General features: G+C 45.9%; 1 protein-coding gene across 4 annotated transcripts; it reads left to right on the forward strand.

Annotated features, from left to right (window-relative positions):
- Positions 1-10,735: 10,735 nt before the first annotated feature.
- Positions 10,736-113,230, forward strand: P4HA2 (prolyl 4-hydroxylase subunit alpha 2). Of its 4 annotated transcripts, XM_088470385.1 has the most exons (16): positions 10,736-10,994; positions 31,171-31,267; positions 42,125-42,221; positions 48,318-48,469; positions 59,782-59,919; positions 61,437-61,676; positions 64,466-64,665; positions 68,464-68,640; positions 92,917-92,987; positions 93,973-94,072; positions 94,754-94,807; positions 101,470-101,529; positions 101,594-101,659; positions 106,757-106,825; positions 107,601-107,697; positions 112,137-113,230. In XM_088470385.1, exons 2-16 carry the CDS (start codon positions 31,186-31,188, stop codon positions 112,205-112,207), a joined length of 1,674 nt encoding a protein of 557 aa, XP_088326511.1. In that variant the 5' UTR covers positions 10,736-10,994; positions 31,171-31,185; the 3' UTR covers positions 112,208-113,230. The 4 variants fall into 4 exon arrangements, with proteins under 4 accessions (XP_088326511.1, XP_088326510.1, XP_088326508.1 ...); XM_088470384.1 differs by lacking the exon at positions 101,594-101,659; XM_088470382.1 differs by lacking the exon at positions 101,470-101,529.
- Positions 113,231-144,179: the final 30,949 nt, after the last annotated feature.

A 144,179-nucleotide genomic window follows, 5' to 3' on the forward strand; every position in this document is an offset into this window, starting at 1 on the left:
CTTCAGGATGACTGCTGTCGTACTTCATCCTCCTCGCTAAGGACTGTTGGAGGGTCAATTGTTTAGTAAAAGTAGTGGTGTTCCTACTTCCTCTCTGGGATGATGAACGACTCCCAGCAGCAGCAACAGCAGCAGCGGCAGCAGTAGGCGTAGCAATGCAGGATCCTCCAGAGGAATCCCGGATAGGAGAGTCAGTCATGCCAGTGACATGGCCTGCAGGACTACTTCCGATCCTGACTAAGGAGGAAATTGACGAGGAGGGAGTTGACGGTGTGGTTTGCAGGCGCTTGGATACAACAGGACAACGGGATTTAGGTGTCCCTGGACTGCTTACGGTCTTAGCCAAAGTTTCTGAACTTGACAGTAACTTTTTATGAACGCGCTGCAGGTGCCGTATAAGGGAGGATGTTCCTAGGTGGTTGACGTCCCTACCCCTACTTATTTCACCTTTACATATGGTACATATGGCAAGACAGTTGTTGTCCGGATTTGGATAGAAATATTGCCAGACCAAAGAGGTGGAATGTTTGGTCTTCTGCCCAGGCATGACCGTGATGGGCTTTTTCATCCCACGGACAACAACTGTCTCCCCCGGAGCCTGATTTAAACAAACCACATCACCATCAGAATCCTCCTCGCCAACTTCCTCCTCAGCGCCAGCTACACCAGTATCCTCATCCTGTTGTACTTCAACAGTGACATCTTCAATTTGCATATCAGCAAGTGGACTGTGGGTGCTCCTTTCAGCACTTGCAGGGGGCGTGCAAATGGTGGAAAGAGCCACCTCTTCCCGTCCAGTGCTGGGAAGGTCAGGCATCGCAACCACCACCACACTTGGACTCTCCTTGGGGATTTGTGATATCTTCTTAGAAAGCACAGTTCTTCGCTGTGCTTTTGCCAGCTTAACTCTTTTGATTTTTTTAGTGGGAGGAGGGCTTCCATCGTCATGTGAAGCTGAACCACTAGTCATGAACATACTAGGGATCGACCTTAGCCGTTCCTTGCCACTCCGTGTCGTAAATGGCATATTGGCAAGTTTACGTTTCTCTTCAGCTGATTTAAATGTCTTTTTCAAGGTCATTTTCCTGAACTTTGCCATTTGGGATTGTATGTGCCCTCTACTATGACATTGGGCATCGGCCTTGGCAGACGACGTTGATGGCATGTTATAGTCTATGTCATGACTAGTGGCAGCAGCTTCAGCACTAGGAGGAAGTGGTTCTTGATCTTTCCCTATTTTATTTTTATCGGAGAAAGTTTGGTCCTCCATTTATGTTATATTGATATATACGTGCGGCTAAAGCGCACACAAACACAGAAAATATTTTTTTATTTTTGCTGGAGAGTAGTGCACTTTGTGGGTTACACCACCCTTTAAGAAATGAGCCAGCCGGCTCTTTACTTATGGGACACAGGCGCACGCTTGTCGCTGCTCCTTTGTTGATGCACGTGCAGCCACAGTGCACACAAGTCACAAACACAGAAAATATATATTTTTTTTGGTTTGGAGTGTACTTTGGGGGTTACAGCACCCTTTAACGGTCAAGCCAGCCGGCCCTTTACTTATGACACAGGCGCACGCTTGGCACTACTTTGTTGATGCACGTGCGGCTACTGCGCACACAATTCACAAACACAGAAAATATATATTTTTTTGGTTTGGAGTGTACGTTGGGGGTTACAGCACCCTTTAACGGTCAAGCCAGCCGGCCCTTTACTTATGACACAGGCGCACGCTTGGCACTACTTTGTTAATGCACGTGCGGCTTCTGCGCACACAATTCACAAACACAGAAAATATATTTTTTTTTGGTTTGGACTGGAGTGTACTTTGGGGGTTACAGCACCCTTTAACGGTCAAGCCAGCCGGCCCTTTACTTATGACACAGGCGCATGCTTGGCACTACTTTGTTTATGCACGTGCGGCTACTGCGCACACAATTCACAAACACAGAAAATAATTTTTTTTGGGGTTTGGACTGGAGTGTACTTTGGGGGTTACAGCACCCTTTAATGGTCAAGCCAGCCGGCCCTTTACTTATGACACAGGCGCACGCTTGGCACTACTTTGTTGATGCACGTGCGGCTACTGCGCACACAATTCACAAAAACAGAAAATATATATTTTTTTGGTTTGGACTGGAGTGTACTTTGGGGGTTACAGCACCCTTTAACGGTCAAGCCAGCCGGCCCTTTACTTATGACACAGGCGCACGCTTGGCACTACTTTGTTGATGCACGTGCGGCTACTGCGCACACAATTCACAAACACAGAAAATATATATTTTTTTGGTTTGGACTGCAGTGTACTTTGGGGGTTACAGCACCCTTTAACGGTCAAGCCAGCCGGCCCTTTACTTATGACACAGGCGCACGCTTGGCACTACTTTGTTGATGCACGTGCGGCTACTGCGCACACAATTCACAAACACAGAAAATAATTTTTTTTATTTTTGGTTTGGACTGGAGTGTACTTTGGGGGTTACAGCACCCTTTAACGGTCAAGCCAGCCGGCCCTTTACTTATGACACAGGCGCACGCTTGGCTCTACTTTGTTGATGCACGTGCGGCTACTGCGTACACAATTCACAAACACAGAAAATATATATTTTTTTGGTTTGGACTGGAGTGTACTTTGGGGGTTACAGCACCCTTTAACGGTCAAGCCAGCCGGCCCTTTACTTATGACACAGGCACACGCTTGGCACTACTTTGTTGATGCACGTGCGGCTACTGCGCACACAATTCACAAACACAGAAAATATATTTTTTTTTGGTTTGGACTGGAGTGTACTTTGGGGGTTACAGCACCCTTTAACGGTCAAGCCAGCCGGCCCTTTACTTATGACACAGGCGCACGCTTGGCACTACTTTGTTGATGCACGTGCGGCTACTGCGCACACAATTCACAAACACAGAAAATAATTTTTTTTTTGGTTTGGACTGGAGTGTTCTTTGGGGGTTACAGCACCCTTTAACGGTCAAGCCAGCCGGCCCTTTACTTATGACATAGGCGCACGCTTGGCACTACTTTGTTGATGCACGTGCGGCTACTGCGCACACAATTCACAAACACAGAAAATAATTTTTTTTTTGGTTTGGACTGGAGTGTACTTTGGGGGTTACAGCACCCTTTAATGGTCAAGCCAGCCGGCCCTTTACTTATGACACAGGTGCACGCTTGGCACTACTTTGTTGATGGACGTGCGGCTACTGCGCACACAATTCACAAACACAGAAAATATATATTTTTTTTGGTTTGGACTGGAGTGTACTTTGGGGGTTACAGCACCCTTTAACGGTCAAGCCAGCCGGCCCTTTACTTATGACACAGGCGCATGCTTGGCACTACTTTGTTGATGCAAGTGCGGCTACTGCGCACACAATTCACAAACACACAAAAAATATTATTTTTTTAGCACTTGGGGGGAGCACCCCTGATGGACAGAGCACCCCCTGGACAACACTACAGCACCCCTTTAGGACTGGGACACTGCACAGGACTTTGGAGTGGACACAGCCCCTATGGAGAACTGACTGCACAACACAGTCCAGCCAGCCCCTATGGACTTTGAAGTAGTGGACACAGCCCCTATTAACAACAGCAGCACAGCACAACACAGCCAGCCCCTATGGACTTTGAAGTAGTGGACAACAGCAGCACAGCGCAGCACAGCACAACACTACTCTGCACTACACTACACAGCCCAGCCAGCCCTAACTCCCACCCTCCCTCTTCACTGTCCACAGCCGAGTGAGAAAATGGCGCCGACGCGTGTACCTTATATAGGATCCAAAACCCGCGAGACCCGGAAGGCGGGATGATGACGTTTTGCCTCGATTTCAGATCCGAGTCAGGCGGGAAAAGTCAAGCCTGACTCGGATCGGCCTCGGATCGGGGGGCTCGGATTTCAGAAATCCGAACCCGCTCACCCCTAGTATATATACAGTTACAGCAGAGACTGCGGCACAGCACAGGTCTGGGAATCTTGAGAAGAGGATCTATAATACAGCCGGGATGTACAGTATGTCAGTGTATATATACAGTTACAGCAGAGACTGCGGCACAGCACAGGTCTGGAAACCTTGAGAAGAGGATCTGTAATACAGCCGGTATGTACAGTATGTCATTGTATATATACAGTTACAGCAGAGACTGCGGCACAGCACAGGTCTGGAAACCTTGAAAAGAGGATCTATAATACAGCCGGGATGTACAGTATGTCAGTGTATATATACAGTTACAGCAGAGACTGCGGCACAGCACAGGTCTGGGAACCTTGAGAACAGAATCTGTAATACAGCCGGGATGTACAGTATGTCAGTGATTATATACAGTTACAGCAGAGACTGCAGCATAGCACAGGTCTGGGAACCTTGAGAAGAGGATCTATAATACAGCCGGGATGTACAGTATGTCAGTGATTATATACAGTTACAGCAGAGACTGCGGCACAGCACAGGTCTGGAAACCTTGAGAAGAGGATCTATAATACAGCCGGGATGTACAGTATGTCAGTGATTATATACAGTTACAGCAGAGACTGCGGCACAGCACAGGTCTGGAAACCTTGAGAAGAGGATCTGTAATACAGCCGGGATGTACAGTATGTCAGTGATTATATACAGTTACAGCAGAGACTGCGGCACAGCACAGGTCTGGGAACCTTGAGAACAGAATCTGTAATACAGCCGGGATGTACAGTATGTCAGTGTATATATACAGTTACATGGGAAGGGAGATACTAAAAAGGAATGACAGTCTGACCTGCATAAACAGAATGCCAATTAACTATAATGGGAGCAGACTAAACTTTTATATTTTAAAAAATCTTAAACCTATGTACTACAAATCTGCCCAGCTACATTGTTGTCCATAGCGCAGCGAATCGCGATGTGCGTAGCGCAAGACGGACTCCCGTGATCGGAGAAGCACATTCGCATCTCCATAGGACATAATGGGAAACGCACTCCTGCGATTGGGGACGTGCTTTCACTTCACCATAGGCTTGAATAGAGATGCACTCCCGCGATCGGGGACGCGCCATAGAGTAGTGTGGCACGGATACGTTTGTGTCGCGATCAGCCACAATAAACATGGGCGCATCTGTATATCGTGAGCACACTTTTTGCTAAAGTGATTTCACATATTAAAATAGTGCATATGTCTCAGATAAAGAGCCAGATTTTTCTAGGATCCCCTAAGCGCACACTCTAATCCAGTGGCGGATCTTACCTAGGGGCTGTGAGGCTGCAGCCCCCCCAGTAAAGTCTGCCACTTCAGTGGGTGACTTCCCATTGGAAGCGCCACCTACCAGTCATGCTGAAGACAGGCAGCCAGGGGGGGTGTCTCCTCCCCCTGGGACTGCCAGTTCGGGCTGTGATCAGTCCTACAGGGCTTCTCTGGGCTACAAACAATGCAGCCCCAAGAAGCTAGTGTTAAGCATGCGCGGCACCACCACCGCTCATGCGCCGGTCCCAACGCCTGCCAGATTCATTGAGCAGGCGCCGGGACCCACACCCAAGCCAGCAGCAGCGGCAGACCCCCTCAGGTAAGAGGGCAGGAGCCGCTGCTGCTTTAATCCCTTTCCATATGCTTGCATTAACTGTACCCTACTATACATGTCACATAATGCGGAATGCCTGCCATTTACTATGGAATGACAACTATTTTATTTTACATCCTTTGGCAATACATTCAATGAAATAGTCTGTTTTTAGCAAATAGTCTCTAGTTTGAAGTAGGCCCTGTTGGAATTGGGGATATGAATGAGAGGGATGGCCTGAGGAATCCTTATTGTGCTGCTAGAGGTGACATTCTTGGCGATGGTGATCCCAGGCTGTGACTGCAGATGCAGCAATGAGAGGTCTGTTTCCTACAGACACCTCATGCTGCATTTACATTTGAGATGGACGGAATTATACAGCCACTTGTGTGCAGGTCTGCAATTCCCTCCATCTCTGAATCAGGCCCTATGTGACATGTATAGTAGGGTACAGGTATAGGTGGGCACATATGGAAAGGGATTAGTGTGTGCACTTAAGGGTTCATAGAAAAATCAAGGTATTTATATCGGTCATATGAACTGTTTTAATTACATTTTTGCATAGTAATGGCAAATAGAACAGCTGTCATTCCATAGTAAATGGTGTCATTCTCATGCGCGCATGCAGGGGGGGTTTCCGAGTACTTAGAAACCCCCCCTGACGGACTAAATTTGTTTCATAGAGACGGAGACAGCCTTGTCTCCGTCTCTGAATGTTGCCATGCATTGGCCGTGGGTCACCCGCGGCGCCGGGTGCGACAGAGCTATCGCTCCTCAGTCAGAGAGCTCTGATTGGCAGAGCTCTCTGCAGAGGATTTGGCCGAGGCGGGAGCAGCTACGCTTGCTGAGTAGCAGCAGCAGCAGCTCCCTGGACCACGGCAGTGACCCTCCTCCTCGCTCCTCGGCGCTCGGTTTTGTAAGCATGCTTTTGTGTGTGTGCGTCTGTATATATGCTGTGTGTAATCATATTTGTGTTTATTTGTGTATGTATGTATGCTGTGAGTAAGTGTGCTCATGTGTGCTGTAGGGTAAATATGCTCACATGTGTATATGCTGTGTGTATGTGTGCATGCTTGTGTGTGTGTAGTATATATATATATATATATATGTATATATATCAAGCACAAATGATCCGGCACTCACTGTACGAAAATCCCGAATATATGCTCTGGTGCCCTCCTTAAGGGAAACGGCGTCCCCAAAACATACATCACATAGAGAAGGCACTCAGAGAACTTTGTAGATGCAGAAAAGGTGGCGAAGATTTAATGCAGAAGCAGCAACATTTCGGGACTACACGTCCCTTCCTCAGGATGCACGATACATTATTCTTATTCTGTATTGTGCATCCTGAGGAAGGGACGTGTGTTCTCTGAGTGCCGCCTCTGTGTAATGTGTGTGTGTGTGTGTGTGTATATATATATATATATATATATATATATATACACACAGTCAGGTGCATAAATATTGGGACATTGATAGAATTTTCATATTTTGGCCTCTATTCACCACTACATTGGCTTTGAAATGAAACAAACAAGATGTGCTTTAACTGTAGACTTTCAGATTTAATTTGAGGGTAATTACATCCAAATCAGGTGAACGGTGTAGGAATTACAACGGTTTTCTATATGTGCCTCCCACTTTTTAAGGGACCAAAAGTAATGGGACAAACTAAACAATCCTAAATCTAACTTTCACTTTTTAATACTTTGTTGCAAATCCTTTGCAGGCAATTACAGCCTGAAGTCTGGAACGCATAGACATCACCAGACACTGGGTTTCATCCGTGGTGATGCTCTCCCAGGCCTCTACAGCAAATGTCTTCAGTTCCTGCTTGTTCTTGGGGTATTTCCCCTTCAGTTTTGTCTTCATCAAGTGAAATGCATTCTCAATCGGATCCAGGTCAGGGGATTGACTTGGCAATTGCATAACATTCCACTTTTTAGCCTTAAAAAAACTCTTTTGTTGCTTTTGCAGTATGCTTCGGGTCATTGTCCATCTGCACTGTGAAGCGCCATCCAATGAGTTCTGAAGCATTTGACTGAATATGAGCATATAATATTGCCCGAAACACTTCAGAATTCAATCTGCTGCTTTTGTCAAGTCACATCATCAATAAATACAAGGGAACCAGTTCCATTGGCAGCCATACATGCCCACGCCATGACACTACCACCACCATGCTTCACTGATGAGGTGGTATGTTTTGGATCATGAGCAATTCCTTTCCTTCTCCATACTCTTCTCTTCCCACCACTCTGGTACAAGTTGATCTTTGTCTCATCTGTCCATAGGATGTTGTTCCAGAACTGCAATGGCTTTTTTAGATGTTGTTTGGCAAACTCTAATCTGGTCTTCCTATTTTTGTGGCTCACCAATGGTTTACATCTTATGGTGATCCCTCTATATTCACTCTTGTGAAGTCTTCTCTTGATTGTTGACTTTGACACATATACACCTACCTCCTGGAGAGTGTTCTTGATTTGGTCAACTGTCGTGAAGGGGTTTTTCTTCACCAGGGAAACAATTCTTCTGTCATCCACCACAGTTGTTTTCCGTGGTCTTCCTGGTCTTTTGGTATTGCTGAGCTCTCCGGTGCTTTCTTTCTTTTTAAGAATGTTCCAAACAGTTGATTTGGCCACACCTAATGTTTTTGCTATCTCTCTGATGGGTTTGTTTTGATTTTTCAGCCTAATGATGGCTTGCTTCACTGATAGTGACAGCTCTTTGGATCTCATATTGAGAGTCGACAGCAACTGATTCCAAATGCAAATGTCACACCTAGAATCAACTCCAGCCTTTTACCTGATTAATTGATAATGAAATAATGAGGGAATAGCCCACACCTGTCAATGAAATAACTTTTGAGTTGATAGTCCCATTACTTTTGGCCCCTTAAAAAGTGTGAGGCACATATAGAAACCGTTGTAATTCCTACACCGTTCACCTGATTTGGATGTAATTACCCTCAAATTAAATCTGAAAGTCTGCAGTTAAAGCACATCTTGTTTGTTTCATTTCAAAGCCATTGTGGTGGTGAATAGAGGCCAAAATATGAAAATTCTGTTAATGTCCCAATATTTATGCACCTGACTGTATATATATATATATATATATATATATATATATATATATATATATATATATATATATATATATATGGAAAAAAAAAACTTAAAAATCCTGCGTTTGCCCCTGATTCTGCAGAATGCGACACGTATAGTAGGGTACAGGTATAGGCAGGTGCATATGGAAAGGTATTAGTGTGTGGGTGTTGGGGATCAAAGAAAGATCAGGGTCTTTATATGGGTCATATGTATACTTGCCTACTTTTGAAAAAGCATTTCAGGGAGATGGGGAAAGCAGCACCTATGAGAGTGGCGGTAAAGTGGACTGTACTGCTACTTCTGAGAGGCGTCTCATAACATTCTACTTGTTGATGAAAACACACTGATACTTTTCAGAAAATGCATGTAGCCATAGGGATCATTGTGCCTTATAGCCAATGCAGGGAAATTATACTAATGATCCCATTTGAATGTATATTGCTGTTTTTTTTAATATATAACAGCTTCATAATTGTAAGACACAATCAGGGAGATTACTAGACTCTTCAGACAGTCAGGGAGATTGCTACTATTTCAGGGAGTCTCCCTGACAATAAGAGAGAATTAGCAAGTATGGACGGAATAAGTATGTTATACCGTCGGACCTAAACCCGGCGGATGAAATACCGACGCCAGAAGATGGAGATCCCGACAGGGCATTAACCCTATTCCTACCCCTCTCCCCCCCTAATGGTGCCTAAGCCTTACCTCCCCCCACCTAGTGCCTAAGCCCAACCTTCCCCAAGGGGTGCCTAAACCTAACCCTCCAGGGGGGGGGTGCCTAACCCTTACCTTCCGAGGGACTGCACATGCGCAGCAGCCCCACATGCACTCCGGCCACATCGCAGGGACGGGCTCCTTTCGGAGCCTGTCTCCCTGCATGTGCCGGGTACATACATTCAGCTGGTATGATCGCATTTTGCAATGCGATCATGGGCGGTACTGGATGCCCTGATCGCATTGCAAAATGCGATCATTAATAAATGGGCCCCTAAGTCGTATGCCGGGCGTCAGGATTTTGGCGTGGGGCTAATGATAGGCGTCAGTATTTAGACACCTATCATTAGTCCCATGCCGGGCTTTCACTGTCGGGAAGCCGGAGGTCGGCATTTCGACCACCGACTTCCTGACTACATCCCGTATGGATATATGCACTGTTTGAATGGGATGGCGAATAAAACAGCTGTCATTCCATAGTAAACGGCCATCATTTCATGTCATTCCGCCTGTAGAATATGTGAAATTATCTTAGCTAGAAGTGTGCTGAAGATATAGGGCCTGATTCAGAGCCGCTCGTAAGCGGCCGCTCGTTCGTTCCGAGCGATGTTTGCCCAACTGCGCATGCGTACGGATCGTAATACGCATGCGCGAACCAGTCAGTGCGGCCGAAAATCGTTTGTTCGCTCAATAGCGAATGCCTGCTATTTTGAGTGACAGGAGGAGGCGTATGTGGGTTGTAACGGGGGAAGGTGCTTGAAAACGGGGAGTGGAGATCAGAACGCAGGCGTGCTTAAAGGTCAAAACGGGCGTTTTATGGGTGTGCATAATTAAAACAGCAGCGTCCATTGACAACGTCACTGGGTTATTTTATAGTCAGAATTGCTCGCATGATTGCGGTAGGAAAAAACCAACCACAAGAATAGCGAGCAGTTCATACGCTGGTCGATGTACTCGATTAATCTAATAAATAGCGGACATGACGTAGGATGCGAGCGGCCACGGGGCGTAGTTTTCCAAAAAACGACCGCATGTTTTGTTCGCTCTCGTTCAGACCTAGAGGCGTGAACAGACCGCAAAGAGCGAACGGTTCATTTGAATAGCCACCCCTTTTTCTGAACGAGCGAGCGCAAATAGCGTCCGGCTTTGAATCAGGCCCATAGTGCACAGGTTTAAGATTTTTTAAAATATACATAAAAGTTCAGTCTGCTCCCATTATATTCCATTGGCATTCCCTTTATACAGACCAGACATTCCTTTTAGCACTGTATGTCCCCACGGGAACCTCCCACCAGAGAATCCCCCTCTAACATCTGCAGACATGAAAGAGAAAGAGAAGCGACACGTAGTTAGAGTTATCACTATCACCAGCAGTGTGACCAGCAGCACGGCCGCACAGGGAGCAGGAGGCCGGGCCGGATCCCACGTCAGTGGGTACTGGGCTGCACTGTCTGGCTGGGAGGGATTATCTGATTCCTGGCCACAGACTTATGATACACACTGTAGTACCTACACTGTGACTGCCTGCTATAGCGTAACCCGAGGAGGCTGAGCTCGTACAATCACCCTGACAGACCTTGTGTACACTACCACGCAGATCGTCCACCCACTCCAGTCAGTGGTAAGTACCACTTTAGCCATTGTTGCTTTATGGGAAGAAAATCTCATTTAGGCAAAACTTAAAATAACTTGTACTACAATGGGGGTGGTGCATAAATCATGTTCATGTGAAAAGCAGGGACTCTCTCTTCTAAGCAAGAAAAGTTGGGACAGAGATGGACTTGGTGCTGAGCCCTGACCGACATGTTCTGTGCAACAGGACCAGGTAATAAATGTTTGCTCCAGCACACAATGCCAGAGAACATGTTCCTGGCTGGGTAACAAACAATGCACAAAGTCTGTGGATGTCTAGTCTGTGTGTGTATGTACCATCACATTACATTACACCTTGTCACTGTGTATACTACTAGTACTGTAAATAGTGAGTTATTACTGTGTACATTGGTCATTTCCACTTAATGAGATAATTATACTGGATCTTTATTAAAACAAAAACACTGTTATTTTTTAAATGTAGATATTAATTACCCTGAAAAATATGTGTGCGGCTATTGTGGATAGCATGCACTTGTTGATCAGCTCACTGTTGAAGTATAATTATCATCATTGTTTATTTATAAGGTGTCTGGCAAGCAAGGAAGTAAACAGATTTAGTAAATGAAACAAAAGAGAAATGAAAGTACAAATCGTATGAGAACAATTGCACGCTAAGACAAGACGTGTGTAAATTCTCAGAGCACGCTTAATTATAACTAACTAGTACGTTTTGGACCCATTCGTATGCCAGGTGCGCCCCCACCCCCAGGATGAGCAGGCAGTGTCTTTGCAAAGGGTGGTATGCCAAGGGTGGAATCTGCCATGCTCACCAGCCGCTGCAATCGCCCTCCACCTCCCGGCTCCTGCACTGTGGTGGGAGAGACGTTATTACACCTCTCACAGTACCGTGCGTGGAGCCGTGGGACCTGTACAGCTGCTTGAAGAGTTCTCAGGACGCTCTGTAGTAGTAGTCTACTTGTCTACAAGTCTGTCTTATCCATGCGCTTTCCTGCTCGCATTGCGAATATCAGTCTCAGGACAGATTTGTCAGATCTGTCAGATGAACGATTTGAACGATTTTACCAAAGATTTGAACGATTTTTGACTGCATTAAAATTAATGGAATCGTCCAAATCTGACTGCAAACACATCAGATGTCAGTTATCGTTATCTGACCATCGGGAACGCGCATCGTTCATTGTCCATTGTTCACGCATGTCAGATATGTCAGATTTGTCTTCAGATATGAACGATTGATTTTTTAAAATCGTTATCGTTCAGATCTGAAGAAAAATCTGACCGTGTGTATGCACCATTAGCAGGGCAACTGCAAGAATTCAGCGGGAGATGGGTAAATTCCAATTGTATAAAGCTGTACGACAGGGGTGGGTGGCCAGACTTTTGGACTCGGTGATCTACTTTTAAAGCTAAAAAACCTTTCGTGATCTACCGAGCCCGAAAATGGGGGAGTGGCATGCAAAAAGGGAGCATGACCTCGCAGCAAGGGGCCCTGCCAAAATCTCACATAGAATCCCCAATTCAAATTACGCCACACAATAGCACAATCTTATTCACATTACACCACATAGTAGTCCCTTATTCACGTTACGACACAAGGCAATGCCCCTTATACGCAGTGCCCACTGTAATAGTGCCCCTTACACAGTGCACACTGTAGTAGTGCCCCTTATGCAGTGCCCCCAGTAGTAGTGCCACTTACACATAAAAGATACAGACACACACACAAGATTATACTAACCTGAATTCCAGCTCCTGCGCATGCCGCCGTCCTACAGCTCCTCCCGCACGGCATAATGAGAGAGACGTCATGACATTTCTCCCATAGTGCTCACTGTGGGAGCCGGAAGGTGGAGGTCAGGAGTGAACTCCAGTGTCTGGCAGCCGCTGCAGGGGAAAGAGCTGCCAGACACTCGCTGGAAAAAAATCTCAGCGGGCACTCAGCAAATGGAATAGGCAGGTGGCGGCGCCTCTCTAGCTTGGTGCCGGCTGTGCGCATTGCGCAGGCCCTGGGTGCAGCAGCCAATAAGAATCTGACTGACTCTTACTGGCTGCTACTGGATGTCCATCGCGATCCATGATCGACGTAATGGCCACCCCTGCTGTACGAGAATGGGAGGTATTGGATGGGCAGACACAATGGGCCTGATTCAGAGCCGTTCGCTATTTGCGGTCGTTCGTTCAAAAACAAGGGGTGGCTATTCAAATGATCCGTTCGCAAATTGCAGTCTGTTCACACCTCTAAGTCTGAACGAGCGAGCAAAACATACGCTCGTTTATTTGTTCAAAACGCCCCCTGGCCGCTAGCACCATACGTCATGTCCGCTATTTATTAGATTAATCGAGTACATCGACCAGCGTATGAACTGCTCGCTATTCTTGTGGTTGGTTTTTGCTACCACAATTTTGCGAGCAGTTCTGGCTATAAAATAACCCAGTGACGTGGTCAATGACGCTGCTGTTTTAAATATGCACACCCATAAAACGCCCGTTTTGACCTTTTAGCACGCCTGCGTTCTGATCTCCACTCCCCATTTTCAAGCACCTTCCCCTGTTACCACCCACATACGCCTCATTCTGTCACTCAAAATAGCAGGCATTCGCTATTTTGCGAGCACATGAATTTCGTCCGCACTGACTGGTTCGCGCATGCGTATAACGATCCGTACGCATGCGCAGATGTGCGAACATCGCTCGGAACGAGCGTACTGCCGCTAGCGAGTGGCTCTGAATGAGGGCCAATATTTCCATGTTTGTTAACAATTATTTTTAGTCAAATGCCACATGTTCATTATTTAACCGCTACTGTATATTTTATATAGCACACATATTCTGCAGCGATGTACAGAGAATATTTGCCCATTTGCATCAGTCCCTGCCCCGTGGAGCTTACAATCTATGTTCTCTGCCACATGTACACACACTAAGGCTCACTTTGTTTTTTGTCGGTAGCCAATTAACATACAGGATGAGTCTCCCATATCCAAATATTCAGAAATACGGAATTTTTAGCATGACTGAGATAGTGAAACCTTTGCTTTTTGATGGTACAATGTACACAAACTTTGTTTAAGGCACAAAATTATTGAAAATATAGTTTAAAATTACCTTCAGGCTGTGTGTATAACGTGTATATGAAACCTAAATGAATTCATGTATGAACACAAACTTTGTTTGAGCCACAAAATTATTGAAAATATTGTATAAAATGACCTGCAGGCTGTGTGTATAAGGTGTATATAACACATAAATGCATTCTATGTTTAGATTTGGGTCCCATTCCCAAGATATCTCATTATGGAATGCAAATATTCCAAAATACAGAATATTCTGATATCCGAATTAGCCCTGGTCCCAAGCAGTTTGGATATGGGAGACTCAACCTGTACCAGTATTTTGGGATTGTAGGAGGAAACCGGAGTACCCTGAGGAACCCATGCAAGCACGGGGAGAATGTACAAACTTCACACAGTTAGGGCAGTGGTTGGAATCAAGCCCAATACCTCCATGCTTTGTGGCAGTAATGCTATCCAGTACACCAACTGTGCTGTCCAACTATGATATACAGTATATAAATGTCTTATAAGTTTTGTGTTTATATAAAATCTAAATACTGATCAACTACAGATCACAGGACTCTGAGGCAAGCCATTTGTCCCTGGCTGTGCTTACCAGTATACAATTTCTGTGGATCCCAAGTGTGTTTGTGCATCCAAATTATATTATAGTACCTAAATGATCAGTAACCTGATGTCAGACTGTCAAAGGTCTCTTGCAGCTCTTCATACAAATTTTCACACAACTTACCGTATATACTCGAGTATAAGTCGACCCGAATATAATCCGAGGTACCTAATTTTAGCACAAAAAACTGGGAAAACTTATTGACTCGAGTATAAGTCTAGGGTGGGAATTGGAAATGCAGCAGCTACTGGTAGTAATACCTCCCCTGGTACTGCCCCCAGTAGTAATATTTCCCCTCTGGTAGTGCCCCCAGTAGTAATACCCCCCTGGTAGTGCCCCCAGTAGTAATACCCCCCCGGTAGTGCCCCCATTTGCAATATCCCCCCCTGGTAGTGCCCCCAGTATTAATCCCCCCTGGTACTGCCCCAGTAGTAATCCCCCCCTGGTAGTGCCCCCAGTAGTAATCCCCCCTGGTAGTGCCCCCAGTAGTAATATTCCCCCTCTGGTAGTGCCCCCAGTAGTAATCCCCCCTGGTAGTGCCCCCAGTAGTAATATTCCCCCTCTGGTAGTGCCCCCAGTAGTAATACCCCCCTGGTAGTGCCCCCAGTAGTAATACACCCCCTGATAGTGCCCCCAGTAGCAATATCCCCCCCGGTAGTGCCCCCAGTATTAATCCCCCCCTGGTAGTGCCCCCAGTAGTAATCCCCCCCTGGTACTGCCCCCAGTAGTAGCACTCCCAGTAGAGAGAGATGTAATAAAAAAAAAAAAAACACTTACCTGAAACCCCACTCCTGGTCCCGACGCTGCTACTGGCTTCTCCGGCCGCTTTGCATTATGGGAGAGACGTCGTCACGACGACGTCTCTCCCATTACCCACTGCGGGAGCCGGAATATGGCTCCCGCAGTGGGAGCAGCAGCAGCCGATGAGAGTCTGACAGACTCTCATCGGCTGCTGATTACAACAAACACACAGCTGCCGTTGCCGGCGGCTGTGTGTTTGGCAGTGTGTAGTGCTGACCGAACTCCGTCCGGTCAGCGCTACACACGCGGTGCAGCTGTGTCACAGAGACACAGTCTGCACCGCGGCCTGCATGGTACGCTACTCAGCTGCGTACCATGCGGGCATGACTCGAGTATAAGCCGAGGGGGGGCTTTTTCAGCACAAAAAATGTGCTGAAAAACTCGGTATGTATTTTTCATAAAATAGTTATAATGGCAGTACAGGGATGTAAGTCGGCATCCTGACAGTCAGAATTCCGACAACGGTAAATATGAGGATCGGGGTTAGGCTGCGGGAGGGGAGGGTTATGGTGCCCATACACGGTACGATTTTTTCACCCGATATGGACAGTTTAGACGGGTTGTACAGACCAATCGTATGAAAATAGGTGTTTTTTGTGTGTTCTGCGACCCCTGATACGTGTCCCCTCGGTCCTCGAGTTGGATCGCAGATCAGATGGTTTTGCAGAGCGATCTCAACCGATCGTGTACGATAGTGACACACATCGTATGTACTTTTGTTCATCTGCGATCCGATGTAGGATCTGTGATGTCCCTGGCCACTCGCCATTTTGCTGCATACGATCTAATACGATTTAAAATTGTGTACGATAGATCAAATCGTATGGTCTTATGTGGAATCGTTGCATTTTAAACCCAAATCATACAGAATCTGAAGGGAAGAATTTTCAAGGGAAATCGTATGCAACCTCAGATCCGATTACAAATCGCACTGTGTATGGCCAGCTGTGGGAGGGGAGGGTTAGGGTTAGGCTGTGGGGGTGTTCAGTTAGGGTTAGGGTGCAAGAGGGGTGAGTTATGGTTTGTGTGAAAATAAATACTGAAATTTGCTGGCATTTTCACCGTCGGGATGGTATTCTGACACTCGGGATTCTGATTGTTCTGAGTCCTCATCTAGTGCAATTTAAAAAAAAAACATTCAGGGGGGTCGATTTCATGGATTTTAAATGCTCACAACAACTATAAATTTGTCTTACCTGAAGTGCTACACTTTATCTGCTCTGACTAAAGCTGTCCTCAATGGCTCAGTGTTAGAGCCCCATGTGTCCTGCTATTCCTAGGACTGTGCCCCTTACCTTATATATTTGTACCTTGCAGTGCTTATTTCTAGACATGTGCAGTTTGCTTCTGGCTTGGCTTTACCCGCCAAGTTCGGATCTCAGAACACGGCAAAACTTAATCTTTCACGGACATGTCGGCACGGATGTCCATGAAAGATGGCATTTTGTCTCCTTCTGAGATCCAAACATGGCGGGAAGATTCTTTCAGACTCCCTCAAGGATACATGGGAATATGTTTCTACTGCTGTTTTGCCTAATCTGTGGTTTGAAAGGGAAGTATTGGGTGGATTTTATGTCTTGTGTACACTTCCAGTCACGTGGTTGTCCTGCTGTTTGGAACCCCTTTACAGAGATGGAAAACCTCTCTTATTCTAGGGGGATTGTTTAGCCTTGTGAGGTATTAAGGCCCTGATTCAGAGCCGGACGCTCTGACCAGGGCGCTCGCTCTGAATCAGGGCCCACCTCCTGGACGCTCATATAGCTGTGGGTCACCACCCACAGCATATACGAGCGTGCAGGTTGATGGTCGCGATGGTCTTGACCATCGCGACCATCGCCACTGCGAGCAACAGCCTGCGGTTGAGGTTTTCAACCGCAAGGCCAGGAGTGATTTTGGCTCTATCAGAGCCAAAATCACTCCCACTGACATCACTAGTGATGTCAGTGGGGCCGGCTTCAGACGGTAGGCGTTCCCTTGGGAACGCCTCTGTCTGGCAGGCACGCCCCCGGCACGCCCACCAAAGGGGGCGTGCTGTCAGTCAACATCGACAGCACGCCCCCTTTGATGAGACTCTCCGAGCGAAGGAAAGTCCTTCGCTCGGCGCGTCTTGCGCATGCGCACGACGGAGCTCCCTCCGTCGTGCGCATGCGCAGTGCAGACCATCGACCCACTTGCGAGCGGACAGCCGCTCGCGAGTGGGTCTGAATGAGGGCCTAATTTCCAAAGGCTTTCCTTCACCTAGGTTGTGGGCAATAACACGCCATATCACACCACTATAGGGCGTATATTTACTAAAGGTTGGTTTTGTGTTTCTGGGGCTAAATCACACATTTACTAATACTTAAAAAAACAAATGAATAATTGTCCCTTAGTAAATGTGTGTCTTAGCCCCAGAAACACAACATCGATTTTGATCGATTTTTCATCTACTGTATTTTAAATGAATCAAAATCGTTTAAAGTCGACCTTTTAGTAATTATACCCCTAAATGTCTGATTCCAGATCTGCCCCACTGAACTGTGGATAGCCCAAAGAAAACACTAGATGTCGCACACACTGCCTCCTACTTGTGTTGGCAGTCCTATTAATTGGTACAAGCAATAATCAATATGGAAGAGAGGTCTATGGGCCTGATTCAGACCCACTCGCGAGCGGCTGTCCGCTCGCAAGTGGGTCGATGTTCTGCACTGAGCATGCGCACGACGGAGGGAGCTCTGTCGTGCGCATGCGTTGTGTCTGATCAAAGGGGGCGTGCTGTCGATGTTGATTGACAGCACGCCCCCTTTGGTGGGCGTGCCGGGGGGCGTGCCTCCCTGACGGGGGCGTTCCTAAGGGAACGCCTACCGTCAGAAGCCGTCCCACTGACATCACTAGTGATGTCAGTGGGAGTGATTTTGGCTCTGATAGAGCCAAAATCACTCCGGGCCTTGCGGTTGAAAACCTCAACTGCAGGCTCCGGCTCGCATGGTCAAGACCATTGCGGCCATCAAACTGCACGCTCGTATAGATGGTCAAGACCATTGCGGCCATCAAACTGCACGCTCGTATAGGCTGTGGGTGGTGACCCACAGCTATACGAGTGTCCATGAGGACGCTCCATAGTTATGGAGGACGGCCCTCATTCAGAGCGTGCGCTCTGCTCAGAGCGTACGGCTCTGAATGAGGGCCTATGTTTGATGTAATACATATATAAACTAGGCTATGATAACCCCTCTCATTTAGAATCACTTCATTTCGTTTGTTTTCCTTCAAAGTGTTGATAAATACGTTTTATGAACACAATAATTGTTGGTTAGGTGATGAGCCTCACTCTCTCTGCTTCATTTTAGTTGAAAACCTAATAGTTTATTATTTTCAAATTTGTGTGTCTGTAATTAATAGCAGAACTGGGTAGTTCTTGGCAGGGAAGTGGGTGATGCAGGCACTACATGTGTTTCACAGTTAGCAAGTCCTAGAAATGATATAATCTACTTTATAAACAAAAAGTCTCAGCCTCATTTTTATATAACAGCGACACCCACAGATTATAGAACATATTTCATACTTTCTGGTAACCTGATTATAGCCTTGTGTCTTATGTAATAATATTATCATAGCTATGTATTTTTGATACTTACAATATTACTGCTTATGATATATTAATTTAGTGCACACAAGGCGTAACCAACTAAGTGACCACCCCATCATCGCTGCAATGTATCAGTCTTCTGAGAAATGACTTGTAGATGACCTCAATTATACTGTATGTACTGTACAATAGTTGCCATGTAAACATACTGTATGTATCTAATTATTAGTACAAAACATTGCTTTAATAGTTTAGACTTTTGATCCAATACTCTCTAATCATCGATTTGTCTGCATTAAACAGTTCTTCTTTGTTTGCTTTATATATATGTATATATATATATATATATATATATGTGTGTGTTTTCTGTACAGAAGTCATTGCTTATAATTATAAAACAGTAAACTTTCCCTGGGAATACAAGGACTCTGTACAGCGTCACCGTCCAATAACATGAGGCATACGTTTGTAGCTCGGCTTTTCTCCCAAAAGAAACTTTAGTTATTTTATACGTGTCTTAAAACTTTTACTAGCAATTGTTTAACTTTTTTTTTTTTACGTTGGTTTACAGTGATTGCTTTTAGTCGTACATGGTTATACTTGCAGCATGAAGCAAAGCCAGGCTAAGTTTAAATGAGCTTTTCCGTTTGCATTTTTCCTGACTTTTTGATAAGTGGCTTTATAAGGGAACATTTAGGAGAAATAAAGGGAATAGAGTGTTTGCTCATAACATACAGTACCGTTATCTAGTGCAGTCTTTTTAGATACAGTAAATAAATTGGATATACACTTTAAGACCTTGTACTTGGTATGTTCTACAAATATGGTGATCTGTTTTGTTTTACCTTTCCTTTTGTATCAGAACAAATTTCACAATACAATCTTATGCATTATTACAGACAATTTCAGTATAAATAAACAAAACCATATTAAACAACAATATTTCAAGGAGGGGGATATCTTGTTAAAATGTGCCCTATTCATTAATAAGGTCCTATTATTAAACATGATGATATTCTGCTTACAAAAGTGATTTATCCTTATTATAGTGATATAATACCATTAAAGTGGGGTTTTTCCTGCAGGTGCAGGATTTTTACTATACAGTTATCGGCAGGGTTTTTCCTGCAGGTGCGGGTTTTTTGCTATACAATTAGGTGCGGGATTTTTCTTCCAGGTGCAGGATTTTAGCTATGCAATTAGGTGCAGGATTTTTCTTGCAGGTGCAGGATTTTAGCTATACAATTAGGTGCGGGATTTTTCTTGCAGGTGCGGGATTTTAGCTATACAGTTAGGTGCTGGATTTTTCTTGCAGGTGCGGGATTTTAGCTATACAATTAGGTGCGGGATTTTTCTTGCAGGTGCGGGATTTTAGCTATACAGTTAGGTGCGGGATTTTTCTTGCAGGTGCGGGATTTTAGCTATACAATTAGGTGCAGGATTTTTCCTGCAGGTGCGGGATTTTACCTATGCAATTAGGTGCAGGATCTTTCCTGCAGGTTCAGGATTTTTGCTATACAATTATGTGCAGGATCTTTCCTGCAGGTTCGGGATTTTTGCTATACGATTAGGTGCAGGATCTTTCCTGCAGGTTCGGGATTTTTGCTATACAATTAGGTGCAGGATCTTTTCTGCAGGTGCAGGATTTTTTCTATATAATTAGGTGCAAGGTTTTTCCTGCAGGTTCGGGATTTTTGCTATACAATTAGGTGCAGGATCTTTTCTGCAGGTGCAGGATTTTTTCTATATAATTAGGTGCAAGGTTTTTCCTGCAGGTGTGGGATTTTTGCTATACAATTACTTGCGGGATTTTTCTTGCAGGTGCGGGATTTTAGCTGTACAATTAGGTGTAGAGTTTTTCATGCAGGGATGGGGGGAGGTTTTTTTTTAGTTGACCTCCAGAGCACGACCAATTTTTCCAAAAGTCCATATTTTTAAGAAAAATAGTCGGGAATTGCTTCGGGACCCCCCCTCCTCCCACTGAATAATTAAGTTTCCAATTAGCTTAATTAGTCAGTAAATACTCTCCTCCAGTGTCGGGACCCGGTCTCCTGCAGCAGCGATGTGTGTAAGTGTGTTGTGTGAGTGTGTGTAAGTGATCGTGTGTGAGTGTCTGTGTGAGCCCCCCCCGGAGGTAGCTGCAGGAAGAACTACATCTCGCAGCAGTAACCTCCACTCCAAGCAGTCCCCTGGCATTCCAGCAGCCCCCTCCCCAGTGCAAAGATGGAGGGCTGATGACCGGGAGCCATGGAGACCAACGGTATGTAGGTTTTTTTTTCGCGCCACTGGGTTTTCTGTGGTGAAAACCCAGCAGGCATTTTTTTAAATTGGATACCGCGGGTATATGGAGCAAGCATACCTGCGGTTTCCATAATGTTCCATAATTGGGCACGAGGTCCGTGTGACTTTTTGCAGAGAAAACCTCGCTCCCAGTTGTATATGCCCCTTTAACTGCTAGAGGAAGAACTGAGCTCCAAGTACTTGATGGCATTTTAATGTATCTCAGATGTCGCTGTATTCCTCACATCAATGGATGTAAATAGATTAAAGAAAATTGGAATAACTTATTTTTTTGTAATTTTTTTTAATGTGCAAAAATACAGTACTAAAAAGAATTAAAGAAAAACTATTTACCAAGTGATTGTTGTATACTATACGCACTGACTGTTTATAATCATGCTCAATGCTTTATATTTCTTTATATCCTACAATACAGCAAGAATTGTAGTGATTATTGTAATGTTATTGACTATTATTATTGCAATAATTGATAATATCCACCTGTTACTGGCTATATAGAGAATGATTGTAATGTCCAGGTAATGTTAATCAGTTTTTATTATAATTGCATATTGTTGCTCAGAAGTGTAAAGTAAATAAGTTAATAAAGCTCTTTCAGCAAGATAAATAACTGTTTTCACACCAAGGAGATAAAAAGCACGGCCCAATTAAAGGTGACGATTTGAAATTTGTGTGGATTACAACATGCTCCTTTGGGTGTTTTTTATGGTTAGATTCTACTACTGCACCAATTCCAGATCTCCTGGACCCAGTGTCCACCATCATACAGTATTGGCCCAAATTAAAATATTATGGAGACTGCTGAAAAGAGTAAAGGCGCACATCCACTAGACGATTAAATTGAGCGATTGAATGATAACGATATCGTTATGGTTCGATAACCGTTAAAAAATCGTTTGCAGATTGTTTAAAAAGTGTCTAAAATGACCAGGGATGCGTGCTCCCGCTGGTCGTTTAGACATCTATCATCATACAAATATGTTGTACAGCCTGACGATATCGTCAGGTTCAACATGTTTGCAGATGATTGATGTGCAGTCGTTCAGTGTAGGCACATCACAGACAGAGAAACGACTACACGATTACAATGTCGTAATCGTGCAGTCTTTTGCCTGTCGTCTAGTGGATGTGTGCCTTAAGGAGGATGGCTCCAGCCTGTTGGAGGCTTCCTCGGCACTGGATCTGTTGGAGGCTTCTCCTCTTTCCATTGCTCTCCATGCTGTATAAAAGATAAGTCAGTTTACCCAAAAATTAACTAAATAAATTTTTGTAGCAGCAGCAGTGGCGCTCTCTTTCCTGTCCCTAAGGCTGGGTACACACCTAAACGACCGGCAATCGTGCCGATGTTCAGGATGATTTGTCTTCGCCCTGGACATCGCACGATTGCTGGTACACACTTAAAAGATGTAATGAAAGACGGAACAATCACTGTTCCGTCCTTCATTAACTTGTACAGGCTCACATGCGATATCGTGTGATTGGCTGTGCTGCACAGTCAATCACACAATATCGCATGCGACCGCGGGAACACGCAAATTGGGCATACACACTGCACGATATGCCAGATTTGTTGTTCCGATTTGGATAAAGCTGCAAAATCGGCCCGATATCGTACAGGTGTGTATGCACCCTAAGGTTGTGTTTGCCGCTTTATTATAGGTTTATATGGGCTACAATCAGGCTGACCAGCAGGAGAAATAGCGGGGTGACCGGGTTTCTCTTCCTTTGTAAATAAATTGATCTAAATCTCAATTTCTTTTTTGTTTAATAAGAAAATAACTATTTGGCACACATGATGGTGGCACTGACTTTTGTATTTATGCAAACTCCCAAAATTTCAGCAAATGATCGTGTTTTATCGAGTTCAGTTATGTTGGCCCCTTCTCATTCTCAATAGACTCCTCTGAGCACTGCACAGATCTGTGTAATCTGTGCAGTGCTTCTGTGTGTTATAGGCAGTGGTCGTAGTGAGAATTTTGAGGTTGTGGTATGCCATACTTACTGACTTTTCATCTGTCCTCCCTGGGAGAAGCGTGGGGAGAGGCAGCAGTCAGGTAGTGATCGAGGCGGGACCGGACCATTTTGTGAGGCCAAACTATGCGATTACCATAGAATTCCGTCATTAAGCCCCGACAGAGCGGGGATTCCAGGTAAGATTCACCCCATTCTGCCCACTTCACTAGGAAGTGGGCGGGATGTGGGAGAAGTGCCTACTCCTCTGGGGGTGCGTGGGGCTACCCGAAAAATCGAGAGTCCCCTGCAGATTCCGGGAGGGTAGGCAAGTGTGGAGTACGGAAAATCTAAGATTGTACTTACGGCGGGTGGCTCAGTGCTTGAAGTCACACCACGCTTAGCCAATTAGCAACTGCTGATTGGCTAAGAGCAGTCTGACTCTTATCCGTGTGTTTCCCTGCTATGGTATTACAACTCCGGTTGCTTCAGATGGTGCTCGTTATTGAAAAATAGGGGTAACCCCATGCCAGTCTTTCCCCCGATTTTCCTGTACCAGAAGGGGCTCAGAGCTACTTATGATTTTGGAGGGGGGGAAATCTACGCTATTTTTTTTCTTAATTTTATCCCTTTCTTTACAATACAGACAGAAGCACTGCACAGATCACACAAATCTGTGCAGTGCTTCTGCAGAGCACGCCACATACAGGCACTATTAATTTCTTCTATTCTGCTCCGTGTTTTATTGTGTTTTTAGACACAATTCTTAGTAAATCTGTGAGTTGTATCTCTATCTATGGAAAGTACAGTACTTGCATGATGGTTCAATGGTCTATTGACTTCTATTTGCGTGTTTTGCTGTGTATTCAGTACGGAATCGTGTTTTTGCTCTCATATTTGCCTTCGTAAATCTCAGAGTTGAAAAAACAGGGAAAACTCGCACGGGAATGCAATATTGGCCAGACATGATTCTTAGTAAATATATGGTATTTAACAGCTGTTCAAAGATCTGGCAAACCAGGGGAACTCCGTTACCAGGTGGCTTCCTTTGACAGCCTAATAAAATCTAAATATTTGTTTGTAAACTACTGTGGTGTTTATCCCTAGTGTTTGTTGTTGTTTTTTACTTTTTCTGAGATTACAAGAATAATTGCTTAATAAAATGTTACTTTTATAGCGTGGATAATACTTGTACTTTTTGTGTGTGTGTTCTTTTTTCTAATGCAGCTATTGATTAAATTAATTAGCAAACTGTTGGAAACTTGTCTACTATATTGCGGTGAAAAAATAATCATATACTAAAGTTAAGCTGGGTACACACTATAAGATATATCGTACAGATTGTATAGTGTGTACGCTAGATCGTGCATGCATGAGGGTCGTTCATCGCATCATCCATCTGCTGGGACGATGCAATTAAAGCTGAGGTGCAGTTACATGCAGCATGGAACGATACATTGCACCATCGAACACTGGATCGTGCAGTGTGTACGGCCGGCTTGATGTATCGTTACATCCTGTTGTTCCGTTGGCTGGTAACACATCTTATAGTGTGTACCCAGCTTTACACTGGCAAATTATCAGCTGCAGCACATTTTTACAGTCAAGTCCTAACTGAATTCTATTGTAGTTATGGCGAATGTTCAACTGCACTTTTACCGCTAGAATGGAAACCATATGAAAAAAGCTTTTGTTTCTGAAGTCTTATGTTAGGGAGCTCTACATAACTATAAATATAGGATTGTGCTGTTTCCTCTGGACACACTTTAGACCCCTGTAAATTATTACACTGAAATGGAGGGGTTTTTTTTTATGCAGCTGGACCAAAGCAGGTGATGGGCTAGAATGTGTATTGTTGAATGAATTTGTACAAACCTAGCGATAACCCTGTGTGATCACATAACGGACTCTGGGCCTGATTCAGAGCCGGACGCTCTGACGAGCGCTCGCTCTGAATTAGGGCCCTCCCACCTAAAATTGGAGTGGCCTCCTGGCCACTCACATAGCTGTGGGTGACCACCCACAGCTTATGCGAGCGGCCAAAAAGATTGTCGCGATGGTCAAGACCATCGCGACCATCAGGCTTGTGACGAGACCCTACGGTAGGGTATCGCTTCCGCAAGCCCAGGAGTGCTTTTGGCTCTATCAGAGCCAAAAGCACTCCCACTGACATCACAAGTGATGTCAGTGGGGCTGGCCCCAGACGGTAGGCGTTCCCATGGGAACGCCTCCGTCTGGGCAGCAACGCCCACCAAAGGGGGCGTGCTGTCACTCACCATCGACAGCACCATCGACAGCGCGCCCCCTTTGGTGCGAGACCCATAGCTTGGCCGTCGCTATTCGGGTCTCGCGCATACGCACGACGGAGCTCCCACCGTCGTGCGCATGCGCACTAGGGCACCCCAGCGCTTGCGAGCGGGTCTGAATCAGGCCCTCTGAGCTATTGCTTGCTTCTCTGTGTTACATGATGTATTGCTGTAGTTTTTTCAGTGGCGCAGTTGTTAAACAGCAGGGCCAAGGTGTAAGACCTGGTGAGCCACTGATTGGTTGACCATGACTTTCCATTGTCTAATTATTGAATATAAATGCCTAATCTTTGCTATAAGCAACAGAAGAGACCTGAAAATTAATCACAACTCGGAATACGTGTGAGTGCCCTGCTACCACACCATTACACCCCTTCAGCTGCAAGTGGAAATGCGAGTGAGCTGGTTATGACACTGTAGTTGCTCATATTTGTGTACACTTGGCTATGGACCATGAAAAGTGCAAAAATTGCAAGATCCGACTTGAAAATGGACTTGTGCCCCATCGTAACCTGCTGACTGTACATTTGGGGGCACTGTTAGGCTGACGCACCCTCCTGGGGGTGCGAGCAAAAATCTGACAAAAGTGCTGGCCGCAAGGCTGTTTTCTGGCTTAGCGCAACACAGCCTTGCGGCCAGCACTTTAGTCAGTGAATGCCAGTTAACGCGACTAAACACCTAGCTTTAGTTGCGCTAACCGGCAATCTCTGACTTAAGTGGCTTAATGAGCTCCTACGGCCCGTATTCAATTGCCAACGAAAAGTCCCGGACTTTTCGCATGCCGGAGATTTCGCCGTCATCACCGGTTTGGACTTTGGAAAAGTATCGCACTCGTCACCGCGATTCTCCCTATTCAATTGCAAAGGATGCGAGAACGCGTCCTGGCGAAACTGAGATTGGTGAAAAGTACTATCAGATTTGGGGAATTCAGCCTGACACCCCCCTAAAGATGCACTGACATGGGGGATCACTATGGATACCCCCGAATAGCCCTGCTGAAGGTATTTGGGGTGCTTGAATGGTCTCAATAGCTGCTATTTAGCGTCTTTGCACAAGTGGTGAAGAATAGCATTTAGCAGTGTTTTTTTGGCTAAAATAAGTAGTACCAGCAAATTTGGGGTACATGAAAATGGGTGCAAGCATGGATAAAAATCTCTAAAGTGCGTTTTTAAAAAAACGCTCCTTCAGCAAACACCTGCAAACAAAAAAACACCTGGGACATACTTGGGGGACCCCCTGGAGTCTATTTTGTTAGTTTTTAAATTTTTAAGTTTGTCCCCCAACTTTGTTTTTTTCACCCCAAAACGAAAGTACTCTTTTGGGGTGATTTAAAGTATTTTTTTTACTTTCTTTTGACACGGTTTACCTTTGGGGGGCTGTCCCACTTTTTTCCGCATCCTCTCAGCGGCGAATCTTTTCCGCGGGTTACATGTCGCAGACTTTTCGCATCGGCAGAAAGTCTTTGCAATTGAATACAGGGAAAAGTTCTCGCCTAGCGAAATGACGTCAACGGCAAGTACTTTTCGCCGATCTCGGCTTTTCGCCGCCAATTGAACATGGACCTAACTGTCATTTTTCAAACACAGTCTGTAACATGGCATTTAGGAGTTGATTGGTTGGTACTTTATCTCTCTCCACTTTATCACTCTGCAAGGCTTAGTACATCTCCCCCATCTGTGATATCAAATCAGCTTGATAGGAAAAATATAAAATGCGTATTTCTGAAATAATTGTTCGAATTCTAAATAACATTATGCTTTTCTTTCTGCAAGTCCTTGTGGTAAAGTGGTGCTGTAGAGAAAGTGGGGGCTGGGTTACTCTTAGCCAAAGAATGTTTCTGTGTTCTACTTAAACTTTTACTTCCTGAGCAATGAAATAAGGCATCCCCTGCAGCTGTGAGAAGCCAGACAAGGTAACAGTGTGTTATTATATATCTCTCGCATGTTTGTGTTCATACATTACTGCAAGTTATGTGCTAAAACACTAATGTAACTTAAGATAATTCACATGGTGAAGTTTGAGATGTATGTAGATCTATATAACGCATGACAATTCAGTCAGACCCCTCTTACTTATTTCTTACTAGAACATTCAGATACTGGCGTGAGTCAGAGCCAAGTACTACTTAGAGATGCATTCATTGAGAATGAGATCACTGGATCCAGTCTACCCTGTGTTTCATTTAAGACCCAAGAGAAAGTCAAATAAGCAGTTCAAAAAGTAAAAAATTTTGTTTGCACAACCAAAGAATAAAATCTTCCTCTTTATTACAATGACTAGAAGTACATTTTTTTTCTGGGATACATACGTTACGTCGGCAGTTAAAATGACGACATTCAGTATGTCACCTGTATAGTGTTGACGTACTGTATTTCGACAGAGTACATATCGACATTGGTTGCTTTTTTTTGCGGAGTTGCAGCAGCGGTAACATACAAATGCTAGTTTCAGCCTTACCCTTATGTACTAGTGTGCGCCAGATAGTGCAAGCTCTGAGAAGCCACTTTTAATGCCTGTGGACAGCATAAATCCGCCGGTGGTCTTAAACCCTCCACAATGGGTGCACCATCGTGATCACTATCGACACTTGCACCAGCCTATGGCTAGAATAGTGTCTCCTTCTGAAATTGCTGTAAACATGGCCTCTGTGACTGCGGCTCTGCCTTTGGGAACGCAGCCGCGTTTTCTGACACGCCTGTAACACTCCCATTACACGCACATGAGACAGCCTTTTTTTTTTGAGTTCCCTTCAGACCATCTCCCAGGAACGTCCATGGTCTTGTGCCGCACCAGTTCTGATGCCTGCGATACCATACACAATAGCAGAGTCTGTGTACACTATGTGTAACGCATGCGTCATAGAGGTTTCCAGGATTTTTCATACATAAGTTATAGCAAATAATCGCTCAGCTGCGTAAATATCAGCATTATGTCCACCTCTGAATATAGGCACATAGAATCTGTCCTGCACAGATTGTGTAAGACCACTACAATGTACCGCTATAAGGCTGGCCGTTTGTAAGCAGACTTCTAAGTTACTTTTACTTACATAAGGATGGTGCATATTCATATTCCTGTTCCCTTGACTAATTTATCCTGGTGTCATCTTTTATTAATAATTGTCATTTTAAATCCTATAGCAAACTCACCCAAAATATGCACTTTGCCAAATTGGGACCTATTACATTAGGCACACAGGATACAATAAATTATATTTTTTACTTTAAAAAGGAGGGAGTGGGATTTTAAAATCAGAAAAATGGATGTGGGTGTTCCTATACTACATACCGGTATGTACACATTGCTATTGCTTACTAGCTGAGCATACAGAGTTGGGGTTAAGTTCAGTTTATCTTACAAATGTTTAAGAAGGAAAAGATTTATATGAGCTGCTGGCCAGACTCCCTTGTAGTCTTCAGCTGTATAGGATTTATTTGTTCTGACAAGTTATTGTGAAGCCTGACTGAAAGAGAATGTGTCACCCTGAGGCAAGGGATTTTCCATGATGCATTGCTTCTCTGTGTAACCAAATGTAGTTAGAGCTAATAAATAACCCTTTGTGTATCTAAACAATGGGAAGATTTATCTTTACATACAGTATGATTTGAAGAGCAAGTAAGCACGCCTAAACTATGAAGTTACTAAAGCATTTTGCTATGTTGGACAGATTTGGTCGTCTGCTTTCTGTTATGCTGGGTACGCGCTGGCCGACATATCGGCCGTTCAATTGAATGGCCCATATATATTGTGTGTGCTTTGGCCAGTGTACAGACGATATGTTTGTGACTGACACCACTCACATATAGTGCATATAGTGTCGGCTGTGCAGCACAGCCGATGGCAGATATATCTGCTTATCGTGCTGGGTGTACAGGTGGTACACTAGTTGCAGAGGCCGCTGGAGAGGGGGTTGCAAAGCAGCCCCCTGACCAGCGGCACCGCAGTGATGGTTGTTCAGTGTGTAAGAGCAACCATCTTCTGCAGATCAGTCGCTACAAGTTGGGCAATGTAGTGGGTGGGCTACTCACACTGGTGTAACTACCGTAAGAGCAGGGGGTGCGACTGCTATGGGGCCCAGGTCACCTCCGGGGCCCATCCCACCCCCTGCACCTATGGTGCCAGGCCAGCCGTGGTTACATCCTCCTTCAGCAGCAGTACCAGTGCGCTGCGCAGGGTAGGAACATCTGCCTTTCTGATCGGCTCCGCTTCCGTCTCTCCCCACTGACTGATACTGGGAGGAGGCGTGGCCGTGATCCGGGAATGTCCCAGCAATCTCAGCGTGGCTCCTCCCAGGATCAGTCAGTGAGAAGAGATGGAGCTGACCAGGAGAGGACATGTGCCTGCCCTGAACTGCCACTGCTGAAGGAAGACACGACAATGTAGCAGAGGTAAGTCGCAGAGGGGGGAAAGGCAGGGGACCGGGGGGGCCCAAGAAAATGTTGCTATGGGGCCCCCCAGGTCTAGTTACACCTCTGACAGCTCAGAAAAATATTCGAGGTGCTGACGCATTTCCCATAAGTGCTGCACTACAACATTAAAGATGGGCCATGTATGCAACATTGGATGCATTTATATTTGTGTCAACACTTTGGTTTCTATGTGTAACAGAATGAATGTAGCCCTGACATTTGATTCAACATGTTTAATAGTTAATGGATTCAAACGGGTCAATCCAATTATAAGCAATGCACTCGCGGGTGCGAGTCATCGCGACAATGGCCGCACTTGACGGCAGCCTGAACTTGCTCAAAACTGTGTGCAGCCCTATAAGGGGCATTACTAGGGGCTCTGCATAAGGGGCACAAATTAAGGGGGCATTGCATAAGGGTCTAAGGGCCACTACAGGGGGCACTGCATTGGTTTTTATTAATAATAAACCTTTCAAAATTGCATATGACTTTTTTTTTTTTCGTTGCGGCCCACACACTCTTAAGGGGATTTAAGAGCATATATTCAGAGATTATATTCTATTTAGTGATACCATATTCTTGTAGTGTTCTATACCACTGAATGCTGTTGTTTAAGATCATGGCTGTAATTGGTATATATGTAGGATGTCATTGGAAATTGCTGTGTCCTGTAGCCAAAGTTTAAAGTTCTCCTGTCTTAACTTAAACACTATCGACCCACTAAACCTTTATTAGCTCCAATTCCCACTCTCTAGACAATAATCTGATTTCTGTGACACAGCTCCCAATATAACATACACATTTTAATATGATACACAATACAACTTAATTGTAATGATTTCAGATAATGTACAGTGCTCCCTCTGGAGCGCCAGTGAGAACTTAGAACCACGGTTGGTGTGTGACACCACTGCTTCAGTTTCTGGGAAGCACATGGTGTCTGCCTTATGTAGTGCAGGGTGAATTCCTGTAAGGCAGTACGGCGTCATGCAGCACTAGAATACTTATGGGGGATCCTGTACACCAGGTACTGCATACATTTAAAGTGTTCATGTTTGGTGAGTACATGAATATGGTTTTCTTTCAATACTTTTTTTTCCAACATTGTAGCATGAATCCGTTTTAGCTGCATTAATTGTAACCCCTTTTCTGTTTTGCTCCTAGTTGCACTTGCTGAGGATGAAGTTCTTTGGCGTCTCGCTGCTTCTCGCCAACCTCTGGTACCAGTGTCATGTTAAAGCAGAGTTTTTCACATCTATAGGTATGGCATTATTTACATATATACATATACATTCTTGCAGCAGTTTCCTGGCTATGGGAAGTGGTCCAATAGCTTACACACAGCTGAGGCACGCATTTTGTGGGTTAAGCTAATATTAAAGAGAATGTAGGCAATTATTTAATAAGAACCTTATGTTTTCAGGGATAATGAATATTCATCAGGTAGTGTCTCTTTGAAGTCTCTGCTTCCAAGCTTTAAGGCTGGTTCCTACAGTAGGTTATGCCTTCACTGTGTCGGGGTGACGGGTCCATTTGTAATGGTTTACACATAACAATGGTTGGAAGTTTTATTCATTTCTATTCTAACATGTTGTCACTGCCTCCTTCAGTGCTATATATGTGAAGGATAAACACTGCAGAAGTTCATAAACTTGTCATTAACCACTTGCCTGGCATGATCAGATGCGAACACACCAGGCTGGGCTTTCCCTGACTATGTCAGAGGGACCTACTGGTCCCTCTACACCCGCGGCTACCCCTCCTGTATGTCCCGATCACTGCTGGCCACAGTGATCGGGCACCTAGCGGCGCAACCCTCTAAGTGTGGCTGCAATGGCAGCCATGACATCCATAGTAGCAGCAGCCCCTTCAGTAGGATGCAGTAACCGCGGTCCTCGTAGCCGTGGCTGCTGCTATGTACACGGCCCTCCCACTGCGGCTCCTGAGCAATAGTGTTCACACTAGTGATCATTGGCTAGAAGAAGCGGGGGCTGCAGCTCTGGTAGCCATGGCTACTGCTATATACCCGGACAGCCTAGTGGCGCCATCAGCCCACGCCTTCCGGCCTCAGCTCCGTCTCCCCATGTGTCCCGACCACTGCTGGCCACATATGTACATATGTACAGGTAGAGAGTTTCCCATATCCGAAATGCTCGGGACCAGGAGCATTTCGAATATGGGATTATTTTCAGTATTTAGAATACCTGGGGGTCCGGCGGCATATGTGGTGGTCTGGCGGGGGTGCATGGAGGTCCGGCTTGCGTTACGGGGGTTCATCTGCATCCATGGCAGGGTGCAGGAGTCCAGCGGAATTCACAGCGGGGTGCAAAGGGGTCCAGCGGCAGGGTGCGGGCGGTTCCGGCATGAGTGTGGGAGGTTCCAGTCACATCTGCAGGGGGCTCCGACGCTGTGGAAGAGAAGTAGTTGGTGAATGAATGGCTGCAAAGCCACTCCCATGCTGGCAGTCATTGGACAGTGACCTCATGACACCACGTCACGTCATGATGTCACGGCACATCCAAAATATTCCAGTTTCATTTATTTTTAAAATTGATGTTATAGGCCATTTTATTTTTATTATGGCGGTCCTGTACGATCAAGACTCGATACGGGGCCTCCGATTAGGGATGGTATACTATACAATATACTAGGGATAGCCACTGACCATTGATGGTTTGCAAACTGATGTTAAGGAAACATCGGTGGCTGCGGCTTCAATCAATGGTTTTTATTGATGGTTGAAACCATCGGCCAATCGATGGTACATAAAAAATACAATTTCTGAGCGTTTTTTGGAAAAAAATTGTCAGTTAAATGCTGAGCAAATGGCCATGTGTGAGTATTTATGTATAAAATATAATTATGTGGTGTGAGGGCTCAACCGATATGCATGCAAAAGACAAAAACTATGGAAAATAGTTGCTAATGTTAGAAGCACCAAAATTTAAAAACCAAATACAATACTAACACAGTTCAGTGGATACAGTAGCCCTTAGGTGTGATATAGGCACATAATACAGTACTAGTAACAAAATGACGTATATGAGAAGTATAATGGAACTAAACGTTTAGGAAAGTCTAAAGCTGCAATTAGCAGAAGCTGCAATGCTACCACATAAGGTCGCCTCCTCCCAGTTCTTCCATTCATGTGGTTTTTCAAACTTGCAACAACAATTTAGGAAGGAGCAAGGGAGCTAAAGAGATTTTCCACAGACCAAATGTTTAATTGACAACAGCTTAGAATTACCAAACAGATAATATTCTCACAACAGGAACACAGAGTAGACGGTGATAAGGCGTGGAACAGAGAATATTCATAGTAATAATAGTATCTCCTGCTCATTATGGGGCCTAATCATCATCACTAATGGGCCCATTACAAATGCAGAAATGCTAGTTTATGCAATGGGCATATTGATTATTAGGGACCTGATAGGGCCACCTAGTATTCAGCAAACTCTGAAAACTGTTTTTGGAGTTAGTTTCCAAGATTCAATGCCATTGTTACGCTTCAACTTATGAGAAGGAGTTCTGGTGTTGCAAAGAGGGATCCCTCCTCCATGCAGCGTGGCCATTGCTTTTCAGAGCAGCTGTCCCCCCACTAGAGCAGTACTGAATTGCTCTGGTAATTATGTACCCCCCAACGCATCTCGTGGTGTGTAGGATATTTAGTTATCGAGGCCAGATAGCCCCTGATGATGAATAGGCCCCTGTGTCACTCTAGGCTAATGAGGGCCAAAATGATTCACTTGAGATTCTGGCATGTGAGGACCTCTAACCTCCAAAAGGGACAGCTATCTGTAATAACATAACATAGCAGGTATTTTAGATGATACGAGCATTAACAAACAAATAAAGCAGGAAGGAGTTGGGGGCTGTAAAGACTGAGAGGGTCATTCAGACCCGCTCGCGAGCAAAGGTCGCTCGCAAGCGGGTCGATGTTGTGCGCATGTGCACGACGGAGGGAGCTCCGTCGTGCGCATGCGTGAGACCCGGCGAGCGACGAGAAATACGTCGCTCGGGGTCTCGCACCAAAGGGGGTGTGCTGTCGATGGTGACTGACAGCACGCCACCTTTGGTGGGCGTGCCGGGGGCGTGGCTGCCAGACGGAGGCGTTCCCATGGGAACGCCTACCGTCTGAGTCTGGCCCCACTGACATCAGTAATGATAGAGCAAAATCACTCCTGGGCTTGCGGCAGCGAGACCCTACCGCAGGGTCTCGTCACAAGCCCGATGGTCGCGATGGTCTTTGACCATCACGACCATCATCATGGACGCTCGCATAAGCTGTGGGTGGTAACCCACAGCTATGCGAGCGTCCAAAAGGCCGCTCCACATTTAAATAGGACGGCCCTGATTCAGAGCGAGCGCTCTGGTCAGAGCGTTCAGCTCTGAATCAGGCCCACAGAGCCACAACCTGCCCATAACTGCTCTAGACAAAAACTAAAGCTTGACCCTGTAGGCCTGATTCAGAGGGTGGTATCCAATTAGCCCCGAACATTGTTCAGGCTCTAATGGATCCTCCAGGGATATAGAGTTAGCCCCGGCACTTATCTGGGCTTTTTTTATCGGGTCCTGATGTGTCCCTAAAAAGTATCCCTGAAAAGTGCCGTGTTTTCGCCGCTGCGATGTCGAAAACACATAGGTCTGTGAACTTATCATGGATCCTATGTGTTTTCGCCCAAAGAATTCTATTTGTTCGGCCGAACAAATAAAATACCGGGATAACAAAAACGAACGGAAAACGGCAAAAACATCCCTTTTTTCTCTTTCGTCTGGGCTGGGGGACACTGGACCATGGTGGGAAGGTGTGGAGTTGGCACTAATGACTGAAATCTATAACTCTCCCCCCTCCCTCTGCAACCCCTGACTTCAGTGTAGTTTTAGTGACTGTGGAAGGAAGGCACGTTTTTTCTAAGACTGCGCTGCAGCCTTTCTTAGCATAGGATTTTTTTCTTTATTTGTAAATCTTTTTGTTTATTTTTACTATAGGTGCTTATAGCAGCGCACAGCGGGAGTGCAAAGCGGCGGTGAGAGCTGCAGTTAAAGGGGGGATAGCGCTGAACTCTCCCCCCGTTCTCAGCACTCCGGTCTCTGTGAGACCGTCTGGGCCCGGGGATAGCGCACTGCTGTACCTGGTAGAGGTGCAGGCAGTCAGCGTGGTCCTGGGTGGCGGGAGCCATCTAGCCGGGCTTCCTGTTGGCGGCTCCTGTGGGGAGAGTGCCGACTACAGAACACCCGCGGTGAGCGCGGGTTAGTCCAAGTGCTTTCCCCATAGAGGGGAGTAGCACTTGAGGGAAGAAGCCATGGGGCTTGCTTCGGTATAGCAGGGGGAGGAGCCAGGGCTGCTGGTTCCCCCCCGCTCTCCAGAGGCTGTATACAGACTTGCAGGACGCTGCGTGGGATGCTCACAGCCTTTATAGTGGGACAAGCCTGGCCAGCATGGAGGAAGGACAGAGAGATCTCAGACTCCTTTCCCTCTGCGGGGTGCAGCTAAGTAGTTTTTCAGTATTTTCTGAATCTTTTTTGTGCCTGTTGGGGGAGTGTTTGTATATTCATTGCCGCATGTTTTATATATATATATATATATATATATATATATATTGTTTTCCCTGAGCTGCCTGCGGCGGCAGGGTAATGCAGGAAGGGGGGGAGCTCAAATAACGGACAAAAAGTCTACAAAGGGCCATACCCCCACTATGGCTTTATATTTTACATGTGCCCAGTGTCAGGTTAAATTACCATGTGGATAGCTGGATACAGGGGCATTGTGTGTGGACTGTCAGGAGCCCACTTGTGCACAGCCAGGAGGGGGAGCAACTCCGGTTACGGAGGAACCCGCGTGTGCTCAGGTTATGAACCGTTCACTCTCTGACTTGGTAATGTTGCTTAGCCAGAAAGAGGAACTGGCTCAAGTAGCGCCAGCACCTACTTTGCCATCACCGCCCGCAGTAGCGGGGGTCGGTCACCAGGGTCCTGATCCTCCATGGGTCCGTACCATGGAGCACTCAGCGGCTGGGTACGAGAAGGTTTCCTCCTTTATGGAACGCTTCTTTGAGGATCCTAGATTGCGCACTGCGCATAAGCATCCTCTTCCATCCAGGGGCCTGTTAGAGGAAGAACCCGAGGAGGAGGAGGGGGAACTCCCGATAGAGGAGGTTCTGCTCAAAGAGGAAGGTTCAGAGTCCACGTCAAGTCAGGGCGTGGAGGACCTGATTATGGCAGTACAACAGTCTTTTGACTGCCTGGACCTTGACGCCTCAGCAGAGGCGGAGGGGCCGTTCAAGCGGAGGCGTAAGAGGGTCGTTTATATTCCGCTTCTCAGGATCTCTTGGATCTTGTTGAAGAAGGTTGGAAGACCACGAGCAAAAGGTACAAAAGGTATGCTACTCCTCGTAAGTTTGCAGCCCTTTATCCTTTTCCACAGGAGCAGGTCACTAAGTGGGAGCTGCCTCCGAGAGTGGAATGCGGCTGTGGCTCGTTTAGCCAAGCACACCGCGCTGCTGGTCCAAGGGGCAGGCTCCTTTAAGGATCCTCTGGATAAAAAATTAGAGGGATGCCTTAGGAGTATCATTATGGGCGCCGGATTGTTATTCGCCGATTGTTGGCATCTGCATGGGTCTCTAGAGCCATGGAGAAGTGGGCTGACAAATTAGTGGCAGGCCTTTCCGGTGACTCATCCAGAGAGGAGTTGCTGGAACTGGCGGAACAGATTTGTGCGGCAGCAGACTATGGGTCTGATTCAGACCCACTCGCGAGAGGATTTTTGGTACTTACCGTTGAATCCTTTTCTCTGAGTCAGGCTGGGGGACACTGCGTTCCCTCCCTCATGCTCAGTCGTTTTGAGTATGAGTTATGATTTCGGTCCTAATTGACAGTCAGTTTCATTATTTTTTGGGTATGACAGTGTCACTGAATATTGCTTCTACTTACCAGGCACTTTTGAAGTTGCACTGAAGTCAGGGGTTGCAAAGGGGGGGGGAGTTATAGATTTCAGCCTGACTCAGAAAAGGATTCAACGGTAAGTACCAAAAATCCTCTTTTTCGCCCCTGAAAATATATCGGGGCTAATTGGATATCCCCTAGAGCTAGGGCATGATGGGCTACCGGGGATGGGCAGTGGTAAGGGCCCATGCTTAAAGGATGTGGCCAGTCACCACTGAGGCCTGACCAACCATTATAGAGGACATAGCCTGCAGACAACCTGAATACTATTTTTAGATGTGTACGTCCATAGAGATCCAGCTGATTTCAGACTTTTGCGCCAGGGATGGTGTAAATGCATGCTGATAATGATGACGGCTACTTTCACAAGTAGAAATCACAGGGGCTCTGCACTCGCCATAATAACTAATAATAATAATAAAAAATATAATAAACAGTGGGGTTCTAGTTCATGAATTGATAAATGCATTTAAGCTTGCAGCCCATCGTCGCGAGACCCCACTTTACTGCAAGTAGATATATAGGAGTGGTGCGGCCACAACACTGAATACAGGCGTAGATGCACATTTATTCCCAAGCACAGATGCAACCACTTTGTCTGTGACTCTGATTCAGGCCTTGTGCTTCTTTATAAAGCTTATAATATGTGTGCAAGACGACATTATCAGACTGGTAGACAGCAGCCGGACTTTTCTTTGCTCAATACCCTGGGGATACTTTCCCGTGTGAGTACATGATCGGTTTCTTAAGCTGGGAACACACTCGAGCAATGTTGGGCCGCTTTGCCTTTTCGTAACGACAAATCGCCTACATCTCTCAGTGTATGCTCAATATGCGTACTCCCGCGGTCACATGCGATGTTATCAGGTTTGATGTGCTACACATCATACTTGACGACATCGCTAGCGACCTATGGTAAGTTAATGAAGGATGCAACAGTGGTAGTTCTGTCGTTCATTAACTTGTTCAAGTGTGTACGGGCAATCCCCATTCAAGGGCATCCGTTCTGATGTCGGAAAGAGTGCCCTTGTCTCAGTGTGTACCCAGCTTTAGGCTATTATCAGTTAAACCTTTAATCTGTTGAAAGCCTTTTTTCGTTATTCATATTATTTTCCTTGTAAATTTAGCCAGATTGCACATTAAAACAGAAAAGATGTTAAATAACTTAGTGTTTGCATACATTTTCTTTTCTTTTGACTATTTTCGGCAGCCCCCTTACTCTGAAAATGGGTTGGGTATGAAATCCCGGCTGTCGGGATGACGCCGATCAGAATACCGACACCCATAGGAACACACGTTAGTACTTACCTAATCTCTACCCTAACCCCTAACCCTCCCTCCCCTAGTGTCTAAGCCTAACCTCCCCCGCCCCGTACCCTAAACCTACGACTCCGTCCCGGGTACCTAAACCTAACCTCCCCCCCCAGTGCCTAGCCCTAACCTCCCCCTCCCCGCAACCTAATCCTAACACACCCTCCCAAGTGCCTTACCATAACCCTCCCCTAATGCCTAACCCTAACCCCGCTACCTAACCCTAACAACCCGATACTTAACCTTTGAGATGCCGACGGTTGGGATGCTGGTGCCGGGATCCCGACCTATCGGGATTTCGGCGCCGCTATTCAGACCGTAGACATCCCCTGAAAAAGTTCTGAGGAAGCCTGTTCTTCTTAGGTGGCACAATTCGGCAAACTATTTCACACTGAAAGAATTACCCTACCACATTCCAGTCTTAAAACAAACAAATTAATTCTACATTGCAGGAAAACAGGAATAGAGTACCTTTAGACCTAAAATTCTGATTACTTTATACAAAAGAACAAATGATGACTTTGAGAATATATATATATATATATATATATATATATATATGTAACTATTTCAGGAGCTTATAGCTAAAGTTATTTGAAATTAGATGTTGACAGTGGAGGAAACGGCAGTATTCGGTGGATAACTACAAAACACTTAGAGCCGTATTCAATATCAGCCGAGCCACATTAAGTTAACGCGGTACGGACTTAACACCGACTTCGCCTGTTTGACCTGTGGAAAAGTATCGCGCGCGTGCCCGGTACTTTCTGTATTCAATATGGAAATAGGCGAAAACGGGACCCGGCGATACTTGGATCGGCGAAAACAAACGGGAATTTTTGGGAAATAATTGTAGGATCCCCATAAAGATATCTAGACCTCGGGGATCACTATGGGTACCCCCGTTTTTGCCTGCAGAAGAAAGTCAGGGTTTTTAAATAGCCGCGGCTGGTGTTTTTTTTCCCGACATTGAAGAAGTGATGCAGAAGAGCATTTAGCTTTTTTTTTTTCGTTTTTAAAAGTGGTCCCATCAAATTTGGGGTACATGAAAATGGGTACTTGCATATTTTTAAGTCCCTAAAGGTAATTTTATAAATTCTGCAAAAATACACCTGTCACTACTCTGCGCAATAAAAAAAAACACCTGCCACATACTTTGGGACCCCACCAGTATTAATTTCGTCAGTTTGGCTTTTTGTTTGACGATTTTTTTTTGTCACCCCAAAAATTTATTTTTTATTTTTTGTGGTGTCCCGATTTTTTTTTTTACATTTTTTTTTTTACATTTTGTTGTAAGGGGGCATTCAAAAAAGTACAGGCTATTTTTTATAAGCCTGCACCCCTAACCCCAAATCTAAACTTTATTTCACTTGCTATAGTTAATTAAAAAATGATCCCTGTTTTTTAAAAATGACCCTTGAACCCATTTACGAAAAAAACGGGAATTTTCGGGAAATATGCCTGGGACCCCCCTAAAGATGTCCAGACATGGGGGATCACTATGGGTACCCCTGTTTTTGCCTGTAAAAGAAAGTCGGGTTTTTAAATAGCTTTGCCAGGTCTTTTTCCCTGCCGCGGCTATTCGAAACCCAGAGTTCCTTCAGGAGATAAAAATGGGGGTACCCATAGTGATCCCCCATGTCTACACATCTTTAGGGGGATCCCTGGGATATTTTCTGAAAATTCCCCTTCTGTTTGTACCTGTAAAAAAACGGAATAAAAGTACAAAAAAAAATTGACATAGGGTCCCCCCCCAAAAGCCAAACCAGCCCCAGGCCTAGCAGCCAGTACAGGTTTCTGAAAATACGGGGAACAAAATGTGTAGGGTTCCACCGTATTTTAGAAACCAACACCAGGCTGCAGGGACTAGTGCTGGTTTTAAATATACGGGGCAAAAAATACGTGGGGTACCCCCTATATTTTAAAACCAACACCAGACCCAACCGACCGGGGTGTAGTGCCACAGCCCGGAGACCCAATCACCAGGGCTCCAGGTCCAAAGCATTACACCCCAAGTTGGTCAGCGCAAGCCGGTGATCTCGGGGAAGTTGGGGACCCCCCTAAGAAGGGTCCCCCCTCTCCCGAGCACCACAGGCTTACACTGAAGCCTGGGGCTCATCCCCATACCCCTGGAGCGGTGGGTATGGGGGTAATAGGGGGGCCAAATAATGTAAAACTATCATACTTTACAGTAGAACTACAAGTGCCATCAGACATGTGGCACCTGTAACTTCACTGTAAAATAAATAGTTAAAAAAAAGACAACACACACACACCGTGTCCAGTATAACTTTATTAAACACACCTACTCATTCACACATGCCTATATCAGATGCTCGGTCCCCTTGTCAAGTAGAAATCTGTGATGAGTGGCCCTGCAAGAAAGATTTCATACTCCCCTACATCTAGCGTTGGTCTCCGCAGTAATCCATGGCATTGTGAAAATAAAAAAACGACTTTACCCGATCCACACTTTAACTATCAGTATGTGTGTTGCCAGTGTAAGTGGCCTATCTAAATTTCAGTAACTGTTGTTTTCTAAAGCTGTTTCACATTTTTAATGACGGCAGTATTACACCACAGACAGGGGCGCATTTATAATGGATGCAGGGTGTGTGGTGCACATGGGCCCTCGGGTCCAGGGGGGGCCAGCACACCCTGCACCCATATTATCTAAAACGTACCTATCCGAGGTCCCGAGTTGGGTGTCTCGCAAAACGCCAGAACACGGCGATCTGCGCATGGCTGGCCAGACGTGTCAGTTGGCTGCCGCCCGCCGGGTACAGTGGAGGGGGCCCCGGTTTGTGGAATGCACACGGGCCCGTTCCTCTCTTAAGACGCCCCTGACCACAGAACTATGTTCTATAAATTTATTTCACACCTCAGGAACTGTGGATAGAGAAATGCAGAACTCTCCATAGCCACGATGCAGGAGAACCAACATAGTAACAGCGCAATTTAGAACTGAATTTACAGCATATACGCAAGATATTCGGTGGTTTTCAAAGCTGCTGTGATTCAGCAGCTTAACTTTAAGGGCAATAATATTAAATGCAAGAGACGCGTTATTCCCCCTTTAATTCCAGCTTTTAAAAGTGCCGCTTAGTCAATTTAGTCCACGGAGAGTAATAGACAAAGAATCAGTGTAACCAAGCTACTGGGAACACTATACCCTTCTTTTCAAAAACTGAAGCATTAATCCAGACTCCATATGGAAAATAAAATTTGCTATATTACAATGATCAATAGACTTTAGGCTAAATGTAATAGCGTGCGATCTTCAGCCACTGCAGGGATTTATGCGAGTCTCCCCGCATTTTTAAAGTGGCAATCATATTAAAGGCTAAACAAAGCTGGTTTAGCCTTTAAAATGATTGTTACTTTAAAAATACGGAGAGATTCGCATAAATCCCTGCAGTGGCTGAAGATCGCACGCTATTACATTTAGCCCCATAAGTGCAGCTCTATTAGTGTGGAAGATTTAGACGTTTGCTTTTATTTTCTTTACCACAGAGCACATATGGGCAGTCTGAGCTGCGTTAGGTCATTTTCAAATAAGTAGTGAAACACATTACAAGACTCTCCTAACCTCTCAGGTGCCCCATCATGTTACCAGACCATCAAAGTGTCCAGCTTTCAGGATGAAAACAGAGGCACATTGATCAATATACTTTTCAACCATGACTCAGATATACTGCATCCATCTGTGCAAACCCATTTGTGTCACAGCTGTTGTATGATGAATACAGAAGTGCAATATACTGTACATATTACATGACTTCTTATCTGTAGTTAGAGCAATAGAGTTAGCAACTTTGATATATTTCCAGTGAAATCACCAGCATACTCTGTTCTGTTCCAGGTCAGATGACGGACCTAATATATAAGGAGAGAGATCTTGTGCAGTCTTTGAAAGAGTACATTAGAGAAGAAGAAGAACGTCTTTCTAAAATCCGAAGGTATGGAAAAACGTATATTCTGATGCCTATACTATGTGACACATTGTGTTATTAAAGCAAAAAAATTAGCATGAAGCTAAAATGCCAGCCGTTGGTTCTGTATAAGGGCCCTGCACACCTACAATGAATGTGAGTCTGTCTGTCCTGATCAGTGCATTGTCTAGATCAGTGTTGGCTAACCTTGACACTCCAGCTGTTGTGGAACTATATATGCCAGCATGCCCTGCCACAGTTTTAGCATGCCCTAATAGCAAAACTGTAGCAGTGCATGCTGGGTTATGTAGTTCCATAACAGCGGGAGTGTCAAGGTTAGCCAACACTGGTCTAGATGATTTATCTATCAATTGATTAATCGACACAGAATCAGTAGTATCTCTTGCTGCAGCCTGTTGACTACTAAACAAAAAAAATGCTTTAACACCATATATACCAGTGATGGGCAACACCATATATGCCAGTGATGGGCAACACCATATATGCCAGTGATGGGCAACATCATATATACCAGTGATGGGCAACACCATATATACCAGTGATGGGCAACACCATATGTGCCAGTGATGGGCAACACCATATATGCCAGTGAGGGGCAACACCATATATACCAGCCAGTGATGGGCAACACCATATATACCAGTGATGGGCAACACTATATATACCAGTGAAAGACAACACCATATATACCAGTGAAGGGTAACAGCATATATATAAGTGATGGGCAAGTTGATATATAATGGGGGCTGCAATTGGAATGCCTCTAAGCTTTAAGAGGGCTGCACGTCACTTTTCTACTGCAGGGTCCATAGCATAGAGTATCCACAGGATACCTTGGGGTATAGGCGGAGTTAAGTTTTCAGCCTCCCAGGATGCACTGGGGTCCCTCTCCTATACCCCGCCCCCGAGCCTCAGGCACTCAGTTTTCATCGGTGCCCGGCTCGGAGTCAGATGCACCTGTACAGAGGGGGGTCTGTCAAGGCCCCTGAAGTTTCTTCTAGCAGCTGTGGCTGCACACAAATGAGTGCACAGCATTGACAGTCAGTACTGACGTCCATGCCATCACTCCTACACCCCGCTGGTACCAGAACACCGGTACTGATCCGGGGATCCTGGTGGGTAACTGGGGTCACAGTTAGCGGTGATCCCGGTTATCCGGACTGTGGGCGGATTTACGGGGGTCAAGGTAAGCGGTGGGGTCCCACGGCGGGTTCCCGCTGAACAACACAGTCCTAAGTCCTCAAGCAGGGGGCTTCCTGGGGACTGGCTGCAATGTGGAGCCAGGCCCCATAAACCTGTACCACTACCCCTTGGGACAGCGGGCCGCGACGATATCGGATCACGTCCGGTGTCCTGGGCGTTAAATGCATGCCAGGGGAGCGCGCCTTCCCTGCTCAGCAGCCGGCGCCTCCCCCGCTGCACACAGCCTTTCCACGGCGGTCTGGCATCTGCAAGCTCTCATCCCCCGGGCCAGCCTCCTTTCTGCTCCTCGGCGGCCATCCTCAAAGGACTTGGCAAGCGCTGCTGGACGCTGATAACGGTGCATACCTCTCCTCTGGTGCAAGGTTAGAGTATGCAGCGCTGTTTCCTACCAGGCTGATGTCTGTGTAGTTGATCACAGCGCTGATAGTGCAGGGTTTATTCTTCATTGTATGTGACTTAATGCTAGTGCTGCTATCTGTACTTTCACTTCTCTGTCAGCCATTTTACCTATCCCTATCTTCTCTGCTAAAGCCCTTGTGGTGCGGTGTTGCAGGGTGTTATTGCCTCACTATACAAGTTTTGTCAGTGTGGTGTGTTACATACAGCTCTGTTCACTCATCATGTCTGACAGTGAACGCGATTTTCCTCTTCAGCCAAAGTGTACTATATGTCTTGTACCACTGGTGGAGGGTGATGGCAACTCTGAGGGGTTATGTAAGGCGTGTTTTCCACAAGCACGCCCGATTTCTGTCACTGCACCTGTGCAGGAGCCGCCCTGGGCTTGTTTTGCTAAGGCACTTACAACCCTAGTGGGCCAGCTATCGACGCCCCCTGCGTTTCCCCAAATGGGGTTCTCACAACAGTCTATGGTGTCGTCTCCCATACAGGGGTTCCCCAGACAGTTAGTGGTACCCCAGAGTCTCCCGCTCTTGTCCCTCAGGTCACACAAGAGCCTACGTGGGTTTGTTCATTGTCCACTTCGGTGCAACTCCTGTCGGATGTTTTACAGGGAGAGCCATCATTGCGGCCGCATAAGCGACAGCTGCAATCTCAGACTGATCACTGTGATCAGGATGATGAAGTCCTTTTTGGCCCTGATCTGGACAAAATTGTGGCTACGCTGGCGGCAGCTAAGTCTGCGTGCCTGCCATCGGCTACTGTCCCATCAGGGTCGGGTTCTTCTTCCTTTCGGCCCTATAGAACCCAGAGTAAGCCCAGCGTGCAGTCCTTTTCGAGGCGGCTTGACGCCAAGAAACCTACAAAGCCAAAGAAGCAGGCTTGGAGTACCAGACGTCCTGCTCCCAAGTCCGACTACAAGCCTTCGGCCTGATGGGACGGGCTTCTCTTTGGGGGACCCCAAAGTGGGAGGCCGACTTCTGCAATGCGCCCAGAGCTGGTGTCTGACCACCTCAGACACGTGGGTAAGAGAAGTGGTTTCTCAGGGGTACGCCCTCTCCTTCCGCAGGATGCCTCCCAGCAGGTTTTTCACTGCGGGTCTTCAGTCCAATCAGGACAAGGCCCTGGAATTCAAGAGGGTATTGCGCTCTATGCTCCAGGATGGGGTCATAGTGACGTTTCCTTTGTCCCAGAGGAGATAGGGGTATTACTCCAATCTTTTTCTGGTAGAGAAACCCAATGGGTCCTACCGGCCAATACTCAACCTCAAACCCCTCAACAAATTTTTGAGGTTTCCTCCGTTCAGGATGGAGACCCTGCATACCATCATTTTAGCGATGGAGCCTGGAGATTTCATGGTGTCGCTGGATATTCAGGATGCTTACCTGCATATCCTATTGTCTCGGCAGTTTCCTCTGGTTTGCAGTGGTCCAAGACCACTTCCAATTTCAGACATTGCCCTTTGGTCTGGCCACAGCGCCTTGAGTGTTTACCAAAGTTATGGCAGCTCACCTGCGGGATGCAGGGAGTTCGCTTGTTACCCTATCTGGACGACCTCCTGTTGTTGGAGGAGTCTCCGGAGACACTTCAGCGCCATCTGCAACTGACAGTCTCTGTATTACAGACTCACGGCTGGCTGATAAATTGGAAGAAGTCTTCCCTGGTACCATAACAGAGGATGCTCCATCTAGCACCTCTGTTGGACTCCCAACATCAGAGGATCTTTGTGACGGAGGAAAAGATCTCTGCGTTACAGGTGAAAGTTCGCCTTTGCCTGCGGAGTCGCCGGGTGTCCATTCACTGGGTGATGAGGTTACTGGTTTCCATGGTGTCGATGTTCGACATGGTGGAGTTTGCCCAGTTCCACTCCACACCTCTGCAGAAGTTGATCCTCTCCAGATGGAATGGATTGCCCCAGCGGATAAAGACACAGACGTACCCGGAGGTACGTCTGTCTTTGGCCTGGTGGCTGCAGACTACTCACCTGAACAGGGGGCGCCTCTTTTGGATTGGGGACTGGGTCCTTCTGACGATGGATGCCAGTCTACGAGGTCAGCATCTGGTGGACGCTCTGTCGGTCAGTTGGTCCTTCCAGTATGCGTACCTCTCCCCTCCGTTCTCCCTTCTTCCTCGAGTGATACGCAAATTCAAGCAAGAAGGCGGCACGCTTCTACTGATAGCTCCAGCGTGGCCCAGACGGCACTGGTACTCAGATCTTCGGAATCTCTCACTAGACACTCCGATGCTGTTGCCTCAACGTCTGGACCTGTTATGTCAGGGTCCTTGTCATCATCCGGACCTGGGTCGGCTGTCTTTGACGGCGTGGCTATTGAGACTGCCCTCTTGAGGTCCAGGGGTTTTTCCAGCTCGGTGGTCAACACCATGCTACGAGCTAGGAAACCTTCATCTGCCAGCATCTACCATCGAGTATGGCATGCTTTCTTTCAGTGCTGTCGCCCTAGAGGTTATGCTCCTCTTGTTTTTCGGTTATCCAGGGTGCTGGCTTTCCTACAAGCAGGTTTAGATCAAGGTCTTCACCTTGCCTATCTGAAGGTGCAGGTGTCAGCACTGTCTGTATGGTATGTGATTCCTGATGTCCGCACCTTTATTCAAGGTGTAATGCGTAATCAGCTTCCCTTTGTTCCACCTGTGGCGCCTTAGGATCTGGCTGTGGTCCTATGAGCTCTTCAAGGACCGCCATTTGAACCACTGGGCTCAGTGGACTTGAAATGGCTTACGCTTAAGACAGTTTTCCTTCTGGCCATTGCATCGGCCAGGAGGGTTTTGGAATTGGGGGCCCTGTCATGTCGCCCTCCATTTCTCATTTTTCATAGAAACAGGGTGGTTCTTTGCACTAGTCCTGATTTTCTTCCGAAAGTGGTGTCTAGATTCCATATCAACGAGGAAATTATTGTGCCGAACTTTAATTCTTCGGACCTTTCGGTTGGTGAGGCCACCTTGGATGTGGTGCGGGCCTTAAAAAATTTATGTTGACCGCACTGCTTCTTTTAGAAAGTCCGACTCTTTGTTTGTCATTTATGGCTTCCGAAAGAAGGGTTGGCCTGCCACTAAGCAAACGTTGGCAGGATGGATTCGCATGGCTATTTCTGAAGCTTATGTTCATGAAGGCCTTCCTGTTCCATCTTCTGTTAGTGCTCATTCCACTAGGTCTGTGGGTCCTTCGTGGGCAGCTCGACGTGGCGGTTCAGCTTTGCAAGGCAGCCACGTGGTCATCTGTTCATACTTTCATCCGGTATTATGCTTTTGATACCTACGCCTCTCAGGATGCTTCCTTCGGGCGGCGGATTCTCCTTTCAGCACAGGAGCGTCCCCACCCTTAAAGGATACTGCTTTGGGACATCCCCAAGGTATCCTGTGGATACCATATGGACTCTGCAGTAGAAAATAAGAGAGATGGTAAGAACTTACCCTTGTTATCTTTATTTCTACGAAGTCCATAGGGTTCCACAGGACTCCCGCCCTGTCGCACCTGTACTGCAGATGGGCTTTGCTCTGGTCACCGGTTTTTCTGTCTCCTCCTGGTGAGAATGTGATTTCTTGTGTGTTCCAGACATTCTTCTGTCTCTTTCTTCTCCTCCTCCGGCCTATGGCTTGTGACGTAACTGAGTGCCTGAGGCTCGGGGGCGGGGTATGGGAGAAGGACCCCAGTGCATCCTGGGAGGCTGAAAACTTAACTCTGTGGTGCCTGGATGTCTGCCGCCATCGCCTGTACCCCAAGGTATCCTGTGGAACCCTATGGACTTCGTAGAAATAGAGATAACAAGGGTAAGTTCTTACCATATCTCTTATTTTTCTCAGTAAAAAAATTAAAACGACACATTTGATCAAAGAAAGTGGCACCTATCTGTAATAACATGTCAGCAGACAAACACAGAAGTGTTACAAATGCTTCACTATAGACAGCAATAACAACTATAATACTGTATATGTAGTGTATAAAATAAACATCATGTGTTATCAGTACATTTGTACATTAAGTAACAGATAATTTAGTTTCTCATAGAACATTGTGACAGTCTATGTTGTGAGACAGGCAAAACTTTATAGCAGTGGTTCTCAACTCCAGTCCCCAAGTACCACCAACAGGTCATGTTTTGTGGATTTCTTTAGTCATGCACAGGTGAGTTATTATACAGTATTTTGCTGGATCAGTAATTATCCCACCTGCTTCCACAGAAAGAAATCCTCAAAACATGGCCTGTTGGAAAAACTTGAGGGTTGAGGTTGAGAACCACTGCCTTATAGCATGTTGTAATTACAAAGTCTTAATTGCACCATGGGTGTCTCCTGAAGAGGGGGGGGTGATCAGGGAAACCCCTCCCTCCCATAACACTGCTCCCCTGCCCTCTACCGATAGCTGATATGTAGCTGCACAGCGTCACATCGGGCAGGGAGAGAGCAGAGACTGCTGCTGCTTAGTGCCAACAGCAGCCTCCCTCCAACATTTCATCTGAATAAAAATAAATCCCGTTCTGTTTTCAGTTGGGCCCTGCAAGTTGAAGAACTTACCAGTAAGTCTACTCTTGATCCGGAGGGATACCTTGCTCATCCTGTGAATGCTTACAAGCTGGTGAAGAGACTTAATACAGATTGGCTCTCACTGGAGAACTTAGTACTTCAGGATTCAACCAAAGGTAAGCAGACGCTTAGTAAATAAACCCATGACTGAACACAAACCCCCAGGCTATGTCAGAAAAAGAACAAGACAGTAGGTTTCAAATCATGGAATGGCCAGCACAGTCTCCGGACTTAAGCCCAACTTGGTTGGGATGCACTGGACAGAAGGGTGAAGGGAAAGCAACCTATGGTATAAATGCAGCACATTTGTGGGAACTGCGGGTGTTGGGAAAAACTATCCAAACATTATTTGATTTCCAGTTTACAAAGAATGGCAGGATTGTGCTCAGTGGTTATAACTGCACGCGGTGGCTACATTGATGAGTCAAAATTTAGATGAAATTTTGCTAAACATAATGATTCTGTGATTTATTTTTTTTTGGATCACCATCGCGACCATCGGCTGAAGCCTACCGGAGCCTGCCCGGGTCCTGGCAGCCTGCGAGGCCAGGAAGTCTGTGTTAGGGAGCACAGGCCATCCCTGCCCCCCCGCACCACCCAGCAAACGCCTCTGCCTGTCAGTCAGGACATGCACAGAACGGGTCCTGTACATGCGCAGATTCCCGATAATCAGAAATCTGGTTTACTTTGTGAGACTGCGTCCTCTGCTGAATCGGCACCCCTGTCCATGAATCATTTTAATCCTGGACCTATTGAGAACCTTATGAAGTCTGTGTGCTGACTTTTGTTCATCTCCTCTTTCCCTTTGGACATGACTTCTCACACTGCTGCCTCTTGAATAGCCTCAGAGATTGAGAGAAGGTTAAGAAACGTTCAACAGCTGCTGCAGCTCAAAATAATGAAAGTGATCTATTGCAGCTTTTTGGATGGAAAAGCGTCCAGCGATCATATATAATCTAAACCAAATCTGCATATTTAGAATTCCTGTTGTAGATCGACCTAGAAATATAAATTCCTGAAAAATGCTGTCTTTCATCATATTGTAACTTAATGCACGAATAGTGTTACCGATTAATGTACAGTAGGTGGCTGTGTTTTGTCAGTAGCCTTTTGCCCATTAAATTTTATTTCTTCATAATTCTCATGATTTGGGAGGATAAAATGATTTTGTTTATATGTGAGAAAGTTTCAGCTGTTCCTAAGGCAGCATGGCGGCTTGCATTCCATATGTTTGAGAACATACATTGGGCACACACAGCCACATTTGGAACCATATGCCAATTCTAGTCTGGCCGCAACCATCAGCAATAATATCAGCGCTAACACCTGCCCAATGTTGGATGCAAGGGATCCGTCTCAAACAGGCGTCCTTTTGTCATGCACACGTCTCAAAATTAGGGATGTGTGCCGGACCATTTTTGCCGGATTTGGATTTGGTTCTAATTCATCGTCCGGCTTTGGATTTGGATTTGCCAAACTGCAGTGACTGGCTTTGGATTTGGATTTTTTTACAAAAATTTACAAAAAAAGCTAAAATCACATAAATTGGTCTTTTTTTTTTTTTCCTAGAGTATTATTAACCTCAATAACATTAATTTCCAGTCAATTTAGAACACCTCACAGCTTATAATAAGCACATCTATGACACATTGCCACACAGCAGTGGCAGAAATGAAAAGTAGTGCACCCACCCAGTGGGGTACGGCCAGCAGAATCACAGTACTTGTTTACAAAGTGGACGGCTCAAGGAGTCACAGTGCACAATCTTATTCACATTACACCGCACATAGTGCCCCTGATTCACATTACACCATAAAGTAGTGTCTCTTATTTATGTTACGACACACAGTAGTGCCCCTTTTAGACAATGCCCACAGTAGTGACCCTTTTACACAATGCCCACAGTAGTGACCCTTTTACACAATGCCCACAGTAGTGACCCTTTTACACAATGCCCACAGTAGTAATGCCCCTTATACAATGCCCACAGTAGTAGTGCCACTTATACAATGCCCACAGCAATAGTGTCCCTTACACAATTCCCCAGTAGTGATGTCCCTTACACAATGCCCCCAGCAGTGGTGTCCCTTACACAATTCCCCCAGTAGTGGTGCCCCCTATGCAGTCCCCTTAGTAGTAGGGCCCCCTATGCAGTGCCCCCAGGAGTAGTATGCCCCCCATTAGCAGGCCCCCAGTAGTATGCCCCCCAGTAGTATGTATCCCATTAGCAGGCCCCCAGTAGTATGCCCCCCAGTAGTATGCTCCCATAAGCAGGCCCTCAGTAGTATGCCCCCCCAGTAGTATGCCCCCATAAGCAGGCCCCCAGTAGTATGCCCCCATTAGCAGGCCCCCAATAGTATGCCCCCATTAGCAGGCCCCCCCATAAGCAGGCCCCCAGTAGTATGCCCCCATAAGCAGGCCCCCAGTAGTATGTCCCCCCAGTAGTATGCCCTCCATTAGCAGACCCCCAGTAGTATGCCCCCATTAGCAGGCCCCCCAGTAGTAGGCCCCCATACACACAAAAAAAACAAAACAAAAAAAACTTACCTGTATCCCCGCTCCAGCCGCCGTCCACTCTGCTGCCATGCGACGAGGAGGGAGCCAGAAGACGGAGTTCCTGAGTGAGTTCCAGCCGGCTCCCTCCGTGCAGCAGCCAATGAGAGTCTGTGTGACTCTCATTGGCTGCTGTAACAAACACACAGCTGCCGCTGTCCATGCTGTCTTCCCTACACCCCCGCCGGTACCAGAACGCCGGTACCGATCCGGGGATGCTAGCGGTGACCCCAGATGTTCCGGACCATGGCCGGAATCAAGGGGGACAGCAAGGTAAGCAGCGGGGTCCCGCGGTGGGTCCCCGCTGTTACATGGTCCAGAGTCCCCAGGCAGGGGGCTCCCTGGGGACTGGCTGAAGCGTGGAGCCAGGTAAGAACCTGCGCTTCCACTACCCCCCTGGGACAGCGGACCGCAGCAGAGCGGTAGCGCTGTGGCGTCCCGGGGGTTAAATGCATGCCAGGGGAGCGCGCCTTCCCTGTCTCACAGCCGGCGCCTCCCCCGCTGCACACAGCCCTCTCTGCACTCTGCCGACAGGCCCTGTGGCAGCGCTCCTCCCCCAGGCCAGCCTCCTCTCTGCTCCTCGGCGGCCATCTTCCTGAACGCATGGTGAACGCTGCTGGAAGCCTGGACGGAAGCATCGTGGTCTGGGTCCCCCCGCATACCTCTCCTCCGCTGTGGTCAGGTCTGTGTATGCAGCGCTGTGTCCTACCAGACTCTGTGTCTGCGTAGTTGAGTGATCAGCGCTGGTTAGTGCAGGAATTGATTTTCTTTGCATTGTATGTGACTGTGCTAGCGCTGCTGCCTGTATCTTCTATTCTGACTGTCAGCTTTATTACTGTCCCTGTTCTTTCTGCTAAGCCCTTGCGGTGCGGTGCTGCAGGGTGGTCTCTCGCCTCTTTAAAATACAATTGGTGAGAGGGGTCACATACTTAGTACCATCATGTCTGAAAGTGATTTTCCTCTCCGGCTACAGTGTACTACGTGTAAAGTACCTTTAGCGGAGGGGGAGGGTAGCGCGGAGGGCCTCTGCCGGCAGTGTTTGTCAATGGCGTGGCCTATTACGGTTACAGCACCGGTACAGGAGCCGCCCTGGGCTTGTTTCGCTCAGGCGCTTACAACCTTAGTGGGCCAGTTAGCTCCGCAGCCCACGTTTACGCAGATGGGTTTGTCCCAGCAGTCAGTGGTGTCGTCACCCATGCAGGGTTTCCCAAGACAATTGGTGGTACCCCGCAGTCTCCCTATTTCCCCTCTCCCGGTTTCTCAGGAGCCGGCGTGGGTTAACTCCCTGACGAGTTCTGTACAGCACTTGTCGGATGTGTTGCAGGGGGAGGCTGTGATGCGGCCACATAAACAGCCGGTGGCGTCTCTGTCGGCTCCTTATGAGGATGACGAAGGGACGTCTGATGATGGGGAGATTCTGGATCCTTACGATCAGGAACCTCTCCATACTAAGGACGCTGCCGCTAGGTCCAAGGTGTATATTCCTGGACTTATTCGGGCAGTCCGCACAGCCTTGGTGATTGAGGACGAAGTTCCCCCAGCTGCTAAATCCAAGTATGCCTTTTTTAAGGATGTGAAGGGTGACGCCACAGTCTTTCCTCTTTCGGGTCAGTTAATGGACCATTTAGAGGAGGCGTGGAAACAGCCTGGCAAGCGATACCAGCCGCAGAGGCGCCTGGCAGTGGCTTATCCGTTCGCGGATAATTATTTTGCTAAGTGGGAATCCCCTCCACAGGTGGATTCTCATGTGACACGTCTTGTCCGTAGTGCCACATTGCCAATGCCATCCATGTCCTCCCTTAAGGATGCTACGGACCGCAAGGTGGAGATCTGCCTGAAGTCCGCTTATTCCCTTGCGGGGGGGGCAGCGCGGCCGGCTATGGCCATTTGCTGGGTTGCCAGAGCGATGGAGCGCTGGGCGGATTCATTGGAGGCGTCCTTTGATTCCGACTGTCCGGCCGAACAAACGGAGTTGATTGGTAATCTCCGTGATTCGGCCACTTATATCAACGAGGCGGCCTTAGACATTAGTACACTGGTGTCTCGAATTTCTTCAGCAGCGGTGGCTGCTTGTCGCACCTTGTGGTTGCGATCCTGGAAGGCGGACGCTGACTCTAAAAAGGGTTTGGAGGCGTTGCCCTTTAACGGAGAAGTTCTCTTCGGTCCAGATCTGGACAAGATTGTGGCCACGCTGGCGGCAGCCAAATCGGCATGTCTCCCGTCGGCCGCGTTTCCTTCTGGTTCAGGACCATCGTCCTTTCGGTCTTATAGGGCTCAGGGCAGGCCCAAACCACGGTCTTTTCCCCGACAGGCTGGTCCCAAGAAATCGGCCAAGCCCCGGAAGCAGGCATGGAGTACCAGACGTCCGGCCCCTAAGCCTAATGACAAGCCTGCGGCCTGACGGTCCGGGCCTCCCATTGGGGGATCCCAAAGTGGGAGGCCGCCTGCTGCAGTTCGCCCGGTGTTGGTCGGTCACCACGACAGACACTTGGGTTCTCGAGGTGGTCTCCCACGGGTACACCCTCTCTTTCCAGCACAGACCCCCGGCTCGATTCTTCACCACGGGTCTTCCATCAGACCGGAACAAGGCCACGGAGCTGCGGAAGGTCTTGCACACTATGCTCCAGGCTGGAGTTATAGTGCCTGTTCCATTCTCCCAGAGGGGCCAGGGTTTCTATTCAAATCTTTTTTTGGTGCAGAAACCCAATGGGTCGTATCGTCCGATTCTCAACCTCAAAGCTCTCAACAAGTCTTTGCGGGTGCCGAAGTTTCAGATGGAGACCCTATGGTCCATCATTCTGGCGCTGGAACCTGGGGACTACAGGGTGTCATTGGACATACAGGACGCTTACCTGCATGTCCCTATTCTTTTGCGCCATCAACAGTTCCTCAGGTTTGCAATCCGCAGCGACCACTTTCAGTTTCGGGCGTTACCTTTTGGCCTGGCGACAGCACCGCGTGTGTTCACCAAGGTGATGGCGGTCATGGCGGCTTCTCTGCGGCTGCAGGGAGTCCGCATGTTGCCGTACTTGGACGACCTGTTATTAGTGGCAGGATCTCCAGAGCTCCTTCTACGCCACTTGGACCTGACCATTGCGCTACTGCAACGGCACGGCTGGTTAATCAACTGGCAGAAGTCCACTCTAATCCCGTCTCGGCGGATTCTGCACCTCGCAGCCTTATTGGACTCGGGACAGCAAAGGATCTTTGTGACGGGGGAAAAGATCTCTGCTTTACAGTCGAGGGTGCGCAGTTGTCTGCACAGCCGCCGGGTGTCTCTACACTCGGCGATGAGGTTACTGGGCTCCATGGTGTCGGTGTTCGACATGGTGGAATATGCCCAGTTTCACTCCAGACCTCTGCAGCACCTGATCCTGTCCAAGTGGAACAGGCTGCCTCAGTCTCTAAAGTCCCAGACGATAGTGCTCACCCCGGAGGTTCGCCTGTCCCTTGCCTGGTGGTTGCAGATGACCCATCTCAGCAAGGGACGTCCGTTCTGAGTACCAAATTGGGTCCTGCTGACAACGGACGCCAGTCTTCGGGGCTGGGGAGCAGTTTCGGGTCCACACTTGTTCCAGGGCAGGTGGACGCCGACAGAAGCGGAGCTTCCAATAAATATCTTGGAACTCCGAGCGGTCTTCAATGCTCTCCAGCAGGCACATCGGGTTCTCCAGGGTCGCCCGGTGCAGGTCCAGTCGGACAACGCTACCACCGTGGCCTACATAAACAGGCAATGAGGAACCCGAAGTCGGGCGGCTCTCGTAGAGGTGTCTCGGATCCTGGTATGGGCGGAGCGCAATCTTCCGGCCATATCAGCGGTCTTCATCCCGGGAGTGCTAAATTGGGAGGCGGACTTTCTAAGTCGCCAGGACGTTCATCCGGGGGAATGGTCCCTGCACCCGGACGTTTTTCAACTGCTGGTGGACAGGTGGGGTCTTCCAGAGATCGACCTCATGGCGTCCCGGCACAACAACAAGTTGCCGGTGTACGGGTCTCGCACAAGAGACGAAGAGGCGTCTCTGGTGGATGCTCTGTCCATCCGTGGACGTTCCGGTTCGCATACCTGTTTCCTCCGGTTTCCCTTCTTCCACGGGTAATCCGGAAATTCAAACAGGAAGGAGGGACGCTCCTGTTGATAGCTCCCGCGTGGCCCAGACGGCACTGGTTCTCAGACCTTCAGGGTCTGTCCGTGGACAGTCCCCTGCGGTTGCCGCTACGACCAGACCTTCTGTCGCAGGGTCCTTGTCTTCACCCGGACCTGACTCGGCTGTCTTTGACGGCGTGGCTGTTGAGACAGCCATGTTGAGGTCCAGGGGGTTTTCCAGCTCAGTGGTGCGTACCATGTTACGAGCTCGGAAACCGTCTTCCGCGAGGATATACCATCGCATGTGGCATACGTTCTTCCAGTGGTGTCGACCGAGAGGTTATGCACCTCGGGAGTTTCGTCTGTCTAGAATACTCGCCTTCCTACAAGCGGGACTAGATCATGGGCTTCGCCTTGCTTCTTTGAAGGTACAGGTTTCGGCACTGTCTGTCTGGTTTCACCGTAGGATTGCTACAATCCCGGATGTGCGCACCTTTATGCAAGGTGTTCTCCGCATTCAGCCGCCCTTTGTTCCACCTGTGGCGCCTTGGGATTTGGCTGTGGTCCTGAGGGCTCTCCAGGGACCGTCGTTTGAATCACTGGGCTCAGTGGATCTTAAATGGCTAACAGCTAAGACTGTTTTCCTTCTGGCCATAGCTTCGGCCAGACGTGTTTCTGATTTAGGGGCTCTCTCTTGTAGACCCCCTTTCTTGATTTTTCATGGGAACAGGGCAGTGCTCCGCACTCGGCCTGAATTTCTTCCCAAAGTTGTTTCCCAGTTTCATGTTAACGAGGAAATAGTTGTTCCGGCCTTTGACTCACCTGGTTTTTCAGTGGGTGAGGCCACTTTGGATGTTGTGCGGGCCTTAAGGACTTATGTTGACCGCACTTCTTCGTTTAGGAAGTCGGACGCCTTGTTTGTCCTCTATGGCTTCCGTAAAAAAGGTTGGCCTGCTTCAAAGCAAACTTTGGCAGCCTGGATCCTTATGGCTATTTCTGAAGCTTATCTTCATGAAGGTCTGCCGGTTCCTCCTTCTTTGAAGGCTCATTCCACTAGGTCTGTGGGTCCTTCGTGGGCAGCTCGACGTGGTGCCTCTGCAGTCCAGATCTGCAAGGCTGCTACGTGGTCCTCTGTCCATACCTTCGTGAGGTATTACAGGTTTGACACCTTCGCCTCTCAGGATGCTTCCTTCGGGCGGCCGATTCTCCTTTCAGCACAGGAGCGTCCCCACCCTTAAAGGATACTGCTTTGGGACATCCCCAAGGTATCCTGTGGATACCCTATGGACCCTGAAGTAGAAAATATGAGATATGGTAAATTTCTACGAAGTCCATAGGGTTCCACAGGACTCCCGTCCTGTCGCACCTGTGCTGCAGATGGGCTTTGGTCTGGTCACCGGTTTTCCCATCTCCCTCTGGTGAGAGTGTGAGTCTTGTGTGTATCCAGATCTTCTTTCTCTCTCTTCCTTCTCCTCCTCCGGCCTATGGCTTGGTAACTAACTGAGGTGCCTTGGCTCGGGGGCGGGGTATAGGAGGGGGACCCTAGTGCATCCTGGGAGGCTGAAAGCTTAACTCTATGGTGCCCGATGACTGACGTCACACCTATACCCAAGGTATCCTGTGGAACCCTATGGACTTCGTAGAAATAGAGATAACAAAGGTAAGTTCTTACCATATCTCATATTTTCTTAGCTGTTTTGCAGTTTTTACTACCCAAAAAAAAGCATGGAAAGACTTTTTTTTTTTTTGGGAGGGGGGCGGGAAATGTAAAGGGAAAGCTATCATTAAATATACAGGGAATTGTGCGGTTTCTGAGTTTCAAACAGATATTCCTAGCAGCATATATTTGGTTTTCTGTAGGCTTTTTCTGTTAGACAGTATACATGTCTCAGCTCCCTTTGGCTGACCTTGCATGTCACTGTGCTGTAGTTCTTCAGTACAGCAGTAATTGCTTTCACATAGACACAGAGCATGTTTTCCCTGCAGCTCCAGCCTTATAGCTGTTACTGCCAGAGCATTGTGATCAGCCAAAAGTCAGATCATGTTCTGCAGAGAATGTGCTGGAATCGTCCTGCATCTGCCACACGTTACCACAAGACTATTACCTGACATTTCCATTCCAGCTTTATTATGCCGCCAGTGTAATGAAAGATGATCTCTAAATGTGGAGCATTGATACCGGATTTAAATGCTGTCCTTGTACAAGATCCAATTTTACCCATGTGTGATCCTAACGGATCCTTTTAACTTACTTTGAAGTTGTGCTATACTAAATGTATCACCCCTAGCTAATTGAAATGCAATTTCTTTTTTTATTAAGGTGAGGCCCCGTGTTCCTGGGTGCCTTTTATGTACAAGCACAAATGCCAGAGTCATTTTACTAGGACCACTCTATGATGGGAGCCCAAAACTATGGGGTCTATTTACTAAGCCTTGGATAGAGATAAAGTGAACAGAGATAAAGTACCAGCCAATCAGCTCCTAACTGTCATGTACAGGCAATGTTTGAAAAATGGCAGTTAGGAGCTGATTGGTTGGTATGTTATCTCTGTTCACTTTATCTCCATCCAAGGCTTAGTAAATAGACCCCTATATCTGGGACATTGTGCAATTTACATATATTTTGTTGCTGGTCTCTGTTGATATTGTCTAGATACACTTTTATTTCCTATGGTTCTGTATAGAAATTCTGTCTCTAAAACAGCAATGGACATATGATCATGGTGTATATAATATTCATATATTTATATGTTGTAACTGCTCCTGTGAGATGCATTGCAGGGCTTTAAGGTGTTCTCAAACTATTTAAATAGTAAATAAGAAATAAAGTTATTTCCAAATCAATACATTAAGACAATAATTTGTGTAGAAACTTGACTAAAGTGAATGTAGATATGAGGTCTGCTGAAGCAATGCACTCTATAGAAGTAGCCGAAATGCATTTATGTCCTCAGTCACTGTATATGCTGTGTAATAATGCTTCCTTTCACAGCGTCAGTATATCTGCAAGCTATAACGATGTTTTCCAAGTGCCAGCTTCATTTTATACTTAACGTCTAGACTTGGCAGGGCATGCTGGGATATGTAGTTCAACAGCAGCTGGAGGGCCACTTATTGCCCACCCCTGGTCTACTACTTTCCAAATGTATTGTGTCAGCTGTAAAGTTGATGCACAAACTAAAACTGCACATAGAAAGCATGGCCAATTCTGTTTTTTGTTACGTATTAGCACTAGAGTACCCTTAATGAATTTCACACAAAATTAACAAATTCTACAGAATAAATTGTGTAACCAAATGAATGATCTGGAACCTGACATTAGAGGAGGGGGAGGGGGCCTCAAGCAGTGGGGCCCACCTGGGATTTCCCCTCTACCCCTGTGGCCCAGTCTGACCCTGTTCACATTAATATCTTTCAAATTCATAAAGTTATAGGTTTGAAATAGTTGGTATGTGATGGTCTGTGATTTACCATTACTGTTACACCCACCTTCCTATGATAAGTAACCCTATTTCTGCAGAGGCATAGGGGCCCAAATTTCACCACTTCCTATGTTCTAAAATGTATTTCTTTTTTTTTAATTGCTGGAATGCACATGTCCTAATTAGTCTCCAAGCCACAGCCGACACATAGAACAATAGAACATGTATTGAAATAATCAATTGACAATAACTTTAGGGGTCACCTGCTGCCCAAGGCTTTGGCCTAAATAACCTCTCCCTATATGTTGTTCTTAGCTCATTGCAATTATTTATTTACATTCTTTACTGCTGGGTAAAAAAGTTGTTAACAAGCTTTCAGCAGCACATAGCTATGAATTGGTGATGAGGTTTCCCTGTGGAATTAGGGCCTAATTCAGACCCGGTCTCAAGCGCTGTGTACTCGCAACCGGGTCGATGGTGGGCCAGTGCGCACGCGCGAGCCCCGGAGCGATCTCAAAAAGCGCTCGCTCCGGGACTCACTACAAAAGGGGCGGCTGTCGATGTTGATCGACAGCTCGACCCCTTTTGTAGGCGCGGCCGGGGGGTGGCTTCACAAATGTAGGCGTTCCCAAGCGAACGCCTACCGTTTGTGGGCGGCCTCACTGACATCACCAGTGATGTCAGTGAGAGAACTTCCGGCTCTGTTTGAGTCGAAAGCTCTCTGGGGCTTGCGGTCACGAGACCCTACCACAAGGGTCTCGTCGCAAGCCCGATGGTCGCGATGGTCTTGACCATCGCGACCATCATCATGGCCGCTCGCAATAGCTGTGATACTTGCCCACAGCTATGCAAGCCAAGAGGCCGCATCTAAAAAAACAAGTGCCCGCCCTGATTCAGAGCGAGCGCTCGCTTTTTGCGAGCGCCTCTGAATCAGGCCCTTAGAGCTCTCCAGCTACCTAAGTTCTGTGACAGGGATACTGATAGAGGAAGCGCTGTAGCTTAGGCTAGAATAAAGGAAAGAAAACTGTATAAATTAACTTTTAATTTCTAGTATCCTGACAACTAGATCTATCCCTCTTTGATGTTTTAAAAGCTTCAATATGGTTTTGCGTAGAGGTTGTCCACTGGAAATTCCCACGTACACACTGCAGTAAATCTATCAGACATAGCATCTGTGTAATGTTAGATATTTGACAGTGTGCCAGTTTTATACCATATGCTGGTCTGTGAGGCACTGCAATCTATTATACCTGTTTCCTTTATGTCTTGGCTTACTACATCTGTTGTTCAGCTTCTTTATACAGACTACGCAAATAGCCATGTTGTCCTCATCCTGTAACTCATCCTGTGTGATTCTGCTTGAATTTAGGCTTTATAGCAAACCTCACTATGCAGAGGGAATTCTTTCCAAGCGAAGAAGATGAAACCGGAGCGGCCAAAGCATTAATGCGTCTCCAAGACACCTACAGACTTGACCCAGACGTCATAGCAAAAGGAAAGTTACCAGGTTAGTGCAACTTATAACTTGACCGTTTTTAGTGGTTTCCGGGCATGCGCATTCCTCTATAATCTTCAATAAAATGTCCGCTAAGAAAAGATTCTGTCACTTTGGAGGTAGGACGTGTCAAATACTCCTTCAGCGCACCAGGTCCCAGATGACATTCACTGAAAATGTGCTTTGTATTCGCATATTCAAAACCGAGCACCAAGCAGTGGGGTTTGTGACTTTTGTACATCTGTGTGCAATTGTGCAGTCTGAATTTGTGATAAAAGTGCCCTGATGCGAGCAGCCATGGCTTTTCTTTGCGCCAAGTTCTGTTGTGCTTCATCTGCAACTTTGTACGTGTGTAAAACCAATTCCTGTACTGTTAGTCACAGCCCAGCAACTCTAGTACATTGTGAGCAGCTTTTTGCTGCCTCTGTGACTAAAGGCCCCTACACACTAGATGATATCGTGAATGATTTGGCGGATTCCGACATCGGAACGACAAATCGTTCATATCGTCCAGTGTGTACACTTGATCATGATGCGCGTTCCCGCCGGTCGTTGGTCGTATCTTCAGATCTTCCCTACATGCAGGAAGATCTGTCAATCTCATTAATGATGCGCGGCATATCGTGCAGTGTGTACGCAGTACTGAATGACGAATGATATGTTGTTCCGACCGAACGATACGGACGTTACTTGACAGGCATTTGCATGCATCTGTGTTAAAAAAAAAATGCTTGTAAAGTTAAAAAAAAAAAAAAATTACATGGGGTCCCTCTCCTAAAGCACAACCAGCCCCAGACTTTTCATGATCCAGTCCTGGTTGTGAAAATACAGGGGAAAAAAAAGAGTAGGGGTCCCTGGATTTTCCATAACCAGCTCCGGACTCTATCTAGTGGGGAGCAATGCCACAGCCAGGGGATCCCCAGCATTATGGCTGACCACTAGTCAGCCCAGGCCAAGGATTCCTGGGGAGGTGGGGACCCCCCTCAATAAGGGGGTCCCCCACTCCAGGGCACTCCAGGGCTATACCCGGCACCCGGCTGTGGGTGCCGAGTTGATTGTGTAAAGTGTTGTGTAAAAATAGATGTAATAACATTGTTTTTTACAGTAGAACTACAGGTCCCATCAAGCCTCCCCCGCATGCTAGTACTTGGAGAACCACAAGTACCAGCATGCGGGTCATTAAGAGCCCACTGGTATTTGTAGTTTAGCTGCAAAAGTAATTTTAAAATAAAGACAACACGTGCACACCGCTAGAATGAGATGGCTGAGAGTAGCATTTATATGTTTTCACAGCTGACAAATACGAAAGAAATCGCAGCCACGCATGTATTAGCTTCTAACTCTGAATTAGACCCTTTGTCTTCTAGGAATATTTTTTTAAATGCCTATTAATCAATGGAAACCATCCATTACTAGCATTTATCAGCATTCTGGGTTCTCTGAGTATGTGATTGAAAAAATGCATTTGTATTATTGCAGATTCCAAATGTCCTAGTCTGTTGTTGATATTTTTCCATTCAATATTTTAGGATCTAAATATGTTGCATCTTTATCTACTGATGATTGCTTTAGTATGGGAAAAATAGCCTATAACGATGGTGATAATTACCATACTGTTCTGTGGATGCAACAAGCTCTAAAATTGCTGGATGAAGGGGAAGAGGCCATGATTTCAAAAGTGGATGTTCTAGATTACCTCAGTTACACTGTGTTCCAGCTCGGGGACATCCATAGGGCAGTGGAGCTTACCCGAAGACTGCTAGTTCTAGGTAAGGACACAACCACTTACTGTATTTGCTCACTGGTATGCATGAATTATTAGCTGGTGATTTTCATATTATGTCTTCAAGCATTCAATTCCTAATAGCATATATTATCCTTGCATTGAGCAGTATAGTATAGGATTTCTACTACCCATTTCTGTTCACCAATTTACTAGATTAGAAGTTTAGGTTGAGACATTCTACTTAGTCTCAGAACTTATTTGCTTTTATAACAGTATGTTGGTTCCTTCCTTAACACTTATTTAATACCTAACGTGGCTCTCCAGCCATCTAACATTAATCACCAGTACGTTCTGCCAGGGCAAGATTTTTACAAAATATATGCGAGTTACAGTTTTAATAGCTGGTGTAGAGCACAACATATACAGTATGGCAGTGGTCTCCAACCTGTAGCTCGCGAGCTACCGGTAGCTTGCGCTCTTAATTTTGGTAGATCAACTAGCTGCAATACTGCCGAGTGAACTAGGAGGAAGTGACCTCTGATGTGTGCTCCCCATGGATGGAGCCACAGGAAACACATCAGGTGATTGTCACAGCCACTACAGCAATCACCTGATGTGCTTCCCCGTGGTTCCACCCACGGTGTCTACGCTACGGTGGAGCGAGTGACTCCCGCCAAGCCCTGCCAGACAATCACACAGCAGTCCTGCCTATATCTTTTGCTCCTCTACTGCACGTACCTCCTTGGAGCCGGTAATTAACAGTGTATTTACAAATTACAACGATATCACTGTAATAATTAAATGCATATTTATTTTCTATGAAACATGTTTTTTTCATTAAATTACCTTCAATTGTAGCTCTTCAGGAGGTTTCATTTTTCTAAAGTAGCTCACATCTCAATTAACGTTAGAGACCACTGCAGTATGGTATAACGGAGTCCATGTTGCCCTTTCTTTGCTGTGTTGTGGCTCTGTAGGGCTTGATAAGTTCTAGAATGGAGGGAATTCAGCATCACAATAGAGTGAGAAGTATGTACGAGATGCTGCTTTCTGGATTTGTACGTAAGGATTAGAAAGACTAGAAAAGATTGCACAGGGCTGTTGCAATACTACTAAGCAACTGCAGCTCTATTGCAACCTATGTGTACATACACTGAAGTGCTGAAAGTCAATGGATAGATGCTTAGTATCTTGTAGGACCACCTCTAGCCCGGTAAAGAGCAGCAACTCAAAATGGCATCGATTCCACAAGTGGGCGGAAGACCAATGACCAATGCCATCTAGATGGCTTTCCACAGCTACCTGATTTTTTTTAGGTGCAGAATCTTGAGTGCGAATGGACCTCTACACCTCGTCCCATAACTGCTCGATTGGGATCATGATGGGGGAAATGTGGTGGCCACACCAATCATCGGAACTCTCCAGAATGCTCCTGGAACCAATTCTGTACAACTTGGGGCCAATGTCACAGTTCATTATCCTGCTGGAATATTCCATTGTTGTGGGGGTACATGAAGTCCATGAAGGCCTGTAAATGGTCATCAAGCACTGCATTGTAGCGGTTACCGGTCAATGACGTGTTCAGGCGGACCAGTGGGCCCAACCCATGCCTCATGAACACACCCCACACCATTATGGAGCCAACACCAGCCTGCATGGTACCTTGTTGACAACTGCGGTCCATGGCATCATGGGGTCGGTGGCACACCCGAACCCTACCATCAGTCCGAAACCGCTGGAACCCTGACTCATTGAACTACGCCACTTGTTGCCAGTCCTCCAGGGTCCAATTAGCAACGTCACAAGCCCAAGTGAGGCGCTGTGTTCGGTGTCGTAGTGTTAACAGGCACTCTGGTGGGTCTTTTGCTCCCATATCCCATGGGAGCTAAAGAACGTTGCACTGACCTGCTGGATATGTGTCTGGTACCTCTTGCAGTGAATGTGGATGTGATTTTAGCCAGTTACATAACATACAATTATGGCCAGACGTCACTAGTCACAATCATTAAGCACCCGTGGTCAGCCACTGTGCTGTCCACGGTGAGTGGTAATATCTTCCATGAGGTATTCCCTGTACACACGTGACACAGTAGATCGAGGAATGCTAATTGTCTGCACAATTTTGGAAATGGAATGTCCCATTAGTTCGAACCCCGATACTTCACATCGCCTTGCCATGAGCAGCCTTGCTGGTGTTTAAACTGACTCACGAGATGTCAGATTACAACTGATGCATATCTGGGCATTTCCAAAACGTCACATTACGGTGATGCAACCTACCATTACCTTTACATACTGCTTTCCCATGGCTTTTTGCACTTCAGTGTACATGGTGAAACTTGGTTTTGCTCTGTAACCAAAAGCAGTCAGTGTATTTTACGTTACAGGGAACAACCCCTTCTTTAACATAATATTCCCAAAAACATATATGTAGCAAATAGAAGTGCTGTTTCTGTAAACTCAGGTAGTGAACAGGCTCATTCTAGAGTATCTAGTCAGTCTATTACTGCAGTAGGTGTCCCTGCCACCTCTCTGCCATGTAAAAAAAGCACAATTCTAGTTGACTGCTCCTGGTAAAGGGGTTCCATGGTGGTGGTGGAGGTAGGGCGCGCTGTATTCTATACACTGGGGGGATGTTTGTTCAAAAGAGGCCGCACACATTACTTCTCACCCTGCTGATTGTTACATTGCCAGATGCTCTTGATTCCAAGGTGCTTTTTTTTTAAATATAATAACGTGAATGTCCAACGTAATTTAGTAAGATCTAATAAGTAAGCTACTAGTATGGTTACACATATTGTATCTCATTCGTATCCCTGTTATTTCTTATAGATTCCAGCCATGAGCGAGCTGGAACTAACCTGAGATACTTTGAGAAGTTGCTGGAGAAAGAGCGAGCTGAAGAAGTACTTAATAAGACCTCTGACAACGAGCCTTCAAAGCCTCGTTCTGGCGTCTATGACAGACCTCTGGACTACTTGCCGGAACGTGACACCTATGAAGCACTGTGTCGTGGAGAGGGAATTAAATTGGTACTTAAGTCTAGTTTTTTCTTCTTAACACACACTAACTTTTTTTTTATCTGTATACATTGATTGTAACATCCTCAACCTGTCACCACAAAATTAATTTACACACGCCCTACAACATTTTTTCACTCTTTCCTTCTGCTTCTTGTAGCTGGTGATATATCTCCAAATCCAGGTCTCGCCCACATGACCCACATACATACAGCTGCTTCACAACAGTATAGAAATCCAGCTAACCTCATAAACTGCATGTGTCTCCCATCACACTCTAAGGGGTCTATGTACTAAGCCTTGGAGAAAAATAAAGATGATGGAGATATAATGTACCAACCAAACCGCTACGAACTGCCAGTTTTCAAACACAAAGTGACATTTAGGAGCTGATTGGTTGGTTTATCGTTCTCCAAGGCTTAGTACATATACCACAAAATCACGCTCTGTTTATAACAAATTAACATCCATCCACGACCTCTTTATCTCAGACAACCTCAACCTACTGGCAATAACCAAAACATGGCTAAAACAATCACACTGCCTTCCCTGGAGCCCTTTCACATGGTGGTTTCTACTTCATACACACCTTCAGCCCTGGACATAGTAAAGTAGTTTGTGGTTGGAATATTACTGTCCCAATATTGCACATTTTGAAATACATTATAGCAGGATTTTCATCCCATTCTCTCTGCTGTGATCTATGTCCTCTGCGTTTTGCTGTCTGGGCCACACCAACATTTTTTGAACATTTTTCTACCTGGCTCCCTCATTTCTTATTCTCTGACATTCACGCCATCATCATTTGTTACTTCAACATCCCTAATGATTTTACACATGCCTCCAAACTACTATCTTTAACCTCCTCTCTAAGCCTCTCCCAGTGAACTGACTCTGTTACTCATCACGATGGTAACTGCCTTGATTTTGTATTCAATAAACTATGCTCAGATTCTGCTTTTATTAACACTCCTTCCCTCTCTCTGATCACAACCTTATCACCTGCACCCTGTCCTCAAATACTTCAAGCTATCTGTTATTGAACTCTTACCAATCCTCCTCAAACCTGCAGAAATTTTCAACAATTTTCCACCTCTCTGCAACAACCTTTCCCACCACTTTCTACATTCCCTTCACCGGCTGTACCACACCTTAACCAAACTCTACTTTTGATGTAGTGTCTCCATGGCATTCTAAAGTAACACGATACCTACAAAAACTCTCATAAAAAGTTGAACATCAGTGCCCGTACTATGAATTACTTTCTCACATAGACTATCTACATGCCTATCAAAAGGTTCTGGGCATTGTCAAAAAACATATTTTCAATCTAGTAACCCTAAGCAACTTTTTAATGCATTTAAATCATGGTTCAACCCTCTCACATCAAATCACCAGCTGATATCAGTGCACGTGTTCTTGTTTCATAATGTAAGGACGAGATTGGTAAGATTTAAAATAAAATAGTATCCTCTTTCTCAGACCACAATCTGCTTAATTCTTTACCTAAACCATCTAGTACCTTCTCTTCATCTTCCTACTCTACTACTTCTCCATTTGACCCAATACCGTCACAAATCAGTAGAGCTCTGTCTCCTGTGCTCATCCCAATCTTAACTAAAATCTGTAATCCCTCTTGTATCATTCCATCATTATTAGAGATGTGCGCCGACACCCATGTTTTGGTTTTGGATCCGAATTCGTCTTCATGTTTTGGTTTTGCAATAAATAAAAAGAACAGCTAAAATTATATAGTTTTGACCGGTTTACATGCAATCCAAAACCAGAGTTCGATTTTTAAATACGAGTTCCGAACCGCTGGGAGTTCCAAACCTGGGACTTGGTTCACTTCGTAACCCCTAAACTCGGTGGATGTTAGTTTTTTGGAAATTGAACCCGCACATCTCTAATCATTAATTAAGCATGCAGTGATTACTCCTATTCTTAAAAAACACAATTCTGACCCTAAGTCTCTCTCAGATTACTGTCCCATCTATCAGCCCCCATGCCCCTCCAAGCTGCTTGAGAGACTTGCATACACTCACCTTACACACTTTCTAGAGTCACACAACCTATTGGACCTCCTTCAGTCAGGCTTTCATTCCCAACACTCCACAGAGACAACAATGACTAAGGTGGTGAATGATTTGATCACTGCTAAGTCTAAAGGACAGTACTAACAACTTCTTCTCCTGGATCTCTCTGCTGCATATAAAACTGCTTACCATTCTCTTCTCATGCACACTACAATACTTAGGTCTTGAGGACACAGTCCTATCCTGGTTCTCATCCTGCTCTTTCAGTGTTCGTTTCTCCGGATTCACCTCCTATTCACTTCCTCTTACTGTAAGGCTCCTAGGTCTTCTGTTTCTCTAAATCTATGCTACGTCTCTTAGCAAACTAATCCGCTCTTTTGGATTTCAATTTGATTTGTATACAGATGATACTCCTATACTACCTATACTCTCCAGATTACTCACCATCTGTATTGGTCTGTGTTACTAAATATCTATTTCATCTTGGATGTCAAACTTAATCTTTCAAAAGCAGAATTAATATTTCTATTGGCCAATAGTAGTTACCTACCTAACATCTCTGTTGATAACACGACAACCCCACAAGCTCACTGTAGGTGTCATCTTTGACTTTGAAGCATCCTTTTTTCCTCACATTCAGTCTGTTTCCAAATCCTGTTACATACATCTAATAGACATATCCAGAATGCACCCATATTTCAAACAAGACAATGCAAAAAGTCTAAATCATATACTCATTATTTCCCATGTTGTTTATGCATTAGTCACCTCTATAATCTTATTGAATGAATGAATGCAGCTTCTTGATTGGGCTTCCATCCAAAATCATCTTCTGCTGCTCTGCTCTGTCATTCCCTACATTGGTTACTTGTTTTTTTACTGACTTTAATATAAAAACTCTACTTTCACAATTAGGCTATTAACCAGACTCCCCCAACATGCATCTCTATCTTTATCTCAAGATTTGTCCCAGCTCGACCCTTTTTGATCTACACCTCTCAACCACACTCATTACCTGATCCTGTTCATGGTTACAGGACTTTATGTATGTTATATTTCTACTCTCATACTGCCCACTGACGCCCAGGCCAACTTTGCTATTTATAAGTTTCTTACAGACCACCAAGAACCTCTGGCTGGACCTATATGCAATATGGAGCACTTTTCCTTGTGTATCAATGCTTATTTCCTATAGATTTTACAGGAAGCTATCGAGCTATTCCTATTTCTGTTTACTTCCCAACTGTAAGGCGCGACAGAATATGCTGTCACTATATTAGTCAGTGTTTTCCAACTGCAGTGCTCAGGGAACCCTGACACTGCATGTTTTTCATGTTTAATCCCAAAATCACAAGTGAAATAATGATTAGAACCATCTGTGACTTGTTTAACATGTGTAAGCCAGTAGGTTATTAATATGCCTGTGCTGAAATATGTTGTATGGAAACATGCATTGCTAGAATTCCCTGAGGACTGGAGTTGGGAACCAATGATATAAGTAAATGTTAACAAATAAATAATAATGATTATTAGTATTCTGTAGGCACTAACAGTACTTCCATATGTAAAGTTATAGAATAACAACACTTTGCACAAATCGGGACTTGATAGAACTAAATATGCACATTTTATGATATTTTGTAATAAATGTTTGACTCATGAATAATTCAGTACTTCAAAATAAAATGTTTTTTGTTGAGGTTTTTCTTCCCTGATAACTTTGTATTTTTTTTTTACTGTTTGTGTGTGACCTTCTTTATAATCTGGTTTTCAGGTTCCACGGAGGCAGAAGAGACTTTTCTGTCGGTATCATAATGGAAACATGAACCCTTTTCTAATCTTGAGTCCTGTTAAGGAGGAAGATGAATGGGATAGTCCTCGAATTGTCCGTTATCTGGATGTTTTATCTGATGAAGAAATAGAGAAGATTAAGGAGCTGGCAAAGCCAAAAGTAAGTAGTTTGCCCAAGTGCATTTTCTTTCCCCTCAACGTATTTATTTATTCACCCCCTTCCCTTTATTTAAATTTTTTTTTTGTAATTTAAACCGATTCTGATTGGTCATGTTATTAATTTATCTACTTGATGTTTAATTTGGTTTAGAAGATCATTACATTTTATATCATTTCCATGCTTGCATACTTGTTGGAATAGTGCACTGATGTATCTCAGCTGTCTCCTCTGTCATTTACAGTATATAAGTGCCAAATGCAAAGGACCCACCAGGACCGGTGGTGTCCTTGTTCGAAAACTGCTGTCAACGCCTATCCTCCTCCATGGCATGGGCTGCACCCCAGGGAAACTAACATAAAACCTTAACTGAACAATGCCGTTCTGCAACTGGCCTCTCCCATAAACGTAAAAGCTGACACAACCACAACATTTTTAGGGTGGGCAAGTTCAGAAAGGAAGAGAGAGAAATATCCCCTTCCTCCCCTGAATCCTCCAAAACTCCAGCCCACCATCATAAAACAATCCGCTTTTGGCCCATATGAAAATCAAAGTCCCTCCCAACAAAAACTTAACCCCTGATTGTCTGAGAGGAGAGCCAATGCACAGGTTTATGACACTACTGTCATATAAAATGTCCTCCATGGACATCTCATAATAACTCTAATAATTGGGATCCTCCACAATCTACTTTATTTGTTTTGCTTTTGGAGAACCTCTTCCTAAGTTTCCTGTTCCACTACCATCCGGGTACCAAGCAGTTACTGCAATAAGGCTTTTAATAACTTTAATATGGAAATGCAGAGGACTCCTTTCTTACCAGGAACATTAAGAGAATAACACACATTGGGGCCTATTCATCAACACTAAAATAACGTTTTTAAGGACATTTTCCTTAAATAACGTTATTTTGGTATTCATGTAGCCACTTAGTACAGGATATATCACAGATATCTCCTTGCTAAGTTCCCCTGCGTTCATTTCCACACTCCCCATACTTTAGTATGGGGATGTGGAAATTGTGGTATTCATCAAATTCCGAAAATTATCAATATTCGGAATTTGATGCAGTTACTATTCGCCACTGTGAGGTGGCGAATAGCAGGTGAAACTTACCTGTATCTGCGTGTGCAGGTCCCCCGACGAGCCCCTCCGGCACTCTGCTCTGTCCTCAGGCTCCGGAGGCTGGTCGGACATGTGTGCTCCCCAGCAGAGCACAAGAAAGTTTAGACAAAAAAAAAAAGTTTTTTTATTTTTCCAATCTGTCATGTGGTCTGCTGGGAAACCACATGACAGACCAGCAGGACGGAGCCGGAGGCTGCTGCGCGGACAGGTAAGTCGGGGGGGGGGGGGGGGGGGTGAGCGGAGGGGGGTCAGGGTACACAAACCTAACACATCTGTAGGCAGTGCTGCGCATGCGCTGGTTTTACAGATGTAACAGCGCATGCGCAGCACTGTTTCCAGATGCGATAAGGTAGTGTAGGCAGGGAAAGTATCTATTTCCCGAAAAGCTGTCATCGCAAAAATGACAGCTTTTCGGAATAGATACTTATGGAGAGGTGGATTGATGTATTCCACCTATAATTAGCTAGAACTCCATGAGAGTTCTAAAGCTAATTATCTCCAGATAATTTTTAGGTTTAATGAATAGGCTCCTAAGTCATCAAACTTTATAATTCTGTGACTGATAAATGAGGAATTCCTTGAGACTAAGGGATTCAATTAGGTTGGAGTTTGCGAAAGCGAGTTTGTATTATGAAACCACAGACATTGCTTGAATGCACTGATCCAAGGAATGCGAGATCAAATTAGACGTTTTCTACCAAAAGCGACCTTGGAGAAGTGCATGAAAAAATTGGGAAACAATCGTGGACCACAAAAAATGGCAACTGAGATAGCAGGACCATATAGAAGGCTGTCAGTAACCATAAGGAATGTACTGGAAGCTCTTAAAACGTGTCATATAGCTGATTTTTGCACTTTTATTAATGGTGGATATAAATGATGGCTAGCAAGCCTATGCAGCATTTTAGGGTACAGAAATATGTCTGTATAGTAGTTTTTCAGTGTTTTTATCTTATAAAGATGTTCTCTACCTTTTCACCTGCTCAGTGGGGTGCACACAAAGAAATGTGAATTTCCCTTGTGAGTTTGGATTGGATTGCAATGGATTTTGCAGTGCGAGTTCGCCATGAGAACTGCTCGCAGGACCCAACTCGCATCTAATTGGATTGATCCCGAAATGCTGAAACACTGCCTTGAGGTTTCTCCTGCTGTATGGTATTTTTATATTAAGGGTTATTCACTGCAGAGGTTAGGCCAGTGGAGAACAACTAACAAATCTGGTTTGGATAGTATAGCACAGGGGTAAGCAAGCTGTGGCACTCCAGCTGCTGTAGAGACACATCCCAGCATGCCCTGCCACAGTTTTGCTGTTAGGGCATGCTAACACTGTACAAGCTGGGATGTGTAGCTCTACAGCAGTTAGAGGGCTGCATGTTGTCTACCTGAGGTAAAGCAAGCAGGAAAGAGGTCACGTGCAGAATCCGTAGTACACTGGTGCCAATGAAAGTCCAGCATGAGGCCTGTCCCCAGATGACATACCAGGCATGTGACTACAAGGGGTATATTTACTAAAATGCGGGTTTTTAGAACTGGAGATGTTACCCATAGCAACCAATCAGATTCTAATTAACATTTATCTAGCACCTTCTAGATGATAATAGGTAGAATCTGATTGGTTGCTATGGCCAACATCACTTTTAAAACTCTCTTCTAAAAAGCCAGCGGGGACAGGCAACCGAACACCTACTGAACCGTCACCAGAACAAGGCAGTTACCTGCTGTTCCTGCAGTTAATATTTCCTTTCTTAAAAAGGATTTTTAGTGCAAGTGGAAACCATGATCAGATTATAGAAATTAAAAGCCAAAAAATACAGATTTGGAAGCTTAAATTATAATATGGAAAAAGTAGAAATAAAAGTGTAAAGCAACTTTTCCAATCTCTTTAAACAGGAATTTTAATTTTCTATTTGGCAGGGAAAATAATCCTCCTTATTATTAATATTGTACATGTGCTGCTGGTTGCACATCTGATTCTGTGTTGTGCAGGTACATCTGTGTAGTATGTATAATAAATATATAATATAAAATAACTGTTTCACTGCCCACTAATTATACTGGCTAATTGATGTTCTTGGATTGGACCCTATGATAATATGCTGAGCCTGCCAGAGCCCAGCAAAAGGATTGAACCAAGACAGTGCATTATCTGGGTAATGTGAGACCTATATATCGGTTCTAATGAAATATTCCTAAAACTTAGACCTCCAGCAAGGCCAGTGCAAGATAGGGGTAAGTCATACCTCCCAACTGTCCCACGATCAGCAGGACAGTCCTGTTTTTCTGGGACTGTCCCACCCGCAGGCTACAGTGTCCCGCGGTGGGAGTTGGGGCGCAAAATGTCCCTCATCCAGGAAGACAAAACTTGGGAGATATGGTAATTCTGCAACTCATTTTATATACAGAACTTTGGGGTCTATTCATCATCGCTTAATTCATACAAAGCTAGTGAAGATTTACATTTTCACTTTTATATAAATAAAGCATTAGGAACATTCATTATAAAGGTAGCTTACCTTTCTCTCCCAATGTGGCCCGTCGTCCTCATACATTAGTATGGGGACCGAAATTCATCAAGCTCCGAATTACTGTATTTTCAAAGCTTGACTGCTGGAACTTGCGTCATCTTCAGCTAGCGTTTGTTCCCGGATGACGGCTTCTTCCTATAAGAAGGAGTCCCGGGTTTGCCAAGAGGGATCCAATAGGGTCTCTCCACCCCCTATTCAGCTCCTTCTGCCAACGTTCACCCAAGCGCAGTAGCACTGATGAGTAAGACTCGGCAGCACCAATAGGGATCGTGGAGACAGCTGATCTTCTTGTACCCCTTAGGGAGAAGCATCAAACCTTCCAAAGAGGACAGGTGGGGTATTGCTAGTAGCAGCCAAGCAGCTTGTAGCTGTCATGCCCTCCATTTACCAGCCATTCGGGATGGAAGATTCATACATATACGTAGGGCGGCACTCAGGACAGCGAGGATAAAGGTTGAACTTGGGGTCCTGTGTATCATTATCCTCACCGATCTGAGTGCTACCCTACAGCAATTTATATATTTATTTCTTAGACTACTAAACTAAATTTTAATGAAATAGTTATTTGTATGGTTACATGGCTACAGCTCCATGATTTGGTTAGTGAAGTTAATAACGTTCTCACATCAGTAATTGTATTTCTCTTCACATCTGTTTTTTTTTTTTTTGTAGAACTAAAAAAGAATTCTCCAAACATTCACAGTGTATATTTATTCACCATGGAGACTGGGGTGTGTGTGATAAAAACCATATGTAGAACCATAGGCCACACAACTGAAGCCAAGTGATGATTTGGCAAGACAGATTGTGTGTTCAATCTGTTGGTGCAAAACTGGGGAAAAAACGTTTCTCTCCATTTTCATTATTAACAAAATTTGCCTGTTTTAGTCTGTCACATTGTTTATGTAGATCATGTATACTTTACAATGTGGGATGAAGATCTGTGTGAAGGAGCTTGGGAGATGTAACTAAATGTATACAGTATATTCAGGCAAAATAAAAGCCAACATAAATGGTTGCCTTTTGCTGCATAAGAAGAACTGTTCAGTCTTATTTATCCTGCCAGACTGGCGTTCTTTCTTAGTAACATTTTTGCCTCACATCCCAAATAAATATGATACAATGATAGCTGCATTGTATAATACTGCAGAACCCTTTTCCTCTTTATACAGGCATAGGCTTCCGACTGAGGGCCTGATTCAGAGCCGGACGCTCTGACCAGAGCGCTCGCTCTGAATCAGGGCCCTCCTACCTAAACTTGGAGCGGCCTCCTGGCCGCTCGCATAGCTGTGGGTGACCACCCACAGCATATGCGAGCGGCCAAAAAGATGGTCGCGATGGTCAAGACCATCGCGACCATCGGGCTTGCGACGAGACCCTGCGGTAGGGTCTCGCTCGCTGCTGCAAGCCCAGGAGTGATTTTGGCTCTATCAGAGCCAAAATCACTACCACTGACATCACTAGTGATGTCAGTGGGGCCGGACCCAGACAGTAGGCGTTCCCATGGGAACGCCTCCGTCTGGCAGCCATGCCCCCGGCACGCCCACCAAAGGGGGCGTGCTGTCACTCACCATCGACAGCACGCCCCCTTTGGTGCGAGACTCCGAGCGACGGCTTCCCTGTCGCTCACCGGGTCTCGCGCATGCGCACGTCGGAGCTCCCTCCATCGCGCGCATGCGCACTTGTACACCATTGACCCGCTTGCGAGCGAGCGGGCAGAATCAGGCCCTGAGAGCCTGATTCAGCAGTGCAATGCCGATTGCAGATATCCAATTATCAAGAATCTGCACATGTGCAGAATTAGAATGTAAGCTCTTATGAGCAGGACCCTCTACCCTCTTGTACTTTTCCCTACTTTAGTTTCATCTACTTCTTACTCACCACTAGGGCACCTAACACTTGGTTGCTTATGCTCTGTTGCTTATCTGGGTGTTATGGTCACTAATGTAGCAATATATGTTATCCATGTCCTGGTCCTGTAGTATATTGTTCTGTAAGTTACTTGTCTACAACTTGTTTATGTGCTTTGTAAGGCGCTGCGGAACATTTGTGGCGCCATATAAATAAATGATAATAATAATAATAAAGGGGTCCTGCGAAATCGCACAAAGGCCCCTGTATGCCTGGGTTCCCTGAAATGGTGGATTGTTGGTGTCCATGGATGCAGATTCCTGGCCTCGCAGGCTGACAGGACCCGGCCAGGTTCAGCTACTGCAGCCTGACCAAAGGGGCAACCATCATGACCTATGGTCATTATGGTTGCGATGGTGATCCCAGGCTGCGGCCATGGTCGCTGGGATCGCTGATGCAGCAAGAAGGTTTCAGACACCTCCTGCTGCATTTGCATTTTTGCAGGACAGCCACTTGTGCGGCTTTGCAGTTCCGTCCTTTGCTGAATCAGGGCCTGAGTCTGAATCTGTATATGCAACGATGTAGTGGCTGGGGATGCGGTCAGAATCCCTACCGCTGGGATTCCGGCAGTCAGAATGCCGACGCCGGAATCCTGATCCTGAATACTAGCCCCGGCATCCCGGCCAGGATCCCGAAGGTAAGTGCTGGGGTTAGGGGGAGGGTTAGGGTAAGGGATTAGGCACCAGGGGGAGTTTGGTTTATGATGCTGGGAGGGAGGGTTAGGCTCTATGGGGGAGGTTAGGTTTAGGCTGCAAGGATGGAGTGATAGGGGTTAGGAGTACTTACCTTTAGGCGACGACATTGTAACCTGGTTGGGATGCTGGTGTCAGGATTCTGACCACAGGGATCCCAAGTGCTGGCATCCTGTACTCATCCCAGCGGCTGCAGCTTTTCTACTGCAGGGTCCATAGGGTATCCACAGCATACCTTGGGGTATAGTCGATGGCGGCAAACATCCGGGCACCACAGAGTTAAGTTTTCAGCTTCCCAGGATGCACTGGGGTCCCTCTCCTATACCCCGCCCCCGAGCCTCAGGCACTCAGTTTTCGTCGGTGCCCAGCTCAGAGTCGGATGCACCTGTACAGAGGGGGGACTGTCAAGGCCCCTGAATTCTCTTCTAGCAGCTGTGGCTGCACACAAATGAGTGCACAGCATGGACAGTCAGTACTGACGTCCATGCCGTCACTCCTACACCCCGCTGGTACCAGAACGCCGGTACTGATCCGGGGATCCTGGTGGGTAACTGGGGTCACAGCTAGCAGTGACCCCGGTTATCCGGACTGTGGCCGGATTTACGGGGGTCAAGGTAAGCGGCGGGGTCCTGCGGCGGGTCCCCGCTGAACAACACAGTCCAAAGTCCCCAGGCAGGGTGCTCCCGGGGAACTGGCTGCAGTGTGGAGCCAGGCCCCATAAACCTGCGCTTCCACTACCCCCTGGGACAGCGGGCCGCGACGATATCGGATCACGTCCGGCATCCTGGGGTTAAATACATGCCAGGGGAGTGCGCCTTCCCTGCTCAGCAGCCGGCGCCTCCCCTGCTGCACACGGCCTTTCCGCTGCGGTCTGGTATCTGCAAGCGCTTTTCCCCCGGGCCAGCCTCCTCTCTGCTCCTCGGCGGCCATATTCTAAGGACTTGGCAAGCACTGCTGGACGCTGATAACGGCGGCATCATGGTCTGGGTCCCCCTGCATACCTCTCCTCCGGTGCAAGGTCAGAGTATGCAGCGCTGTTTCCTACCAGGCTGATGTCTGTGTAGTTGATCACAGCGCTGATGGTGCAGGGTTTATTCTGCATTGTATGTGACTCAATGCTAGTGCTGCTGTCTGTACTTTCACTTCTCTGTCAGCCATGTTACCTATCCCTATCTTCTCTGCTAAAGCTCTTGTGGTGCGTTGTTACAGGGTGTTATTGCCTCACTATACAAGTATTTGTCAGTGTGGTGTGTCACATACAGCTGCGGTTCACTCATCATGTCTGACAGTGAACGCGATTTTTCTCTTGTATATGTCTTGTACCACTGGTGGAGGGTGATGGCAACTCTGAGGGGTTATGTAAGGCGTGTTTTCCACAAGCATGCCCGATTTCTGTCACTGCACCTGTGCAGGAGCCGCCCTGGGCTTGTTTTGCTAAGGCACTTACAACCCTAGTGGGCCAGCTAGCGACGCCCCCCGCGTTTTCCCAAATGGGGTTCTCACAGCAGTCTATGGTGTCGTCTCCCATACAGCGGTTCCCCAGACAGTGGTACCCCAGAGTCTCCCACTCTCGCCCCCTCAGGTCACACAAGAGCCTGCGTGGGTTAGTTCATTGTCCACTTCGGTGCAACTCCTGTCGGACATTTTACAGGTAGAGCCATCATTGTGGCTGCATAAGCAACAGCTGCAATCTCAGGCTGATCACTATGATCAGGATGATGTGTCGTCTGATGACGGAGAGATGCTTGACCTCTCGGACCATGAGACTTTCCGTACTAAGGAGACGGAATCTAAGGTCTATATACCGGGCCTTATACGTGTGGCCCGCACGGCCTTAGTTATTGAAGATGATGAACCCCCCGTGGCCAAATCCAAATATGCCTTTTTCAAGGATATAAAAGGTGACGCTACAGTATTTCCCCTATCTGGTCAGCTAGTGGATCATTTAGGGGAGGCGTGGAAAACTCCAGGTAAACGTTTCCAGCCTCAAAGGCGTTTGGCAGTGGCATATCCCTTTGCGGAAAATTATTTCTCCAAATGGGAAACCCCTCCACAAGTGGATTCTCATGTCACACGTCTGGTGAAGAGTGCTACATTGCCTATGCCCTCCATATCCTCCTTAAAAGACCCTACGGATCGCAAGGTTGAAATATGTCTCAAATCCATGTATTCCTTTGCAGGAGGGGTATCCAGACCGGCTATGGCCGTGTGCAGGGTGGCTAGAGCCATGGAGCGTTGGGCTGATACTTTGGAGGCGTCTCTGGACCTGGACTCATCACATGACCAGGTGGAGTTGGTGGGTAATCTCAGGGACTCAGCCATTTACATTAATGAGGCGGCCTTGGATATAGGCTTTCTTGCTTCTGGGATCTCCTCGGCAGCTGTGGCAGCTCGTTGCACCCTGTGGTTGCATTCTTGGAAAGCGGATGCTGATTCCAAGAAGGGTTTAGAGGGTTCACCCTTTAATGGAGAAGTTCTTTTTGGCCCGGATCTGGACAAAATTGTGGCTACGCTGGCGGCTGCTAAGTCTGCGTGCCTGCCATCGGCTACTGTCCCATAAGGGTCGGGTTCTTCTTCCTTTTGGCCCTATAGAACCTAGAGTAAGCCCAGGGTGCAGTCCTTTCCAAGACGGCCTGCCGCCAAGAAACCTACAAAGCCAAAGAAGCAGGCTTGGAGTACCAGACATCCTGCTCCCAATCCGACAACAAGCCTTCAGCCTGACGGGACGGGCCTCTCTTTGGGGGACCCCAAAGTGGGAGGCCGACTTTTGCAATTCACCCAGAGCTGGTGTCTGACCACCTCAGAAACGTGGGTAAGAGAAGTGGTTTCTCAGGGGTACGCCCTCTCCTTTCGTAGGCCTCCCAGCAGGTTTTTCACTGCGGGTCTTCAGTCCAATCAGGACAAGGCCCTGGAATTCAAGACGGTATTGATCTCTATGCTCCAGGATGGGGTCATAGTGCCGGTTCCTTTTTCCCCAGAGGGGATTGGGGTATTACTCCAATCTTTTTCTGGTACAGTAACCCAATGGGTCCTACCGGCCAATACTCAACCTCAAATCCCTCAACAAATTTTTGAGGGTTCCTCCGTTCAGGATGGAGACCCTGCGTACCATCATTTTAGCGATGGAGCCTGGGGATTTCATGGTGTCGCTGGATATTCTGGATGCTTACCTTCATATCCCTATTGTCTCGGCGCACCAGAGTTTCCTCCGGTTTGCAGTGGTCCAAGACCACTTCCAATTTGAGGCACTGCCCATTGGTCTGGCCACAGCGCCTCGAGTGTTTACCAAAGTTATGGCAGTTATGACAGCTCACCTGCGGATACAGGGTGTTCGCTTGTTACCCTATCTGGATGACCTCCTGTTGTTGGCGGAGTCTCCAGAGAAACTTCAGCGCCATCTGCAACTGACAGTCTCTGTATTGCAGACTCACGGCTGGCTGATAAATTGGAAGAAGTTCTACCTGGTACCATCACAGAGGATGCTCCATCTAGGAGCTCTGTTGGACTCCCAACATCAGAGGATCTTTGTGACTGAGGAAAAAATTTCTGCATTACAGGTGAAAGTTCGTCTTTGCCTGCGGAGTCGCCGGGTGTCTATTCACTCGGCGATGAGGTTACTGGTTTCCATTGTGTCAATGTTCGACATGGTGTAGTTTGCTTAGTTCCACTCCAGACCTCTGCAGAAGTTGATCCTCTCCAGATGGAATGGGTTGCCCCAGCGGATAAAGACACAGACAATGGTGTTTTCCCCAGAGGTACGTCTGTCTCTGGCCTGGTGGCTGCAGACTACTCACCTGAACAGGGGGCACCCCTTTTGGATTGCGGACTGGGTCCTTCTGACGACGGATGCCAGTCTACGAGGCTGGGGAGTGGTGATAGGTCCTCGCTTCTTACATGGAAGGTGGACACCAGCAGAAGCTGCTCTTCCAATAAACATATTAGAGCTTTGAGCAGTGTTCAAGGCTCTCCAGCAGGCAAGACAGGTCCTGCACGGAAGGCCCGTGCAGGTACAGTCAGACAACGCCACCATGGTGGCTTATTTAAAACGCCAAGGAAGGGTTCCGCAGTCAGGCGGCTCTGACAGAGGTGTCCCGCAGTCTAGCCTGGGCGGAAAGGCATCTCAATGCAATATCGGCAGTGTTCATACCAGGAGTCCTCAACTGGGAAGCAGACTTTCTCAGCCATCAAAACGTGCATCCCGGAGAGCGGTCTCTTCACCAGGAGGTGTTTCAGCTACTGGTGAACAAGTGGGGCCTATCAGAGATAGATCTCATGGCCTCTCGACACAACAACAAACTGCCGGTGTTCGGGTCAAGAACAAGAGACGCAAAAGCTTATCTGGTGGATGCTCTGTCGGTCAGTTGGACCTTCCAGTATGCGTACCTCTTCCCTCCGTTCTCCCTTCTTCCTCGAGTGATACGTAAATTCAAGCAAGAAGGAGGCACGCTTCTACTGATAGCTCCAGCGTGGCCCAGACGGCACTGGTACTCAAATCTTCGGAGTCTCTCAGTAGACACTCCGATGCTGTTGCCTCAACGTCTGGACCTGTTATCTCAGGGTCCTTGTCATCATCCGGACCTGGGTCGGCTGTCTTTGACGGCGTGGCTATTGAGACTGCCCACTTGAGGTCCAGGGGTTTTTCCACCTCGGTGGTCAACACCATGCTACGGGCTAGGAAACCTTCATCTGCCAGCATCTACCATCGAGTGTGGTGTGCTTTCTTTCAGTGGTGTCGCCCTAGAGGTTATGCTCCTCAGATTTTTCGGTTATCCAGGGTGCTGGCTTTCCTACAGGCAGGTTTAGATCTAGGTCTTCGCCGCCTCTCTGAAGGTGCAGGTGTCGGCACTGTCTGTATGGCTTCATCGTAGGATTGCTATGATCCATGATGTCCGCACCTTTATGCAAGGTGTACTGCGTATTCAGCCTCCCTTTGTTCCACCTGTGGCGCCTTGGGATCTGGCTGTGGTCCTAAGAGCTCTTCAAGGACCGCCATTTGAACCACTGGGATCAGTGGACTTGAAATGGCTTACGCTTAAGACAGTTTTCCTTCTGGTCATTGCATCGACCAGGAGGGTTTCAGAATTGGTGGCCCTGTCATGTCGACCTCCATTTTTCATAGAAACAGGGCGGTGCTTTGCACTCGTCCCGATTTTCTTCCTAAAGTGGTGTCTAGTTTCCATATCAACGAGGAAATTATTGTGCCAGCCTTTAATTTTCCGGTTGGTGATGCCACCTTGGATGTGGTGCGGGCTTTAAAAATTTATGTCGATCGCACTGCTTCTTTTAGGAAGTCCGACTCTTTGTTTGTCCTTTATGGCTTCCGAAAGAAACGTTGGCCTGCCACTAAGCAAACGTTGGCAGGATGGATTCGCCTTGCTATTTCTGAAGCTTATGTCCATGAAGGCCTTCCTGTTCCATCTTCTGTTAGGGCTCATTCCACTAGGTCTGTGGGTCCTTCGTGGGCAGCTCGACGTGGCGCCACGTCGGTTCAGCTTTGCAAGGCAGCCACGTGGTCCTCTGTCCATACTTTCATCCGGTATTATGCTTTTGATACCTACGCCTCTCAGGATGCTTCCTTCTGGTGGCGGATTCTCCTTTTAGCACAGGAGCGTCCCCACCCTTAAAGGATACTGCTTTGGGACATCCCCAAGGTATCCTGTGGATACCCTATGGACCCTGCAGTAGAAAATAATAGATATGGTAAGAATTTACCCTTGTTATCTCTATTTCTAAGGAAGTCCATAGGGTTCCACAGGACTCCTGCCCTGTCGCACCTGTACTGCAGATGGGCTTTGCTCTGGTCACCGGTTTCTCCGTCTCCTTCTGGTGAGAATGTGATTTCTTGTGTGTTCCACACTTTCTTCTCTCTCTTTTCTCCTCCTCCGGCCTATGGCTTGTGACGTAACTGAGTGCGTGAGGCTCGGGGGCGGGGTATAGGAGAGGGACCCCAGTGTGCATCCTTGCAGGCTGAAAACTTAACTCTGTGGTGCGCGGATGTCTGCCACCATCGCCTATACCCCAAGGTATCCTGTGGAACCCTATGGACTTCGTAGAAATAGAGATAACAAGGGTAAGTTCTTACCATATCTCTTATTTTTTTCACGCCAAGTTCCATTGTACGAATTCATACTCGGGGTCTGATTCAGAGATGTACACAATGCCAATATTTACAGTGTTGAGCGATTATTGGCCAACTGCACATGCACCACGGTTGCACTTCGTGCCAAGGTATCTTACCAATGCCGCTCGCATTGAGAATGTCTTTGCAAAGTGATTGACAATCAGGGACCATTTGGGGGCAATTTTGGGGAGTGGCAGCAAAAACGCAGGCATATTGCGACCCTTTTCAGGTTGTGCCTCCACCTACATGCAGAAAACATGGCACCAGTGTCTCAATACCATGGCCATTCTGCACGTCTATAGCGTTACTCAGATGGTTGATTATCAAAGGATCTGCGACCACCGCTGCATGTTTGTACGCACCTGCTTAGATCTGTGAAGTGGCCGGTGGGCATCTCCATATATTTCCAGGCGACTACAGTACAGGCATATTTTCACACAGCAGCTGCGTAACAGATCGCAGTCGCACACATATATACAAGTGTTGCATATCATAATTATCAGTGCAGTCTCGTGTAGTGGTTTCCTTGCATCGTGCTGCAACTAAGACACATACTTGAATGAAAAAGACGCCAGCAAGATGCTACACCAGTCGGCGCAGCTCACTCGCGCCAGGTACCTTGCGCTGAATGACGTATTGAGGCTGGGTGTATAAAGACACATCTGTACTGTAACTGACATTTTATGGAGTAATAATGAACATTTTGCAAACTGGGCATTACCCCATAAACTTTGTACTTTATAAATATTATAATAATAGCACCAAGATACGAGGCCTCTATGGTGGACTGAAATTCTATAGTAAACTGATAGGGAAATTGTTATACTACTAAGTAACCTACTATAAATAGTTTCCTAAGTAGTTTACATTCATCCTCTCTTGGTGCTGTTTGATACATATCTTGTATTGGCTGGAGTGCAGCACCCAGAATTCAACAATAGATATTAAATAATTATAATTCAGTCAGTACCTTTTACTTAATTTTATACGACCGGGGCTGATGCTGGGATTTCATTGGGCCTCACTGTCACAGTCCAGCCCATATTCCCATATTTGCTTCAATGTCACCATTCTCCGGACTTTAGATAGACCGTAAAAAGGTCGACAATGTCTAGATAGACACCAGATGTTAGACAGTCAATAGTTTGACTGGAACAAAAGGTTGACATAAGATGGTCACCAGGTACAAATGGTTGACAGGGACAAAAGGTCGACGTGAAAATGGCCGACACAAAAAAAATTGTCAACATGCTTTTTCTACTTCAGGGTCCATAGGGTATCCACAGGATACCTTGGGGTATAGGTGTGACGTCAGTCGCAGGGCACCAAAGAGTTAAGCTTTCAGCCTCCCAGGATGCACTAGGTCCCCCTCCTATACCCCGCCCCCGGGCCAAGGCACCTCAGTTTAGTTTGGTGCCCGGCCGGCGTCGGGTGCACCTGTCGGAGTGGGGGCTAGAAGAGCCCCTGAAGCTTTCTTCAGTGCAGCTGTGGCTGCACATCTGGATGTACAGCATGGACAGTCAGTCCTGACGTCCATGCTGTCTTCCCTACACCCCCGCCGGTACCAGAACGCCGGTACCGATCCGGGGATGCTGGTGAGCATCTGGGGTCACAGCTAGCGGTGACCCCAGATGTTCCGGACCATGGCCGGATCCAAGGGGGACAAAGGTAAGCAGCGGGGTCCCGCGGTGGGTCCCCGCTGGTCACATGGTCCTAAGTCCCCAGGCAGGGGGCTCCCTGGGGACTGGCTGCAGCGTGGAGCCAGGTACTAAACCTGCGCTTTCCACTACCCCCTGGGACAGCGGACCGCAGCAGAGCGGTAGCGCTGCGGCGTCCCAGGGGTTAAATGCATGCCAGGGGAGCGCGCCTTCCCTGTCTCACAGCCGGCGCCTCCCCCGCTGCACACAGCCCTCTCTGCACTGTGCTGACTGGTCCTGTGTCAGCGCTCCTCCCCCAGGCCAGCTTCTCTCTGCTCCTCGGCGGCCATCTTCTCTGCAACGCATGGTGAACGCTGCTGGAAGCCTGGAAGGAAGCATCGTGGTCTGGGTCCCCCCGCATACCTCTCCTCCGCTGTGGCTCAGGTCTGTGTATGCAGCGCTGTGTCCTACCAGGCCCTGTGTCTGTGTAGTTGAGTGATCAGCGCTGTTAGTGCAGGAATTGTTATTTCTCTGCATTGTATGTGACTGTGCTAGCGCTGCCTGTAACTTTATCTTCTCAAAACTGTCAGCTTTATTACTGTCCCTGTTCTTTCTGCTAAAGCCCTTGCGGTGCGGTGCTGCAGGGTGGTTTCTCGCCTATTTAATACTTAATTGGTGAGAGAGGTCACATACGTGGTGCCATCATGTCTGAAAGTGATTTTCCCCTCCGTCTACAGTGTACCACGTGCAAAGTACCGTTAGCGGAGGGGGAGGGTAGCGCGGAGGGCCTTTTCCGGCAGTGTTTGTCCATGGCGCGGCCTATTACGGTTACAGCCCCGGTACAGGAGCCGCCCTGGGCTTGTTTCGCTCAGGCGTTAACAGCTTTAGTGGGCCAGTTAGCTCCGCAGCCCGCGTTTACTCCGATGGGTTTGTCCCAGCAGTCTGTGGTGTCGTCACCCATGCAGGGGTTCCCACGACAATTGGTGGTACCCCACAGTCTACCTATTTCCCCGCTCCCGGGTTCTCAGGAGCCAGCGTGGGTTAACTCCCTGACGAGTTCTGTACAGCACTTGTCGGATGTGTTGCAAGGGGAGTCTGTGATGCGGCCTCATAAATGGCCGGTGGCGTCTCTGTCCGCTCCTTATGAGGATGACGAAGGGACGTCTGATGATGGGGAGATTCTGGATCCTTACGATCAGGAACCTCTCCAGACTAAGGACGCTGATGCTAAGTCCAAAGTATATATTCCTGGACTTATTCGGGCGGTCCGCACAGCCTTGGTGATTGAGGACGAAGTTCCCCCAGCGGCTAAGTCTAAGTATGCCTTTTTCAAAGATGTGAAGGGCGATGCCACAGTCTTTCCTCTTTCGGGTCAGTTGGTGGACCATTTAGAGGAGGCGTGGAAACAACCTGGCAAAAGATACCAGCCGCAGAGACGCCTGGCGGTGGCTTATCCGTTCGCGGATAATTATTTTGCTAAGTGGGAATCCCCTCCACAGGTGGATTCTCACGTGACCCGTCTTGTCCGTAGTGCCACATTGCCGATTCCATCCATGTCCTCCCTTAAGGATGCTACGGACCGCAAGGTAGAAATCTGCCTGAAGTCCGCTTATTCCCTTGCAGGGGGGGCAGCACGGCCGGCTATGGCCATTTGCTGGGTTGCCAGAGCGATGGAGCGCTGGGCGGATTCATTAGAGGCTTCTTTTGAATCCGACTGTCCGGCCGAACAGGCGGAGTTGATTGGCAATCTCCGTGATTCGGCCACCTACATCAACGAGGCGGCTCTAGACATTAGTACTCTGGTGTCTACAATTTCTTCAGCAGCGGTAGCTGCTCGTCGCACCTTGTGGCTGCGATCCTGGAAGGCGGACGCAGATTCCAAGAAAGGTCTGGAAGCGTTGCCGTTTACCGGAGAAGTTCTCTTCGGTCCGGATCCGGATAAGATTGTGGCCACGCTGGCGGCAGCCAAATCTGCTTGTCTCCCGTCGGCCGCTGCTCCTTCTGGTTCTGGACCATCGTCCTTTCGGTCATCTAGGGCCCAGGGCAGGCCCAAACCACAGTCGTTTCCTCGACAGGCTGGCCCTAAGAAATCGGTCAAGCCCCGGAAACAGGCATGGAGTACCAGACGTCCGGCCCCCAAGCCAGATGACAAGCCTGCGGCCTGACGGTCCGGGCCTCCCTTTGGGGGATCCCAGGGTGGGAGGCCGCCTGCTGCAGTTCTCCCGGTGTTGGTCGTTCACTACGACAGACACTTGGGTTCTGGAGGTGGTCTCCCACGGGTACGCCCTCTCCTTCCGGCACAGACCCCCGGCTCGATTCTTCACCACGGGTCTACCATCAGACCGGAACAAGGCTACGGAGCTGCGGAAGGTATTGCACACTATGCTCCAGGCTGGAGTTATAGTGCCTGTTCCATTCTCCCAGAGGGGCCAGGGTTTCTATTCAAATCTATTTTTGGTACAGAAACCCAATGGGTCGTATCGTCCGATTCTCAATCTCAAAGCACTCAACAAGTCTTTGCGGGTCCCGAAGTTTCGGATGGAGACCCTACGGTCCATCATTCTGGCGCTGGAACCTGGGGACTACATGGTGTCATTGGACATACAGGACGCTTACCTGCATGTCCCTATTCTTTTGCGCCATCAACAGTTCCTCAGGTTTGCAATCCGCAGCGACCACTTCCAGTTTCGGGCGTTACCTTTTGGCCTGGCGACAGCACCACGTGTTTTCACCAAGGTGATGGCGGTCATGGCGGCTTATCTGCGGCTGCAAGGAGTCCGCATGTTGCCGTACTTGGACGACCTGTTATTGGTGGCAGGATCTCCAGAGCTCCTGTTACACCACTTGGACCTGACCATTGCACTGCTGCTACGGCCCGGCTGGCTAATCAACTGGCAGAAGTCCACTCTAATCCCGTCTCGGAGGATTCTGCATCTTGGAGCCTTATTGGACTCGGGACAGCAAAGGATCTTCGTGACGGAGGACAAGATCTCTGCTTTACAGTCAAGGGTGCGCAGTTGTCTGCACAGCCGCCGGGTGTCCTTACACTCGGCGATGAGGTTACTGGGCTCCATGGTGTCGGTGTTCGACATGGTGGAATACGCCCAGTTTCACTCCAGACCTCTGCAGCACCTGATCCTGTCCAAGTGGAACGGGCTGCCTCAGTCTCTGAAGTTCCAGACGATTGTGCTCACCCCGGAGGTTCGCCTGTCCTTTGCGTGGTGGTTAAAGACGACCCACCTCAACAAGGGACGTCCGTTCTGGGTTCCAAATTGGGTCCTGTTGACAACGGACGCCAGTCTTCGGGGCTGGGGAGCAGTTTCGGGTCCACACTTGTTCCAGGGCAGGTGGACGCCGACAGAAGCGGAGCTTCCAATAAATATCTTGGAACTCCGTGCGGTCTTCAATGCTCTCCTGCAGGCACAGCGGTTTCTCCAGGGTCACCCGGTGCAGGTCCAGTCGGACAACGCTACCACCGTGGCCTACATAAACAGGCAAGGAGGAACTCGCAGTCCGGCGGCTCTCGTAGAGGTCTCTCGGATCCTGGTTTGGGCGGAGCGCAATCTTCCGGCCATATCAGCGGTCTTCATCCCGGGAGTGCTAAATTGGGAGGCGGACTTTCTAAGTCGCCAGGACGTTCATCCAGGGGAATGGTCCCTGCACCCGGACGTTTTTCAACTACTGGTGGACAGGTGGGGTCTTCCAGAGATCGACCTCATGGCGTCCCGGCACAACAACAAGTTGCCGGTGTACGGGTCTCGCACAATCTCTGGTGGATGCTCTGTCCGTCCGGTGGACGTTCCGGTTCGCATACCTGTTCCCTCCGGTCTCCCTTCTTCCACGGGTAATCCGGAAATTCAAACAGGAAGGAGGGACGCTCCTGTTGATAGCTCCCGCGTGGCCCAGACGGCACTGGTTCTCAGACCTTCAGGGTCTGTCCGTGGACAGTCCTCTGCGGTTGCCGCTACGACCGGACCTTCTGTCTCAGGGTCCTTGCCTTCACCCGGACCTGACTCGGCTGTCTTTGACGGTGTGGCTGTTGAGACGGCCATGCTGAGGTCCCGGGGGTTTTCCAGCTCTGTGGTGCGTACCATGTTACGAGCTCGGAAACCGTCTTCCGCGAGGATATACCATCGCGTGTGGCATACGTTCTTCCAGTGGTGTCGACCGAGAGGTTATGCACCGCGGGAGTTTCGTCTGTCTCGGATTCTCGCCTTCCTGCAAGCGGGACTAGATCATGGGCTTCGCCTTGCTTCTTTGAAGGTACAGGTTTCGGCCCTATCTGTCTGGTTTCACCGTAGGATTGCTACAATCCCGGATGTGCGCACCTTTATGCAAGGTGTTCTCCGTATTCAGCCGCCCTTTGTTCCACCTGTGGCGCCTTGGGATTTGGCTGTGGTCCTGAGGGCTCTCCAAGGACCGCCGTTTGAACCACTGGGCTCAGTGGATATTAAATGGCTAACAGCTAAGACTGTTTTCCTTCTGGCCATTGCTTCGGCCAGACATGTTTCTGAGTTAGGGGCTCTTTCTTGTAGACCCCCTTTCTTGATGTTTCATGGGAACAGGGCAGTGCTCCGCACTCGGCCCGAGTTTCTTCCCAAAGTTGTTTCCCAGTTTCATGTTAACGAGGAAATCGTTGTTCCGGCCTTTAACTCACCGGGTCTTTCCGTGGGTGAGGCCTCTTTGGATGTTGTGCGGGCCTTAAGGACTTATGTGGACCGCACTTCTTCGTTTAGGAAGTCGGACGCTTTGTTTGTCCTCTATGGCTTCTGTAAAAAGGGTTGGCCTGCTTCAAAGCAAACTTTGGCAGCCTGGATCCGTATGGCTATTTCTGAAGCTTATCTTCATGAAAGTCTACCGGTCCCTCCTTCTCTGAAGGCTCATTCCACTAGGTCTGTGGGTCCTTCGTGGGCAGCTCGACGTGGTGCCTCAGCAGTTCAGATCTGCAAGGCTGCTACGTGGTCCTCTGTCCATACCTTCGTGAGGTATTACAGGTTTGACACCTTCGCCTCTCAGGATGCTTCCTTCGGGCGGCGGATTCTCCTTTCTGCACAGGAGCGTCCCCACCCTTAAAGGATACTGCTTTGGAACATCCCCAAGGTATCCTGTGGATACCCTATGGACCCTGAAGTAGAAAATATGAGATATGGTAAGAACTTACCCTTGTTATCTCTATTTCTACGAAGTCCATAGGGTTCCACAGGACTCCCGCCCTGTCGCACCTGTGCTGCAGATGGGCTTTGCTCTGGTCACCGGTTTTCCGTCTCCCTCTGGTGAGAATGTGATTCTTGTATGTGTCCAGATCTTTGTTCTCTCTCTTCCTTCTCCTCCTCCGGCCTATGGCTTGGTAACTAACTGAGGTGCCTTGGCCCGGGGGCGGGGTATAGGAGGGGGACCTAGTGCATCCTGGGAGGCTGAAAGCTTAACTCTTTGGTGCCCTGCGACTGACGTCACACCTATACCCCAAGGTATCCTGTGGAACCCTATGGACTTCGTAGAAATAGAGATAACAAGGGTAAGTTCTTACAATATCTCATATTTTTTTTAGGTTTAGGGTTAGGCACTTACCCCGACATTTAGGGTTAGGCACCAGGAGGGAGGGTTAGGGTCAGGCACCTACCCTGACTGTTTGGGTTATGCACCAGGGGGGAAGGATAGGCACCAAGGGGAGGGTTAGGGTTAAGATTAGGACAAAAAAAAAAATTATCATGTCGACCATTTTTGTGTCTACCATTGTCATGTAGACCTTTTGTACCTGTCAACCATTTTACATGTCAATTTTATGTCCCAGGCGATCTATTGAATGCCTAACATCTGGTGTCTATCTAGACATTGTCTATCTTTACTGTCTAATTGTTAATTCACAGATTGATGGAATTGTAAGGTGGAACAGCACCAAAGCTGGGACAAACTTAGATGTGGTACCCTGGTAGCACCAAGCTCTCCTACCACACTTACCGGGCAGTGGCAGCTTAAGGTCCACATGGGCCTGGAGCTGTAATTAATGAAGGGCCTATCTTGTGCTGTCACAGCGAAGGAGTGGTTAGTGATGTGAAGGTTGTGTGTGTGTATATATGTATATATGTGTATATAATATATGGGATACGTTTAATATCCCGTAAAAGGTGACGCCAGCGGTTAGAATATCGACGCCAAAATCCTGACACTTGTCAGAATCCCAGCGCCGGCATCCTGAAGGTAAGTAGCGGGATTAGGGGGAGGGTTAACCACTATGGGGAGGGTTAGGGTTAGGCACTAAGGGAGGAGGGCTAGATTTAGGGTGCGGGGAGGGGGAGGTTAGGTTTAGGCACTAGGGGGAGGTAAGGTTTAAGCATCGGGGAGGGTTAGGATCCGTCTGACAAGTGTCTGTATCCTAACCCTGTCGGGATGCCGGTGTCAGGATAATGACTGCCGGGATCCTGAGCGCCGGCATCCGGTTCCCAAATATATATACACACACACACACACTGTATATATATATATATATATATATGTGTATATATATATATATTATCCTTAATTTATATGGTGCCACAAGGGTTCCGCAGCGCCTCACACAGTACATAAACACATAAGCACACAAGAAAACAGATATTAACAGTACAAACAATACAGGACAGATACATGATGTATACATTGCTACATAACATTTAGATAAGCAGCATTGTGTCTGTAACCAAGGGTTGGGTGCTGTTGTAAATTAGAGTATAATTAAGTGAAGGAGAAGCACATAAGGGAAGAGGGCCCTGCTTGTGAGAGCTTACATTCTAAACGGGAAGGGGGCAGACAAGCATGGGTGACACAGATTGGCTGGATACAAGGGTCACAGTAATCTAACATCTATGGAAAGGTTAGTCTAAACTTAAGAGGAAAAAAAACAATGAGTACAGCAAATATGCACCAAGCCTCCTGATTTGGGGGCCACAGCCAAGGACCATTTGAGAGGTCATCTTGCTGTGTGGATTGGTAAGATATAGTTGGAGTGGATAAGCGGATTTCAAGGGGAGATCAGGAGGGATGCGAGCAGCATTGGAGATCCAGGTGCAGGCACAATCCATAAGCATGGTGGAAGTGTGGTGGTAGATTTTATTTATTATTTATTAACAGTTTCTTATATAGCGCAGCATATTCCGTTGCGCTTTACAATTGTAAACATTGATAGAACAAAACAGGGTAATAACAGACAGACATAGAGGTAAGCTTACAATCTATAGGATGGTAGATGAAAGCAGTCCTTAATAGCAGGAATTGCTGATCTGTTAAATTCTCCTTCTGTTGCTCCTCCTGTTTAACTCCTGAATAACTCCAGCTTTAACTTAAATGTTCTATTGGCTCTTTAAACTAAGCACTTCAAATCTAGGCACTGATGTTGTAGCAGCCCCAGGTATGGCAGCCTAAAAGAGCAATATATAGCAATAGTAGAAAGGTGGCACTCTGAGCCTCTCAATGAAGTGGAAAACGGTGTTCTTTAATTGACGTTTCAGGAAGAGACTCCATTTCCTCTGAGGAAATGTCGATCAAAGTACACCGTTTTTCACTGCATTGAGAGACTCAGTCAGAGTGGCGCCTTTCTACTATTACTACATGTGGGGTGACTTGCTCCAAATGGGGACACCGGAGCAGAAAAAGCGATGGGGGAGGGGGTCAGAACAGCAGAGAGGGGGCGGGCCAGCCAGAACTGAGGGTATGACAGAGAATGAGGTGACTTTGCATATGTACATGAATATATATTTACAAATGTAAATATATCAATGCAAACACACACACATATATATATATATATATATATATATATATATATATACACGCACACAGACATTAGAATTTATATTATAAAACGATTATTAAAACCTGTGGTCAGTGCTAGTGCACTTACAGAGGGAGACCCTAAACTGAGACTCCAGGACACCACTTGCTCGATCTGCAGCATTTGGAGCAGCCCGTCCCCGATCAGCTCAGTGATGATCGCTCGGGCTGCCTTCATGGAGCTGAGGCTGAGCTTAGCTTCTGTGTTGGGCGTGAGATGGTGTGGCCAGCGGCGTTTGTCTGACATCACAATTGGGTTATGCCGGGTTCTGCCATCTGTGTATACAACATGTCAATAATGACTTTACAAAAAGGATAAGTATCATCTGTCAAAATGCAGCATGTAAGGATGGTTACCATTTCGTTTCTGTGAGTTTTTCATTTGAACACTCAATAGTGCAGCTTTATAAAATTACATATTATAATGATAATAGATAAATGTCATTTACTGTCACATGTTTTCAGTGTATGATCCTATATGTGTATTAAATCCTCTTTGTGAACTTTAACTTGCTGGTCTAGGGATACTTTTTGTGTTACCTACGTACAGGAGGAAACTACTAAAGTACATTCTACTTAATAGTACATGCAGATTTTTCTCACCCCAATATTAATGTTTTAGTTTGTCAAATGTAATAGAGGTATGTGATTTTTGTTTTTATGCTACTGCACAGAACAATTAGGACATGTTGTGTACTGTTTAAAGGTAGTTAAGCAACATGTTTAAAATGGAGAGGGAAAAAAAAACATGTTACCTACGGTATTATTGTGGCTGGGTGGAAGGTGGTTTAGCAAATTCTATGAGCAAATTCTCATGAATGAAGAGGGTTATATGGTGTCATACAGTCACAGTGGGCCCTAGTTAATGTTTACAGGTTTTACAAAATGTAAGTTTTATGGTTATATTGAGTAGGCTATAAAATATTTTAGATTAACCTAGAAATATATTTATTTTAATTGATTAGATGGCTTAGTGACCGTTCAGTTAGAGAGTAGAGTAGACATTTAGTGTTTTCTGAGTGAATGTGTATATTAAAGAACTATATGGATCTAAAGCTTGGTGTATTCTAATGTGATGGGATCAAGGGCAGATTTGGAACTTAAAGAGGCCCCGGATTTTTTTTAAAGTGTGCCTCCCTTAGGTGGGTCCAAATAGACTGTAGATAGGGTTCAACAAAAACATAAGCAGGGTTAGCCACACTCATACAATAAAGAAGGTATCATAGAGACCACCATACCGTACACAGAGTATGTCAATGACCGTCATACAGAACACAAACCATGCCAGTGATCACCATACAGTATTTAGAGCATGCCACCGACTACCAAACAGTATTCCAATGGTGGCCATACAGTGCACTGAGTATCTCAGTGACTGCTATACAGTAAACTTAGCATACCAGTGAGTGCCGTAAAGTACACTGAGCATCCTCGTGTTCGCCATACAATACACTGAGCATACTAGTGGCCTTCATAAAGTAGTTTGAGCATCCCTTTGACTGCCATTTAGTATTTTGAAAATCCCAGTACTTTGAGCATCACAGTGGTCGCCATGCACTAGATTGAGCATCGCTGTGACCAACATACAGTACATTGAGCATTCCAGGGGCCAACTTAAATTTCACTAATCATCCCAGTGACCACCATAAATTTGTTGACCATCTCAATGATGACTCAACAGTTCATTGAGCATCCCAGTGACTGCCAGATACTACATTGAGCAACTCAGACACTATTGTACATTACATTGAACATCCCAGAATCACTATACAGTATATTGTGCATCTCTGGTGCCATCATACAGTACATTGAGTATCCCAGTGACCACCATGTAGTACATTGAGCATCCCAGTGGCTGCAGTACAGTACATTGAGCATCCCGTGATCATCATACAGTGTCTTGAGCATACCAGTGACCCAAATGTCTGTGCCAGTCGTTGTGTAGGGAGGAAGACAAGGGGTGAGTGGGAGGGGAAGGAGGAGGAGATTGATTGACTGATCAGCCCTGAGCTGCTCCGCTGTGTTCACACAGTAGGAAAGCTGGTCCTTGGTCCCAATGAGCCCTGGGTGCCCAAACAAGGGCACATTACAAAGAAAAAGATGTGTGTTAAAGAACTGGATTCCAAAAGCAGTGTCTGAACAATCAGTCCACCCTGAAAACTCTCGGTGAAGTCTATGGCCAGTATGCCTCTACTTATAAAACACAAGCTGCTCATAGTTATTTAAATCTTAGAGCAGAAGAGAAGACTGTAGTCTGCCCAAAGTGCCGTCATCTTATTATAATACAAATCAAAAGAATGTACAAAGTCTACATAGCTTTAGTAGAAGGAAAAAGGGTGACCTAATTTTATAAAGGTATTTTATTATACTGCAGTAATACAAATTGCTAGGTTCTCTAACTTACGAATGAGGTATAATACATTTTTACGGTTATTTTCATTGACATGTTTTCCTCTCTGCAGTTAGCAAGAGCTACAGTTCGTGACCCTAAAACTGGTGTTCTGACGGTAGCCACTTACAGGGTATCTAAGAGGTAAGATATTATGTGGGTTCTGAAGATGTTTGCAGAATGCAATTTATGCTGTGAAATTATTTTTTGAAGGCTAATTATAAAAAAAATGCATGTATGTATATATGGGGGAAGTCAGCAGATATGTACTGGGTTCCATAATTTTTTATTGCCAACGCAGCCCCTATAGAAAATGTAGAATTTACCATTCTGGAGCTTGGCACTGGCAGCTAAAGCCATCTTCAGTAAGGATTGCATCGGCGATCACTGTACTGTACTTCTAAGACATCACAGGGGTGGGTTCCTTTTGGAGCCTCTGTCCCAGCAAGTGTTTAATGGTAAGTCATGGCGATAGTGTGAGGGACATTAGCAATGTTACTGGCTGCCAAGTTCCATCCCCGACTATTCCAATTGTACTTTGTGGTCATCACTAAGGATTAAATCTTCCCTCAAGAGTCAACAGCTAAATAAGAGGAAGTAAACTGTTGCATACATTGCTGCGACCATAGCAGTTTATTGATCAAAACTGAGGTCATGGCAAGGGATAGACTTTCGCAGCCATATGGTAGCATGAAGTGAGCATCTTCAGACTACTGATCCGGGTAAACAAATATGTGAGGCATTCCAGGAGTGTAAAACTGTGCAGTTCAAATATTTGGTTCATACTCCATTTTGGAGTTTCTTACAATTATGAATTACTTCTGTTAGGATGTGGCTTCATGAAGCACCAAACCCTACAGCACCGTTCTCTATATACATTATTTTTACATTACTTAATAAGCCAGTATATGTTCAAAAGATTATTCATGAATTGAACATTAATTCACTTTTCAAACAAGTGCTGATATTTTCCGCCATGTCTAGCATAAAAGGTAGGCTACAAGCCTAATCTACTGAGCCACGTGTGATGTCAGCCATCTTGGCTTTGAGAGCTGAGCATAATGATGGAAACTTTAGATGTGCTTATTTCACTATTGTATAAATTATGTTATTTGCTTTTGTTATGTAGTGCCTGGTTGGAAGAATATGATGACCCCGTTGTCACCCGTGTGAATAAGCGTATGCAGGCCATTACAGGGCTGACGGCTGACACTGCTGAGCTATTGCAGGTAAACTAGATCTAATGTAAATAGATTTCTTATCGGTCTTTATCTTCGTTCGGTATGCCGAGCGTCGGTCTTCCGGTGTAGGTCTAATTACAGGTGTCGAGTTTTCGAAGCCTGTCTTTAGTACCTTGCCGGGATTTGACAGTCAGGAAGCCGGCGTTGGCATTTAGACCGTCAGCTTCCTGACTCTGATCAATACCTATGGGGAGCATCAATAATTCCCTCTCACCCAGCCCGAGAGTCTCCTTTGGACATGCTAATTGTGCACATGCTGATACAGACAAGCAGGGTGACACAGTGGTTAGCATTGCTGCCTCGGAGCACTGGGGTCATGGTTTTGTCCAGGGCCCTATCTTTGTGGAGCTGGTGTGTTCTTCATGTGTATATGCGAGTTTCATCCTACTGTCCAAAGGCATACTGAGGGCATACTGAGGGCATACTGAGGGCATACTGAGGGCATACTGAGGACATACTGAGGATGAAGAATGTATATGTAGATTTGCATCTTGCTGCAGAATTTATAGATTAAGATTGCCACTGGAGCATTGCAGCTCTGTGATTGATGTAATTGTGTATTCCTCTTTACCATACAGTATATTACAGAGAGTATTTGTAACTTTTGATAACAAAATGTAAGAGGTAATAATTTAATTGACAAATTGTTACACATGTCCTGTTTTCCAGGTAGCAAACTATGGCATGGGAGGTCAGTATGAACCACACTTTGACTTTTCCAGAGTAAGTAAATTCTATATGTGTACAAAGCATGATTATTATTCTTTATTTTTTCACTTTGAGGGGCTGACTCAGAGTTATAAGCAAAGTGACTACATTGTGTGCTGAATATAAATGTGAATTTTTGCCTGTATTCAGAGTTCTCTGCATCTACATGGATGCACAGTCCTATACTTCGCTTGTGAGAGCATTCATAGTCATTATTGGCACTCATTTGCAGCAGCCCTATCCTTCGGGCAAAAGATCTGTCTAAAATCAGCCGGATCTTTGAGTACGCTCGCCTCTGGGTGGCCTACAATTCCATCTACACGCCCACTGGGTGGTTTACAATTCCATCTACACGCCCTCTGGGTGACCTACAATTCCATCTACACGCCCTCTGGGTGGCCTACAATTCCATCTACATGCCCTCTGGGTGGCCTACAATTCCATCTACACGCCCTCTGGGTGGCCTACAATTCCATCTACACGTCCTCTGGGTGGTTTACAATTCCATCTACTCGCCCTCTGGGTGGCCTACAATTCCATCTGCACGCCCTCTGGATGGCCTACAATTTCATCTGCACGCCCTCTGGATGGCCTACAATTTCATCTACACGCCATCTGGGTGGCCTACAATTCCATCTACACGCCCGCTGGGTGGTTTACAATTCCATCTACACGCTCTCTGGGTGGCCTACAATTCCATCTACATGCCCTCTGGGTGGCCTACAATTCCATTTACACACCCTCTGGGTGGCCTACTATTCAATCTACACGCCCTCTGGGTGGCCTACTATTCCATCTACACGCCCTCTGGGTGGCCTACTATTCCATATACACGCCGTCTGGGTGCTTTACAATTCCATCTACATGCCCTCTGGGTGGCCTACAATTCCATTTACACACCCTCTGGGTGGCCTACTATTCAATCTACACGCCCTCTGGGTGGCCTACTATTCCATCTACACGCCCTCTGGGTGGCCTACTATTCCATCTACACGCCCTCTGGGTGCTTTACAATTCCATCTACATGCCCTCTGGGTGGCCTACAATTCCATCTACACGCCCTCTGGGTGGCCTACTATTCCATCTACACGCTCTCTGGGTGGCCTACAATTCCATCTACATGCCCTCTGGGTGGCCTACAATTCCATTTACACACCCTCTGGGTGCTTTACAATTCCATCTACATGCCCTCTGGGTGGCCTACAATTCCATCTACACGCCCTCTGGGTGGCCTACAATTCCATCTACACGCCCTCCAATTGTACTTTGTGGTCTACACGCCCGCTGGGTGGTTTACAATTCCATCTACACGCTCTCTGGGTGGCCTACAATTCCATCTACATGCCCTCTGGGTGGCCTACAATTCCATCTACACGCCCTCTGGGTGCTTTACAATTCCATCTACATGCCCTCTGGATGGCCTACAATTTGCATTTACATGCCCTCTGGGTGGCCTACAATTCCATCTACACGCCCTCTGGGTGGCCTACAATTCCATCTGCACGCCCTTTGGGTGGCCTACAATTCCATCTACACGCCCTCTGGGTGGTTTACAATTCCATCTACACGCCCACTCCACGCTTATCCAGGTGAGAGCGCAACATTGCTAGTTACTCCTATTTAGCCACTAGTGGAGAGCCTGCCCACGTCTGTGCTTCTCTGAGTAGTGCACAGACCCGCAGAGATGCCTATCTACACCTCGGGGACATGTATAGTGCTAAGTCACAGATAGGGACATTTTGTGTGTAACTCTGAATCAGGCCCTACGTTAGCAGTTGTCTGACATGTTAGATAACCTCATACAGCATATTTTTATATTGCACGTTAACTTTTCACTGGATGAGGATTCTTCTTTTCATATCTTTGTTTATAAACAGAATTTCTTTACTAACTCTCTTGTAGATGTTAATTTACCAGTTATTGTGTTAAATAAAAGCACAGCAAAGGTGATTTCAGCAAAAACATTTGCACAAAGCTAGTTCACGTCTGCAGTTCTGATACATTCCAACAGGTTAGCAGTTATCAATAGCTGTCCCCTTTCCATTTGTTTTCACATAAGCCTACTGAGATACAGATGTGTCCTCATCTTTGTCCCTCAAATGTGCGATACGACAAAACCGTTTTACGAGTCTGTACAACAGAACTTGCCGTGAAAAAAGTGACAGTCGCTGCACCGTAGCACTTTGTGTACAGATTCAGACTGATACGCACACAGATATACAAGTGTCCCATATCAAATTAGTTAGTGCAGTCTCGTGAAGCTGTTTTGTCGCATTGTGTTGTGACTAAGACACACATTTGAACAAAAAAGATGCTAAGCGCAAGCTTGGTTCGCCGAGAAGGGCTGTTTGGCGCGACTGCGGCAGTAGTGTTTGAGGACACATCTCTATAATTGATACTATGATCTGAGGGCTTGTTCTTTCTTGCACATAAATACTGGCTGCAACTCAACAGTGCCACCTTCTGGTGAGTTTTCCTCTCTTCCTGAATATACGCAACCTATTTGCTTGTAATGAGCTTTGGCAACAGATGTCAGTATCAGAGCTATACTGGCAATATTTAATTTTTTACATTTTTATTAATATAACTTGCAAACAAAATAGATAGACCTTATAGTTTAGAAGAAGGCCTGTTGCACAGGTTATATCACTAATTGTTATATCTATGTATACTGTAATATTGTATTAAAACACTTAATGCAATGGAGGGGGTGCTACCATAGACACAAAACTGTCATTAAATGAATTAGGTAACGTGTGTCTCTAGGTGGTGCACTGTAGGTCAAAGTAGAACTTTTATTTATTCACAATAAGATGTTTATTAGTAGTAATGATAAACCGCAAAATATTATAACCATGGATACAAAGAAGTATACCTTATACGTGCTTGTGTATGAACTTGTAGTTTATGCATATTTTGACAGTGGTGCTATGATTAAAATATATTGCAAGCTAAGTGATGCAAAATTATAGGAATTTGTTTTTTCAAGAACTTCGGTAAACCCACTCATTTTTTTTCCTTTAATGAAATCTGTTAATATCACAATCAAAGGGACTCTGTATCAAGACCAACACCTAGTTTTATTCTTACAGTACAATAATTTCTGAGATTACTCTTCTTTTGCTGCCATTTTGTCCTTGTGAATATCTGTGCAAATATTTTGATTGGTGGTGGGTGAAGCACGTTACAATTATGCTTTGCTGATACAATTGTCTGGCTTTATAAAGTAATTTTCTCTTATTAAATATATTTTTCTGAGTTCTAATTGACCATTTTCCCCAAAAGTTAATCATCTTTAACAAGTTTATGACCACATCTAAAATGTATCCACATCAATGCTGTCGGCACATGACAAAGTGGGTCTAAGGGTGGTAATTGTGCTCAGCAAGAGCCCAAAGGTCCAGTCAGCCTCTCTCAAACGCACTCATGTGAGCACTGTACTGTAACTGGTCAGTGCAGGGAGGGTGCTAGGAAACCTGTTGACATCACTATGGCGTCACTGGTTTATTACTAAAAATGTGGAGAATGGTGGGAACATCCAGAAGGTTAGGGGAAGTACAGATATGATCTCTTCTGTACCTACACTCAGGGTAACTAAGTGATAAAATATCTAAGTATTATATGCTGGCGATGTTAGTAAAATATATAATGTGACATACTCCCAGCACTACAGATGTGTTAAGCACACTGTGGCGCCCTCAGTTCACATTATGCCATGCAGAAATCCCAGTTCAATGCCACAGTACATCCTAACTCACAAACCAGTCTCCTTTTCCGCATTAAGTATTTGTGCACATGCATACATCATACCCATACCCGTATATCGTAGCGTATAACATGTTGGGGTACCACTAAGTAAGTAATAGTACATTGTAGCAGAGTCATGAAAAAATAATCAAAAAGTAGTATTTCAATTATACATGCTTTTTTCTTTATATAATGTCCATGAAATAAAGAATCATTATTCCACTATGCTACACAAATGAAGCCACGTCACAATTAAAATCATATAAACTTGGCTTATGTGGGCTAAAAAATAATGTCTTCCATGTGGAACAGGCACATAACCAAAACCCGAAAATTGGTCTGATCGTAAAGAATGAAAACCATCCAACCATGTGCTTACAGAGCTACAATGGAAGCTTTAGTTGTTAAGTACCATAAATGCCTGGTGCTCTCCTCTGTTCATATGAAAAATAGCTTCAATTGCTGTAAAAATGGTGGCTACTGGGTTGGTAGTGAAATAATAGGCTGACCCACTTGCTGGCATCTGTTAGTTTTCAGTTGTGTGTGCGTTTTAAAGCCCTACTTGACACTTAAGGATACACAGGAGACGATATCTTTGAACAATATGAACAATAATGATATCGTTCAACGATAGATCGTTCAACTAATTTCGTGTGTATGCAATGAACGACCAACGATGTGCACTCCCACTGGACGATAACGATATCTTATTGTTTATTACCAGTTATTTATATAGTGCACACATATTCTGCAGCGCTTTTACAGAGAATATTTGGCCATTCACATCAGTCCCTGCCCCAGTGGAGCTTACACTCTATATTCCCTATCACATGCTCACACACATACACACTAGGGTAAATTTTGTTGGGAGCCAATGAACCTACTAGTATATTTTTGGAGTGTGGGAGGAAACCAGAGTACCCGGAGGAAACCCATGGAAGCACAGGATTTCAGACTCCACACTGTTAGGACCGTGATGGGAAACAAACCCACGACCTCAGTGCTGTGAGGCAGTAATGCTAGCCATTACACCATCTGTGCTGCCTATATCTTTGGGCGTCCGTACATGCAGGCAAGTTGGACGATTTCATCAAGATTTGCATGTTCAGAGATGTGGCAGGATGACTTCACTGAAAGATATCCATCATAGATATCTTTCAGTGTGTACACCCAATATGGTTTGTCCTGCACTACAGAAAGTTCAAGGGAAATCGGTCAGTGATATCGTTGATGCAGCACATTGTTCCGTGTGTACCCGGCTTTACAGTTATGGCAGCCATTTTGGAAGCAAAATCAATATTCAAGAGAATGTACTTGATAATGACATAATTAAGGGACAACTCCTGAGCCTCATTAAGGCACTAATTACAGGATAACCTATAGGCTCCATTGTTATGAATACAAAAAATATTAATAATCCGAGCGCTTCACGAATATGAGAGCAGTGCTGCAGAAGGTTAGTAAGGTGTACACCCACAATTCACCATAAGATCGACAAATATAAATACAGAAGTGAACCTTGCACAAAGCCTCAATGGGGAATTACTCTCCACTAGTGGTATATTGAAATGACCATAAAGTCAATATTAAAAATCCATAAATTCGACATTAATACATTCGTTTCTTCAAGTTGAATTAATGCATATGTAGATCCTCTTCTTAAAAATACACTGGTCTGCCCTCAAACACAATGGTCACTTCCTATCCTCTTCAAACACACTGTGATGCCTCTTGTTCCTCAAAAACAGATAAGGGAAACAAGGGAAAGCCGCAATAGTATGATAAAGTTTTTATTGTAGTGACAATATATTAAAACGATAATGAGGCCGCGTACCAGACATCCAGGTGTATAATAACACCATCAAGCATGATATGTTACAATGACAGGTGGATGTTTGAGGAGTAGCGGTTCCGGACCAAGGCAGAGGGGGTGGATTCTTGAACCCAGGAGGTACCCTGTCTTTCAGTCCAGTTACATTACTCTAGCTAGGTAAATAATCGAAATTGAAATGTAGCAAATCCTGGCATTGAATTATCAGCTGTAAATATGATAATTGCCCTCAATGGATCAAAGTTCATGAAGGTGCAAAATATCCAGCCTAGATATTAATTACCGGTCCTTAATGTGCCTGGATTCTTCCCCAGTGTAGATAGACTGGCAAGTAACTGGTTTACGAGTGAAGCCGCAATAAAAGACTTCCACAAGGACATGTAAAAAAATGACAGGATGTTGTCATGTAAACTAACATGAAAAAAAAAAAGCACTGCATCGCCTACATTTCATCCAAGAGGAGAGGGTAGAAAATGTGCTTTGTATCTATATGTGTACAAAGAGCTCTTCCCCCCGCTAGCCCGCTGCTCCTCACCAGTGCTGCTGTTAAGCAGGGTGGTGGCAGCTGGCTGTCCAACATGCAAATGATTTAAAGGGAGACACAAAAAATTTCCTTTAGTAAATCCAGCCGATTAGTGGGATTACAAAAACTTATTTTGAAGCTTCAACATCATTATAAATGTTAGCAATAACCTTTCATGGCTTCTTGTGATTTCCGTTTGGCAACAGCTCCCCATTTTCTCTGGCTAATGTTACAGATGTCAGTAGAGCTTAAGAAGAAGACTTTTCTGTAAATAAATAAATACAATGCTAGTAACTCAGAAAGGCCTGTCCACCTCGCTCTGCTCCCATGTTTTACTCTGCATTTTTGCCCTTGTTAAACTTGTTTAAGAGGTGTAATCTCACAAATTTGGTGTGAACTGCCTTCATCGTGGAATAATTTTATTTTATTTCTTTTTCTATATGGCTAGACTTTTATGCAAAGTACAATTGTATTTTGTGTTCCTTTATTCAGAAACAAATTGTTCATTATTCAATAACAAATTGTTATATTTTTATGATAGTTTCTTAATTGGGTTAAAGTTATTATCTGTTACAGCGTCCCTCTGACCCCAATCTAAAAACGGATGGAAATAGGCTTGCAACATATCTTAACTATGTAAGTACTTTGGTATTTGTGACCCCTTCAGGTCTGCAGTTTATTTTTATATTTAATTTTATAGAGCAAGGAACCTGATGTATTCAAGCGTTTAGGGACTGGCAATCGTGTGGCCACCTTTCTGAACTACGTAAGTATTACAGCTCCAGTTGTACTTCACCAAACTGGAATACAGCGGAGATTAGCACAACGATTGCCAAAGTGTTTTAAATTGTGCACAGGTGGCATCCTCCAGCATGACTAACTAGTTTGGTGATTGCATGAAACCGATTTACACGGAAAATATGCAGGTTTACTGTCACCAAGAAAAGTTTTTTGAATCTTCAATAGACGAACAAGTGTTAAAATACAACAATGTCTTTAGAGATTGCGAGTGTATCCCTCACCCTGAACACTTTGCGGAATGTAGCCCATATGCTACAATGGCCTACTTTCTGCAAGTCATCTGAAGAAGGCATTAGAAGGCCATCATCTGAAGAAGGCATTGGTTACCCAGAACCAAGCTCCGGAATGCTTTGCAGCCTCTATTGAAACATATGGGGGCTGCTTTTGTATGAATTAATTTTTTCTGTAATGACAACCTCCGTGCACTCTTATAAAGCATCTGCAGGAGCTGAACTAGACTGGTCCCTTACTTGAATGTAGACCAATGAAATTAAAGAAAACATTTAGAACAACGGAACATTGTAGTGTTTTAATTAAGTAACTGTCTTGATCAGAATAAATTGTTTTTTTTTTATGTTTGATCAGATGATATCTTTCCTCTTTTACAATGTAGACATTTGTGATGCCCCGCCAGGTGGTGTATAGGTGTGTTTAGTTGAGTTGTTTGTGTACTGTTTGGGGAAGAAATTCCTCTATGCTGTTTCACTTCCTGTTATCTTCTTATTCCACCAGAGGTAAGGAGGATTAGTCCAGACACAAATGATTGTACCCTTCCTTTCAAATGAACTTATTTTATTCAAGTAAACTATTTTTCAGACCATTTGTGTACTAAAAGTCACATATACAGCTTCACACAATATATACATTCAAACAATAGAAGCTCACATATGTAATACACCCTATGGCAGTTTATTAGCAGGAAATCTGGAGTAGGCTGAAAGGCAAATTGAGTGAAGGTGTGTACACGTAACGATTTTTTGAACGATTGGTCGTTAACGATATCGTTCAGTCGTTCAAAAAATCGTCCAGTTTCAGGGGCAAAACGATGAACAATAACTACCAATGCGCGCTCCCGTTTGTAGTTGGTAGTTATCGTTCATCACCCATTCTGACTGTCCTACATGATGATATCAGCTAAGCACAGCCTTCATCGTTGATGAAATCGTTGTCAGAATTTGTATAATGAAATGAACGATTTTATTATTCAAGGGAAAATCTGAAGGAAAATCGTTGGATATACAAATTGTTACGTGTGTATGCACCTTTAGACTTCACAGCTCACAGGAAAATACAAGAACTGTGTACAAGAATTGTTTGCCATTAATTTTACACATTACACTAACAACAAAGTAACTTTTCTTTAAAGTTTTGTACTCCTTTTTCTTTCCCTTTAATTGAACAGTATACGTTAACAGAAACAATTCCTACTTAAGATCCTAATGAAGACACAATAATCTTTCCACAAGATATGTACACTATCTGGCCAGATACCCTTGCGTTGGTGCACTTATATATGGTTAATGCTTTGCTGGTGTATTGGTGAATGAACAAGGCAGTGGTAAGGTTCCTGCTGCTCAATACGTTGCTGTAATGGCCACTTGCATGGTGCAAACTTCGGGCTTGTTAACTTGGCCGCAGTGAAGGACGGTTACCTGGTCCTCGTTGGCAGGAGTATACAGTTCAGCGCCACCAGAGGGTGATACAGCGCTCGCTCCTCAGTGCAGAGCCTCAGCTACCACTCAAAGGAAAGGGGAGGCTTCAGGGGCGGCACCAGAGCTCTTTTCCAATGGAGCTCACTGACACCGTTCTCCTGCAGTACAATAGAGGTCTCCTGCAGCAGGCAAAACCCGGCACTGACTCTCACACTGGCCAGCCACAGCTGACAGTGCTCAGCCAGCGCAGCTCCAACCTCTCAGCCTGTTACCTCAGGTGTCTCCCCAGCTGTCACCCTCTTGCAATTGTCCTCTTGTCTGACCAACTGACACTGGTTATGTAAACTGCTACTGACCACTTCAAAAGTTGCAGAGGCTGCTGGAAATTGTCTGTCTGTGTAATGGCATCCACATGCGCTGTAGCCTGATGCACAGTGTTTGACATTATGCCCCGCATATACGCCGACTACGCATGGGCGTAGGGCGCCAGCCAGCAGAGGGCACTCAATCCCCAGCGCGGCCAAATTTATACAGCAACCCTCCTGCCACCCCACTCCTTCCCGTTTCCCCCCCGCGCGCCACACTCCTTCCCGCCTTCTACCTGCGGCCGCCGCAGGGAGGCTTCATTTGCCGGGCGCCCGCTGAGATTTTACCAGCGGGTGCCTTGGTCCCTGCAGCGGCAGCCGGAGCGCACTATTACAAGGGCTACTGGGGGCACTACTGCAGGGGCTACTGGGGGCACTATTACAGGGGCTACTGGGGGCACTATTACGGGGGCTACTGGGGGGCACTATTACAGGGGCTACTGGGGGCACTACTCCAAGGGCTACTGGGGGCACTTACAGGGGCTACTGGGTGCACTGTTACAGGGGCCACTGGGGGCGCTATTACAGGGGCTACTGGGGGTACTATTACAGGGGCTACTGGGGGTACTACTACAGGGGCTACTGGGGGCACTACTACAGGGGCTACTGGGGGCACTACTACAGGGGCTACTGGGGGCACTGTTACAGGGGCTACTGGGGGCACTGTTACAGGGGCTACTGGGGGCACTGTTACAGGGGCTACTGGGGGCACTACTACAGAGGCTACTGGGGATACTGTTACAGGGGCTACTGGGGGCACTATTACAGGGGCTACTGGGGGCACTATTACAGGGGCTACTGGGGGCACTATTACAGGGGCTACTGGGGGCACTACTACAGGGGCTACTGGGGGAACTATTACAGGGGCTACTGGGGGGCACTGTAACAGGGGCTACTGGTGGCACTGTTACAGGGGCTACTGGTGGCACTGTTACAGGGGCTACTGGGGGCACTGTTACAGGGGCTACTGGGGGCACTGTTACATGGGCTACTGGGGGCACTGTTACAGGTGCTACTGGGGGCAATGTTACAGGGGCTACTGGGGGCACTATTACAGGGGCTACTGGGGGCACTATTACAGGGGCTACTGGGGGCACTATTACAGGGGCTACTGGGGGCACTACTACAGGGGCTACTGGGGGCAATTACAGGGGCTACTGGGGGAACTATTACAGGGGCTACTGGGGGGCACTACTACAGGGGCTACTGGGGGCACTGTTACAGGGGCTACTGGGGGCACTGTTACAGGGGCTACTGGGGGCACTGTTACATGGGCTACTGGGGGCACTGTTACATGGGCTACTGGGGGCACTGTTACATGGGCTACTGGGGGCACTGTTACATGGGCTACTGGGGGCACTGTTACATTGGCTACTGGGGCACTGTTACAGGGGCTACTGGGGGCATTACTACTGGGAGCAATTTTACAGGGGGCAATTTTACAGGGGCACTACTGCTGGGCATTATTACAGGGGCACTACTACTGGGGGCTAACTTCTTGGGGCATTACTACTGTGGGCACTTTCAAAGGGGGCATTGTATTAGGGGCACTACTACTGTGGGCATTGTATTAGGGGCACTACTACTGCGGGCATTGTATTAGGAGCACTACTACTGTGGGTATTGTGTATAGGGGGCACTTAAGTTGGCATTGTTTAAAAGGGGCACGACTTTGTGTCAGAACATAAATAAGGGACACTACTATGTGGTGTAATGTGAATAAGATTGTGCTATTGTGTGGTGTAGTTTGAATTGGCAATACTATTGTGTGACTACGCACCTTTCTTTTAAGACCTGTCCTTTAGCATGCCTCCCAATCATCCCTATTTTGGCGACAAAGTGTTTCAGATGGGGGGGGGGGGGGGATGGTGAATAGATGACATGCGCATGCTTGCGGCATCTATTGGCTGGAGAAAGGGACTGGGAACATGCCCAGCAGCTCCAGGAGCACTGGACATGTACCCAGCATGATTGGCGCTCGTCATGGCTTTTTCCGTAAGACCACACCCCTTTACTTTGTCTGGTGCACGCACTTTCATGCTTGTGTAAAATCAGCCAGGGGGCGATAAAATGTCTAGGCTTACCAAAAATTTTAGGCTCGGGCCGGCCCTGCTAGCATAGCGGGGTATTACACATTTTTATAATTTTAGGATATTTTCTTTCCAAGACTCGTAAAACGGAATCCAAGTTTGTATGTAAATTATGGATGGGGAACTGATCTGAGCAGCTGAATCTGCGTCTTCTTTTACTACACTTGTTATGGTCAAACAGGAGAAAGCTGGTATCTGCGTTTAGTGAACTGAAGACCCACATATATATATTACCTATGGGATAATGACTATATGCCCTGTAAGGTTATTGATTTTCCACCCTGACCAATTAATTATCGTGGGCTCAGATTTTGATTGCTCAGAATGACTAAATCTGTATTGGTAGCTTTAGCTTTATTACTTTACTACTTTTATATAGTAGACACATTTTCGAACTGCCATGGTCACTTTCCTTTCAAAATTGTTGAATGTTGTATCAATGTTGTGCTTCCAATGCCCCTTATTGGTACTACTGTATATTATTGCATGCTTACTGCATAATACAACCTCATTTGTCAACAAGTTTGTCACTCAAAACTAGTGATAAAGTTCACTTTTTATGATAAATGATGCTCCAACCAATCAGCTCCCAACTGTCATCTGTTAGAAAAATGACAGCTGGGAGCTGATTGGTGGGAGAACCATTTATCATAGATTTCACTTTTTATCACTAGTTTTGAGTGATAAACTCATTGATAAATGAGGCTGTGTGTATGAATAAAAGCTATCACAAATCTACTTGGAATGTAATAGATGTTGCCCTGCAGAAATGGGTGTTTACACTCTTATGTACTAATAGTGTTTTTAAGTAGTCATTGGTTTGAAAATTCTAGTTGTATAAAGTTTGTAAATAGAAACATGCACTTCTTATCAGTTACCCATGCTATGGGGTGCTACAGTCTATGTATGGTTTAGTATTTTATTATTCTGTGTGTTTTATATTTACTCTGCTCAGATGAGTGATGTGCAAGCTGGAGGGGCCACAGTGTTCCCAGACTTTGGAGCAGCAGTCTGGCCTAGGAAGGTAAAGTAATAGATATTGACCACAGATGTACACAACATCAAGTGCACCATTTATTAACACAATGTTCTATTTTATAATTGCACAGATTATAATTAGCAAATTGAAAATAGTCGATTCTTATATATATTTTAGTAATCTTTCTGTTTGTAATGACTGGTTAGAGCTAGTGCAAAACTAAATGTCTATATGCACAAACCTCTTGCTCTCACACACGCACCCATTGGCTCATTTGTGTACATTTATGTGACAGATACGCATCAATAATAGAACAGTCACCACTGGTCAGTGTTACACAGGTGCCGTCATCTTTCTTTGCTGCCACTGTCTTCTCCACAGTTGGTGCTCATATGCCAAATCCATCTGTAGCTCCTAGTTAGTCCTTCAGCGTAATGAAAGTAAGGACCAGTTATAGGTTACAGCGCGCAGCATAAGTGTATCACAAGGGTCCTAGCTCCATTGCTGTTATGTTCCTTGCAGTTAAACACCAGCTGCTGCCTATAGCTCTAGTGGGGATTTGATAGGGATATCTTTTGAATTGCAGCATAGAACCTCAGATGTCTTCTATTACTAAGGAGACGGTTACCTTTCAGTTTATACATCTGTGGTGCACATCACTTCTGCATAAGATGCTTATGAATATTGCCTATATATTAATTTACTGTGGATTGTGGTGAATGCTTTTTTATGGTAGTGCTGATATGCAATAGCCAAATTAGGTAGCACTTCATCAGTATATCATTACTGTAACCATGTTACACCTTTGTTGTCATTTTAGGGCACAGCAGTATTCTGGTACAATCTGTTTAGAAGCGGCGAGGGTGATTACAGGACACGACATGCAGCTTGTCCTGTGTTAGTAGGTAGTAAATGGGGTAAGTTAGTTTCTAGTTACAATTTCTAATTAATATTGGTCTATTATTCTTTTGTTCAATCAATCATTCATTATATTTTTTAGTATACTGTACTTGTACGTGACCTCAAGACATACATACCTTACACTCATGATTTGGCTGTATATTTTTACTAAGGGGTATATTTACTAAAGTGAGAGTTTTAAGAAATGGAGATGTTTCCCATAGCAACCAATCAGATTCTACATTTAACTAGCACCTTCTAGAAGATAATAGGTAGAATCTGATTGGTTGCTATGGGCAACATCTCCATTTCTAAAAGCTCTCACTTTAGTAAATTTACCCCTAGGTTTTAAAGTATTTAATAGAAGAATGTGCTGTAGAAAATCAGCTATACAGAATTTATACTCACAGCTCTCATCTATGGTCACATGACTTGTGTTCACCTATGGCCAACCCTGCTAATCCTGTGTTGAAGAAGAGCTTTATTTCTTCACTTTCAAACTTCTTCTAGATCATGTAAGGAGAATATCCAATGGTAGTCAGAGTTAGTACATATGTTAGCAGTTTGAAGACATTTATGCCCAAATGTAATAGGGTGAGAGTTTAGAAAATGTGAAACCTATCACATTTTTATACTCAACCAATGTAATAAAGTCACAGACTTGCAGGTTTTTCAGACTCAAAAAAACTCTCAAGATTTAAACTCTCATCCAGGTGTTTCCTTTATTGAAAATACAACTCAATCAATGTATTAGTGTGAGGGCTTTACTGCTAAACTCTCACCCTATTACATTTGGCCCTTAGTCTTCATTAGCCATTCCTTCATCTGTAGGGATTATCATGAAATATGTAAAATCCACAGTGCTTTGGAATTATTCTTCAATCATTAGTTTGCTCTTAGAACCGAGATACAGGTTGAGTCTCCCATATCCAAAATGGTCGGGACCAGGGGTATTTTGGATATCGGAATATTCCGCAATTTGGAATATTTGCATACCACAATGAGATATCTTGGGAATGGGACCCAAATATAAACACAGAATGAATTTATGTTTTATATACACCTTGTACACACAGCCTGCAGGTAATTTTACACAATATTTTCAATTATTGTGTGTCTCAAACTAATTTTGTGTGCATACATGAAATTCATATATGTTTCATATACACCTTATACACAAAGGGGGTCATTCAGACCCGCTCGCGAGGGAAGTTCGCTCGCAAGTGGGTCGATGTTTGGCGAATGCGCATGCGCACGACAGAGGGAGCTCCGTCGTGCGCATGCGCGAGACCCGGCGAGCGACGAGAAATACTTTGCTCGGGGTCTCGCACCAAAGGGGGCGTGCTGTCGATGGTGACTGACAGCACGCCCCCTTTGGTGGGCGTGCCGGGGTGTGGCGGCCAGACTGAGGCGTTCTCATGGGAACGCCTACCGTCTGAGTCCGGCCCCACTGACATCAGTAATGATGTCAGTGGGAGTGACTTTGGCTCTGATAGAGCCAAAATCACTCCTGGGCTTGCGGGTCTCGTTGCAGGGTCTCGTCGCAAGCCCAATGGTCGCGATGGTCTTTGACCATCGCGACCATCATCATGGACGCTCGCATAAGCTGTGGGTGGTAACCCACAGCTATGCGAGCGTCCATGAGGACGCTCCAAAAACAGGTAGGAGGGCCCTGATTCAGAGCGAGCGCTCTGGTCAGAGCGTTCAGCTCTGAATCAGGCCCAAAGCCTGAAGGTATTTGTATGCAATATTTTTAATAATTTTGTGCCTTAAACAAAGTTTGTGTACATTGAACCATCAAAAAACAAAGGTTTTACTTTCTCAGTCATGCTAAAAATATTCTGTATTTCGGAATATTTGGATATGGGAGACTCAACCTGTATAGGTTGTTTTAATTGTATATTTTTGCATTATTTTTAATTTAGCGAATAGTTTTGTATTTATATTATTTTGCTAAAACTATGAAAAAAAGTACCTCTGTATTTTCTACATGCACATGTGCTGTGCCGCACCTGGGGTCCAAAGCAAACCGTAAAGTGATTGCATATGCGATAACTGATCACTGGGACGGGCTCCTATTATTATTATTATTATTATCCTTTATTTATATGGCGCCACAAAGGTTCCGCAGCGCCTTACACAGTACATAAATGAGCACACAAGAGAAACAGTTAGTAGTAATACAAACAATACAGGACAAGGACATGGTTTATAAACATAGCTGCATAACACAAGCAGCAGGGCCTCAGCAACCAAATGTTGGGTGCCAATTAGGGAGTTAGGAGTAAATGAAACTATTTTAAGTAGGGATAGGAGAAGCACATGAGGGATGAGGGCCCTGCTCGTGAGATCTTACATTCTAAAGGGGAGGGGCAGACAGACAGGGGCAACACAGATGGGGTAGATAGTGAGGAAGGAGCATGAAGCAGTGGGTTAGGATATGTGCTGCGGAATGTGTGTGTATAAGATGACCTGATGTTATGTCAAAATTAAGTCCTTCATTACTCTATCTCTATGACAGAAAATAGATTTTGATTATGTGTTAAGTACATGAAAGATGCACAAAATAAAGTTGTAGCACTTTAAGTTTTGTGTGTTACATTTTAGCATCTAAATACATTCTTTTAAAAATGCAGCTATTATGAGACTGTCCTGCCATCCTAATACAGTAGTGACTACTTTAGTCCCAGCTGCTGGGTGCTATGCCATGCTCCTGTGAGTGGGTGCATCTCACATGCTAGACCCACCCACAAACTGGTGCAGCCAGGTCCAACATGCTGTGGTCCCACAGGGTGTTGCTGTATCCAGGCCCAGAATTTCTATTGGCATCCCTGGAGGTGACAGGCAGAACCAGGAGGGAGTGTGGCTTAGTGGTGGTGTAGGAAGGCCATGGATGGAGGGAGGTGGTAGAGAGTGGAGGAACAGGAAAGGCGGGGGAAAGAAGCAGAGGGTTGGAAAGCAGACTGATGAGAGAAAAAGGGGGAACAGCAAGTAGAGAAGACAAGAGGGGAGAATGGGGGTGGATAAAGTAGAGGATTATGTAGACATTGAATATGGGGGTTGTTTGAAGAAAGGGTGTCCACGCTGTGGATGAGGTAATAAGTAAGATGAAAACTGGAGTGGAGGTTGTGTGATATAGAGACAGTATGGATAAAAGTTGTTAAATGTTCATAAATACAAATAAAAGAACAGTGCTGCTAATGTATGAGCGCAGCTCCGAAAGTGAAATATAAAGAGAGGTATGTGAGTAGTGGGAGAAGGAATTAGTTATTAAAAGAATGATTAAAGTGGATTGATGTGATACAATGGAAAAAGGCAATATAGTACAAACAAGATTTTCTGTAGTACGAAGGCAAAAATTACAATGTACAGAGCTGATCCAGTCTGAGGTGTTTTGAGCAACAAAGGTCAATCAACAAGAGCTGTAGCAGATAGGGAAGTACTTCCTATGTCCAAGTAGGGAGTGCAGTAAGGAGTTTCCTGGATATGAATACAGCAGCTGATAGTGAATTAGGTAACTCACAAAAGTATGTTGCTTGATGTTGTTCAGAAAGTGTTCTGGTTTAGAGGATGTTTTCCCTCAGTTTTCCTCCAGTTTAACTCCAGCGTAAGTCCGTCTAAAATAAATGTCCAAAGCTGTGCTTTGCTATCAATATAACAGCATCTGATGGGAGCAGTAGTGACAATTTACCTGCAATTCAGGGAGAGAGAAGTCACATCAGTATTGCAAGGTGTGCATATAGCTAATAAGATTTCCAGTGTAACTCTGTCTTAGTTATGAAATAGTAATTACACTTATATTCTGACACTTTGCATCTAAGACGGACTATCCTATCAGAGCCCCTGTCCCGGCGACTCCGTAATGGTACATTTAGGCGAATAAGGATTCCTTATCTTTATTTTTGGAGGCAGACTGCAAAAATTTGTAAATGTGCTCCTTGTTATCTGAATAATATTAGTTGAATAGATTATGTACTGTAAACTGACTGACAGTGGCTATATGTATTTTATTTATTAATTAAAGTGATATTGTTTAAATTAAAAAAAGGATGATAAAAATGTGATATTCTGTAATGGTACGCATAATGTATTAGTGCTAAATATATACATTTTACTAATTTTATTTCAATTGGAAGTTTTACTAATCAGTTTTTGCTGCACTTTTGGAGTGTGGCTGTCTACTAACAGCAGCTTTCCATCCCCAAGTCAGTCAGCGCCTTTAAGGGCATTTCCAAAACATTCTGTTACTACAGTACGTAAACTGTTTAGTGACAGCAGAACAGCATAGTGCTCTAGTTGAATCAAATTTTGCTTAGGTTTGCCTGGCGCTCACATTCAGCATGGCACGGTGACGGCACTGGGGCAAAATGTATTTGCTTCTCTCAAAGCAATAAATCGCTGTAAATTCAATATCTACTTGTAAATTTACCTGGTATCATCCTCTTCTTCTCTGCAGTTTCAAATAAATGGTTCCACGAAAGAGGACAAGAATTTCTACGACCTTGCGGATTAACAGAAGTTGACTGACCTGAACTACTTTGAGTTTATTTTTTGTTTTTTGTTTTTTCTTGTTATTAGAGATTTTTTAAGTTGTCTCATATTCACTCCTGGTATCCAGTGTGGTGAAACCAACCAAACTATCCAGAAAGAAAAATAAATGATAAGTAAAGCAGAGTAGTACTATTATATATTTAAATTGAGCACAAAAATAAAGACTTGTGTGTAATGCAAGGTAATCATTGTTTTCAAGTTGGTGATTCTAAATGATGAAAACAAGAAATACTTATAGTAAAGTTTCCACTGTGAGGTTTATGTGTAAAATAGGTTTCAGCTGTTGGTAAGAGGTAAATGAATACATATTTGTGCTGTAGACAGCGCCGGCCCGACCATTAAGTGTGGTACGCTGGCGTGTAGGGCGCCAGGCACCCTGCACAGCGCAGAGTATAAAACCCCGCCCATCTGCCTTACCTCCAGTGCGATTTGAAGTAAGGGGAGAGGGAGGAGTCAGGAAGGGGAGAGGGAGGGGTCAGGGAGGGAGATCTGTGCAGCTTCCCAGCTGGAATCACGTCTGTCCGTCCCTGGCTGTAGATTGCAGATCACTGTACCACCACCTGGTAATCTGATGGCAAGAAGAGATTACATAAAGTTACTTTTTGTTGTGGGTGCAGTATGCATAGAATATGAAATGTGATTGACAACAAGATACATTGGTGCTTTTTTTTTCTTTTTTTTTCACTTTTCCTTCTTTAATATACCAAATACTCAACTAACACAGTTCCCATAACCAATGGAAATGTGGGATTTTAAGTTCAACAGTATCTCTATCAGGTTACGTGCACTTGTCCTCTGTGATGTGTGATGGGACAAGCTAGTGAGATGTTCCATTAAAAGAGAAATGCATTGTGGGACCTTGTAATGCAGAAGCATCAAAGGTGTTTTAACAGAAATGATTGCACACATTTTATGTTTTTTATTGTATTTGTCTTTGTGCTAAGCAGCTACTCTGGGGAACACCTATGTTCTATTTTTTAAATAAAAAAATTAAAATAACCTACAATTTATAATGTTTTTACTGTTCTTCATTTCAGTGATACATATGCCCTAGGCCAGTGTTTCCCAAATCCAGACCTCCTGGACCCCTAAAGGCTCATACACACTAAACGATAAAAGTGAACGATATGGACGATAACTATATTGTTATCGTTCAGATCGTCCAGTGTGTATGTACAATATCAATAACAATGCGCGCTCCCGCTAATTGTTAACAATGTCTTCCGTCGCTTGAACTTGCAGGACCATCTGATGATATCGTCAGATTCTGCAAGTTTGAAGATGTGGCAGGGTGATGTCACTGAATGATATCGATATCGTTCAGTGTGTATGCCCAATGTTGTTTGCCCGGGAGTTCAAGGGGAAACACTGACGATATCGCTCATGGAGCATATGGTCTAGTGTGTATCGGGCTTTACAGTGCATATTTTACAGATCTCCTAGTTGGTGCACAGGTGTAACTCATTACAGGCTGACACATAATAAAAGATCCACAGGCGGAGCACATTTTTTCACTTGTGATACTGAGGAGATCTGTAAAACATGCTCTGTTAGGGGTCCCTGAGGACTGGATTTGGGAAACAGTGCATTAGGCTGTTTATTAAAGGGGAGTAGGTGGTGTTAGAGGTGAGGCTGCAGCACAGGCCAATGTTCAAATAGGGGAGCCACACCAACTGCCAGTGATGTCTGGCAGCAGTTGGGGTGGCAGTTGGTGGGACTCCCCTATTTGTACATTGGATTGTGCTGCAGCCTCACCTCTACCTCTGAAGCCGCCATTGCTAAGGACTAAATTTACTTAATTGACTTAATCTTGATATTAGCGCGCTCCTTTACACCAGAGGCATAAAATAAACTAAGCATAGAAGTTTCCCTTGTATACAATCACTTCAGCAGTGTGAAAGGGAAGATGGCTACTGCCACCTTAGCAACATGTATGAGTAAAAATAGATGTCATTTTACACAGACAATAAATGTAATAGAAAATACTGTATATTCATTTGACAAAAAATTGTGAACATCTCAATTTAGGACTCTTCTGAGGAAAAATTCATAGCCAAAGGTCATATGTGTAGTTGTAAAGAAATGGTTAGTTATAAACCTATGGGCGTTTTAGTTTTTACATGAATTATTTCCTATGCTTTACATCACATATTGTTTAAGTAAGTAGCACCTTTGCAATGCTGACATTAATCTAGGAAACATGACTTTTACCAGCACTGTCCTTTATGTCACTACGACCCACACACTCCGTATATCAGCCCAGGAAATCTGTCTTTTTTTTAGATTTAGTAAACCTTAAATAATTCAGGACTCAGGCCCTCATTCAGAGGCGGTCGGAGGATGCAAGTGGTCGCTCAGAAACTGGGCGGCCGCTTGCCTCTGTTTCGGTCGTTAGGCTGTGGGTTTACACCCACAGCTCTAAAGACCGGTAGGGTGATGGTCGTGATGGTCATAGACCATCGCGACCATCGGGGCTTACGACGAGACCCTAGGGTAAGGTCTCACTTGTCGTAAGCCCCGGAGAGCTTCTGGCTCTGTCAGAGCCGGAAGCTCTCCACTGACATCACTAGTGATGTCAGTGGGGCCACCCCCAAACGGCAGGCGTTCCCATGGGAACGCCTCCGTTTGGGCTGCCACCCCCCCGGCCCGCCTTCCAAACAGAGCGAGCTGTCAATCAACATCGACAGCTCGTCCCCTTTGGAAAGAGACCCGCTACGACCGGCGCTGTCGGTCGAGCCGGCTCCCTCGTGCGCATGCGCACTGGACAAACATCGAGGCGGTCGTAGACCGTACGGCCGCCTCTGAATGAAGCCGTCAGAGTCTTGATCAATCTATTTACAGTCAGGTGCATAAATATTGGGACATTGACAGAATTTTCATATTTTGGCCTCTATTCACCACCACAATGGCTTTGAAATGAAACAAACAAGATGTGCTTTAACTGCAGACTTTCAGATTTAATTTGAGGGTAATTACATCCAAATCAGGTGAACGGTGTAGAAATTACAACGGTTTCTATATGTGCCTCCCACTTTTTAAGGGGCCAAAAGTAATGGGACTATCAACTCAAAAGCTATTTCATGGACAGGTGTGGGCTATTCCCTTGTTATTTCTTTATTAATTAAGCAGGTAAAAGGTCTGGAGTTGATTCTAGGTGTGACATTTGCATTTGGAATCAGTTGCTGTCGACTCTCAATATGAGATCCAAAGAGCTGTCACTATCAGTGAAGCAAGCCATCATTAGGCTGAAAAATCAAAACAAACCCATCAGAGAGATAGCAAAAACATTAGGTGTGGCCAAATCAACTGTTTGGAACATTCTTAAAAAGAAAGAGCGCATCGGAGAGCTCAGCAATACCAAAAGACCCGGAAGACCACGGAAAACAACTGTGGTGGATGACAGAAGAATTATTTCCCTGGTGAAGAAAAACCCCTTCACAACAGTTGGCCAAATCAAGAACACTCTCCAGGAGGTAGGTGTAAATGTGTCAAAGTCAACAATCAAGAGAAGACTTCACAAGAGTGAATATAGAGGGTTCACCACAAGATATAAACCATTGGTGAGCCTCAAAAACAGGAAGACCAGATTAGAGTTTGCCAAACAACATCTAAAAAAGCCATTACAGTTCTGGAACAACATCCTATGGACAGATGAGACAAAGATCAACTTGTACCATAGTGATGGGAAGAGAAGAGTATGGAGAAGGAAAGGAACTGCTCATGATCCAAAACATACCACCTCATCAGTGAAGCATGGTGGTGGTAGTGTCATGGCGTGGGCATGTATGGCTGCCAATGGAACTGGTTCCCTTGTAATTATTGATGATGTGACTGCTGACAAAAGCAGCAGAATGAATTCTGAAGTGTTTCGGGCAATATTATATGCTCATATTCAATCAAATGCTTCAGAACTCATTGGGCGGCGCTTCACAGTGCAGATGGACAATGACCCGAAGCATACTGCAAAAGCAACCAAAGAGTTTTTTAAGGCTAAAAAGTGGAATGTTATGCAATGGCCAAGTCAATCCCCATGCATGCATTTCACTTGATGAAGACAAAACAGGGAAAATGCCCCAAGAACAAGCAGGAACTGAAGACATTAGCAGTAGAGGCCTGACAGAGCATCACCAGGGATGAAACCCAGCGTCTGGTGATGTCTATGCATTCCAGACTTCAGGCTGTAATTGCCTGCAAAGGATTTGCAACAAAGTATTAAAAAATGAGAGTTAGACTTAGGATTGTTTAGTTTGTCCCATTACTTTTGGCCCCTTAAAAAGTGGAAGGCACATATAGAAACCGTTGTAATTCCTACACCGTTCACCTGATTTGGATGTAATTACCCTCAAATTAAATCTGAAAGTCTGCAGTTAAATCACATCTTGTTTGTTTCTTTTCAAAGCCATTGTGGTGGTGAATAGAGGCCAAAACATGAAAATTCTGTCAATGTCCCAATATTTATGCACCTGACTGTATATGCGATAAGTACAGCGCAAATGTATTTTAGGAATCAGCGCCGTAGCAGGGCGAAAGTGCACCCTGTGCCAGCCCCATCTCCTAAACCTGTGATTTCATGACGTCACGCCTAGAGGACGGGGTGAACGTTCTAGGAATGGAGTGCAGCCAGGAGCATCCTAAGGACGCTCCGGGCAGCTCCACAGGCTGCACGGTGCCGGTCTGGAGCGTCTCTTGGATGCTCTGGGCGCTCTACAGTAGTGTTACTAGCTGCAGGGTGCAGCCACATGCAGGTGCCATGAGGCAGGGATGGTGCTGCCTGCAGGGCTCAGCACCCTGTGTGACTACACCGCTCACACAGCCCTAGTTATGGCCCTGTTTCGAATATTTAGCAGTTCTGTAATACACAGCCTTAGATTGACTTCAAGCGGTGGTGGCTCCAGGGTGGGCTGCAGCGCAATCCAAAGTTCAAATAGGGGAGCCACATCAGCTGCCAGTGAGTCCCAGCCATCTATGTTTGGCAGCGTTTGAAATGCAAACTGTTGTAAATGATAGTGGATGAAATCTTATGTTGGTATAAAAACACACAGCAGCATACATTAGGGAAATGTGAACGCAAGGCAAATCACGGCAGTGATAAATATCTGGTGCACATGCACACTGTTGTGGAATTAACATATAAAGGGGAACAGCCTAGACCCCAGAAGCTTTATGGATCTGATATTGTGAATTTTAGATGCTTTTTTTAACACCCGTCACAGCTGAGATGTAAATGTAGCCATTATTTCTGTTATAGTGCTATCTGTTGCCCTCAGTGTTACAAGCATTTGACCCCAAATTCCCATAATATCTGTATTACAGTGGTGCAGACTATAAAACTATGATTGTTGCCTTTAATCTTATAAGTCTTCAATGGGAATCTGTATGATTGGAATCCCGAAACAGCATCCCGGCAGCAGTGGAAATCCCGATCGTCCTCAGGTAAGTATTAGCTAACCTAATTCTACACCCTAACCCTCCCTTAGGGGTGCCTAACCCTATCCTCCCCCCCAGAACCTAACCCTAATCCCCCCTCTAAGTGCCTAAACCTAACCCCCCCTTCCCCGCTGCCTAAACCTAAGTCCCCCGGGGTGTGCCTAACCCTAAGTCCCCCCGGGAGCCCTAAACCTAACCCTCCTCCCTTCGATCGGGATGCCGGGCGTTGGTCTCCCGGCGTATGTCTAATGACAGGCGTCGGCATATCGACGCCTGTCTTTAGACCCTTGTCGGGATATGATAGACGGGAAGCCGGCTGTCGAGATTAGGTCCGCCGGCTTCCCGACTGCATTCCCTTTAATAGGTGACCGGGAGTTACATCCCTTTCTCCTGGGTTCATGCAACAAAGATTTTATTTTAGAAACCTCATACATGAGATGAAATCCAAATGCATTTATTAGACAAAGGGGTCTATTGCAGACCCTCTACAATTTATTCAAATGACGTATCTTGTCGTCTTGTATATAACATGGTGATGATGGTTTTGCGCAGTTATTTAAATAAAATATTGCGAGACAGCAGATCCAATAAGAGTCTGTCCCTGTGATCTTTTCCTATCACTGCACATCTGGGATGTAACCTGGCTTTCTCCCTTCGTATGCACAGACGTGTCAGCACATGTACAGGCACCAGGCCAGGCATGCACAGAAACAAATAATGATTGAAGGAGGGGAAAAGAATGGAGCCTGTCAGGGAGGATAATATAAGCTTTTTGGAGTTTCAAGAATAGTTTCAGAGCGCCGTTCCCTCTGAGAATTATGGGGACTGTAGACTGCAGCATTAGTTTGCATAATTGCGGAGTAATCTTTGATGATCGCCTGCGTTAGTCATTTCTTAAATAGCACTGACACCTAATTTCCTGATACCATTTGCAAATAGCTATTTCCACATGAAATGAGGCTTTATGATAGACCCTTAATGCTTTTTATTATAGGTGAGCAAAGAACAAGGAATAGTATGTCCCTGTGTGCCCACATGTGAGCAGGTCTGGCCTTCTGCACACAAACTGACCCAGTGTTATATTTGGGGGCTAGTGTCCTTATGTATGACTAATGCTGGCCATACACGCTGCAATTATCGGGACGATCCGCCCGATATCGGCGGATCGCCGCGATAATTGTAGCGTGGGGGGGCGACCAAGGGTTAAATATTGCTCGGTCGGGCATGCTGGATTGTCCAGCATGCCCGTCCGATGCGATATTCACCCGGTAACTGTCGGCCGCATCGGGCAGTGTATGCCCAGCGCAGCCGACAGATAAGACATTTCCTGTGTTCCTTCCTACGGAAGGAACAGGGAAATGTCTCCTCCCCCGGGGGCGGAGCGCAGATGTCGGGCTATACACTGTGAGATTTCTCTCACAGTGTATGCCGCGGACATCTGCGGCTGGCAGCCGGCCAGATAAAATGTCTGTCGGTCTGACAGACATTTTATCTTGCCGTGTATGCCCAGCATAAAATAGAATGCATTAATAACATTTTTACACTAAGTAATCCAGTGACTGCAGGGTGGAAAACAATTATATTTTGTACCCCTTCTCACAGTGCCAACTCTTCTGAGTAAAAATGATTAAACAACTAATTCAATGGTTACCCACCACACTATTAATTTATTCCCATATATGTAAAGCTGATATTATATTTTATGTACTCACTGTATCGATTACACCTACAATGTTGGACTATCATTTACATTCAGGAACATGTAACCTGGCAGCTAAGTCCCTCCCACCATTTTGGCGCTCTGACCTCACTGATGAGTTAGGAAGTGCTGGTTGCCTGGTGTCTCATGACCTGTGATGCCCCCTCATTCATGGGCCAGGTCGAGGGAGGTGTGATGTTTAGTGGAAAGTGCACCCATCATCTACACATAGCAGATGGACATTTTGTTGGCTGACCTTATTTATGAGAATGCGGCCAATATAGTTATAAACTATTCTCATCTCAAAGGACTCAATTATAACAATATCTGGTCTAATAATCACCATTTTGTTGTTGTCTGTGGGAATTATTTCTCACCCTCCCACAATTACTACTTGTAGAATGGACTCACTGCAAATCTGCCAGCTGCTGGGTACTCCCCATGCTGTCTGGGATGTGGTATGCAGGAGAGTAGTAGGAGCTGCAACTCATGCCAGCTGCTGCCGTGCCGGAAAAGGCGGGATCTGCTGTGTGCCACTGGGCCACACCTGCTATGAGGTAAAGCGCAGGTTTAAACACACACAGTATATTGATTTAAATCTATGGTTTATATTTATTTTACATTTCTCTACAAATGTTCAGTGAGCCACATTGGCTTTAATGATTATGCAGAGAGAAGCTACAGTATATATATTACTTACTGCAATGGGGTAGTGCCCAGGCCAAAATTGTAATAAAACATGCTAACAACCGTAAAGTTTTACCTACTTGAAATCTTTGAACACATCGGGGTGGATGCCGAGTGGATAGCAGCTAAAAACTGAGCACATGAAATGGGTGTATTTCACATGAGTTACCTGAGGTACGATGCTGCATATAGTGTTCAGCCTCTTGGAGATCTCACTACACCGGGAACAAGACTACATTGTGGGGAGAGGTCAGGGGAAACAGGAGAGTTAGAGTAGGAGGGATGGAATTTTCCATTGAGAAGAAGATAGGTAAGCGAGATGGAAGACACAACATAAATGAATGAACAAGAAATCATGTGAGGAAGAAAAAAGTTAGGAGAACCTTCAAAAGCTATTTAGAGAATATTCTGTCCCAAACCAAGAAAACAGGGGAGCAGAGGCGTCACCGGTTCTGCTGACGCCCAGTGCACACTTGAAATCCACCCTCCGAGGGTGACACCTGTGTGCGACCTGCACCCCCATAGTGACGCCAAAGCAGGGGAGCCCCAATCTAATTACACCACATCCACTAATAGTATAACAAATATGGATGTACAGTTCCACCCACTAATATATCAGATGACCCCAAAAGTTACGTTTCTGGGACCCCATCCACCACCTGTAAAAATAGCTCTATATGGGGTGACCTCAAAACAAATATCGATTTACCTTTTGGACTGGTTATGATTACAGACAGTTTGGTAATTCTGCCAATTTGCCTGTGTCCCTATATTGCTCCCATTAGGTTCCCCAATGCCTATCCAAGGCACCAAACGGAATCCATACTATGAGCTGTGTGGGACATCCAGAAGGTGGGACATGGTGACAAACTGATGTCTCAGTGTCTCACAGAGTATTATTCGCTTATCCGCATCTATGGTCGTCATTTTCTTTAGCAGATCAACGAGCTGTTGCCTATCTGCCTTCTTGCCAAACATGTCTCTGCCTTGTTGTCACCTGCAGAGAGACCAAGCGGGCATGTAACACATTCTGTCCATCTACATCTGAGACCCATAAGCCCTCAGGCTACTGGTATTCACCCACTGCTTGTGTAATATCTTTTGAACAAGTTTTTGCCAACTATTCTAGACATTCAGAGCTGGAAAATCTAAAGCCACACGATGCCACATACTGTGCCCACAAGGCGCTACATGGCAGCCAATAACCAAGTATAACATTCTCCTAGTATGACTAGGTGGAGGATGTCACGTTTGTAGAGTACACAGCAGTTCCACACAGTGCATAGATGAAACCTTTAGAGCGAGCCTATAGGGAAGTACTTGTGCCATGTCATCCAGACAATTCTATGTTTTGTGGTTTCCTGGTATCCATGACCATATTTATTAGGTGTCTAAATCAAAAGAAAGAAACTGTTACAGGGTAAAAAAAAAAGTGCTGGGTACTGAAAAGCTGTAATTACTTCATGGTACTTTTAGTAAGATATGTACAGTATAGCAAACCATGAAGTCCGGAGATGTCATATTACTTAAGAGATTTGTTGGGACTGTGGGCCTGATTCAGACCCGGTCGCAAGCGCTGAGCGCTCGCAACCGGGTCGATGGTGGCCCACAGCGCATGTGCACGACGGAGCCGGCTCCGTCGTGCGCTTGTGCGAGACCCGGCTAGCGACGGGCAATCCGTCGCTCCGGGTCTCGCACCAAAGGGGGCGAGCTGTCAATGTTGAGTGACAGCTCGCCCCATTTGGTGGGCGGGCCGGGGGGTGGCTGCCCAAATGGAGGCGTTCCCGAGGGAACGCTTGCCACTTGGGGGCGGCCCCACTGACATCACGAGTGATGTCAGTGGAGAGCTTCCGGCTCTGTTAGAGCCGAAAGCTCTCTGGGGCTTGCGATGAACGAGACCCTACCACAAGGGTCTTGTTGCAAGCCCGATGGTCGTGATGGTCTTGACCATCGCAACCATCATCATGGCCACTTGCTATAGCTGTGGGTGGTCAACCACAGCTATGCGAGCGGCCAGGAGGCCGCACAAAAAAAAAAAAAATAACGCCCAGATCCAGAGCGAGTGCTCTTTCAGAGCGTCCGGCTCTGCACAAGGGCACTGCTCATTGTCATATTTATGTAAACATATGTTCCACATCCCACATACTGTCCATGACTTGCAGCAACAAGCAATATACCGCAGACCCTTCTTATCAGACTCCAGAGCCCAGACTCTCATCTACTGTATAGTGCTTCTGGACATTTGAGCATTCATGTTGAGCTGGTTAAAAAATATGAACTTTTCTGTGTAAAATATGCTTTTGACTTCTGTGCATGCGTACAAAGCAGCACTTATGTTAGCGGCCATATGAAGAGTCAGTTGCCTCTTGTGAATATGACCCTTTATAGCGCCTTTACGAATAAGGAAGTCAGTTGGGGGAACAAACAAAAATATGGGCGTGTTAGTGTAAATGCGATTTATGAATACTGGGACTCAGACCTATATGAGCTGTCAGTAAACTTGCACATGAAGAGAATGACAAGGATGAACGGCCACCGCTTCTGAGAAGTCACCTGTACTACCCGTGAGGAGCTGTCGCCATCTTGTGATTTATCCAGCTCATCGTGGTTCACATATTGCATCTTTTTCTAATGCAATTTACTCTTCTGGTTTAAGCACAAATTGCATCCAAGTCAACACGACCTCTCCCTCCACAACCGCTTGTAGAAATGTTCTCTTTTTTGAGAAACCGAAAGATTGCATAAGAAAAGAGGTGTTTTAAACCTCTAGGATGGGGGCAGGCATGTATGCAAATTACTTGTGGGAGTTAGCCTATGGCAAGCAGGGGCGGGTTTGTAACAGGAACATTATATAGTGGGATAAAAGTGTGCGCCAAAGCCTCTTTGTTCCAGATTCCTCCAGGACAGGGAAGTGCATTTTGTCAGTTGTCATTTTCCTTAATAAAACTCTCTTAGTGCTTCTCCTCATTCTCTCCTCCTTTTCCTTATTGTATTTAGTCATTCTTTTCATTTACTTCATATCATTGCTTTTACTTTTCCTTTCTGTCCTCAATCACTGTCTTTTCTGATTTCTTGTTCTGCTGGGGGTGGGTGTAGCTATGTCCTGCCTAGTAATGAGCCTCCCCAGACCCTGGTCCCTGGCTCCACAGTGCCCCCATGTTATTAGGAGCTGCAGGTGTGGTTCCCCTATTGATAGTTCTATCCCCCCTCAGGCTGCTGCAGCAGCTTTGTGGAAGGTGTGCCAGTGCGGGGGAGGGGTGCTTCCCTTCAGTCCTTAATGCCCCTGGTCAATATCATCTTTGTGGCTGCAGTGGCCAGCACCATAGGCAAATGCAGGAGGGGTTTATGAGTGCCTTGCCTGAACCCCCCCTCAGCACACACCATGATGACTACAATAGAAATAGCATATAATACTAAAGTTGCATGTTTTTTAGGATCCCCTCAGTGTCACAAATGAAATAACTAGCACTACAGTCCCTGTTGATCTTTTAAATGTGTCAGCCAGTAGAAAAAGTTAAAAGCCAGTAATGAATATTGTTGTGCACCAACTAGATCTGGAAAACATGCACTGTACGGGGTGCACTGATATGGATCACCTATTGGATCAATTATTAATACTGGATAATACACCATCCAGTACATAAGGGGACCAATCTGTGCATCTGTTTCCAGGACAGTGCATGGTTTCTTTTTCTGCCCTCTCCCAGATTCCCCAACTTGCTCATATGATCTGTAAAGGAGCCTGCACATGAAATAAAAAGATTCAGCTCAGACAGGATGGCTCTTCTTCTACATATAATTGCTTACTGTGTTTGCTGGTCCTGTATATGCCAGAATTATATCATTCAGTACATTCGTATGATGTATTTTATAGCTGGTCTGTGCTGATTATGCCCTCTTAATGGTAGAAAACAGTTGCAGCAAACAGTGTCAGTATTATGCTGGGCATTGAGGTATCATTGGGGGAATAGAATGCTTTAGTGATGCGTTATCTGACAGTAAGGGGTAATGGCTTTGACACTGCTTTATTTATGTATGGCACCTTAGATCTAGCTTTTATCTCCTTTGAATCATATTATCAGTCAATAGAGGAGATTGTATTATATACTGTATTCTGAGCATTTAACTTACAAAATAGACAGAATACATGTGCTACAGTGAATTTCTACAGGGTGCACAGCTTATTATTGCAATCACTGCCCCAAGCAGCTATCACCGGGAAGCTCCATTCTCAGCTATGCTCCTACTTCGACAAATATACATTGCTGGAGGTCACGCAGCCTTCGCGTCCTGCCTATGAGGGGTACAACGCGAGCAAAGCAGCTAGTTCAGTTCGTCAGGGCTAACAGCAGGCGTCTGGGGCAAATGCTGCGCCTTTAATAATTCCACCTGTACGCAGGGACGAAAATGTCATTTTCGTCACCTCTGCTTGCGATGTGGTGGCAATCACCCAGTTGCCAAGTGTTTCAAGGGGGGTGCCCAGCAGCAGCCTGCACAGCCAGCAAAAGGCACAAGTGCTAAGTAAAGTTCCATCCCCTGTCCGTGTCACAGCGATAGCAAAATGGTTGAGTTGGTACCCGGTTCTGCAGGACGCAGAATTTTCGTTAAAAGGCTTCAGTTTTGGTTTTCGTTTACCTATTTGCAGGGATGTCGACACATATTCGCCTAGAAATTTGAAGTCTGCCTTTGAATTGCCTCACATTCTTAGGGAAAAAGTGGCTGGCGAGGTTAGCGTCAGGCGCATTGCAGGGCCTTTTGCAGAACCCCCATTAGGGATCTTGTGAATTCCCCGGTGGGAGTGGTTCCCAAGAAAATTCCAGGAAAATACAGGCTCATGCAACATCTGTCTTATCCGCCAGGCTCGTCAGTAAATTTTGCCATACCAGTTGAGGTTTCCTCGGTGGTGTACCAGTCTTGACGATGCTTTGGATGTCATTAGGTGTTATGGTCCGGGCGCACTGATGGCTAAGATAGATGTTGAGTCAGCTTTTCGTCTACTTCCTTTGCACCCAGAGTCATTCCAGTTTATGGGTTTTTAGCTTGGACAACGGATATTGCATAGACAAATGCTTGCCTATGGGGTGTTCTGTGTCCTGTGCGTTTTTCGAGCATTTTAGCACCTTCCTACACTGGTGCGCGGAATTTATTTATTTAATTTTTGCGGTAGTCATGAAATAGCCCACTATCTCGATGACTTTCTGTGTGTCGGCCCTTCCGGTTCAGGCAGATGCAGTTATCTTTTGTTTTCTTTACGAGCGCTGTTTTTTCATTTGGAGTTACCGTTGCTGCGGACAAAACGGAGGGCCCTTCCCCTTGTCATTCCTGGGTATCGAGATCTGTACCTCAGCGGGTTCTTGTCGCATTCCTCTCGATAAGCCTGTCAAGTTGCGTAATGCCATAGCGGAATGCACGGCTTCCAGTAGAATTACCCTGCGGCAGGCGCAATCCCTCCTGGGCCTGTAAAGTAATTCCAATGGGCAGAGCTTTTTCACGTAAATTGGAAAGGGCCACGGCTGGTGTCACTAACCGAGACATTTGCTACGTTTATCCTCAGAGATTAAGCAGGACCTCTCTGTCTGGGTCTCGTTTCTTCGGGATTTTAATGGCGTTCGGTTGTGGATGTCTCCAGCCGCTGACAATTTGCAGCTGCAGCTGTTCACCGACGCAGCAGGCACCACAGGGTTCGGATGTTACCTTGAAGGCTCCTGGTGCGTTGGCCGTTGGCTGGAAGAATGGGTGGGAAAGGGTTTGACTAAGGACTTACTCCTTCTCAAACTCTTTCCCATAATGGTTTCCTTGGAAATCTGGGGGGAATGGTTACGCAATCGCAGCATCATTATCAGGTGTGACAACCTGGGCGTGGTCCATGCGATACAATCAGCAACATGCGGCTTCCCTGCTGGTTTTGCGCTTGCTAGCGCAGCTGTGCTCACATGTTTGCGCTGTAACATCATGTTTAAGGCAAGACACGTTCCTGGGGTGGAGAATGAGATAGACGATGCGTTATCACGTTTCCAGTGGGCTAGGTCCCGATCTGTGGCCCCTGGTGCTGACGTTGTGCTTTGCCCCTCTTATGTTTGGCAGGTGATCGAGCCGGCATGGAGGGCTTAGCAGAACAGTCTTTAGCCCCCTCCACGTTGCGAGCATATCGGCAGGCATGGAATGAATGGGAAGATTATTCCCGTAGCAGCAAACAGGCAGGTAAGAGTCAGCATCGTTCGATGCTTTCTTTTATTTGGAGTCTCCATTTGGCTGGCAGATCCAGGGCTTCTGTTGCGCGCTCTTTGGGGGGCATTGCATTTTATTGTAAATTGAAGGGCCAACCTGACTTTACTAAAAGTTTTCTGATTGTGAAGGCTTTAAAGGGTTGGGCACGGGTCTCCCGGCCAGTAGCTGACCTTAGGAGACCTGTGGACGCTCATCTGCTTCCGGCAGTATTAGGGGCGGTTCTCGGAGTGGCTCTTACTGCGTATGAGGCGGTCCTGATTCAAGTGGTGTTTTCAGAGGCTTTTCACGGCACCTTGAGGGTATCGGAGCTGGTGGCATCATCCAAATGGGTTGATGCCGCCATGCTCCTCTCGGATATCCTGGTCAGTGAGAGGTCTGTTCTCTGTAGGATTCGGTGGTCAAAGACCGACCAGACTGGTAGGGTTGGGTGGATCTCGTTGGGTCCATCTAGGTACGAACAGATCTGCCCCGTGGCACTAGCTATGCGGTATGAGTTATTGCGGCCGGATGTTCCTGGTTCATGACTCATGCATATGGACAGGACTCCACTTACCAAATACCAGTTTGGTTGGTTTTTGAAGAGGTGTGTATCAGTTTTAGGCCTCCCGCCTCAAGATTTTGGTACACACTCGTTTCTGATCGGAGCCGCAACTTCGGCGGCAGCTGCGGGTTTCTCGGCATCAGAAATTAAGGCCCTAGGACGTTGGAAATCGGATAGTTATAAAGGTTACATTCGACCTAGGCGTGAAGGCCCTTTGTTTTAAAGTCATTTCACAGTCTGTTCCGGTTACGTTTATATTTTATGCTTGCCTGGTTTTTGTCTTGTCTCATGTACTGTCCTGTCTTGTCTGTTACCCCTGTCGGTCCTACTCGGGATTAGCTACTCGCCATTGCTGGCAATGGGAGTCTTGAGGGATTTTACAATTTTTACCTGAACTGACGGATTCAATTCGGCTATTCTCAATCATTTAATTAGGCCATAGTCCATCCCTCAGCAGGTTTTTATTTTACCTCTTGCCGAGTTCACCTGTTTTTTCCTAATTCCCCCCCACCCATTCTTCCCCTTTGTGTCTTCTGTTTGTCTCAGCCACTTCAAATAGTAAAGTCGGCGACCAATAGAAAATTTTTCTTTTTGGCAGATACTCACTTATGTTCTATCAGATCCCACTAATACACCATAAAATTTTATTGTTTTATGACAATTACTAATTTTTTATTTACTGCTTTCCTCCACCTTTAGGATTGCTCTTTGACACGCAGGAAATTTGGGTTATAGGCCACTCATATATTTTCTGGGCTGCTAGGTTTGAGTTCAGATCAAGCTCCAATTTTTGAATATTCAGCTAGGGTCCGTTGCATAGGTTCCAGAGGTATGAGATGGCATTCCTTTTGTCCTAAACTGTTAGAGTATGCAAGGCTTTTTGGTAGGCCACGTATTTTGGTGGCTTATTTAGGAGGCAACGACTTAGGGCAGAGGTCCACTGTAGAATTACGAGTTGATATTGTCAACGATTTGGCGAGGGTGCTATCGGCCTGGCCCTTGTGTAAATTAATTTGGTCTTGCATTGTACCTCGACAGGTCTGGCGTGGGGTTAGGAGTTTTCCTGCTAATGACGAAGCTAGGAAGAAACTTAATTTCGCAGTTGCCAAATTTGTGATGGCCAATTATGGCTGTTTCATTTACCATAAGAACATTCAATTTCGATTTAGTTATATGTATAGACCTGATGGAGTTCATTTAACAGAGGAGGGTTGGTCATTGTTTATTGGGGATCTTTTTGAGGAGTTGGCGTTATTGGAGTAGTACTTGGTATGGTGGCGGTGCAGCGGTTCTATAAGCAGAACCTTGCTGTGGCGGGAAAGAACGGCAGGTCGCCAGTCCGGGTGCAATTATGATTTAAGGGCGCTCCCTTCGTTGACTGGTAGTTGGCTGTACCAACCTAACGGGGGGCAGTATCACCACCTAAACGGGTGGGAAGTCAAGATGGGGGTGAGCGTTACCTTTTGTTGATGATATGAGTTACATGGTTATGTGTATGCACTCTGGGCGATCTACGCCTGCTATGCCTTTTGTTGTTTGTGTGTGGGCATAGCAGATCTGGCTGATTTCTGTCCGTCCTTTCTTTGCCACCATACATCCTTAAATAAATAATAATTATTATTGCTCCAATAAATCGCCATCAAGTTATCTGCCAAATCCACGTCTCAGTGACTTTATTTTATGTTAGTATGATAAGTGGTTTGCACACATGACAACACCTCATCCGATAGAAGGTTTAGAGAAACCGAAAGATTGCATAAGAAAAGAGGTGTTTTAAACCTCTAGGATGGGGGCAGGCATGTATGCAAATTACTTGTGGGAGTTAGCCTATGGCAAGCAGGGGCGGGTTTGTAACAGGAACATTATATAGTGGGATAAAAGTGTGGGCCAAAGCCTCTTTGTTCCAGATTCCCCACCCTCCCTCCCCTATAAATTTTGGTATGTTGTGGGTTTGGTTTTGGGTGGCAGGAAAGAACGGCAGGTCGCCAGTCCGGGTGCAATTATGATTTAAGGGCGCTCCCTTCGTTGACTGGTAGTTGGCTATACCAACCTAACGGGGGGCAGTATCACCACCTAAACGGGTGGGAAGTCAAGATGGGGGTGAGCGTTACCTTTTGTTGATGATATGAGTTACATGGTTATGTGTATGCACTCTGGGCGATCTACGCCTGCTATGCCTTTTGTTGTTTGTGTGTGGGCATAGCAGATCTGGCTGATTTCTGGCCGTCCTTTCTTTGCCACCATACATCCTTAAATAAATAATAATTATTATTGCTCCAATAAATCGCCATCAAGTTATCTGCCAAATCCACGTCTCAGTGTCTTTATTTTATGTTAGTATGATAAGTGGTTTGCACACATGACAACACCTCATCCGATAGAAGGTTTAGTTATTTCATTAATCAAATCCCTTATTATCCACACTTTGAGTTTTTTCTTTATTGTTCCTTAACTTGCTGTAAAACCAAAAAGCAAATTGTCCTGATTCTTCTTTTAAATAGAATAGTAATAATAATTACAATGATGAAATGTACTGTAAAATGAAGTGTACTGTAATTGCTGTGAGTGATGGACATTTCTCCCATAGCGCTTTTCTCCCATAGGACTCAAAGTCGCTTTATAATGAGAGTTACTGTCACAATTAAAGAACTTGGTGCTCGTTGGACCAGATCTGAGAATATTTTCTGCCAGCAGTCCCTGCATATGGCAGATTTATCTGATCTGTGCGGATGTGTAATAATACAAAGTATTAAACAAAAAGGAGATTATAAACATCCGGAGGAAGAATTAGGTCTAAAAACAGGAGACTGCAATACACAAGTTACAGTATTTCAGAGTCCCTAACTCATAAGGGCAGAGTCAATTAGCTGCGGGTTGTGAGGTCTCTTCTGCTGGGTATAGTGCCCGGAGCTATTTAATTTGAGACCCGTAAGAATTTATAACAAAATAAATCAATAGTGATCAATTTGCGCAAGATCAGAGCAACCAGCACCAATTAAACTCCAGAGTTTCAACAAATACTCTCACATATGCAATGCAGATGGAAAAATTAGAGTAATTCATATAGGTGCTCAATGTAATACGTCTCTTTAGAGTAGATAAAATCAATGATCTTTCAGGTATAAACTCAGTCCATCAGTAATGTTGTTCCCTTGATGATCAGTGTAAGTCGGCACTTTAAAATTGCCCAAAGTTTTAAATGGTCCCCAAAATGATTTCCAGTTTTCCTCTTCTTTATAAGAATAACCAATCGTTATTACACCGAAACAGGTTTGCGGAATATTTCTACCAACTGGATTCTGTTTAATAGGGAACGTCGTAATAAACGCTAATATGATTCAGAGACATAACAATAGTTCAGTGTATACACCACATAGAAAACATTATTACCTGGCACAACACCACCCACCTGGTCATATTCAGAGGCTCCAGGGTACAAGAGCAGTGGCGTAACTACAGAGGGTGCAGTTGCTATGGGGCCCGCCGCTTGGGGGGACCCGAGATCCAGCATCTGCATTTTTTTAAATAAAGTTTATTTAATCTGGGCCAGCCCTGTACCCTCTGTAGTTACGCCAGCCGGGCCCACTGGCACTCTCACTGGGAGACGGACCCGTTACCGCACTGAGCAGAACCACCCGCAGCAAAACTCGTGAGATAATGACGACTTCATCATTATGCGAGTGACTCAGTCCAGGAAGGAAGGAGAAGCACGGCGCCCACCGCCCAGCATTCAGGTAAGACGTGGCAGCGGCTGCTGCGTCCTCACTGTGCAGATGGTATCCCGGTCCCACCATCACTCACTTACATCGGCAGGCTGAAATCACCCGGCGGGAGGGGAGGCTGGAGAGCAGTTCCAGTACTACCGGTAGGCAGAAGCGGGGCAGGTCACTGATGTGGGGAGCGGTTCCAGTAGACAGCAGTGGGGTGGATGAGATACAGTGCTGGTATACAGTGTATAGGAGACTGTGGCTGTGCTGTTAGCAGTGCCAGATTAATGTCAACTTGGGCCTGGAGCTGAAATTTATGAAGGGCCTATTGTGTGGTGCCGCAGGGGGTGTGACCAGCACCACAGGGTGTGATTAGTGATGTGAGGTGTGTGCAGAGGTGTAGCATGTGGCCAGGGCGCCTGGAGCACGTGCGTGCTAAGCCCCCCCATATATGTATGTATGTATGTAAGATAGGTATGTATGGGATGCCTTATGAAACATTGTGTATAAATAAGTCCATGTATGGGGTATGAGAGGAGGCTCTGTGCTTGTCCTGTGTTATTGTAAAGAAAAGTAATTTTTTAATTTAAAATAAATTCTCTTAATGCATCTCCTACTGTACATTGGGCATCCTTTAATATTGTCATATATGGAAGATTAGGACTTTGGGCATACACTACACTAGGCCTCAGAAATCATCCATCGAGTATCAGTAATAATGCCCTCCTCTCCTTCTCATGCCTTCTGGAAGTGAGGGGGGGAAATAGGGAGATAGGGAATAAGCCACCAGTAACTTTCAACTAAAATTTAGGACATGGATGCAACAAATATTCTTAGTTCTGTCGGCAATAATAAATCACATCCAATAAATATAGTGAGCCCAATACAGACTGGTGGCTACATCCCATGTAATAGGTAATATTATGACATCACAGGCGGTGAGATGAGTCCATGATGAGGACCTGTGGTCTCACTCTCAGATTAGTGAGGGATAGTGAGTGCGACACAGTGATATGAAAATGCTCGTAGTTTTTTGCTTCATTTGCCTATTCGGCATATTATCGAAAGGTACGTAATAATTAAGTTTTATTAATTTATTTTAGTAAAGGGGAGCTCTTTGCTTTCTATTTATGTAATTGTTAAAGTGGTGAAAACAAACTTTATAAAATTAGGGGGAGATTTAATAAAGCTTGGCGAGAGATAAAATTGGAGATAAATAGCACCTACAAATCAGCTCCTAACTGTCACTTTACAGTGATAAATGTCACTGTGTATGATAAATGGTGCTCCAGCCAATCAGCTCCCAACTGTCACTTTACAGTGGTAAATGTCACTGTGTATGATGTGTATGATAAATGGTGCTCCAGCCAATCAGCTCCCAACTGTCAACTGTTAGAAAAATGACAGTGGGAGTTGATTGGCCGGAGCACCATTTATCATACACAGTGACATTTATCACTCGTTTTGGTGATTAAATTCATTAATAAATGGGGGCCATAGCCTGTAAAGTGACAGTTATGAGCTGATTGATTGGTGCTATTTATCTCCAATTTTATCACTCTCCAAGCTTTCTTAAATCTCCCCCTAATTTTATAAAGTTTGTTTTAGTAATTAAAAAAAAAAGACTATTTAAGATATGTAGTATATATAATGTTGATTAAGGGTCTTAACTGAGTCTGAAAGCCAATTTGAAATTATTGTTGTCTCAGAACTTGACTTGAGACTCTCGGGGTGATTAAGCATAGGATGGCATTGTAAAGCAGCACGCAAGCAGCTTTGCAATTCCAGCCTTGCAGTTAACTGTTACTACAGCAGGAGGCACCACGTCTCCTGCATGCATTAATGATCCGACCTGCGTCCACGGATGCAGCATCCGATCATCAGAGTATAGTAATCCCTGTCCAGCTGAGTGACCATGAAGTCACATAGCCTGGCTATCGCAGATAAGGAAAAGAGGCCAGGAAAGATCCTGGCCTCTTCCCTCACCCCCAATGGCGACGACGCACCTCCATTTTGGGAAACAGAGGTCTTTGCAGCCCCCACCCTGCCCCCAAATTGCAGCAGACTGTCAATCACTGACAGTATGCTGCTGCTCTGTGTGCGAGCACTCAGGGCCCGTACTGCATATGCGCAGTACAGATCCGGTGCTTGTGCAGATTAGATTTAGTAATCTGTGCAGGCATCTGACCCGTTCTGTGCATGTGTTGAACGGGTCTGCGGTCCCACACGCAGACTGGCAACAGACTGTTATTGATTGACAGTCTTCCACCGTTTGTGGATGGGGGAGGGGGTGGCGATGGCGTTAGGGGGGAGGGAAGAGACCAGGATCTCTGTCAGCTCATGGAGATTTTCCTGCCTCTTCCTCTCATCTGCGGTGGCCAGTTTGCATGACCACATGGGTCACCTTAGCCGGCCGATGGTCCGCAGATTATCCAATGCTGCGTTGGACAACGCAGCTCCGATAAGTAATGCAGCAGGTGTGATGCCTCCTGCTGCATTATCATATCTGCAAGGATAACAATTGCAAAGCTGCCTGCGTGCATACATCATATATCTATAGCCTGCATGTAGCTTAGCAATTGTGACTCTTGCTGAATCAGGCCCATAGACCCCCATGTCCCTGTGTTTCTGTTATTTGTATGCTGTATTTTAACAATTTCCTTTATTAAATAATGTAACTGAATGGCCAAATATGGGTTTTAGATAATGTTCAATTCAATATATTTTATTATCTGCAGACACAACCCCGGAAATTCCGGTGTATATGAAAATAAATGGTGAGTTTTTATTTATCAAATACGTTTTTCCAATCTCTTTAAAGAAGAAAAATTGATTGCTGGTTAAAATAATATCATCACGTTGGCTGGTAGTGACAGCTGGTCTGACCCCTCCCACAAGTGTCAGTGATGTTACAGGAAAGAGTCAGAGTGTGGTGATAGAGAGACAGTATAGGGAGGGAGAAGAGGTGGGGAGAGTGTTGGGGTGGGGAAGAGAGAGAGAGAGGAAGGGGGGAAGAGAAAAAAATGTAATAAAAGTTAGACTACGCTAGGCATTATAGCTAGTTTATTATATATAGCACTAAAACGGTGTCCAATTATGTCTCACAACTTGTTCCAGGAAAATTGGCACTTAATGAACTTCATTGAACCCACATTTCTTATTGTATGTGTTAATGTGGTGGGCAGCACTATGATTGGCACAGTGGTAGGCATTGCTGTTGTGGCAGGTATGGCGATATCTGCTGCAGTTCCTGCTTCATACGTACAGGTGATACTTAATACACATTTGTGTATATCCCCCGAAACTGGGATTTTACGCAACTGTTTTTGATAAATAGGCCCCTCTGTGTGGTAGATGTTTGTATGTTTGGGATTTGGTAGGGGTCTAGTCAGAAGTCTAGTTCACTAGCCTCATGCTGGACAATTCATGACTTGATAGTGTTTGTAATCATTTATTTTTCTTTGCAGAGAAGTATACCAACCCGGAGGCATATGAGGCCTACCTTATGCAGGAGATGGGAGAAAATGGTAAGTCTATATTTGTTAGAGATGTTTTTCATATAAATAACACAGATAGTCCCTGGCTTGCATGGCAAAGACTTGTGCATGTAGATCATGTGAGTTATGTGGGTGTTATTTTCTTATTATGTAGCTATACATTTATGGCATTGTACACAGGATTGTGCACTGTGTATGGCGTGTGCAATGTATCACTGTGTCCTAGGTACCCAGCTTTAGAGTGGAGTAACTCTAGTGTATAGTGACAGCTAGAGGATACTAAGGGAAGGGGTCTTCACTCCTCCACTGGCCGGACCGCCTCTCCTTAGTTATGGCCCACGACCAGCTGCAGCATAGTGTAATGAGTCAGTGTGACACATTTTGTTAGTACGGCTCTCTGATAATGCCACCAGCTGTGGGCCCTTTCATTGCTACGGACCCTGGTGCAATGCACCGGCTACACCACCGGTAGGTCTGACCCTGCATGGAGGTGACTAAGAGCTTCATAGCTCTCTGATGTATGGATAATACAATGTCCTATGTATCCCTGTCTTTCTGTTATCCCCACACCCTGGGAGACATAAATACTTATTCTGGTGTAATACTAATGTCATTTTCCTCATTAATAAGAACATATGTATATATTTCTGTTTCATTTTAAAGGACCTGGTATATTTCAACACATAAAAAAGTACATGAAGACCTTGTGGCTCCTGGTAATTTAATTGTTCTATGTATTGTCCAATTGTACTGATAGAAAAGCCTCAATTAATGGTCTTAATGGCATAAATTACTGTATTTCTCTGTTATAGTTAGTGAGGAGATGCAGTTTATAGACCGGCAGACTGAATGCCGCTGGTCTATATCCCGACAGGGGAAGCCCGACGGGGGACTTAAAATAGGCGTCAAAATACGGGGCGTCCTTAGCAATAGCCGCAGGGGGGGAAGGGTTGGGTTTAGGGAGTGTAGCGGGGTTAGTGAGATTGCTAGCATACAGTATAATTAGTGAGAGTGCCGGCACACTGTATAGTTAGTAAGATTGCTAGCATACAGTATAATTAGTGAGTGTGCCGGCACACTGTATAGTTAGTGAGATCGCTAGCATACAGTATAATTAGTGAGAGTGCCGGCACACTGTATAGTTAGTGAGATTGCCAGCATACAGTATAGTTAGTGAGATTGCCGACACACAGTATTGTTATTGAGAGTGCAGGCACGCTGTATAGTCAGTGAGATTGCCGGCACGCTGTATAGTCAGTGAGTTTGCTGGCACACAGTATAGTTAGTGACAGTGCCGGCAAACAGTATGAGTAATGAGTTAGTGAGAATGTCGGCATACAGTATAGCTAGTGACAGTGCCAGCACACAGTATGAGTAATGAGTTAGTGAGAGTGTCAGCATACAGTATAGTTAGTGAGAGTGCCGGCACACTGTATAGTTAGTGAGAGTGCCAGCATACAGTATGGGTAATGAGATTGCTGGTAAACAGTATAGTCAGTAAGAGTGCCGGCATGCTGTATAGTTACTGAGAGTGCCGGCACGATGTATAGTTAGTGAGTGCCGGCACGCTGTATAGTCAGTAAGAGTGCCGGCATGCTGTATAGTTACTGAGAGTGCCGGCACGATGTATAGTTAGTGAGAGTGTCGGCATGCAGTATAGTTAGTGAGAGTGCCGGGACGATGTATAGTTAGTGAGAGTGCCGGCATACAGTATAGTTAGTGAGAGTGCCGGGACGATGTATAGTCAGTGAGAGTGCCGGGATGCTGTATAGTTAGTGAAAGTGCCGGCACGCTGTACAGTCAGTGAAAGTGCTGGCACGCTGTATAGTCAGTGAGAGTGCCGGCACGCTGTATAGTCAGTGAGAGTGCCGGCATGCTGTATAGTCAGTGAGAGTGCCGGCACGCTGTATAGTTAGTGAGAGTGCCGGCACGCTGTATAGTTAGTGAGAGTGCCGGCACGCTGTATAGTTAGTGAGAGTGCCGGCACGCTGTATAGTTAGTGAGAGTGCCGGCACGCTGTATAGTTAGCGAGAGTGCCAGCACACAGTATGGGTAATGAGATTGCTGGCACATTGTATAGTTAGTGAGAGTGCCGGCACACAGTATGGGTAATGAGATTGCCGGCACACTTTATAGTTAGTGAGAGTGCCAGCACACAGTATGGGCAATGAGATTGCTGGCACGCTGTATAGTTAGTGAGAGTGCTGGCACACAGTATGGGTAATGAGATTGCTGGCACACTGTATAGTTAGTGAGAGTGCCGGCACGCTGTATAGTTAGTGAGAGTGCCGGCACACTGTATAGTTAGTGAGAGTGCTGGCACACAGTATAGTTAGTGAGAGTGCCGGCACGCTGTACAGTCAGGGAAATTGCTGGCACATGATTGTGAAGTAGGAAAAGGGATACATACGCAGATGAATTCCCCTTGCGAATCCTCCTCACTCTTTGGCTAAATGTAGTTTCCTTCTTATTCCTTCACCTCTGCCAGGCATACAACCCAGACATCTCTTGTGTATTCTGGCAGTTATATCAGCCAGACCGGCAAGGTACCATCATGTGCGGTCTCCATATCCTCCACATCATCCTCACCCACCTGCTGTTCTTCTAGGTGCAGCTTTGCTTATGACATCAGGTCTGTATAACATACTATATGAACATTTCACTGTTAATGCCATGTGTGTTATATTTGATAATGGGAAGTATATATGTATTGTGCGATATCAATTTTCAGTTTTATGTCAAATAAGTATTTTTTCAAACACATTTTATTGCATTCTAGGCCTGATTCAGAGATGTGTGATAATGTTATTGCAGCTGCGATTCTGTACGCAGCTGTTGTGCGAAAATATGCAAATGTCGCAGACGCCCAGTAATGTATTGAGAACCCCCTACGGCTTTGCAAATCCAAGCATCCACGTGCGAAGAAGCAGTTCTTTTGAATATTGATCTTTTGAGTCACCCTCTGGTCGCGTAGAATGGGCGTGCTCACTAAGATGCCAGAGATTTTTTTCTTCCATACGGGATTGCAGACACAGGATGAGACACACCCACAAGACAGTTGCGACACGCCTGCATTTTTTGTCGACACTCCCCATTACCATACTTGCCTACTCTCCCGGGACTGCCGGGAGCCTCCTGAAAATCGGGTGCAGCTCCCGTCACCCCGCAAAAGTAAGCAAGCCCCGCAGAATGGCAGGCCCCCCCCCCGCACCCGCCGTGATAGTGGGCGGTCCGGGGGTGTGATGACGCAATCCGGGCTGAATTGTGTCATCGTAGCCCCGCCGCCTGCTTTATATTGCCGGTAATATCAGCATTATAAAGTGGGGGGCGGGGTCAGGATAACGCAATCGCTTCGGCAAGCCCCCGTTCTGCCACCTGAAACCGCCCCACCCTCCCTGCTGCACCGAAATGTCGGTAAGTATGCCGTTACCTCCACTAAAGTAGGAGTATCAACCAATCAGCTCCTAACTTTCACTTTACCGGCTGTGTTTGAAAAATGACAATTAGAAGCTGATTGCTTGGTACTTTTTCTCTCTCTGTGGCTTAGTACATATACCACTTATTGCTTTAGATTAATCTATTGACATACAGAACAACAGTGTTATTGGAGAAATAGCAGCATCGCAGGAGAAGTAGAGTGTGAAAAATTATTTTACTACAAGACATAACTTTTTTTGTGGACTTTGTGGACCTCCTTTAGGTTATTGTTGCCATTTTTATTGTCTATGTGTTACCTTATTGTGGTAGGTGCGCATTTACAGTTTACAGACAATGGCCACTAAACCTAGCACTGTATTGGGACTAATATGCTGCGCCATCCTTTCCCCATATGCAAGATGCCATATTGTTTAAAACACGGCACCAAAAATGAAAGATAATCATGTATTATATTTCACAGAACATGCCGTGGAGTCGGGGGCCACCGCTGAGGGACTGCAGCATCTGTCCTGCAGAACACAAGTGACGCCTGATCAGGGCCGGCATCAGATCTTGGGGTACAATGAAAGCTCTGCCCCCCCCACTTATGCAGAGATAAAAACAAATCTGCGGGGTGTAATGAGGAAAAGAGCCGGGGACAAGCACTTACACAATAGACTGGGTTTTCTGTTGCCAGTCCTACTCCCGAGTGCGGACGCGCTACGGGTAAGCCCTTAGCATTGGGGGCAGAAGCAGGAGTGCAGGCCAACAGCATCAAGATACTGCTCACCAAGAGGGGAACGCACAGCAAGACACAAACGGAGGGTACAGGATGCCGCCCCTCCAGAGCAGAGTACCCGGGCAGGACTTGTACCACTTGTGGACTCACACCATTCCCTGCACTTCCAAGAATGGGATACCATCATTCCCCCAAACATTATAATAAGATGCATTACAGAGATCAGTGACTTTTGCTGGCACAGTAACATGCAGCATAGTCCACAATAGGACATTTAGTATGATAGTACTGTGTCTTCCGAATAAAACCTAACATACTTTTACCATCTATGCTATATGCATCATTTATTCCGTCACTCACATTGCTTATAGTTATTAACCTATAAATACTAGGGGTGAGCGGGTTCGGATTTCTGAAATCCGAACCCCCCCGAGCCCCCCCGATCCGAGTCCGATCCGAATCAGGCTCGACTTTTCCCGCCTGACTCGGATCTGAAATCGAGGCAAAACGTCATCATCCCGCCTTCCGAGACTCGCGGGTTTTGGATCCTATATAAGGTACCCACGTCGGCGCCATTTTCTCACTCGGCTGTGGACAGTGAAGAGGGAGGGTGGGAGTTAGGGCTGTGTAGTGTAGTGTAGTGTAGTGCTGCTGTTGTCCACTACTTCAAAGTCCATAGGGGCTGGCTGTGTTGTGCTGTGCTGCTGTTGTTAATAGGGGCTGTGTCCACTACTTCAAAGTCCATAGGGGCTGGCTGGACTGTGTTGTGCAGTCAGTTTTCCATAGGGGCTGTGTCCACTCCAAAGTCCTGTGCAGTGTCCCAGTCCTAAAGGAGTGCTGCAGTGTTGTCCAGGGGGTGCTCTGTCCATCAGGGGTGCTCCCCCCAAGTGCTAAAAAAATAATATATTTTCTGTGTTTGTGAATTGTGTGCGCAGTAGCCGCACGTGCATCAACAAAGTAGTGCCAAGCGTGCGCCTGTGTCATAAGTAAAGGGCCGGCTGGCTTGACCGTTAAGGGTGCTGTAACCCCCGAAAGTACACTCCAGTCCAAACCAAAAAAAAAATTATTTTCTGTGTTTGTGAATTGTGTGCGCAGTAGCCGCACGTGCATCAACAAAGTAGTGCCAAGCGTGCGCCTGTGTCATAAGTAAAGGGCCGGCTGGCTTGACCGTTAAGGGTGCTGTAACCCCCGAAAGTACACTCCAGTCCAAACCAAAAAAAAAAATTATTTTCTGTGTTTGTGAATTGTGTGCGCAGTAGCCGCACGTGCATCAACAAAGTAGTGCCAAGCGTGCGCCTGTGTCATAAGTAAAGGGCCGGCTGGCTTGACCGTTAAGGGTGCTGTAACCCCCGAAAGTACACTCCAGTCCAAACCAAAAAAAAAATTATTTTCTGTGTTTGTGAATTGTGTGCGCAGTAGCCGCACGTGCATCAACAAAGTAGTGCCAAGCGTGCGCCTGTGTCATAAGTAAAGGGCCGGCTGGCTTGACCGTTAAGGGTGCTGTAACCCCCGAAAGTACACTCCAGTCCAAACCAAAAAAAAAATTATTTTCTGTGTTTGTGAATTGTGTGCGCAGTAGCCGCACGTGCATCAACAAAGTAGTGCCAAGCGTGCACCTGTGTCATAAGTAAAGGGCCGGCTGGCTTGACCGTTAAGGGTGCTGTAACCCCCGAAAGTACACTCCAGTCCAAACCAAAAAAAAAATTATTTTCTGTGTTTGTGAATTGTGTGCGCAGTAGCCGCACGTGCATCAACAAAGTAGTGCCAAGCGTGCGCCTGTGTCATAAGTAAAGGGCCGGCTGGCTTGACCGTTAAGGGTGCTGTAACCCCCGAAAGTACACTCCAGTCCAAACCAAAAAAAAAATTATTTTCTGTGTTTGTGAATTGTGTGCGCAGTAGCCGCACGTGCATCAACAAAGTAGTGCCAAGCGTGCGCCTGTGTCATAAGTAAAGGGCCGGTTGGCTTGACCGTTAAGGGTGCTGTAACCCCCGAAAGTACACTCCAGTCCAAACCAAAAAAAAAATTATTTTCTGTGTTTGTGAATTGTGTGCGCAGTAGCCGCACGTGCATCAACAAAGTAGTGCCAAGCGTGCGCCTGTGTCATAAGTAAAGGGCCGGCTGGCTTGACCGTTAAGGGTGCTGTAACCCCCGAAAGTACACTCCAGTCCAAACCAAAAAAAAAATTATTTTCTGTGTTTGTGAATTGTGTGCGCAGTAGCCGCACGTGCATCAACAAAGTAGTGCCAAGCGTGCGCCTGTGTCATAAGTAAAGGGCCGGCTGGCTTGACCGTTAAGGGTGCTGTAACCCCCGAAAGTACACTCCAGTCCAAACCAAAAAAAAAATTATTTTCTGTGTTTGTGAATTGTGTGCGCAGTAGCCGCACGTGCATCAACAAAGTAGTGCCAAGCGTGCACCTGTGTCATAAGTAAAGGGCCGGCTGGCTTGACCGTTAAGGGTGCTGTAACCCCCGAAAGTACACTCCAGTCCAAACCAATAAAAAAATTATTTTCTGTGTTTGTGAATTGTGTGCGCAGTAGCCGCACGTGCATCAACAAAGTAGTGCCAAGCGTGCGCCTGTGTCATAAGTAAAGGGCCGGCTGGCTTGACCGTTAAGGGTGCTGTAACCCCCGAAAGTACACTCCAGTCCAAACCAAAAAAAAAATTATTTTCTGTGTTTGTGAATTGTGTGCGCAGTAGCCGCACGTGCATCAACAAAGTAGTGCCAAGCGTGCGCCTGTGTCATAAGTAAAGGGCCGGCTGGCTTGACCGTTAAGGGTGCTGTAACCCCCGAAAGTACACTCCAGTCCAAACCAAAAAAAAAATTATTTTCTGTGTTTGTGAATTGTGTGCGCAGTAGCCGCACGTGCATCAACAAAGTAGTGCCAAGCGTGCGCCTGTGTCATAAGTAAAGGGCCGGCTGGCTTGACCGTTAAAGGGTGCTGTAACCCCCGAAAGTACACTCCAGTCCAAACCAAAAAAAAAATTATTTTCTGTGTTTGTGAATTGTGTGCGCAGTAGCCGCACGTGCATCAACAAAGTAGTGCCAAGCGTGCGCCTGTGTCATAAGTAAAGGGCCGGCTGGCTTGACCGTTAAAGGGTGCTGTAACCCCCGAAAGTACACTCCAGTCCAAACCAAAAAAAATTATTTTCTGTGTTTGTGAATTGTGTGCGCAGTAGCCGCACGTGCATCAACAAAGTAGTGCCAAGCGTGCGCCTGTGTCATAAGTAAAGGGCCGGCTGGCTTGACCGTTAAGGGTGCTGTAACCCCCGAGAGTACACTCCAGTCCAAACCAAAAAAAAAATTATTTTCTGTGTTTGTGAATTGTGTGCGCAGTAGCCGCACGTGCATCAACAAAGTAGTGCCAAGCGTGCGCCTGTGTCATAAGTAAAGGGCCGGCTGGCTTGACCGTTAAAGGGTGCTGTAACCCCCCGAAAGTACACTCCAGTCCAAACCAAAAAAAAATTATTTTCTGTGTTTGTGAATTGTGTGCGCAGTAGCCGCACGTGCATCAACAAAGTAGTGCCAAGCGTGCGCCTGTGTCATAAGTAAAGGGCTGGCTGGCTTGACCGTTAAGGGTGCTGTAACCCCCGAAAGTACACTCCAGTCCAAACCAAAAAAAAAATTATTTTCTGTGTTTGTGAATTGTGTGCGCAGTAGCCGCACGTGCTTCAACAAAGTAGTGCCAAGCGTGCGCCTGTGTCATAAGTAAAGGGCCGGCTGGCTTGACCGTTAAAGGGTGCTGTAACCCCCGAAAGTACACTCCAGTCCAAACCAAAAAAAAAATTATTTTCTGTGTTTGTGAATTGTGTGCGCAGTAGCCGCACGTGCATCAACAAAGTAGTGCCAAGCGTGCGCCTGTGTCATAAGTAAAGGGCCGGCTGGCTTGACCGTTAAGGGTGCTGTAACCCCCGAAAGTACACTCCAGTCCAAACCAAAAAAAAAATTATTTTCTGTGTTTGTGAATTGTGTGCGCAGTAGCCGCACGTGCATCAACAAAGTAGTGCCAAGCGTGCGCCTGTGTCATAAGTAAAGGGCCGGCTGGCTTGACAATTAAAGGGTGCTGTAACCCCCAAAGTACACTCCAGTCCAAACCAAAAAAAAAATTATTTTCTGTGTTTGTGAATTGTGTGCGCAGTAGCCGCACGTGCATCAACAAAGTAGTGCCAAGAGTGCGCCTGTGTCATAAGGGCCGGCTGGCTTGACCGTTAAAGGGTGCTGTAACCCCCAAAGTACACTCCAGTCCAAACCAAAAAAAAAATTATTTTCTGTGTTTAGCCGCACGTATATATCAAATCGATATAACATAAATGGAGGACCAAACTTTCTCCGATAAAAATAAAATAGAGAAAGATCAAGAACCACTTCCTCCTAGTGCTGAAGCTGCTGCCACTAGTCATGACATAGACGATAACATGCCATCAACGTCGTCTGCCAAGGCCGATGCCCAATGTCATAGTAGAGGGCACATACAATCCCAAATGGCAAAGTTCAGGAAAATGACCTTGAAAAAGACATTTAAATCAGCTGAAGAGAAACGTAAACTTGCCAATATGCCATTTACGACACGGAGTGGCAAGGAACGGCTAAGGTCGATCCCTAGTATGTTCATGACTAGTGGTTCAGCTTCACATGACGATGGAAGCCCTCCTCCCACTAAAAAAATCAAAAGAGTTAAGCTGGCAAAAGCACAGCGAAGAACTGTGCTTTCTAAGAAGATATCACAAATCCCCAAGGAGAGTCCAAGTGTGGTGGTGGTTGCGATGCCTGACCTTCCCAGCACTGGACGGGAAGAGGTGGCTCTTTCCACCATTTGCACGCCCCCTGCAAGTGCTGAAAGGAGCACCCACAGTCCACTTGCTGATATGCAAATTGAAGATGTCACTGTTGAAGTACAACAGGATGAGGATACTGGTGTAGCTGGCGCTGAGGAGGAAGTTGGCGAGGAGGATTCTGATGGTGATGTGGTTTGTTTAAATCAGGCTCCGGGGGAGACAGTTGTTGTCCGTGGGATGAAAAAGCCCATCACGGTCATGCCTGGGCAGAAGACCAAACATTCCACCTCTTTGGTCTGGCAATATTTCTATCCAAATCCGGACAACAACTGTCTTGCCATATGTACCATATGTAAAGGTGAAATAAGTAGGGGTAGGGACGTCAACCACCTAGGAACATCCTCCCTTATACGGCACCTGCAGCACGTTCATAAAAAGTTACTGTCAAGTTCAGAAACTTTGGCTAAGACCGTAAGCAGTCCAGGGACACCTAAATCCCGTTGTCCTGTTGTATCCAAGTGCCTGCAAACCACACCGTCAACTCCCTCCTCGTCAATTTCCTCCTTAGTCAGGATCGGAAGTAGTCCTGCAGGCCATGTCACTGGCATGACTGACTCTCCTATCCGGGATTCCTCTGGAGGATCCTGCATTGCTACGCCTACTGCTGCCGCTGCTGCTGTTGCTGCTGCTGGGAGTCGTTCATCATCCCAGAGAGGAAGTAGGAACACCACTACTTTTACTAAACAATTGACCCTCCAACAGTCCTTAGCGAGGAGGATGAAGTACGACAGCAGTCATCCTGAAGCAAAACGTATAACTGAGGCCTTGACTGCTATGTTGGTGTTAGACGTGCGTCCGGTATCCGCCATTAGTGCAGTGGGATTTAGACAATTGATGGAGGTAGTGTGTCCCCGGTTCCAAATCCCGTCTAGATTCCACTTCACTAGGCAGGCGATACCGAGACTGTACAGAAACGTCAGAAAAAGTGTCCTCAGTGTCCTGAAAAATGCCGTTGTACACAATGTCCACTTAACCACGGACATGTGGACAAGTGGAACAGGGCAGACTAAGGACTATATGACTGTGACAGCCCACTGGGTAGATGTATCACCTTATGCAGCAACAGCAGCAGCGTCACCAGTAGCAGCATCTCAGAAACGCCAGCTCGTTACAAGGCAGGCTACGCTGTGTATCACCGGTTTCAGTAAGAGGCACACCGCCGACAACCTCT

Source organism: Taudactylus pleione, unplaced genomic scaffold (assembly GCF_031769625.1).
Source record: "Taudactylus pleione unplaced genomic scaffold, aTauple2 ptg000099l, whole genome shotgun sequence".
Classification (NCBI taxonomy): Eukaryota; Metazoa; Chordata; class Amphibia; order Anura; family Myobatrachidae; genus Taudactylus; species Taudactylus pleione.

Coding starts and splice junctions, on each gene's coding strand:
- P4HA2 (XM_088470385.1), top strand. CDS start 31,186: ATGAAGTTCTTTGGCGTCTCGCTGCTTCTCGCCAACCTCTGGTACCAG. Junction 59,920..61,436: donor AGCAAAAGGAAAGTTACCAG/GTTAGTGCAACT, acceptor TCAATATTTTAG/GATCTAAATATGTTGCATCT. Junction 94,073..94,753: donor ACACTGCTGAGCTATTGCAG/GTAAACTAGATC, acceptor CCTGTTTTCCAG/GTAGCAAACTATGGCATGGG.